This window comes from Bos indicus, chromosome 23, assembly GCF_029378745.1.
Source record: "Bos indicus isolate NIAB-ARS_2022 breed Sahiwal x Tharparkar chromosome 23, NIAB-ARS_B.indTharparkar_mat_pri_1.0, whole genome shotgun sequence".
Classification (NCBI taxonomy): domain Eukaryota; kingdom Metazoa; phylum Chordata; class Mammalia; order Artiodactyla; family Bovidae; genus Bos; species Bos indicus.
Genome location: NC_091782.1, coordinates 12,606,090 through 12,737,086, shown reverse-complemented (window position 1 = coordinate 12,737,086; position 130,997 = coordinate 12,606,090). Strand labels below are relative to the sequence as shown.

Genomic DNA, 130,997 nt, shown 5'->3' with positions numbered 1-130,997 from the left:
CCCTCTTGCCACAACTAGAGAAAGCTTGCACGTACAGCAACAAAGACCCAGCACAGCCAAAAATCAATAAATATTTTAAATGTCCACTTTTGTGAATACTTTTTACTTACATAAAAGAATGTAGGGAATATGTGTAGACTTTACATGAATAAGTAAATATTCATATGTCAGATTGTATGCTCAAACTTTGTTCTGATACTAAGAGTGCATGGTGAAAACACTTTGGAGTTACTGTCTTCTAAGATTTGAGGACTTTATTAACTCCACTTCTCCTGTGAAGTGAAAGTGAAAGTGGCTCAGTTGTGTCTGACTCTTTGTGACCCCAAGGACTACAGTCCATTGAATTCTCCAGGCCAGAATACTGGAGTGGGTAGCTGTTCCCTTCTCTAGGGGATCTTCCCAACCCAGGGATCAAACCCAGGTCTTTCACATTGCAGGTGGATTCTTTACCAGCTGAGCCCCGGAGGAAGCCCCAGAATACTGGAGTGGGTAGCCTATCTCTTCTCCAGAGGATCTTCCCGACCCAGGAATCAAAACACCCTACAAATCACAAGATAGTCCCCAAAATAAGAATTATCTAGTCCAAAATGTCAATAGTGGTAAGGGTAAGAAATTTTGCCTTATACTCATCCCAAGAGGGAGAAATGGAGAGAGCAAGAGAGCAGGATGCAGATAAGGAAGTAGGGTGTTATCTGTATCTGTGGATCTAACACCTGTCTCATTACGTACATCCAATTAATGCTAATTGAACAGAGCAGAAGAATGTTAGAGTTGGCAAAGGAGAGGTTTGGGGAGTGGGAAAGGAAAATGACAAGAAGAGGAAGCACAGGGCAGGAAGAAGAACGGGAAAAGGAGGGGAGAAATATGGAGAAAAAACGCAGCAGATTGTTTTCCAAGATGATTGCAACAAGATCGCCCATGCCCTGCACTTTCACAATGTGATATTGACATTCCTCACATTGCAAGATGGCATCTCTATTTCCTTCCCTTGAATCTGGTGGGTATGTGACTCCAGCAGAAGTAATGCTATGCCATCAAAGGTGATACAGCTTCCACCTGGCTTTCTGGGATGCTCTTAGAATCCAGTCAACTGTGAGGAAGTGGAGAGGTCACCTGATACGGCCACATGTACATGTTCTGGCCAATAGGCTGAGGTCCCAACTAATATGCCAGCCACAGGATTAAAGGTACCCCCTAGAGGATACCAGTCTTTGAGTCATTCTGCTGAGGCCCCAGACGTCATGGTCAGTCAGTCAGTTCAGTTAGTTCAGTCGCTCAGTCATGTTCGACTCTTTGCGACCCCATGGACTGCAGCACAACAGGCTTCCCTGTCCCTCACCAACTCCCAGAGCTTGCTCAAACTCCTTTTCATCAAGTCAGTGATGCCATTCAATCATCTCATCCTCTGTTGACCCCTTCTCCTCCTGCCTTCAATCTTGTCCAGCATCAGGGTATTTGGCCAAAGTATTGGAGTTTCAGCTTCAACATCAGTCCTTCCAATGAACATTCAGGACGGATCTTCTTTAGGATTGACTGGTTGGATCTCCTTGTAGTCCAAGGGACCCTCAAGAGTCTTCTCCAACCGCACAGTTCAAAAGCATCAATTCTTCGGTGCTCAGCTTTCTTTATAGTCCAACTCTCACATCCATGTGACTTCCCTGGTGGCTCAGATGGTAAAACGTAAGCCTGCAATGAGGGAGACCCGGGTTCGATCCTTGGGTCGGGAAGATTCCCTGGAGAAGGAAATAGCAACCCATTCCAGTACTCTTGCCTGGAAAATCCCATGGACGGAGGAACCTGGTAGGCTACAGTCCATGGGGTCGCAAAGAGTCGGACACGACTGAGCGACTTCACTTTCTTTTTTCTCACGTCCATACATGACTACTGGAAAAACTATAGCCTTGACTAGACAGACCTTTGTTGGCAAAGTAATGTCTCTGCTTTTTAATAAGCTGTCTAGGTTGGTCATAGCTTTTCTTCCAAGGAGCAAGTGTCTTTAATTTCATGGCTGCAGTCACATCTGCAGTGATTTTGGAGCCCAAAAAAATAAAGTCTGTCACTGTTTCCACCATTTCTCCATCTATTGGCCATGAAGTGATGGGACCAGATGCCATGATCTTCGTTTTCTGAATGTTGAGCTTTAAGCCAACTTTTTCACTCTCCTCTTTGACTTTCATCAAGAGGCTCTTTAGTTCCTCTTCACTTTCTGCTGTAAGGGTGGTGTCATCTGCATATCTGAGGTTACTGATATTTTTCTCAGCAATCTTGATTCCAGCTTGTGCTTCATCCAGCCTGGCATTTTGCATGATGTACTCTGCATCTAAGTTAAATATGCAGGATGACAATATACAGCCTTGACATACTCCTTTCCCAATTTTGAACCAGTCTGTTGTTCCATGTCCAGTTCTAATTGTTGCTTCTTGACCTGCATACAGATTTCTCAGGAGGCAGGTAAAGGGGTCTGGTATTCCCTTCTCTTTAAGAATTTTCCAGTTTGTTGTGATCCACATAGTCAAAGGCTTTGGCATAGTGAAGCAGAAATAGATGTTTTTCTGGAACTCTCTTGCTTTTTCTATGATCCAATGGATGTTGGCAATTTGATCTCTGGTTTCTCTGCCATTTCTAAATCCAGCTTGAACATCTGGAAGTTCTTGGTTCACGTACGGTTGAAGCCTAGCTTGGTGATTTTTGAGCATTACTTTGCTAGCCTGTGAGATGAGATGATCCTAAAAGATGATGTTGTGAAAATGCTGCACTCAATATGCCAGCAAATTTGGAAAACTCAGCAGTGGCCACAGGACTGGAAAAGGTCAATTTTCATTCCAATCCCTAAGAAAGGCAATGCCAAAGAATGCTCAAACTACTGCACAATTGCACTCATCTCACACGCTAGTAAAGTAATGCTTAAAATTCTCCAAGCCAGGCTTCAGCAATACGTAAACTGTGAACTTCCAGATGTTCAAGCTGGTTTTAGAAAAGGCAGAGGAACCAGAGATCAAATTGCCAACATCCACTGGATCATCAAAAAAGCTAGAAAGTTCCAGAAAAACATCTATTTCTGCTTTATTGACTATGCCAAAGCCTTTGTGTGGATCACAACAAACTGTGGAAAATTCTGAAAGAGATGGGAATACCAGACCACCTGACCTGCCTCTTGAGAAATGTGTATGCAAGTCAGGAAGCAACAGTTAGAATTGGACATGGAACAACAGACTGGTTCCAAATAGGAAAAGGTGTACATCAAGACTGTATATTGTCACCCTGCTTATTTAACTTATATGCAGAGTACATCATGAGAAACGCTGGGTTGGATGAAGCATAAGCTGGAATCAAGATTGCTGAGAAAAATATCAGTAACCTCAGATATGCAGATGACACCACCCTTACAGCAGAAAGTGAAGAAGAACTAAAAAGCCTCTTGATGAAAGTGAAAGAGGAGAGTGAAAAAGTTGGCTTAAAGCTCAACATTCAGAAAACGAAGATCATGGCATCTGGTCCCATCACTTCATGGCCAATTGATGGAGAAATGGTGGAAACAGTGACAGACTTTATTTTCCTGGGCTCCAAAATCACTGCAGATGTGACTGCAGCCATGAAATTAAAGACACTTGCTCCTTGGAAGAAAAGCTATGACCAACCTAGACAGCTTATTAAAAAGCAGAGACATTACTTTGCCAACAAAGGTCTGTCTAGTCAAGGCTATAGGTTTTCCAGTAGTCATGTGTGGATGTGAGAGTTGGACTATAAAGAAAGCTGAGCGCCAGAGAAGTGATGCTTTTTGAACTGTGGTGCTTGAGAAGACACTTGAGGGTCCCTAGGACTGCCAGGAGATCCAACCAGTCCATCCTAAAGGAAATCAATCCTGAATGTTCATTGGAAGGACTTATGCTGAAGCTGAAACTCCAATAATTTGGTTACCTGATGCAAAGAACTGACTCACTGGAAAAGACCCTGATGCTGGGAAAGATTGAGGGCAGGAGGAGAAGGGGACAACAAAGGATGAGATGGTTGGATGGCATCACTGACTCAATGGACATGAGTTTGAGTAAACTCTGAGAGTTGGTGATGGACAGGGAGGCCTGGCATGCTGCCGTCCATGGGGTCGCAAACAGTCGGACATGACTGAGTGACTGAACTGAACTGACATGAGTGCAATTGTGTGGTAGTTCTTTGGTATTGCCTTTCTTTGGGATTGGAATGAAAACTGACCTTTTCCAGTCCTGTGGCCACTGCTGAGTTTTCCAAATTTGTTGCCATATTGAGTGCAGCACTTTAATAGCATCATCTTTTAGGATGTGAAATAGCTCAGATGGAATTCCATCACTTCCACTAGCTTTGTTCATTGTGACGCTTCCTGAGGCCCACTTGACTTTGCATTCCAGGATGTCTGGCTCCACCGTTGTGGTTATCTGGGTCATTAAGACCTTTTCTGTATAGCTCTTCTGTGTATTATTGCCACCTCTTAATATCTTCTGCTTCTGTTAGGTCCATACCACTTCTGTCCTTTATTGTGCCCATATTTGCATGAAATGTTCCCTTGCTATCTCTAATTCTCTTGAAAAGATCTCATCTTCCCCATTCTATTGTTTTCTTCTTTTTGTTTGCATTGATCACTGAGGAAGGCTTTCTTATTTCTCCTTGCTCTTCTTTGGAACTCTGCATTCAGATGGGTATATCTTTCCTTTTCTCCTTTGCCTTTAGTTCCTCTTCTTTTCTCAGCTATTTGTAAGACCTCCTGGGGCAACCATTTTGCCTTTCTTTTTCTTGGGGATAGTCTTGATCACGGCCTCCTGTACAATGTCACAAACCTCTGTCCATAGTTCTTCAGGCACTCTATCAGATCTAATTCCTTGAATCTATTTCTCATTTCCACTGTATAATCATCAGGGATTTGATTTAGGTCATACCTGAATGGTCTAGTGGTTTTCCCTACTTTCTTCAATTTCAGTCTGAATTTGGCAATAAGGAGTTCATGATCTGAGCCACAGCCTGCTCCCAGTCTTGTTTTAGACATCATGGAGTAGATTTAAACCATCCCCGCCATGCCCCATTTGAGTTCCTGACCTACAGAGTTTGTGAGCATAATCCAATGGTTGTGTTAAGCCATTTAATTTTGGCATAGTTTGTTATACAGTTTTAAAAAATTGGAACAGGAAGGGTGTGTGAGGGCTACCTTCGGAGAATTGTCTGCTTTATACAGGCTTCCCAGGTGGCACTAGTGGTAAAGAATCTGCCTGCCAATGCAGGAGATATAATAGATACAAGTTCAATCCCTGGGTCCAGAAGATCCCCTGGAGGAGGGCACGGCAACCGACTCCAGTATTCTTGCCTGGAGAAATCCATGAACAGAGCAGCCTGGCAGGCTATGGTCCATCAGGTCACAGAGAGTCAGACATGACTGAAGAGACTTACCACACACGCACTGCTTCATATACTAGTTAGGGTAATGCTTGCTGCTGTAATGTACAAACTCCAAACTTCAGTGGCTCTACACAGTAAAGGTTATTTTTTACTCAAATAATTATTCAGTGCAGTGTTTCTGATTGGTGGACAGCCTTCCATTAAATCACCCAGGAACTCCAACTACTTCTATTCTGAGGCTTCTCTATTCCCCAGGGCTTGGGTTCGTTTGCATCCAGAAAGCAAAACAGGGGAGGAAAAATGGAGAAGGCACACCTGCTTAATTGTCTTATTTCAAAAGGGACACATATTTTACTGGAGAGAACTAGTCACATGACACCATCTACATCCAAGGAAGGCTGGAAAATGTAGTCCCTGGTTAATCAGCCAGTTTCCAGAAACAGGTCAATTTTTCAATAGACTGCTACATTTAGTCACCTTGGGGATGGGGTGAACAGTGAATGCACAACTGGTTCTCCTAGACTTGGAGGAATTCAGGGTGTGACTGTTGGAGAGTTAAGGCCCCAGATGGGATGATCCAGCCTTTGTCTCTGGGGGTTGGGGGGCAGGGGTGGAGAGGTGGGGCTGACAGCTCTACATTCTCTTTAATTCTACTTTTTTCTTATTCATTTATCCTCCCATCATCTCTTCTCTGCCCATCTCCAAAATGGAAGACTCAATGCTGAAAAAATCAAGGGAAGATGTCTTTTATTTTTGAAAGGGAACTTTTTAGAAAACCCGAAGTAGGCGAGGAGGGGGAAAGGCACCATCTGCTTAGGATGGCTTGTTTATTAAGTGCTATTTTATGTAAACATGGGGTTTCAAGTATAGAGTTACATGTCTGAAACCTTTAATCAAGTTTATTATATTTTGGAAGTACTCAGGAGTCATTGAATTTATTATATTCTGCAGTTATCTGTAATCAGTAATTAGGGTGGATGATTTGGAGGTACTTGAAATTAGTATTGTAGGAAACAAACTTCTTCCTTTTTTGTTTGGGCCCTGGCTGTTTCTTTAAGCATCTACAAACTGGTTCAAATATTTATTACCCATCTGATTCTATTTAAGGGGAGTGAGGAGGTAGGAAAGAGAGAAGGAAAGAAGGCAGTGAGAATCAGGTATCAATAATTACTGCCTTGTTTTCCTCTCATTGCAGAGTTGGCTTCAGAGTGTTTATTTTTAGAAGTAATACATGGTATCAAGCATCTAATATAAAATCAGGCCTGGGGTGACTTGCCGTTGAATCAAATCACTGTAAGTTGGCTACTCTGGGACTACAAAAATCACGAAGACTCGTAACTTAGTGTGCCTTTGTCCAGGGTTGAGGAAAGGGGTGAGAGTGGGGCTGTTCATCATTTGCAGAAGCTTGAGTTCTACAAACCAAGGTAATAATGCAATTTTCATCACATGTTTTTGGACTCATAAATTTATTGCACTATCAGCTCTAGTATTTATTATTCAGGACTTATTGAAATGTGGTTACATTTATTACAGCTAGTAGCAGCCTTCTCTATTTCCATAATATATGGAGTTGTGTTTTTCAAACAGGTTAACACTCAGTAATGAATCTTTTAAAACTAAGTATTAAAAAAAACTAAAGATCATGGCATCCAGCCCCATTACTTCATGGCAAGTATAGGGGGAAAAGATGGACATAGTGACAGATTTCCTCTTTTTGGACTCTAAAATCACTGTGGATGGTGACTGCAGCCATGAAATCAGAAGATGATTGCTTCTTGGCAGGAAAGCTATGACAAACCTAGACAGTGTGTTGAAAAGTAAAGACATTACTCTGCCGACAAAGATCCATATAGTCAAGGCTATGGTCTTCCCAGTGGTCATGTGTGGTTGTGAGAGCTGGACCGCAAAGAAGGCAGAGCGCCAAAGAATTCATGCCTTTGAACTGTGGTGCTGGAGAAGACTCCTGTCCCTTGGACAGCAAGATCAAACCAGTCAATCTTGAGGGAAATCAACTCTGGATACTCATTGGAAGGACTGATGCTGAAGCTCCAGTATTTTGGTCATCTGATGCGAACAGCTGACTCACTGGAAAAGTCCTTGAGGCTGGGAAAGATTGAGGGCAGAAGGAGAAAAGGGCATCAGAGGATGAGATGGCTGGATGGCATCACATGACGGACATGAACTTGGGCAAACTTCGGGAGATGGTGAGAGACAGGGAGGCCTGGTGTGCTGCAGTCCATGGGGTTTCAAGGAGTCAGACCGGACTAGGTGACTGAACAACAAAGACTCTTGACCACTATTTTTGAAAAATGGAATACAATAGAACAGGTCAGAGGCCATCACAAATAGTGAGGGCAGGTGCTGTTTGTGAGATGTTGCTCATATTTGTGTATGTATCTATATGGGTCTTAATGTAAAATGTGTTGTCGGTTTTTTTTTTTTCACTACAGGTTGGAAGGGTTTTTGGTTCTGGACAAGATGGAATAAGCCCACTGTAGTCTCTCTGCCAACAGTTACAACTAAATATTCTGGACAAAGTACAACTACCTGATAACTGTGCAAAGTAAACAAGCAAGCAAATTGGGGAGCTTGGAGAAGCTATCTGTATTGGGTGTCTCAAAATTTTTTTCCTTTTTTCTTTCACAGCTTTGACCAGAGAGTAGGCCCTCTGTAGGGGAGTTCACAGTAGCAGAGTCAGCAAAAACTTCAAGAGAAACATACAAGAAAACAACTCTTGTTTCTTCTACTCTTCTCACAGCTTTACTTCTGACACCAGACATGTGTGGGGTTTTTTTCCACACCAACCATTTCTCTTAACTGTCCAGACACCAACTGGGTGTCCTGCAGTTCGGTTCGGACACTAACTACCTGGAGTTAATGCAGACCTCAAAGATTCAGGGCTTATTCCCACAAGGTTGTCCGTTTCAGATGCCAGTCACACGTCTCAGGATACCATCTTTACTTCTGAATAACTAGCTACCAATCAGGGGTTCCCATAACCCACCTCTTCCTCAGGTTTGATAATTTGCTATATCAGAAATTCAAGAAAACAGAACTCAAGGAAACACTTACTTACCTTTACTGGTTTATTATAAAGTAACAGCCAGATGAAGAGGTACATAAATGGAAGTCTGGAAAGAAGGGAGCTGAATGGAGCAATTTCTGTCCCTGTGAAGTTGGGGAGCACCACTCTACCAGCACATGGATGTGTTCAACTGGAATTTCTCTGATCCTCTTTGGTAAGGATTTTTTATGAAGGCTTTATCACATAGGCATAGTGAAAGTGAAAGTGAAGTCGCTCAGTAGTGCCTGGCTCTTTGCGACCCCATGGACTGCAGCCTACCAGGCTCCTCTGTCCATGGGATTTTCCAGGCAAGAATACTGGAGTCGGTTGCCATTTCCTTCTCCAGGGGATCTTCCCGACCAGGGCTCGAACCCAGGTCCCCCACATTGCAGGCAGACGCTTTAACCTCTGAGCCATCATAATTGATCATTAATTCAATCCCCAATCTTCCTCTCTTCCCCAGAGGATGGGTGGTGAGGCTGAAAGTTTCCAAGCTTCTAATCATGATATAACCTTTCTTGTGACCAGGCCCCCATCCTGAATCTATTCAGAAGCCCACCAAGAGTCACCTCATTAGAACAAAAGATGCTCTTACCACTCAGGAAATCCCAAGGGATTTAGGAGATCTGCATCAGAAACTAGGAGGTCAAGATCAAATGTCAGGAAAAAAGATAATCCTAACACCCCTTGTTGTTTTTGGGTTGCTAAGTCATGCCTGACTCATTGAGACCCAATGGACTATAGCCTTCCAGACTCCTCAGTCCTCTACTATCTCACAGAGTTAGCTCAAATTCACGTCCATTGAGTCAGTGATGCTATCCAATAACCATCTCATCCTCTGTCATCCCCTTCTCCTTTCGCCTTCAATCTTTCCCAGCATCAGGGTATTTTCCAACGAATCAGCTCATCAGGTAGCCAAAGTATTGGAGATTCAGCTTCAGCATCAGTCCTTCCAATGAATATTCAGGGTTGATTCCCTTTAGGATTGACTGGTTTGATCTTCTTGCTGTCTAAGGGACTCCCAAGAGTCTTCTCCAGCAACACAGTTCGAAAGGATCAATTCTTTGGGTTCAGTCTTCTTTACGGTTCAACTTTCACATCCATAAACGACTAGTGGAAAAACCATAGCCTTGACTATACACACCCCTATCTCTCAAAAAATTAAATGACTTTAGGAGCTCTGTGGCAGGAACCGGAGGCAGAGACCAAATACTTATTTCTTTCACAAACCCTGTCTCTCTGACCAGACTTGGGAAAAGGGTCGTTCCAAGTCAGAATTCTCATTAAAACTTCTCTCTCTCTCTCCTGGACCGGCCCCAAGGGTGGCCCTCAATTCTGGAGCAGTGGTGGCAGCAGTGTGGGCAGCTGACATTTACAGAGAAACACTGTCATTCTGGTTAACGGACTGGGAAACGAAGCCTTGGTGAGCCGAAGAGGACAGGGAGAGTCCCAGAGAGGGGCCAGCTAGAGAAGGGGGCTCCCCTAATTCTGTGTGTGAACTGGCACAACTTTTGCATCATCAGAAGAAATCCTAAACAGCCGAGCAAAGCGTCTGAAAAACTGAAATGACACTGGAACGACAGCCCACAGAAACAGAGACAGAACTTGCAGTTTGAACTTAACTGGATTGATTGCCTGCTAAAACAAAACAAAATCAACGTTTTCTAGAGTAGGGGTCAGCACACTGTTTCCATAAAGGGACAGATATTACATAGTTTAGGCTTTGTGAATCATACAGTCTATCACAACTACTCAACTCTGCTGTTGCTATGCCAAAGCAGCAATAGGTAATGTAAATAAACAGGCAGGGTTGTGTTCCAACAAAACTTTACTTATAAAAACAGGAGGATGGAACTCCCTTGTGGTCCAGTGATTAGGACTCTGCATTTTTCACCAGGTTTAATCCCTGGTCTGAGAACTAAGATTTCAAAAGCCTCACAGTGCAGCCAAAAATAATAAAGAACAAAACAGGAAGAGAGCTGGATTTTTAATAAGACCCAGAGTCTCATTCAGTAGCTCAGCGGTAAAGAATCCGCCTGCAATGCAGGAGACGTGGGTTCAGTCTCTGGGTTGGGAAGATCCCCTGGAGAAGGAAATGGCAACCACTTCAGTATTCTTGCCTGGGAAACCCCATGGACAGAATCTGGCAGGCAAGGAATTAGACACGACTTAGTGACTAATGACAATAACAGAGTCTCATACACGGTACTCAAAATGTCCAGGATACAATCCAAAATTGCTCAACATAAAAAAAAATTAAGAAATGAATTATGAAATGAAATGAATTCTGAAATGATTGGGTTCATGAATTTGGGTTTTAGAACCCAAAACCACAATATCTGAAATTAATATTCACTGTATGGGTTTAATAGCAGAATGGAGGTGACATAAGAGGAGTCAATGAACTTGAAGAAGAGAAACTATCCAGTCTGAAGAACAGAAAGGTGGAAAAAAAGATTAAAAGAGGGAGGCTGGCGTGCTGCGATTCATGGGGTCGCAAAGAGTCAGACACAATTGATCAACTGAACTGAAATGAACTGAATGAATAAGAGTATTAGGGACTGTGGGTCCAACATTCTTTAGAATCCCAGGGGATGAGTAAGAGATTGGTGCAGGAAAAAAAAAAAATTAAGATGTAGCTGAAAGATTCTCAATTTTGGTGAAAGATAAGATTACAGATTCTTGGGACTTCCTTGGAGGTCCAGTGGTTAAGACTCTGTGCTTCCACTACAGGGGGCACAGGTTCAATCCCTGATCAGGGAACTAAATGCTACATGGTGTGGCAAAAATCAGAAAAAATTAGAAATTAGTCACCTCATTAGAACTAAAAGAGGTACAGATTCAAGAAATTCAGTGAATCCCAAACAGGATAAATGCCAGCCAAACAAATAAACCCTCCAAAAACCAAAGAAACAAAATGACCCAGTCAGACACATAATTAAACCCAAAGGAAAGAAAAAATATCTTAAAAGCACTCTCAGAAACAAAACAATATGGTGGTTCCTCAGATAATTAAAAACAGAATTACTATATGATCTGTCAATTCTACTTCTGGGTATATACCCCAAATAATTGAAAGCAGGGTATCAAAGAGATATTTATATACTCATATTCATAGCAGAATATTCACAATAGCCACACACACAAAAAAGGAAGCCAACTGGTGATGAATGGAAAAACAAAATATATGCATGTAATGGACTACTCAGCCTTGAAAAGGGAAGTCTAACATATGCTCAGAGAAGGCAATGGCACCTCACTCCAGTACTCTTGCCTGGAAAATCCCATGGAGGGAGGAGCCTGGTGGGCTGCAGTCCATGGGGTCACTAAGATTCGGACATGACTGAGCGACTTCACTTTCACTTTTCACTTCCATGCACTGGAGAAGGAAACGGCAACCCACTCCAGTGTTCTTGCCTGGAGAATCCCAGAGACGGGGGAGCCTGGTGGGCTGCCGTCTATGGGGTCACACAGAGTCGGACACGACTGAAGCAACTTAGTAGCAGCAGCAGCAGCAGCAACATATGCTACAACATGAATGAACCTTGAGGACCTTATGTTAAGTCAAATAAGCCAGTCACAAAGAGACAAGTACCATATGATTCTACTTATATGATGCACCTAAAGTGGTCAAATTCATAGAGACAGAAAGTAGAATGGTGGTTTCTAGGGGCTGGGCAGAGGGGGAAATATGGAGCTATTAATAAGTTTCAGGTCAAGATGAAAAGTGTTCTGGAGATGGATGGTGGTGATGATTGTACAACAGTGTGAATATACTTAACACTACAATACACACACATACATACACACACACCCCTGGAGAAGGAAATGGCAACCCACTCCAGTATTCTTGCCTGGGAAATCCCATGGACAGAGGAGCCTAGTGGGTTACAGTCCACGGGGTTGCAAAGAGTTAGACAGGACTTAGTGACTAAACAACACCACTACTATATATATATAGCCATGCGCGTGGTTTGTAGGATCTTAATTCCCTGAGCAGGGATTGAACCCAGGTCCTGGCAGTTTTAACTGCTAGACTGCCAGCTCATTCCCCAGAAACGATTAAGATGGCAAATTTTATAATATGTGTATGCACCTTTTACTACAATTAAAAAAAAAAAAACCAATCTGATAAAAAATTATTTAGATATAGAACAATGATTTCAATTGCTATGGATCTCTCATCAGAAACTGTGATGTGAGAAGTGAGAAGACAGTGGGACATCATTAAAGTGCTGAAAGAAAATAACTATATCTAGAGAGAACAAATTCAGGAATGAAAGCAAAATGAAGTCAATTTTCAGATGAAGGAAAACTAAGAGGACTACACACTTCCTCTAAGAGAAGTGCTCAAGGGAGTTTTTCAGGCTGAAGGGAAATAATAGCAGAGGGAAACTTGGAACAGAAGCAATCAAGGAAGAACATAAATGTAAATATCTCCTCTTAAGTTCTTTAAAATATGTGTAACTATTAAAAGCAAAAATTGTAACAGTGTCTGGTAAGGTTTTCAATGTATCCTGACATAATTTACATAACAACTCTAACATAAAAGGGGAAGAATATATGGTTGAGAGGCATCTACATTTTACTCGAAGTGATAAAATATTAACTGTAGGGAGTTAGTGTATTATAATCCTGAGAGCAATGTCTTAACAAACAGAGATATAACCAAAAGTGAATAGACATATTACAGTGAAATACTAAAAAATATTCAAATAACCCAAAAGTGGCAGGAAAGGGGAGAGACAGAAACAAAAGACAAAGAGAACAAACAGAAAACAATAAAATGATAGATCTTAAAGCCAACCCCATCGATATCGTTTGTAAATGGCCCAAATGCATCAAATCAAGAGACTGTCAGAGTACACTGGAGATCAAGGCCCAACTACATCCTGTCTTTAAGAATCCCACATTAAATACAGGCTAAAGGGATGGGGAAGGATGGAGACCAGTGGCTTGAAGAGAAGGTCTGGGTTCTCCTGTCTCGGACAGCTAGGTGGGGTAGGACAGGTATGTTAGGGTCATTACAGAGACAGGCTTGGTATCCTCAGAGCAAGTAGCGGGGTCTCAGGGTCTGGCTTCCAGATTCCCCACCTCCAGCTATCAGTTCAAGAGGGGACTTTCACATTCATCACTCAGAAGCCACAGCTCACAGATCACCTGCTGAATCAAAATCAACATGGATTCTCCTTGCTTCTAAGAATTCTAATTCAGCCTTTGCCAAAATAAGGAGATGCTCTGATAGGCTCTAGCTGCAGCTATCCTGGCAAGTTGGCACAGGCTCGGAAGAGTGTGGTCACTTACAACATGCTGGATGTTCTCTGATCCTGTGTGAATCTCACCTTTTTCATCGTGAGTCTAATAAATTGACTTCTTGGCGTCTGCAGCAGCTTTCAAATGGTCTCCAACCAGGAAGGGAGAACTGGAAGTCCTGAGGAGAGGTATGAAGGGCTCAGTTACTGGGCCTTAGGTTCTGACTCCAATCCTTGAAGCTTTACAAAGCAGTATCTGACGTGCGAAGTCCAATCCAAGACAAGCCAAACCCTCAACATGAGATTCACGCCTCTAGGAGCAACAAGGTGACTAGCTGAGGAATCTGTGCCACTCTCCTCCCCTCATGGATGAATAAAAACAGAAATAGGGCCTAGTTAAGTGGAACGGTAGAGGTTCTGATCGCAGAAAGAACAGATAGACTGCAGGTCAGAGAATGCCAAGATTCGAGTGAAAAGTTTTCACCAATTTCCTAACCATGATTAAACATATTTCAGAAAACGCTTAACTTTCTACATCAATGAAAAACAGAATTCTTGAATGAAGCCAAGTCTAGGTCAGTTATTTTCTCTACCAGCCTCAGGAACAATGAATGACCTCAGTCCAAATAATATCATATAGAAATACCGTCCACATTTTATGAAAAAAGTTAAATTCTAAGTCTGAGCATGAACAATCACTTGAGTTTCAGTCAGATCCATCCCCTATACCCATATGCTTATCAGAAAGTCTGGTCTCCATTTTCACAAGTTCTTATTGTAAATAATGCCATCTGTTCTTCCCTTCCTCCGTGGTTTCGAATCCTGATTCTGAGCCAGGCATACAGTCTCCTGGAATAGACTAATCCCCCAACCTCAGGACTAAGTCCTAGCCTGTGAGTTGCAAGAGGAGATATTATGGAGTGGCCTTCAGGAACCTTATATAAAATACTGCTCACACATTTCCCTGCACTTTTTCTTGTCTCCTTTCTTTAATCCATCTTGTTGCTTGGAAAATGGATATAGTAGCTGGAGTGCTAGCTACCACCTTGGCCAAGAAGACCTGGAGGAGTCCAGGTTCCTAAAGACTTTGTGAAACAGACTCATCTTACCAGCCCTGAGTTGCCTACTTTTGGACACTTGTGGTAGCGAGAAGTAAATCCCCATGCTGTGTGAACCCAGCTGTTGTTTTTGGTTTCTGTTACGTGTAGCTGAATTTGATCCTAATGTAGCTCCTAATGACTGAAACCAAGAAACACTCTCCAACGAATCCTAGGGAGATGTTCTTGGTGGAGAAATTACCATTCCAGTCCATTCTTTGTAGAAGAAAAATGCAGTCAGCTGCCTTTCTTAAGACATTTCACAGTAAGGTTACCAAGAGAAAAACTAACTACCACCACCAAAACCTCAAAAAAACCCAACCCAAACAAAATAACCCCAAACCAAAACCTAAGTGAAGGGCCAGGCTGTGGAAGGCCTGTCCTCTAGTTCTTGCTCTTGATGACCCCTCCTTGGCCTTGGCCTGGGTGGGTTTTCCTCTGTGAACAATGAGGGTGTTGAACTAGATGTCTCCAGGCTTTCATCTAGTGCTGAACTTCCCGTCCATTTTCTAACCTCCATTAGACTATATACTCCTTTTTGCATAAATGAAATAAACCTCAAGTGCTTTTCACAGTGCTTTGCACACGGCAAGGTGCCCTATACACATGAGCAATGAAGAATCACGAATCACGTGACTTGTTTGTGTCCACAGTATCTGCACAGAGGAGGTGCTCGCAAGTGTTTACCAACATCCTCTGAGGCTGCCTCCCGTCCTCCTGTCGATCCTGTGCCTGCCCTACAGAAAGCTCGTCCCCCATGCTTACAGGCATCAGCACGAAGAGCCCGAGAAAAGGAGACTTTAGGTTCGGGGTTACGCAAATCCATGGCAGAAAAATCAGCAGTGGAGGAGGAAATACACTATTTATTTACAGTTCTTTCACTTTATCCACAATTTCCCATACAAACATAAAAACTAAAAAAATAAAACCACCACTTGGGAACACAAGTGTCTTTCTTTAATTAGTCCGGTCGAGGGAGGACCACAGCCCTCTCACTCTGTGAAGGAGGCTATTGAGGCACACGGACGGGGAGCAGGAGAGGGCTGGAAAGAATGCCTGAGAAACGGCTCCCGGTGAGAAATGTAAGATGCCGGCGCCGTGGGCGCCACTGGGAGACTCAGGGCCTCCCCGACAGGGGACAGCACCCGGCTTCCCCAGAGGGTGCCGGCTGCCTGCCGCCTCCCCCTCCACCTCTTCACTGCTGAACACCCGGCATCCAACACAGGTCAACCGTCTGGTGAGCTGCGTGGGGTGTGATGGTGACAGTGGAGGGGACAACAAATGCCTCTCTCTGGGAAGAGCCCCAGGGCCCAGGAACACACAGGAAACCCCTCTCCCTTGGCACTGACAGTCAGTCACAGCTTATCTTGAATACCATGCTGCCTTGTAAAAAACGTGAAAACCAAAGCCCTCCCCCAATCCCAGGGGAAAGGCAGGGGGCCAGAAACCTGCAGAGGGGCTTCTGCCTCTGCAGCCCTGTCCCTGGGGGCGGGGGGAGCAGCTGCGGTGAAGGAAGGGGAGCTCTGACTGCTGAAGACGGGGAAGGAACAGGGCAAATGCGCCACGGGGGCCTGGGCCTGGGGGGCGTGAGGCGGGGAGGAAAAACTCGGAGACACTGATGCTCATCAGAGCAGCTCCAGCTGTCGGCTGTGCTCACTCTGGCCGACGCCCGTTCACTTCCCTCACAGGAGGCGCGCCTAGGAACCAACCTGGAGGCGCCACCTGCCTGGCAACTTCATCTGTGCTAGTGACCTAGATTGCTTTCACATGTTGATGCACGTTATAAATATAAAAATCATATCTGCTACAAAGAAGACATATTTATACATCTTTACCCATATACATAATAACACAATTTACACATAATAATATCTTGGAGTGGGTCATCACGAAAAAAGTTGGGGGGTTCGGAGAGGTGATAAGCCCCTTTTCCCTCCCCTGACCTGATCCTTCTCAAGGGATGCGTGTATACTTGGTCACTGGGGCCCTTCCCAGCTGGCTGTTTGACAGGGCTGGTCCAGACACATTTGGACATTCGGACGTGTAACTAAATGCTGATGGGTGTGTACACCTACATACACACACAGACGCAGGCACACGTACAGACATCTGTGTGAGAAAAGGAAAAATAAAATTCCTAGCCCTTGGGTGTAGGTCTCTCCCCAGAGTTATAAGCATCAGTGCCTCCTCTGAGAATAAAGCTCCTAGGAAGTTGCCCCTCACTGGCTCAGACTTGGGCAGAAGGGGAAGGGCTAGGAGTTGGGGGTAGAGGGGAGGGGACAGGAGTCTTTTGAAAACATAAGGCATTTTTGACCTATGATCAAATCAAACTGTCACAAAAAAAGCAACGGTGTCAGTTGGGGCTGGGAGGCAAGAGACAGCCAGTCCATGTAGGGCAATGTGAGTTGAGACCCTGAGCCTTCCCCTTCTTCCCTCCGGTTTCTCTTAAAGGGGCAGACAACCCTGTACCTCCTTTTCTGTCCTCTCCCAGAGCTGAGCCCATCCACGTTTCATGGAATACTGATAGCGGTCCAGGAGACCCGTCCAGAGACATGGAGTGGTGGACAGGCACGCCAGAAAGTTAAGACCTGGGCGGCGGATGTGAGCTTTTTACAGCAGGAGTGGTTCCTGGCCGGAGTCCACGGCTCGCACAGTGGCCACAGTGATCAGATTGCCATCAGAGATGGGGGGCGGTCTGGGTCCCCCTGGAGAGACAGCACCTATCGGCGGTAGTGATTGGGGGCGTCGGCGAACATGTACTTGAGTCTATAGGCCTCGGCGAGGAGCAGCCCAATCTCTTCGTTGCCCCAGTGTATCGTAGGTAGGTTTTGCAGCAGCATGAGGAGACCCTGGAATGCAAGAAAGGACTTTTATCATTTGATCACCTCGGGACTACTGACCAAGGGACCCGAAGGCCGTGGAATGGAGCCCCTCCTGGGTCACACATCCCCAGGGTCTGGCCTCCCTCCTCCCATGCGGCACATGGCCCTTGGCCCTAGTTCTCCTTCAGGAAGCCTTGAAAAGCCTCTGCTGAGTCTCTGATCCACTAACACCTGCCTCTTTAGAAATATTATAAATAGAGAATGACAACAATAAATGAGCATCTTTAAAGGAGAAAAATAATCACTCATCCAAATATACCTCTCTTAATTTCAAAGTATTCCTGTCTTTTTTTCACATGCACATTTCTTAAATAGCTATAATCATAATTATGATTTTACATGCTTTTTAATCATCCTTTTTTACTGTAATTTTTGTGTTTTTCTGCACAGCCTTCAAAAAATGATTATTCTCAATGTTAGTACTCCATCCTGTGGCTATACTCTAATTTACTAAAACAGTTCCCTTTTATTAGATACTTCATTTATTTCCTTTAAGGAAAAAAAAAAAAACCTTCATGGGGAAGACTGCTACGAACCTTTTTGCATTGGACAGTCTTTCTCCTAATCCCAATGTTTGCTTGTTAATCACTGTATTTATCCTCTGCTCTGTTCCCTAAAGACTGTCCTCAACCTACCTGTCCAGCTTATTTCCCACTACTCCCAAGGTCTGAGCCTCATCCAGCCGGGTCCACTTGAGCCACATTTACCTGTGCCTCCAGGGTTTAATTTAGGTTGTTCCTCTTGCTTGGAACACCTCCTCTTTTGCTCCTCTACCTATCTAAATCCTATTGAGTTTTCAAAGCCCAGCTCCCTCAATCAGCTCCACGGAGATGGCCTATTACAGAGGATATTAGAATAAAGAGTGAATGTGAAATCTTAGGTTATCTCTATAATTTAGTTACCCTTGCCTTTGCTGCCACTTTGTGTTCTTTCTCCAACTCTCTTTCTGAACTGGATCTTATTTTTCTGATTATAAAAGAAACAGCGGCAAGACAAAACCCAGAAAGAGACTGACAGATTTGATACAGTTTTGAAACCTCATTATATCAAGGCACAAAAACAAGGTTAAAATACAAGAAAACTGACTACAGGAAAATACTGATAACACTTTTAAAAGACAAAAGGTTAACATCTACAATAAAAAGGAAGTACCTACAAATCAGTAAGAAGAAAAGGAAAACCACTAAATGGAAAAAAAAAAGCGGGTGCAAACAGGTAATGTACAAGATGCCAGAGGCCCATCAACACGCTGTAACCCTGCCACTGGCCGATGCGTGCCCGCTAGCAATGTCTCATAGTTCTTAGTGAAGAGGTCTTGCGTATCTTTTACAACATTTCTTCCTTTAGTAACAGAAGTTGAGCTGGGCACAGAGATACACGGGAACATCACTGCTGTGTATGGCCAGTATGATAAGTTCTGGCCAATCTGGGGGGGCAGTGTGACTCCTGGGTTCTGCCCTAAACTACTCCTCCCCTTCCTAGAAAATGGTGATGAATGGAGGAGTTTGAAGCAGTCATCTTAGACCCTAAGAATAAAGCTGTGTGTTGAAGACGGCAGAACGAGAGAGAAGAAATCTGAGTCCTTGCCACCCTGGGGCCACGTTAGCCCTGGACTCTTACACTCAGCCTCTTCATGGAAGAGAAGCAAACAACTACTTTGTTTTAAGCCACTGTTATTCTCTGGCCTTGGTTTCAGGAGACAAGTTTATATCATCTTAACAAACTCAGGCCACATCTGTCAAAAACCAGAGATGCAGGGACTTCCCTGGCAGCTCAGTGATTAGACTCAGTGCTTACACTTCCAGGGCCTGGGTTCCAGCCCTGGTTGGGGAACTAAGATCCTGTAAGCTGCACAGTGTGGCCAAAAAAAAAAACCCCAACCAAACAATACCCCTCTCCCACAAAACAGAACAAAAAAACAAAGGGGAAAAAAGTACACATGGTCACTGATCCAACTTAACTTCTTAGTACTTCTTGGGAAACATTTGCACTCCTGCACAAGGGTCAGCACCGCACCATTGCTTCAAAAATGGGAAAAGGACATGGAGGAGGTGCCTGTCAATACCGGGAACTTAGAGAAAACGACTGTCCAACTTATGAAATACAACCAGCACCTATAAAAAGAAGCAGGACTACATGTGTCAAGGTAAAAAGATATCAAAGACGTTTTTAGGGGCGAAAACAAGCAAGTTACAGAAAAAGTTATGATCCCACTTAGGTAAAAGAGAAAACACAACTATATATTTGTATATGCATGTATGTATGTAAAATTTTTAAAAGGCTAGGTGGTGAAACTGCTAACACTGGTTACCTTTGAGGATTCGAGAACTTTTGCTTTCTCTCATAATATTTCTCCTCATTTTCAATTATTACAATAAAGTCTTTGTATACTACTTATGTTACAGAACGTTTTCCCCCTAGTAATACACATTTTCCTGGACATTTGTTTACTCTGTTGAAAGTAAGAGAGCACAAAATAAACCACCCTTAACTTCATAATCAAGAGGAAGCTACTTTTAAACATTTTGGCATATTTCCTTCCAGTCCTTTTTCTGTACATTTTTACATAGATGAAACATTTTCTCTAAATACTTTTGAATCTGTTTAGCACTTAATATAAGCATTTCCTCTAATATTAAAAACTCCTTTTAGACATTTTCAACGGTCAAAGAATTTTCTATGATGCAGAAGTATCCTAATTTACTCAGTATCTTCCTGTTTTGAGCATTTAATTATTTCTGGTTTTTCACTATAATGAAATTATAATGAACAGTCTTGTGCATAAAGCCGTATTTTAGATTATTTCCTTGGGCTAAATTCCTAGGAATAAAATTACTGTGTCAAAGGGCATGAACACTTTAAAGGTACCTAAGACTCATCCAGGAAAAAAATCTCCTGTCCCTGGATCTCTACCAGGGCTTAATACTCTCATTCAACAATCTTGGCTAATTGTAAACACTGTCCCTGGATTTCCAAACCCGAGAATCAAACTGAAAGCCACAAGTCAAGGGAATTCCCTGGCAGTCCAGTGGTGAGGACTTTATGCTTTAGCTGTTGAGTGCACAGTTTGATCCCTGATCAGAGAATTGATCAGATAGAGCAAGCTGCACAGTGTGACCAAAAAAAAAAAAGCAAAAAACAAAGATAAATCTGTAAAATGGAATACCCTGCACTCAAGTTATTAATGCTTTCACAGTTTTTATATGAGCATGTACTCATGTAATGTGTGAAAAATACAAAAATGGGAAAAATTATACACATCTATGCATTCTGACATTATGGAACATCTACTATATTTCGTACCAATGATAAAAAGAGGTTACAGAAACAACATACTTCACAACGTCATATAGAAAAACCTGAACAGGACTTCCCTGGTGGCGCAGTGGATGATGGGAATCCGCCTGCCAGTGCCGGGGACATGGGTTTGATCCCCGTTCCAGAAAGAGATTCCACATGCTGTGGAGCCAACTAAACCTGAACGCCGCCAAGTACTGAAGGCTGCACGCTCTAGGACCCGAGAGCCACACATGATGGGCCCTTGAGCTGCAACTGCTGAAGCCCTGCACCTAGAGCCTGTGCTCTGCAGCAAGAGAAGACACCACAATTAGAAGCCTACGCACAGCAACTAGAGAGATGCCCCCGCTCTCGACAACTAGAGCCGCGAGTGTGGCAACGAAGACCCAGCATAGCCAAAAATAAATAAATGAAATACAGTGGTGTGTACGTGTCAAATAAGTAAATAAATAAAAACCTTAAAAAAAAAAGAGGAAAATCCAAACAAACTTTATGGCCAACCCGATATACAGAATATTTCCATTAAGGGTTATGTACAGACAATATGTATTTATTCACATAAATGTGCATGGCAAAATGTCTGGAAGGAGATATATCACCTTTGTATGGTAAGATTTCAAGTACCTTCTTTTTTCTTATTGGTATTTTCTAATTTTTCTATAATGGTTTCTGTTAGTCGCTCAGTTATGTCTGACTCTTTGCGACCCTGTGGATTCCACCAGGAGGACCCCACCAGGCTCCTTTGTCCATGGAATTCTCCAAGCGAGAACAATGGAGTGGGTATCCATGCCCTTCTCCAGGGGATCTTCCTGACCCCAGGATCAAACCTGGGTCTCCTGCACTGCAGGCAGATTCTATAATGGTTACATACACTTGAAAAACTTATAAGCAAAAACAACCAACAGTTGATGTGTCTAGAAGAGAATATTTTTTTCTAGGAGAGAATCTACCTGTAATTTCCAGTTTTTCTAGTCTTGCTAGAAACCTTCCAGAAGTCCTGAAATAATTCTACCCTTGAACATGTCAGCTTCCTACTACCTCTCCCACCAACAGTTGAGGCTTAGGTGGGAGGAATCATTCTGCCACCTGGTGGCCGTACCCAGGAACTGCACCACCCACACACAGCGCTGTAAAAATGGGAAGCCTGTCCATGCATTGGCAAATCAGGGATAAAGTAGAAACTGAATTATCACGGGTGGGAAAAGATGCTGTCAATTACAAATCAGGTACGTTAATCAAGGGGATAGAGAAGATACACTGGTGAGGTGGGGAACAACTGAATATGTGTTACAAAGCCAGCTCATGGGAGTACTAAGCATTAATACACAGTCAGGTGAAACACTGCAGGTGTGAGAAGACAGCTTATGGGGCAAGTAGCTGAGAGTGATTCCAAGTGAACAAGAAGAGGCAATGGCTCTCAGAGAAGACAAGCTCGAAATGGCTGGAAAATGTTGAGAATCCAGATTCCAAAGGAAAAAGAAGAGGAAGAATGAGTCATGTGTGAGGGGGTCAGGGGAAGACAACAATCAGACAAGGGGGCTGAAGGAGAAGGGGTAGCAGGTAATAAGCAAAGTCCTTGGTAAGAAAACGTGCAGGGGAAACTCATTAGAGAATGTTCAACAGATGGAAGAACTGAAGAACAAGAGGGGGACCATCAAGGATAATCACCATTGTGGTGGTAATTACCATTTATTGAGCACTTGCTACTCACCAAATGGGGGTCTCCACTTGTACTCTAGCACATTTAAGCCCCCTATCAACTCTACGAGGCACATCTTATGCCCACTTCACATACGGAAAAAAGTGAGGGTGAGGAGTTAAGAAACTTGCATAGGATCACAGAGTAGTGCTGGGCTAGGATTTGAACCTGGGATATGCAGATCAGGAAGCAATGGTTAGAACTGGACATGGAACAACAGACTGGTTCCAAATAGGAAAAGGAGTACGTCAAGGCTGTATATTGTCACCCTGCTTATTTAACTTATATGCAGAGTACATCATGAGAAATGCTGGGCTGGAAGAAGCACAAGCTGGAATCAAGATTGCCAGGAGAAATATCAATAACCTCAGATATGCAGATGACACCACCCTTATGGCAGAAAGTGAAGAGGAACTAAAAAGCCTCTTGATGAAAGTGAAAGAGGAGAGTGAAAAAGTTGGCTTAAAGCTCAACATTCAGAAAACAAAGATCATGGCATCTGGTCCCATCACTTCATGGCAAATAGATGGGGAAACAGTGGAAACAGTGTCAGACTTTATTTTTGGGGGCTCCAAAATCACTGCAGATGGTGACTGCAGCCATGAAATTAAAAGACGCTTACTCCCTGGAAGAAAAGTTATGACCAACCTAGATAGCATATTCAAAAGCAGAGACATTACTTTGCCAACAAAGGTCCGTCTAGTCAAGGCTATGGTTTTTCCAGTAGTCATGTATGGATGTGAGAGTTGGACTGTGAAGAAAGCTGAGTGCCGAAGAATTGATGCTTTTGAAGTGTGGTGTTGGAGAAGACGAGAGTCCCTTGGACGGCAAGGAGATCCAACCAGTCCATTTTAAAGGAGATCAGTCCTGGGTGTTCTTTGGAAGGAATGATGCTAAAGCTGAAACTTTGGCCATCTCATGGGAAGAGTGGACTCATTGGAAGACTCTGATGCTGGGAGGGATTGGGGGCAGGAGGAGGAGGGGACGACAGAGGATGAGATGGCTGGATGGCATCACCGACTCGATGGACGTGAGTTTGAGTGAACTCCGGGAATTGGTGATGGACAGGGAGGCCTGACGTGTTGCGATTCATGGGGTCGCAAAGAGTCGGACACAACTGAGCGACTGAACTGACCTGAAAAATACTTTCCTAGTCACATAAGTTTTCTGTGTGTGTGTGTGCACGTGCTCAGGGTTCTTTACTTCTCATTGTGAAAAATCACATCTGAGGAACTGAAACCCCAGAAGGTAACCATGACAAAAACATGTTAAGTGCTTTTTTTTTCCTTTTTCTAAAAATGGTGACTCAAAGGCAGACTTGTAGACTTGTAGCTCGTAAGGAGACAGAAGCAACATGCAGCCTCTGAAGGGAATTGTTATAATTATTGCCTAAAAAAGTAAAGTTATACAACTATTGTCAAGGACATAAGACAAAGCACTACTTTAAAACTAGGATGACTGAACAGTTGGGTGAAAAACAGCTGAACAGGAAAGGGAAACGGACTTAAGAATAATCTGAGTTGCGACAAGGATCCATCAGTCCTGGATGCATCTGTTACCTGAGTATCTTGAATCACAGGGTTTCCTGTTTTACCTTCCACAATGCCTTTGCTGAAATCTCAAATCAGCATTCTTACAGAAGTAACAGTCATCATTTTGTTAGGATTCAAAATTTCATTCCAGAAGCCATCAGGATTGTGAATAAATGCCAGGCCTTTCATTTTACCATCATCAGGTTTCTCTACACACTGGACTCCCAGTTTTTCAAACATTTTACAAGCCCCGTGAACGTCAGGAATAGCAATTTCAATGTGACCAAATCCCTGAGGGCCTGAATCACCACTGTGGTAACTCTGGTCCCAGTGTCTTCAGCGCTCCAATTGTGTGTCAGTTCAAGGGCAGCTTTTCTGGAGATGGCCCATGATGCAGCTTTTATTCTTGGCCACACCATGTAGCATGTGGATCTTCCCCAACCAGGGATCAAACCAATGCCCCCAGCAGTGGAAGTGTGGAATCTTTACCACTGGACCACCAGGGAAGTCCTTTCCCTTATCTTCTGGGTGTCATTTTTACCTTCCTAAGCCAAGAACAGTGAAAATTTCCTAGTGGGAAAACCTAATTCTGGAAGTAGTCTCATTCTAAGAATTCTAGCACAAAAATCCAATGACTTCTTATGATCCCTGCTGCTGCTGCTGCCAAGTCGCTTCAGTCGTGTCCGACTCTGTGCGACCCCAAAGACTGCAGCCCACCAGGCTCCTCTGTCCTCGGGATTCTCCAGGAAGAACACTGGAGTGGGTTGCCATTTCCTTCTCCAATGCATGAAAGTGAAAAGTGAAAGTGAAGTCGCTCAGTCGTGTCCGACTCTTAGCGACTCCATGGACTGCAGCCTACCAGGCTCCTCCGTCCATGGGATTCTCCAGGCAAGAGTACTGGAGTGGGGTGCCACTGCCTTCTCCATAGGATCCCTAATTCGCAGGAAATCCTCCCTGCTGGGATCTGGGTCGCAGCAGCAGCTGAGGGTGGCCTTGTCGGTGAGGCCGCCGGATGCGGGCTCTGGTTCTGCCGAGGCCGCACTGCTGTATGGAGGTCTAAAGGAATACTGCAGCCACCCACACTCATGTGGCTCCCTAAGTAAGTGTTCTGAAACAAATCCCTCTTGTTTTGAGTATCAGTGAAACAATTCCCCGGGTCTCAATAAAAACTTTCAAACACATGTTCTTGTTATGTAAACTTTTTCAGCGTCACATTTATTCATAGGTTTCCCGGCGTCAAAAGTACCTAGGACATTTAGTACAGGACTCCCCCTATCGGACGTTCAGCACAGGACTCCCCCTAGAGGACGGTTAGTACAGGACTCCCCCTAGAGGATGTTTAGTACAAGACCCGCTCTAGAGAAAGTCAAGTCCCGCTCCGATGTTTGCTTTGTTTCCATGTCGAGGAATTGCATCCTTTCTCACACCTGCCTGCTCTGGGTGGAACATCTTTAGTTCCCAGGGTACTAAAATCTGGGCACTTTCTGGGGATGATTCAAACTGGCAATTTACTGGATTCTCTGAAAGTGGGGCCTGTGTTTGGGCAATGTTCCACAATCCCACCCTTGAGTTCCCACAGAAGTGGTGGGTGGATGCCATCTGGTTCAAGGGCTTTATTTACTCTTAGTTGGGGTATCCAGGCCTGGAACAGCCCACGGGCTTAGCACTATTTCATTTAACAACTCTGACCTGTCTCCTGCAAAAGTCACTTTCAGGGTGGGAATCTCTCCAAGGTTTTCTTCTATAAGATGAAAGCAAAGGATTGAGACCAGCTGCTCCTCTGGTTTAAGAGTCATCAGCAGGTCCCACCAACTCCTCTGCCAGTTCCCTTTTTATGTATTTAAAGGAACTCTGGTTATTAGTCTTGGAGCTCCCTGCATGGGGCTTCTGAAGATCACTTCTGAGCCATCTGAGGGCTTGTCAGCACCTGCCCTGACATCTCTGTGGGGTCCCGTGCTCTCCTGGACTCCCAGAGATGCTGCTTTTCCCAAAGGGGAATTTTTAGGTTACTCTCTGACTTGCATTAAATAATGTATCCAGGAAATCATTACCTCCATAATAACGGAGGAGGGGGAGGAGGATGTAAACAGCTCCAGTGGCCCACGAGGTCCCTGGCCAGGCCCTGAGGGAGCAGCAGGATGCACAGTCCATGCCCAGAGCCCAGCTTCTGGGTCTCCACCATTTGAGTCAACCCTGTACTTGACTCCTCCAGGTGACCTTGGCTTAGTCACTTCATCTCAGGTGTGACTAGGCACACACTGAAGTCATACTCACCATGACTCAGTTTCCCTATTTGTGAAATAGGGGTAGTTATTACAACTTTTCTTGTGGGATGGTTGCAATGAGCTAACACAGAGAAGCACTCAGGATAGTGCCTGCTACATTAAAAGTGCTGTGAAGTCTCTATTATTAGATTGAACCTTATTAAACCGCCAATACTTGACTGTGTGACCTATAGACAATTTCATAAAATGCAACTGGACATTATCATCATTATTCTATTCAGCCAGCCCAGGCTGAGGGCCAGAATCGCTGAAGGCCCTTCTACCAGGAAAGGGCCTTGGCCCAGCTCTGCCGGAAGCCCCAGTTTCAAGCGGCCCACAGCCCAGAGGACCGGGCCATTCTGCCCCTATGGCCCCTGTGCACAGACACGCCTGAGGTTCCCTTGCTCAGAGGTCTCTGCAAGGAAGCCTCTTGGAGTGATCCTCCTGTGTCCGTTTTCAGTCCTCCACCCCAGGCAGCATGACCCCAGACTACTGCTCGGCCAGGGAGAAGCGGGTGTCCTTCCCTCTGGGGGCTCACCATGGCTGGGTAGGCCAGTGGCGCCCTTTGCCCCTGCACCCTCTGAACACCTCCTCTCCAGCCCCATTTGGTCATCCAGCTTGGTCTTACCCAGGATTAGCCTATCAGGGTTTACTCAGGTAAGTTAAAAGTCACTAAAAGACTTGGGTTCCTGAAGCTATCTTCATTTCACCACTTCCCAGACTCAGAGTACACTGCAGGAACTAATAATATTAGGATTAATAAGCTCACTGCTTTGAAGGCCACAGGCTAAGTATACCATTCTGACAGCTTCAAGTGCAGCAATTTGTATAATCCTCATTAACAGCTCTAGAAGGTAAGTACTCTCATCCCATTTTACAGGTAAGAAAACTTACAGGGCTAAGTTAGTCAGATGAAGGTTGCAGACCTAGAAAAATGGCAGAGCTAGGATTTGACCCCAGGCAGACGTCCCAGAGACTGTGGCTTAACCACTGGACTATTCTGCGTAGTCCCCAACTTTAGAAAGGGGTGGGGGTCGCTGGTTCCCCTGATATATCCTCCACTGGCTCCCTTTACAGCTGGCTCCCCTTCCCTGCTCTTTAAGGGTGATAAATGCCTGGTCTGCTGAAACTGCCGCAAACTCATTTATTTCTGCAGCCACTTCACCTGGTTCTTCTTTGGGCAGTGTGGGCCATCTTTCTCTGCAGAGGTCACAGGCCCGTATCTCCCAACACCACACAATGTTCTCCTGCCCTTGCTGTGTCTCCTAAGGGACGCCACTGGCCTACCCAAGCACAGCCAGGCGCCCTTCTTCTTTCATTATTCATAGAACTGTAGATCTGTGGAGTTGCGGGGAACTCTGCAGATTATTGTTTAATCACCCACTCCGTTTTGTCTCAAGGAAAGAGGGGAGATTGCTCTACTGAGGAGGACCAGCTGAGGTGTTAATGAGTCAACAAAAAGTCCATTGTCATTCTGTGGGTTACTGCAGAAAGGCCTCAGATCCATCAGATAATCGAATGTGCTGCCCAGCACAGAACATCTCCATGTCTAACATAGTTTTAAAGTCGCAGACTATGGTCCTATACTGTCGATGTTGTGAATTGCTACGCACCATTCCAGGAGTCACCTCCACTCTCCCTGAGCTAATCTGGGAAGTGCTTCTATCGCATGTGACAAGGCCCTCTGAGCCTGGCTCATGATAAACCAAACTAGACTGCGGGCTCCCGATAGCTGCGGCACTTCAACCACAGTATCGAAACTGACAGCTCACCCAGCGGGTGCCCAGCCCAGCCCCTGTTCATCCCGGGTGCCACACATGCTTCTAGCTGGCAGAAGGCTCAGCGCGTTGCCCACTGCCCTGGCACCTACCCGCAGAGGCCCACTCCTCCCTTTCTCTCCCAAAGCCCTTCCTTGGGCAAGTCGGGTCCTGTCTATCTACCTATTTGTGGGGCAAGTTTCTTGTGCTTTAACCACCTAACACCAATTACAGAGTGGGCCTGCCTGGGGGTCACATGGAGAGGCTGCTGTTCCTGAGAACGCCCACGTATTAGTTAGAACTTAGAAAAATACCCAACCTTCTCTGGCTTTCCCCTCCCTCGCATTTTTAAAAGGAATATATGCCCATTAAAACAAAAACACCCCCAAACCCCTCAGTTCAGCAATGTACAAAGCAGAAAAACAAAAGCCCACTGCTGCCACCCCGAGAGATTATGACTGTCAAGTGCCCCCTGGCCCTCCTCTCTGCAGACGGCAGAGCCCAGCAGCCTCTCCCCTCAGTCCCCAAGCCCTGTCCCCCGCTCCTGGGCCCCCGCAGCAGCTGGCGGGCTTCCACCACCTCTTCGGTCTTCCTCGCATCCCTACCTCGGGCTCCAGGACACTACACTCCCACTGATCACCCCCTCTCTCTCCTTGCCCGACCACCTCTCCTCCTTGACCTCCCATGGTGGGCGGGGGGGGGGGGCACCAGGGCTCAGGCCTGGCTCTTGTGTCTCCTCTGTTCACTCCCACCTCCTTGGGATTTCATTCAGGGACCCGGCTTCAAGGACCATCTAGCCAGAGGCTCCTAAACATACATGTCCAGTCTGGACTCCTGTCTCTTTCAAGCCCAGACTCACAGGATTTATCTCCCTACCCTATCTCTCCATTTGGATGTCTAACGGTGTTTAAAATTCATCATGCCCCCAAACGAACTCCTGATCTTCCTCCACAAACCGGTTCCTCCTATAGCCTTCTTGCAAACTGTGGAATCACCCTGACTCATCCCTTTTGGTATACTCTATATCTGATTTCTCAGAAATTCCTGTTGGCTCTGCTTACAAAGTGCATCCAAGACCTGGCCACTTGTCACATCTCCACTCCCCCATCCAGGGCCAGGCCACCCTTGTGTAGCCTCCGGGGTGGGCCCCAGCATCCACTGGCCCCACCTCAAGTCCACACTAGTGGGGTCCCCTGAAACTGTAAGTCAGATGATGCCCCTCTTCTGCACAAGACCCTCTCCTGGATCCTCTTCCACTCGGAGTAAAAGCCAAAGTCCTGACTCTGGCTACAAGCTGCCATGACCTGAGTCTCCTGTGACTTCTCGGGCCTCTTTCTAACTCTTTCCTTGGGCCACTCTGCTCCAGGCAACACTGACCACCGTCATGGTTCCACAGACAGCTCAGGCACACTGCAACCTTACTGCCTCTGCATGGCTGCTCCTGCTGCCTGGACGCTCTCCCCGCAGATACCCAGATGTCCACGTGGCTCCCTCACCTTCTCCCAGCCTTTGCTCATGTCACCTTCTCAGTGAGCCTATCCTGACTACTTTATTTGAAACTGCAACCTGTCCCTTCCCTACCACCTAGTAATCCTTTTATCCTTTAAAAAAAAAAAAAAAAAAGTATCCACCTTAAAAAAAAATTTATCATCCTCTAATATTCTTTTTAATTTACACTGCTTTTGTTTACTATGTCTCTCCCCAACTAGAACGTAAGCTCTACAAGAACAGAGCTCTCTATTCTACTTTCTATATGTCTTACTCCCTCAGTGGCGCTGAGCCCACTGCAGGCATTCAATAAATGCTTGTCAGCGAATGACAGGAAGGCCTCTTAGACCTGCCCAGGTGCTCTGCAGCCCTTCCGGTGCTAAGACCCTTTCACACTGAAGAACTCTGGGCCCCCAGAGCTTCCTGCTACCTGGGAGGGGCACCCTCTTCTGAACATCCCCTCACCTTTGCTCTTCCCAGCCAGGTACCTGGTGGGGCACCTTCTCCTTGCACAGCCCCATGAGCGGGATAATGCCCACTCTGATGCTCATCCCCAGCACAGGCTGAGCTCAGGCCTCTCACCTGAAAGTCCTCCTCATCCAGGATCTCTTTCCTCCACTTGATCAAGAAAGCTGCACACACGTAGAGATGAAAGTGGGAGAACCCTTCTGGTTCAGACTGGGAAGGGGGTAAAAAACCAGAAAGAGTTAGGTCTCCAAGCCCTGATGAGAAGCTGGCTCCAGCCCTCTCAGACCCATCCTTCTGCGCGGGGGGCAAGCAGAGCAGCACCCCCTCCATGGCTGGGTGCACAGAGGCCCTGCCCTTGAGGACAAGGCAGACACAGAAGCAGAAAGGAGGTGGGGAGGACTTCCGAGTGGGTGCAGCAGGCAGGGAGCCGAGTGCCTCAGGGACAGCCTGGCATGTGTTTGTTGAGGGGGAGGTCTTCCCATACCTGGTACGTGTCCCACAGGCGGATGGTGCAGCGCAGGGGAAGCTCTCGCATCAGCAGGTTGTTCATCCAACGGAAGGCAAACTGTAGGTATTCCACCTCGTACCTCCTGAAGTGATTATGTACCTGCTCTAAAACAGAAAGGGTCATTGGCCCCCTGAGCGCAACCTAGGGGATCGGACCCTGACTCACATAAACCAAAAAGGCAGCTTCTGTTTCCTTTTTTAATTTGTTTATATAGCTGTGTTGGATCTTCACTGCGTCATGTGGGATCTTTCGTCGTGGCGCTTAGGCTTGGTTGCTCTGTGGCATGAGGGATCTTAGTTCCCTGACCAGGGAGTGAACCCATGTCCCTTGCATTCCAAGGCAGATTCTTAACTGTTGGACCACCAGGGAAGTCCCAGTTTCCATTTCTTTTCAGCTCCTCCCCCTGGGGAAGCCAAACCCGCACCTGACTGTCCGGTGTTGGATCCCACCACCTCACAGCACCGCTGCTTGGTTAGCTCAGCCCTGCACGTAGGAGAACTATTTGGACATCCCACAGCGACGTTCTGGGGGCCTTTCTTCCTTTGCAGGGCTGCTCGAGCCATCAAGTGAGGGAGACATAAGGCTCACTTGGCTGCCTGACCTTGTTACGCATCACAGAAGGAGACGCAATGGAAAAGAACTGTGTGGGTCACCTTGGCCATCCTCCCACCGGTGAGGATTCCTCTTCAGCATCTCTGACAGATGGCAGCCAGCAGGGACTTAAACAGCCGGGGAAAGAGGTTCACCGACTCCACTCAAGGGCAGCCTCTCCCACTGATTAAGTGATTCACCGGAAAGTGCTTCACCACATTCGACAGACACCAGCTCCCCCTGCAACTCCCACCCCATGGTGTGGGCGTGGTGTTCTGGAGCAACCCAAACACACCTGCCCCCTGTTCCATACGGCAGCCCTTCAGATACTGCTTGATAGGATTTGTTTGTTTGTTTTTTTTTAATCACTATCCTCCTCAATTTCCTTATCTATAAATGGGGATACTTATTCAAACCTCAGTCAATCTGGGGGTGAATAAAATGAGAAAATAAAAAGTGTCTACAACAGCACCCTCATGTGGAAAATATTACAGCTTTTGAGACAGTAACTATCAATAATGGTTATATCTAGGGAGCAGAATTTAAAGAAGGGGAAGGATTTTTACTTTTGGGGTTTTTTTGGAATTGTCTAAATTTTTGCAGTGAGTATTACTTCTATAATTCAAAGCACTAAGACATATACATTTAAAAATACACTATATCCTAACATACTATGCCTTTTTTTTAATCAGATATTTTTGATGGCAGAAGAGGGGGAAAAAAGGCCAGACCAGACAGTGGAAACAACTACAGCACAGGCCCTCTGGAAGCCAGCCCCTGTCAGACAGCTCAGCACTCGCCCCATCCCAGGAGCCAAGCGAGGGAGACAGGAGAGCGGGGTGTGGGCCCGGCATGGCGCTGACCGCTGGGCCAGGCAATGAGGCAGAGAGCTAAAAGCATCCCACATGCAATGCATGGGGAAACAGCAGCAAATAATCAAATAAACTCCAGGGACTGAAACCCTAAGTTGTAAAAAGGAGCTGGAGTGAGTGGAACAAATCAGGGAAGGTTTTCAAGGGAAAAGAATCTGGGAAAGGAGAAAGATATGCAATCTCCATATGAGGGACGGGGGGAGGGAGGGACGAGGAATGCGCTGGTGAAGCAGGAAAATGCATGATGGAAAACCAGTTAATGGGACTGATTAGTTGTGTCGCAACTGATAGAATTAACTGGTGCTGGACACTCCACTTAACAGAAGACCTTGCTGTTAGACCTGTGCGCGATCTGCATGAAACTTAATCTCAGCTTCTCTCCCTGGGCCTCAGGTTCCTCATTAGTCAACAGCAGGGCTTCCTGACTTGCCTTCAGTTCTAACACTCCAGGATCCCATGGTGGGGCCAAAGACTTACTGCAGGGCTCCTGTTCCTCAAAGACATTCTGCTTCAGGAGACCACAACTCCTGCTCCCCACCCAGATGGGTCACAGGGAGCTATGGGATGTCCTGCTGGGGTATCAGGCATACCTGAGGACCCTGCATCGAGCCCAGAAATCCTGAGTCACATCACAGCGGGAAGGACACAGTCAGACTACAGACTTGATGCTAAAAGCAACAGAGAACACAGGTGGGTTCGGGGCAGAAGCGGGATGTGACCGGAACAGAGCTCTGGAAAGACGGAGGTGTGTGACAGATGTGTGCAAAAGAGACGAGGATGGAGGAGGCGAGTGCTTCTAGGAGGAAGCTGCAGAAACTCAAGCATGGCTGGACCAGAGCTGTGGCTAGGGCCATGAAGAACAAAAGGGTGAATTTGAGGAGAGATGCTGAAGGAGGATTGGCAGAACCTGGTGACCGCAAACAAAGGCGAGAAAAGAAATGTGACCTAACAGCAGAGTTCTCGCCTCACCTTCCCGGTGAGATGTGGAAGGATGTCAGCATTGCCAACAGAACTGAATGAACTGGAAGGGGTCACGGCCAGGACAGGGGCTGAGGAGACACCCCCCACCCACCCCACACCAGCATAATCACACTCTGTGTGATTCACACTTGTGTCAGAATCACACTGCTAGAGAGTTCTTCCTCTGAACCTACCATCGATCCGACTGACAAGCTCTTCCAGCGCCTTGACCTTCTTCTGGATCCCTGGTTGTGCAAAGGTGTAGTTATCCTGCAAACGACACAGAACTCAGGCCGAGCAGGGAATGTCACACCATCGGGCCACCCCTCCCCCATGGTCACTGAAACATGTTTCAAAGCAGAAGGTGTTTCTCCAGAGCTGCTGCCAGTGTTGTGGGGAACAAAGGAATCTCAGAGAACAGCAGAGTGTGGGGGAAAGGCATGTGCTTTGGAGGCAAACTGCATGGCTGGGAGTACAGCAGAATGGGGGGACAGGGCCTAATGAGAAAGGCAGAGCAACATGGGGACTCCCCTAGACTCCAGGGGACATTAGACCATTGCCTGTTTTTTTTTTTTTTTGCTGCACAGCACAACTTTCGGGATTTAGTTCCCCAACTAGGGATCAAACCCATGTCCTCAGGAGTGAAAACACAGAGTCCTAACCACTGGGCTGCCAGGGAAGTCGTCTAGGATCACTGCCTTTTGAAAGCTGTAAAACTAACGAATGAAGTAAAGATGGATGGACCAAAACGGGGGGAGCCATGCTGGGGCCGGAGTTCGGAGGCTGTCTGATCAAGAAGAGCAACAAGGAACCCAAAGGGAGCCCCAAGCAGGGCATCCCGAAAGGGCAGAGTCGCTCACCTGGATCCCGTCCAGCAGCTTGCTCATGCACCAAAAGCTGTCGGCTTCTATGCTTCGCAGCATGTCCTGAGACAAATTGGTCACATCAAAGTTCTCCACATCCTCTTCTGTAAAACAAAAGGTGAAGAAAGTCCAGAGGTTTTCTCTAAAAAAACGGATAGAGAAAGACAGAGTCTAGTATCTTCAACGGGGTCCTTAAGGCCCAGAGGGAGCCAGGCTCACGTGAGGCCAAGGAACAGGGGCCTGCCCACCACCGTCCCCTTGCCAGGTAGGCAGGAGTGTCCCAGGAAGGCGCTCGAGAATCTCATGACAACACTGCACAGGCCATTTCTCACACCGGGTTGGCTGGGTCCAACACATCTTTCTCTTCCACTGCATTTTTCATTTAGTTTGAGGAAAAAAAAAACAAAAAAACTTCAGGCTTCATGTTCAATGAGCTATATCCAGCCCCCTGGAGGCAGTCTGGAAAAATTCTTTCATTTCAGAAATTCAGTAAACTAACACACTCACTCTTACATGCAGTGAGAACAGTTGGGCTCAGGGAACCCCCACAGGTCCTTTTAAAGACAGAATCCCCCCGTTCTGACCAGGCAGACCCAGGGCCTCATGCCTCAGAAGTGAGGATGAGTTGTGTGAAGGACGATGGCCCAAACCCATGAAAGCTTCCAGGATTTCATCTCAACCAAGCTGGCAGTTATCAAGCTGGGTTCTGCAAAAACCTCCATCCTATAGGATACTCAAGTTAAAAAGGTTCCATGGACAAACACAGCAGAGAAACGCTGCATTATATATCCTCATCTTGGAGACTCATAAAAGGATTCGAGGAGTTATTAGGAATTCTGCATTAAGAAAATCTCCTTCATCTGGCTTACTCAGCACTCCCCCAGTTTCTTTAGCCTTGGCACCTCTTTTAAAGAGGCCTGCCTATGAGCGAGTCTTGGAAACCCCACACTAAGTGACAAGAGTGAGAGGTTGTCCAACTGGTCTGAGATGCAAGAAGGAAGAACACAGGAGTCTTCTAGAAGAAGGAATGTGTGATGTTTCCTTCCTGCGGGAGACAAGGTGGACAAGACAGGCCACCTCAAGCCACAGGCCCCTTGCATGCCCATCAGAGGCCACACACGGAGACGTTCGGGCCCTTGCGCTCTGTGTCAAAGGCAGCCTCTCTCCTTGGAGCCCTGTTTGAAAACAGCATGTTCACTGCAGACCCTGGTGCCGCAGAGACACAGGTATATGACAGAATGTATTTAGAATCCAGACCTTTCCTTTATGAGAATTATCATTCTATCGAGACTTACAACTGGACCTTCTCAGGATGTTGTGGAACAACTCTCCGATTCTCATCCTATATAAACAGTGTTTTTCTAATGGACCTCAAGGGCTGTAAAAACGCTTTTGGGGAGGGCGGGGTGCTTTTTCAGAAAAAGTATGAGCCTGGCAACAGTGTAAAAACTCCACAGTTAATACAAGTAAAGCACCGACAACAGACCCTGGCACACGGTAGGCATGATATAGTTAATTTTAGGTGGGGTTTATTAGGAATTTGTAATGACATGGGGAAGCATGTCACAGCGTTGAGGGAGAGGAGTAAAGTACAAAGTTATTTATGGTTTATTCTCAACTACTGTACATACAATATTTATGTGTCTGTATAAGCACAGAGGAAAAACAAAATATATCACAAGGGTTTACAGTGCTTATTCCCAAGGTAGTACGGATAAAGAATTTTTATTTTCTTTAAACCTTACTATTCAAAATTTCTACAGTAAATATAACTTTTGGTCAAGAAAAAATGCACATGATTCTAGCAAAAAGGAGCTACCATGGACTACACCTGCCTTTTACTACCAAAAAGAGAACAAGATTTTGTAAAACACTAAGCCTGCAGAAATGAAGACTTCAGATAATATACAAAGGTCTATTTGAGAAACCACACAAAAAAATCCTTCCACGAAATACCATCTTTCTTTTTTTTCTAACTTAACCATTTATGTAGTGGGTGTTTTGCCAGAGTGGGGGGTGACCAGATGTATACTATTAATTTAATCAAGTGATACTGGGCTCCAAGACCCAGCTCAGAATCTTCCTTTTTCTTTTTGCTTCATCTCACATTTCTAAGATCCTTCTGTGTTGCTGTTCAGACCTCCAGTTCACTGACCCACACAGGCCATCACCTCTTTACCTATCTGTTTCCCACCAAGGATGGATACCCAGGGGCCCCCAATACCCACTACCACAAATAATGGCTGGAGGAACCACACAAGAACTGCTGTGGGCCAAAGGACCTAACCACGGGTACCAGCAGACCACTCTCCAGGAGCAGACTCCCAGCAGTGCGCTAGGGAACCATATGGACTCTCCCCTTTAGTGAGTGTGGCGGATCACACTAACCAGCCTGGGCAGTAGCTTCCCTTCCTCTGAAAGAAGAAAAAAAATGAAGCCCGTAAGAAAGGCTCAAGATAAAAGCTCTCCCACTATTTGTACGTGTTTCACAAATGAAGATCCTGAGCTCCACGATAATCTGAAGGGTCTTGTCCTACCTGGGCATTTCGGAACACTGCAGCAGAAACGTCACTGGAAATGGGAACCACGCACAGCAGAGTAACTGGGAGAGAGCGCCAGGCTCCCTGAGTACGATGGGGAACAGGCTGCCACATGAGCCCCGGTGACCTGTGGCCTTTTTGTCAGACAGAACAGTCAGCGGTCAGGAGCATAGACTCTGAAGCCAGATTGTGCAGCTAAAATCCTGGCCCTGTCATAAGCTCTGTGACTCTGGGCAAATGACTTTGCTTCCTGAGCCTCAACGCCTCCTCTCTGAAGGAGGTAACATCCTACCACCAGTGGGGCACATTGTAAGGATTAAACAAGTCAATACATGAAAAGTACGAACAGTGCCTGGGATAAAATAAGCATTACACAAATGTTAAGTATTACTGTTATTAAAGCCTCTGTTATTTTAGATCTCTGCTATTTGCAGCCAAACCTAACCTAATTCCAAACGTACCTTAAAAATAAAAGACAAATTTCAAAGCTTTCCATTTCTACCTCTGGCTCTTAAGGAAGAAAATCGAAAAACATGAGGTTCAAGTTGATAAGAACCTGCTCTCAGTAACTGTGCAGTTCCCAACCTTAGCTGTCCTCGGGAGAAGGGGGGTCAACAGAGGACACTGAACCCTCTCTTGGGGCCTCGCGAACTGGGAGCTGTCCTTTGCCCATGTTCTGCCCTCACGCCCCGCCTCCCTGTTAGCTCTTGGCTTTCACAGACAGCAGGGGAGCTCACCAGCACTTCAGAGAGTGGGAGGAGGGTTTAGTTCTAGTGTTCTGCCTGCTGGGACGATAAAATTCACACATTCAGTCAAAAACTGTGAGCTAAGTGCACCAGCAAAAAGCAGCAGAGAAAGGGAGGCCCACATGCTCTCGGGAAGGGCTTCATTCAGCATCAACAGTCTGTTCAGAAGGATCATTAAACATCCCACTTGAGAAAATTCAACATATAATTGAAGCTGGAATGGGAAGCCATGCCAGCAATGCCGTCTCAGATGAGGGCAGCGTCTCTGGTTGTCATTATGGAGCATTCAGCAGCCAGGACTCGGACTGGAGGGAATGAGATTTTTAAGGGATATTTTATGGCTGTTTTAAGCGGCAAAGCATCCAAAAAGAGGAAACCCAACAGCTCTTTATAAAAATCGAATTGCCCACTCTAGGCTTGACAAGAACATGCTGTCAAGCCCAGCGTTATTACCCGATAAATGTACCCGAGTGGTGGCCCCAGTCAAGTGTTCATTTTTCTCAGAACTCCAGATCTCAGGCCTAAAACTAGCCTCACCTGTGCCTCAAACACTCCCCAACAGCTTCGGGAAGAACTGGTTTTACTAAAACTGGAAAGAGTAACTTGTCCACTCAGTGCTCGAGGCATTTCCCAGAAAGCATCTGTGATCGCAGGGCAATTGCTAGATTTTGTGATCTGTTGGGTAGGAATCAACCAGCCCAACCCGCACACAAGAAGATTCAAGGCACCAGACTACAGACAGCCCTTCTATTTTCCAAAGCCTCTGGCTTATCTGATTCCTGTCTGTTTTTTTTAACTGGACTTATGAGAAGAGCTTACATAATATTTTCTGACCACAAAAGTAAACTGCTTGAGAAAAGGAAAAAAATAAATCTTTTCAGCCATACATCTAAAGAACCTCATAAAACAGGAATTAAATCTTTCATCCAGAAAAACACAGTTTTAAGAAGAGTTCCAAGGAATTCATCCGATCACCTGAATGTAATAATTTTAAAGGGGTTCAGTGCTATAGAAACTTGTTGGGTATTACTCATCTGGCATTTTTCAGGCAAGTATCTGTGACAAGGCCACCAGAGCCGAGTATGGACAAGGCGGAGGGACCCCTCGGTTAAACCCAGCAAAGTCAAACCACTTGACAAAGAAAGGACAGTGAGGAGAGGGAAGAGGTTTCTACAGAGCAGAAACCCACAGGAGCAGGTGGGTCTGTTTCAGGAGAACCCTGTTTCAGACTGTGAGAGGAGAAACGCTATTTCTAAGACAGAGAAGCAGCTGACGACAGAGCCCTCCCCAACACAGTGCCGGTCAATTAACGCAGAACCACCTCTGGCCATCCACTGCTCAGCATGGGGCACTTGGCTAAAATGAATTTTAAAAACCAACACACCACCAAACCGACTCTACTTTTCTGAGGTTCTTGTATTACTTCTACTTTTATTTAATGAACACTAATGGCTGCTGCTTATTTAACTTATATGCAGAGTACATTATGAGAAACACTGGGCTGGAAGAAGCACAAGCTGGAATCAAGATTGCCGGGAGAAATATCAATAACCTCAGATATGCAGATGACATCACCCTTATGGCAGAAAGTGAAGAGAAGAGGAGAGCGAAAAAGTTGGCTTAAAGCTCAACATTCAGAAAACAAACATCATGGCATCTGGTCCCATCACTTCATGGCAAATAGATGGGGAAACAGTGGAAAGTGTCAGACTTTATTTTTTTGGGCTCCAAAATCACTGCAGATGGTGACTGCAAGCATGAAATTAAAAGACGCTTATTCCTTGGAAGGAAAGTTATGACCAATCTAGATAGCATATTCAAAAGCAGAGACATTACTTTGCCAACAAAGGTCCGTCTAGTCAAGGCTATGGTTTTTCCAGTAGTCATGTATGGATGTTTGAATTGGACTGTGAAGAAGGCTGAGTGCCGAAGAATTGATGCTTTTGAACTGTGGTGTTGGAGAAGACTCTTGAGAGTCCCTTGGACTGCAAGGAGATCCAACCAGTCCATTCTGAAGGAGATCAGCCCTGGGTGTTCTTTGGAAGGAATGATGCTAAAGCTGAAACTCCAGTACTTTGGCCACCTCATGGGAAGAGTGGACTCATTGGAAAAGACTCTGATGCTGGGAGGGATTGGGGGCAGGAGGAGAAGGGGACAACAGAGGATGAGATGGCTGGATGGCATCACCGACTTGATGGACGTGAGTTTGAGTGAACTCCGGGAGATGGTGATGGACAGGGAGGCCTGGCGTGCTGCGATTCATGGGGTCGCAAAGAGTCGGACACGACTGAGCGACTGAACTGAACTGAACTGAACTGAATGGCTGCTGGTTAAATCAGCCTCTTGATGCCTGGATTACAGGAACCCAAACTGTACGAGTATTCGTGTTAGAGGGGCAAGGGAGGGGGCAGGTCCAGCACACACTTCACCTTCATCTTCTAGGACCTGCCCAAAGACCACCCACAGAGCCAGGCAGCACGTCCCCGAGACTCTTGTATGCCAACAGGCCCTGGGAAGTCCAGGGTTTGGACTGGTGGTCAGCTGCCCACAGGTTCCTCATCTAGGCTCAAACATCTTGACTATGTCGGCTACCTCAATTTCTCCTGTCATGGTGTCTCATTTATGCTTCGGTCAGATAAAAGAGACAGCAAGTGCACACGTCACCTGGCTCACCGCCAGGGAGATGGCAAGCCACAGTTTGCCCTTGGAGAGCTTACCTCTACATGGGAGGAAATCCAGCCCTGGACATCCCACCAAACTCTCACACTGCTCTCAACTGCCCACTGAAAGTAACCCTGCTCAGCACTCTGACTGGGCGTCTCCACATAAGTCTGTTGCTGGAAAGAGCCTCAAATATTCCTCAAATTTCTTAGCACATACAAGGCTGCTTCGTCTATGAAGACGGGGCCAGGAGGCACCTTGAGGAAAGGGGTAAAGTGCCAGACAGGATGAGGGCTAAAAATTCAGCATCAGCCCCACTCTCCAGTTCCCTCCAAACCCAGAGCAGGAGAATGAAAGGTGGAATATTCTTTTTTAATGACTCAATTTATATAAAGTTTAGAGACAGGCAAAACTAACTGAGGTGTCAGAAGTCAGTAAAACATCCATAGTTGCCCTTGTGTGTGTGAGAAGGACTATATGCTTTTATTTTCTGTGAATAAACATCTAGAAGGATAGGCAGGGATTTCTGTCCACTTTGTTTATGGTCATATCCCCTGTGACTAGAGCAGTGCCTGGTACGGTGTAAGAATCAATAAGTAACTGCTGAATAAGTGATGGTGCTCCATCTCTATCCCTTACGAAAAAGAGAGAAGAACTTTTGGCTAAATCAGCACAGTATCAAAATGCTGTGATTCACTGCCCTCCAGTGGCCAAGGCCAGCAAAGCTGTACTATTTCCTGAATATCTTAAACCACTATGAAATTTTCATTCTCTCATTCATTCAGTGCTAAAGAATCTGCCTGCCAATGCAGGAGACACTAGAGACACAGGTTTGATCCCCTGGGTTTGATCCCCAGGTTGGGAAGATCCCCTGGAGTAGGGAATGGCAACTCGCTCCAGTATTCCTCCCTGGAAAGTCCATGGACAGAGAAGCCTGGCGGGCTATAGTCCATGGGGCTGCAGACAGTCAGCACTCACTCTTCATCTAGACACATGTGGAATTTATGGACACCAAAATGAAAGCACTGGGAATGTTAAGATGTTTCAAATAGTCTCTGGCCTCAAAGAATCATAAAGACCAGTGGCAGATGGCAGGACGGAACACACAGTAGCTGGTGTTGTAGAGCCCTTCAAGGGGGAAATGCATAGTTATGGAGAGAGTGCCGCTGGGAGGTGGTGGGAGGAGGGAGGGAGGAGGTCTCAGGGCAGGCTTCCAGGAGGAAGGGGAGCCTTAAGGAATGCAAATGGATTAGCCCAGGGATAAAGAAGTGGTACAGGACAAGGCTTTAGGTTAAAGACGTCAGTTTTGGATTTCTGCCTTTAAGAGGTGAGGCAGAAGCAGAGGACACAGGGCCTTGCACAGCAAGCTACAGAATGTGGACTTTTTCGTCTGTGCTGTGTGGCTTGTGGGGATCTTGGTTCCCTGACCAGGGACTGAACCCAGGCCATGGCAGTGAAAGCCTAGAGTCCTAACCACTAGGCCACCAGGGAACTCCCGGGAATCTGGACATTTTAAACTGTAGGTGATGAGATGCTAGTGAAGGGATTTAAGCAGGGGGGCTGAACAGGCAGGTCTGTGTTTAAATGGTGTGAAAGATGGTTTTGAAGGGGATAAAAACCAGAGATGGGAAAACATACTTGGCCATTTCAGCAATCCAGGCCTGAGCTAGAGAAGTCATAGGAGGAATGGAGAGAGAAAGCGATTCAAGAAATAGTTAGAACATGAAACCATCAGAGCTTTGTAACTGATCGGATATGAAAGAATGAGAAAAAAGAATTATTAATACAAACAAGTCTTAGCATTTCTGGGCTTCCCAGGCAGCGCTAGTGGTGAAGAACCTGCCTGCCAATGCAGGAGACATGAGAAATACGCGTTTGGTCCCTGGGTGGGGAAGATCCCCTGGAGTAGGAAATGGCAACCCACTCTAGTATTCTTGCCTGGAAAATTCCAAGGATTGAGTCTGGCAGGCTATAGTCCATGGGGTTGCAAAGAGTCGGACATGACTGACTATGCACGCACACACGTAGCATTTCTGACTTAAGAGACAGGAAATGTTGGTGACTGAGAGAAAAGGGTGGCTGGGCATAGGGAGAAGAGGAATTAGTCAAACGCTGAGTTTGAGGAGCCAAAGGATAGCAAAGATGTTGTTGTCCATAAATAGCTACTACCACTTCCTCCTCGATGAAAGGACCCTTAAGGGTACTGGTCACCTGGGATAGACTGTTTTCCAGGCTCACCTGCCGATGGGAAACGCCGTTAAGTCTAAATTCAGATGAGAGATTCAAAACCAAGTGTTACGTACTTGGGAAGTGTCTTCCAATGGAAAGAGTATGTCTTTCTTCCTTTCCCTCTCCATACTGGCTGGAATATAGATGTGATGGCTAGAGAACAAGCAGCTATCTTGGATCATGAGTAGGAAAACACACACTGAGAATGGCAGGACAACAGAGAGAGGCTGAATCCCTAATATCATGGAGCCTTGGACTGCTCACCTCCTGACTTTTAATGTGGGAGAAATAAACTTTTCTCTCTTGCTTACAGTACTGGTACTTGGGGCTCCCTGTCAAAGTAGCCAAGCTAATCCAAATCGGTCATTTATGACATGTCATTGTTGTTCAGTCCCTAAGTCATGTCTGACTCTTCGTGACCCCATGAACTATATGGCACATCAGGCTTCCCTATTTCCCAGAGTTTGCTCAAACTCATGTCCATTGAGTGATGCCATCCAACTTTCTCATCTTCTGCCGCCTCCTTCTCTGGCCCTCAACCTTTCCCAGCATCAGGGTCTTTTCCAATGAGATGGTTCTTCGCATCAGGTGGCCAAAGTACTTGAGCTTCAGCTTCAGCATCAGTCCTTCCAATGCATATTCAGGACTGAGTTTCTTTAGGATGGACTGGTTGGATCTCCTTGCAGTCCACGGGACTCTCAAGAGTCTCCTCCAACACCACAGTTCGGCCTTCTTTATGGTCCAATACTTAACATCTGTACATAACTCCTAGATTAACTACAGCTTTGAGTTCTGTGGGCAAAGTGATGTCTCTACTTTTTAATACGCTATCCAGGTTTGTCATGGCTTTTCTTCCAAGGAGCAAGGATCTTTCAATTTTGTGGCTGCAGTCACCATCCACAGTGATTGTGGAGCCCAAGAAAAAGAAAATCTGTTACTTTTTCCACTTTATCTCCATCTATTTGTCATGAAGTGATGGGACTGGATGCCATGATCTTAGTTTTTTGAATGTTGAATTTTAAAGCAGTTTTTTTCACTCTCCTATTCTGCCCTCATCAAGAGGCTCTTTAGTTCCTCTTTGCTTTCTGCCATTAGGGTGGTATCATCTGCACATCTGAGGTTATTGATATTTCTCCCAGTAATCTTGATTCCAGCTGTGAGTCTTCCAGCCCAGCATTTTGCATGATATATTCTGCATAGAAGTTAAATAAGCAGGGTGATAATATATAGCCTAGTTGTACTCCTTTCCCAATTTTGAACCAGTCTGCCGATCCACGTCTGGTTCTAACTGCTGCTTCTTGACCTGAATACAAGTTTCTCAGGAGACAGGTAAGGTGGTCTGGTATTTCCAGCTCTTTAAGAATTTTCCACAGTTTGTTGTGATCCACATAGTCACAGGGTTTAGTATAGTCAATGAAGCAGATGTTTATTTGGAATCCCCTTGCTTTTTCTATGTTCCAATAGACGCTGGCAATTTGATCTCTGGTTCCTCTGTGTTTTCTAAATCCAGCTTGTACATCTGGAAGTCCTCAGTTCACGTACTGTTGAAGACTAGCTTGAAGGGTTTTGAGCGTTACCTGTAACATATCTGAGCATACATGTCATGCAGGGAACATGAGTCAGAGATTTTAAGACTTCCCTTCTGGGACTTTAATTGCTACTGTGCTTCTTAGTAAAACCTGAAATGAAAATCCTGCTATACTACCTCATGCAGAGGAGAAGGGGGAGAGTTATTCGTTACTGTTTCATTTTGCAATGAAAGAAATCACCAGGCATTGCTCTTCTTTTGAAAATAGGACATGTCATGGATCCCTCTCTTCCAGACAACTCCTCATTCAGAACACAGTTGCTGTTATGCAGCTTATTTTGGTGATGACTATATTATCAATTACATTATATTCTGAATTAGATCAATACTGCCATCTAAGTCCGAAAGGATTTGAGAGAGTCCGGAGGTATTTCACTGTCTCAGGGGTCACAGTCCGGAGACTGTGTTTCCCCGAGGGTGAGCCTCCAGCACTATCACCGCTGGGCCCAGACACAGCCGGCTTATCCACAGAGGACCCACTTCAACGTGAGCTGCGGGTTTCGGCAAAAAAAAAAAAAAAAAAGCGGGAACTGAGGGGGAGTGGGCGCTAAGTTAGGTACAGAAAAATTCTGTCAACAGAGGGCAGTCACCGGATCTCCCCATTTTCAGCTATTTTACAACAAACATGATATGAAGCATGAAGCAAGCTCAGGTGCTACTTTATAAAAGTAATGGAGAATAGGGACTTCCCTTGTGGTCCAGTGGTTAAAAATCTGCCTTTCAACGCAGGGGATGAGCATGATCCCCGGTCAGGGAGCTAAGATCCCACGCGTTGCGGGATGAGCATGATCCCCGGTCGGGGAGCTAAGATCCCACGCGTTGCGGGATGAGCATGATCCCCGGTCGGGGAGCTGAGATCCCACGCGTTGCGGGATGAGCATGATCCCCGGTCGGGGAGCTGAGATCCCACGCGTTGCGGGATGAGCATGCTCCCCGGTCGGGGAGCTGAGATCCCACGCGTTGCGGGATGAGCATGCTCCCCGGTCGGGGAGCTGAGATCCCACGCGTTGCGGGATGAGCATGCTCCCCGGTCGGGGAGCTGAGATCCCACGCGTTGCGGGATGAGCATGATCCCCGGTCGGGGAGCTGAGATCCCACGCGTTGCGGGATGAGCATGATCCCCGGTCGGGGAGCTGAGATCCCACGCGTTGCGGGATGAGCATGATCCCCGGTCGGGGAGCTGAGATCCCACGCGTTGCGGGATGAGCATGATCCCCGGTCGGGGAGCTGAGATCCCACGCGTTGCGGGCAACTAAGCCCGTGCGCCTCAGCTATGGAGCCTGTGTGCTCTAGAGCCTGATGCGGCAAAAAATAAATAAATACATATTTTCAAAAATGTTTTTTAAAAGTAATAGAGAACAGATAGCAGAGGAGATAGGAGACAGGCCAAACAAGGTCCTGTGGGTCCCACAGCTCTACTAGGGGACATCCTCCGTGCTACAGCTCAGGGAGATGAGGCGGTGGGCGAGGCTGCCTGGGGACACCTGCCTGGGATGACAAGGCCACCGGCCTGGCCTGTTCCCCGGGTGAAGGATCCCAGAGGCCTCCCGTAGTAGGGACAGTCATAACAAAACTCTTTTCACAGCAGCTGCCTTCCTAGGATACGGCACTATTAGAGAAAGGGAGCAAAGCAGCATTGTTACTCAGACAAGAGAACTGTTCTTGGAGGCCACAAACAATGTTGAGTCTGTGTTCAGGAAAGGCCTTGAGGCTGGAGAGAAGTCTGTATGCCTTGTTTCTTTGAAGCTTAATTTATATCCAGCAACTGATGAACCAATAAATAAAATGTGGTATGTTCATACAATGGAATACTTATTTGACCATAAAAAGGAGCGAAGCACTGACACAGGCTACAACCTGGATGAATCTCAAGAGCAAGCTAAATAAGAGAAACTAGACACAAAAGATACACATATCACAGGATTCCATTTTTATGAAATGTCCAGAAAAGGCAAATAATAGAGACAGAAAGTAAGAGCAGGTAGGAATAGAGGGGGTGGGGGGGCTTGGTACTGATGGATATAGGGTACAGAGTTTCTTTTGGGGTTGATGAAAATGTTCTAAAATTGACTGTGGTGATGGTTATAAACTCTATAAATATACTAAAAATTACTGAATTGTACATGTTAAATGGGTGAATTATATATGAATGACATCTCAGTAAGCTGCTATCAAAGAAACCCCACAAAACTAATTTGTAAAATTACTGCACCTCCAATAAAAATTCTTCTTACTTCCTGAAGTAGGTAGGTTCCCTATTTCCTGAACTTGGCAAGTTTATCCGGAAGAAGAGTCAAGACAATTTTTTAAAAAGGATGATGAAAGAGACCAGCCCTGAAATAATAATAAAACACCCTCTAAAGCTCAAATATCCAAGTTGTGTGGTACATGCATAGTGTGTGTGTGTGTGTGTGTGTGTGTGTGTGTGTGTGTGTGTGCACGCGCGCGCTCATTTGTGTCTGACTCTTTGTGACCCCATGGACTGCAGCCCGTCAGCTGTCCATGGAATTTTTCAGGCAAGAATATCGGAGTGGGTTGCAATTTCCTACTCCAGGGGGTCTTCCTGACTCAGGGATTGAACCTGAATCTTTTGAGTCTCCTGCTTTGGCAGGCAGATTCTTTACCACTGAGCCACCTGGGAAGATGCATAGAAATGGAGATAAATGGAATAGAAATAAGCAAAACCATGTAAATAAAGGAATTTATACTATATTATGAAGAGAGATTTCACACCAGTGAAGAAAGTATGTACTACATATAAACAGTGATAAATAATGAAGTATCCAGTTGGAATAATAACTTTAAATATCAACCCCACTGTAAAAGAAAATAAATTTTACGAATAGAATTTAAAAATCTAAATGTAAAATCAGAGCCACAAGAGTACTAAAAGAAAACATGGAAGAGTATCTTTGTAACATTGAGGTGGGGAAGGTAAAACTTCCTAAGCAATATACGAAATCTAGAAACCACAGAGGAGGAGGTATTTCCTTTGTGTCCTGCTTTGCAATGACCTACTTCTTTGTGAGCCCCTCAAGTCCCCACTAGATGGGATGCTCCACAAGGGGGAGCACACCTGTTACCTTACTCACTCTATCCTCTGGCATAGAGTAGGAGCTCAATAAACACCTGAATGGACACCTAAATCTGAATGGGCAGATTTGACTACATAAAAATTAGGAAGAGCTATATAAGGAGACATAATAAAAGCTGAAAAGATAGATGATGGTCTGGGAGAGAAAAAAATACTAGGTTGAACCATAAACAATTCCCATGGAGTGGGTGTGTCAAAAAAGGTTGAATACTAGCAACACACAGCAGATGAAAAATGAGTATATCTAATCCACATAAAGCTCTTAAAAAACGAGACCAACAGAACAACAGAAGAAAAAAAAAAGTGTAAATATCTGAACAAGCAGATGACAAAAGAAACAAATGCTAATACACAAAAGAAAAGATAAACCACCTCGCTGATGAGTAAGTGGCAATAAAACTGAAACACAAACCGTGGTTTGTCTGCCAGACTGGTGAAACACAATTAGACTTGCTAACAAGGATGTGAAGAAAAAAAAAAAAAAAAAGGATGTGAAGAAAAGCGCACCTAAGCATCAGTGGCTGGAGCACAAGATGCCATAAGCCTCTCTGCAGTGTAAGGCAGTAGTATCTATTTGGCCTGCTTTTAGGACTAGCAGTTTCACTTCTATGGATGCTCTTTCAGAAAATCATGTATTTCAAGACAAAGGATAAGAAAATATGCATAAGGATATTCATTAAAATGTTATCTATAATGGCTAAAAATTATAGATCATTTAAATGCCCTACTATAAAAGAACTGTTCACTACACTATAGTAAAGCTAAATGAAAATAGATGGAATTGCTGAAAATGACGACACAGACCTGTATGTCTGAACCTGGAAAGCTGGCCAGATACTTGTGAGTGAAAGCAAGAAAGACTGAGAAGCGTATGGATAGTCCGATTCTATTTTTCTGGGCAAAACAAAGAAAAATAACACATGGAGGTCTGTTCTCACAAAGGAAAAGGGTTGGAAAAATACACATCAAAGGGTGTTATCTCTTGTGGTGGAGGGTAGGGGTGAGGTAACAACACTTCTTTATTGTTTTGATCTTGTTTTTTAAACAAGCAAGTACTTCTACTGTAATTTGTTGCTTATTTTGGTTTTTTGTTTGAGGCAAGGAGTAACAAGAAATGTGCTTTGCAGCAGAGAATGGAGAAGATCCATCTAGACTGCGACGCCACCAAGTCATATAAAGAGCACAGATGAAAGTCAAAGCCGCTCAGTCATGTCTGACTCTGCGACCCATGGACTATAGAGCCCATGGGGTTCTCCAGGCCAGAATACTGGAGTGGGTCACCTTTCCCTTCTCCAGGAGATCTTCCCAACCCAGGGATGGAACCCACGTCTCCAGGAATGCAGGTGGATTCTTTACCGCTGGGCCTCCAGGGAAGCCCAAAGAGCACAACCATTCAGGTCAAAAGATGGAGGTTTGAGTTCGGGAAGCTCATTAAATCTCTGTCTTCGATTTCTCACTTGTAAAATGGGTTCATATATCTACTTTAAAGAGATACTGGGGGTTACTAAAGGAAATAAGGTCAAAGTACTTTGCAAATGGTCAAGTGTTTTAAAAATTATGGTAATATTACTGGTTGGCATGGCAAAGTCCCAGTTTGAAAACTGGGAAAATAAGAAAGATGGATGGGAATTGATAGATTGAGACTTAAGAGACATATCAACAAACCAGTAGAATGTGTGGACCTGATCTGAACCTTGATTCAAACAAAATGTTAAATATATTTATGGGAATCTAGAAAATTTGAATACTGCTGTATATCAGACTATATTAAGGAACTATTATAACTTCTTAGACATAATAATTACATTGTGGCTGTGAGTTTCTTTAATCATGATCTTCAACTGACACATATGGAAATATTTATGGATGAAATTATACATTGCTTTACATTGAGATCTGCTTACTCACAAAGATAAGCGAGTAAAGAATTGACAGAGGTGTGAAGTTGGGTGGCAAGTGTATGAGGATTTATGGTATTATTTTTTTCTACTTTTACATATGTTTAGAAATGTAACATAATTAAAACTTTCATAAAACATGAATGGGCCTAGCTAGGAAATGCTTTCCTAGCTCTGGGAGGAGGTACCAAAGACCCATCTGAAGGCTGCTGCAGAGGTGAGGCTGACTGCAGCCTTACTCAGAAAGGCCTCCTTGCTGAGGAGGGGCAGAGAAGCCCACACTGTGCTGTGTAAATGCTGTGGGCGAGCAATGGTCAGCAGGTGGGGCTGACAAAGCAAACACCCAGATCAGAATGCAGTCATATCGATCAGAGAAAGGCGCAGTGCACGGTGGGGCTGACGGTGTTAGGGCAGTAACGGGATGGATGCCTACAGAAGGTGGAGGAGAATCGGGGACAAAAAGAACAAATGACAGCTCACAAGATAATTAACAGCCAACTAGAACCGCAGCTGCTGAGGATTTCCTAAACTGGCATAATAACTGGCTGCATGCCAGCACTTAGATCTCAAATGTAGATTAATGAATGGATTAATAATATCTTCCTGGGCTCAACCTTGGGCTCCCCTGCTGGTTCAGTGGTAAGGACTCCATCCGCCAATGCAGGAGACTTGGGTTCAATTGCTGGGTCGGGAAGATCCCCTGGAGAAGGAAATGGCAACCCACTCCAGTAGAAAATCCCATGGACAGAAGAGACTGATGAGCTACAATCCATGGGGTCACAAAGGAGTCCGGACACGACTTAGCAACTAAACGACGACGACAAGGCTCATCCTTTAATACCATTTCAGAAAAGAACTCCTGCAAGAATCAAATCCCAAAGCATCAGCTGCACTGCTCTTTATAATTAAGTTAAACACACAGAATGAAGGCACTTGCAAAAACTGATCAATTGATAAGGGGGGAAAATAAAAGTTCTCCAGCAAAAGCTTTATTTATATGCTTTTGCTTAAGGTCACTTAACAGTGTGGACAAGAGTGTGACTTTCCACCCTTACTCCCAGTTCTGCCCTGGTTGCTGTCACTTAAGGGAAACAAGGAATGACATTATTTGGTTGCCTTCTTTTTCGAGTCATAAAAACAAAACAAAAAAAAAGCTGCCTCATGAAAGACCAAAACACCATCCCTTTGGTCCCACCGGAAAACCTGCAAGGGAAGGATCAAGTGAGACATCTCTCATGCCCCCCACTCCAAGGGGCTCCATGCCAGCCCCTTCTCATGACTGACCTACCCTCTGCGATGGCATCATCTCATTACCTACCACCCCCAGGGCCTGAAGAGAAGGGTTCTAGTCCCAGCCCTGCCACTAATGAGGCAAGAAAAGGGGCAGAGGAGACGGATAGTTTCCTAACATCCTTTCCCACATTCTGATTCCCACATGAACTTCTCTTTGACTGACTAAGAGAACAAAAACATCAGGCCATATGACAGATGGGTTTTCCTGTGACTCTTGAAGCACAAGTGTTAGGGAAATTAAACAGTCCTGTTTGGCTTCAGAGACAAAGCAGAGCAGGCCTCTGACCTTGCGTCTATCCTGCCTGGACACAGCCCTGACTGCTTGCTGTGAGTGCAAGCCTGGCAGCACCAGAGATAAGATAGGGGCTGAATTTTGAGACTGTTGAGCCCATGGAAGGGGTCTGGCCAACCAAGCCCCAGGCTTAATGACATTCCAAGTTTTACATGACAAAACAAACAGCATTAAAATGAAATAAGAGCTGCAATTTGTTCACAGATTGATGATATCAGTTTGCATCCTGGGATTATAAGCGGAACCCCGAACTGCAATTTTTGAAGTCTCACCGTGGAGGGGATATGCTGCCTGGACCTTTGCCAAATTGGGACTCCAGATGTGCTGTGACACAGGATTTCCAGGGCTGTTTGAGTTTATGGATGTTGGTCAAAACTCAATTTGATGATGTATCCTCTGCCGTTTCTATTTCTCTTTTCTTTTAATGTTAGAATATTGAAAGTAAGTGACATAATTCTCTAATAAATATTGAGAGTGAAAGGCACTCAATCATGTCCGACTCTTTGCAACCTCATGGACTATACAGTTCATGGAATTCTCCAGGCCAGAATACTGGAGTGGGTAACCGTTCCCTTCTCCAGGGGATCTTCCCAACCCAGGGATTGAACCCAGGCCTCCCTCATAGCAGGCAGATTCTTTACCAGCTGAAACACCAGGGAAGCCCAAGAATACTGGTGTAGGTAGCCTAACCCTTCTCCAGGGGATCTTCCCGCCCCAGGAATCAAACCAGGGTCTCCTGCATTGCAGGCGGAATCTTTACCAGCTGAGCTACCAGGGAAGCCTAATAAATACTGATATTGTTTATTTGAATATAACGAGTGGCTTCTTTTGTTAACAAATCCTTTGAACCTGAGACAAAATAGAAAACTTTCTTCAAAACAACAAGAGATGAAGGGAATCTTAATCCAACAGGAGAAGCAGAGAATCCTCAATGCCTTTTGAGACTGCCTGATTCAGGCATGGCCAGAGTAGCTCTTACAGAGCTGGCACTGTAAGAAAACCTAACTGCCAGGGACTTCCTTGATGGTCCAGCGGTTAAGAATCTACCTGCCACTGGAGGGGACATGCATTTGATTCCTGGTCCTGGAAGATTCCACGTGCCATGGGGCAACTCAGCCCATGAGCCACAACTGCTGAGCCTGCACTCTAGAGCCCACGAGCCGCATGCTGAGTCCACACGCCACAACTACTGAAGCCCCTCGTGCTCGAGAGCCCGTGCTCTGCAACAACACAAGCTTCTGAAGTGAGAAGCCTGTGCAGCACAACTGGACAGTAGCCCCACTTGCTGCAATGAGAGAAAGCGCACAAGCAGCAATGCAGGCCCAGTGCAGCCATAAATTAATGAACTTTTTAAAAAGAACCATCTTCCTTATAAAAAAAAAAAGTGACAAGAACCCAGTGAGGTAAGGGGTGAAGAAAGAAGTGGGAGAAACCAAGGTCCTGGAGCTCTCCTTGGCCCATTTCATCACCTCCCACGTGAGCTGGAACCTGGCACCACCCTGCCTCCTCTGCAGGCCCGTACCCTGTTCTAAGATACGGCATGAGAACTAAAACATGGAAGCCTGATGTATAATCTGAAATTCCAGCTTTCACAGATGAGGGCCTGTGTTACAGCCAAGTTCAAAATAATCCTAAAAGAACCTCAGATAAAACATCAAACCATCTGTTTATGGTGGAACATAAATATGTCAACTTGGCCGTTCTTGTGGCAAAGCAGGTCTTTTAGGTGAGATCTGTGACCATCTCGAGGGATAAATTCCAGGCTGCTGTTGCTGTTAAAACAGGTTCAGCTGTGTATTCTAAAGCCACTATCTCTTTTTTTAGCAAGATGTGCCCACTGGCTGCACTCTTGGGAAAAACAAATAGACCACAGATAAAAAAAGAGCAATAGCTTGCTCAACTTGGTACTCATGCTTCTTACCCACATATTCTGAGAGGAAGACGACAAAGAACGGAGTGACCAGGTCATTAATTCCCTGGACATACCCACTGGCAGGGTGTCGGATGGCCCAAATAAATAGAATTCTTTCGAAGATCTAGGAAAATGAGAAAGAAAGATGTCAGGACATTAAATCATGAGGATACTCTCCCTCCCTCCGTTTACCGCCCTCACAATTTAACTCAGCACTGCCGCAGAATTTGCAGGAAAAATTTAAAAATTACTGTGGGACAAAGGAAGTCTGTAAATACAGAAAGTTTTGAAGATACAAATTGCTTTTAACAGGGTTTGGTAAAGAATCCATCCACCAATGCAGGAAATGCAGGTTCGATCCCTGGGTTGGGAAGATCCCCTGGAGAAGGGAATGGCAACCCACTCCAGTATTCTTGCCTGGGAAATCCCATGGGCAGAGGAGCCTGTGAGGCTATAGTCTATGGGGTTGCTAAAGAGTCGGATATGACTTAGCACAGCAACTAAAAAACAACAACAACAACAGGTACTTCTTGCCCTTTACTTCTCTTTCTAGTATCTAGTCATCGTGATATGAATTTGGGAAACAGAAAGGAGAGTGACATGGGTGGCTTAGGGAAAGGGTTGCTATGGATGTCATTAATTCAGGCCACCGTGCTCATTTGTAGATGCTGTTTCTCTATTTCCAGGAGCAAGATATCGGAATATCTAAGTTCTGATACATTTTCCAAATCTCTTTTGCTCATTACAGTACATAGAGAGGAAATCTCTTCTCTACCACACTCTTCTTTCTCCCTGCTGAGACGGAAAGAAATCTAGATCTGGATTTACTTCTAACCCAGCCTGACTAGGAACCAGTGACAGACAATAATACATGCAGGAAGTCATCTCACATATCAGGATGCAACCCGGACGTTCGCTGGGGATAGGAAGTCAAATGAACCAAATCCTACAGCTGGGAAAGCCTCTGTGGTTAAGTATATTAGCCACAAGAAGCCAGAGGCTTAGTCTGGAGAGAAAGAAAAGACCCTTAGGATCCCTTTACAGAGTCCCGACCGTTCCTTTCTCTTACCCTCCTGTCCGCTTTCACTAGACGCTCAGGGCTTCCTGTCTCCTCTCAGCCTGCTGGCACCCATCCTGGCTTCAGCCTGCTGACCACAGCTCCTGGGCCCAACACATCCCTCAGACTGGCTCTAACTGGACTGTCTCCTGTCTCTGGAGCACACCAGAGGGATGACAGAGGTGACAATCACCACGTGCAGGGGGGACAGGAAATGCGGGGGCCTCCACCACACCTGTACTCTGCGGAGCCCCATCAGTCAGCTCTACAGGCAGACTAAAGAGGCCTCCCGGAGGTCAGGCGCAAGGGAGCAAAAACATCCCAAGGAGAAAAGTGAAAAAGAGATGGTTGTATGGTTTTGGAGTTGGTTAGCTAGTGTAGGAGAAACGTGGAGAATCTAGCAACACAACAAAGGATGTTTCCCAGCCCAAATCCCGTGCTGAGTCTGCCCTCTAGCTGGCCAAGCCAGCCGACAAAGACTCCCATCGTCAACACTCCTGTCCTAGCAGGCAGTGTGAGCATGGCCCTGTCTGGAAGGAGCTGGCCTCTCTGCCTCCCCTAGAGGGGCCTGCTTGCTCCCTGGGGCTGAGGGGAAGGGCGTGGCATCCTCATCTGAGTCAGGCCCAACATTCCAATGGGGCCCCTCTGACATTCTTTCCTCTGCTGCTAAACGCCCTCCTCCCTCCCTTGAAACTAGGGCTCAAGCTAGACCCACCATGTTCAGGAAGCTCTCAAGAGTTCCCTGCCCACTGTCTCCTCACACCTCCAGTGGCCTGTGTCTGACTGGATGTCTCTATCAGAAGCTCCTCCAGGTCAGCCCTTCTGAAGGACTTATCAGCGCTTCTATTTCAAACTATCAGTTCCTCGTAAATACACACATCCCTGGTGAGTAAGGGCAGGGAAGCTAGCCATTCAGAAGCAGGAGACCTGCAGTAATCCCTCTCTAGTAAGGATGGGACAAGCAGACATACTCACGCCATGCAAGTGGAAATGCTAAAGAGATGGAAATGGAAGAGCACCACGCCTGATGACTTGCGGAGACCATGGAGTCTTCACTACAGAAAAAGTCTGGGACAAGCCTCTCTACCTCTGAGACGCCTCTGCTACTAGTGTGGGTAATTCTCACTCTTCTCAAGTATCTTTCAGGTTTGTAAAGCAAGTCTCTCAATATTCAGTGTTACTTAATTCTCTGCTCCCTGGCTGGCAATTTATTCTGTTTATGATGACTGTAATCTCCTAGATGGAAAGGTGATTCAAGGAAAACTGGAAAGATTGCAGTTTGAGTTTCTTTCTCTGTATGCCGGTTCCACTGCCTGGAGAATTCTTTTAAACGAAGTACTTTGCCCTATCTCCGAATTTAAAGGAAGCAGGCACAGGTGAAAGATCTGAACATCTTCAAGTTAAAATGAGGAATAAGTAGGGCTGAGCCAAGGGAAACTGAAAGGGAGACACAAAGATACCCTGAGTGGGTTTCTACCTTCCTTTGAGCTGATTCTTACAGGCAAAACAATGGCATGACCCTCAAAACCTTCTTTACGCTACTGCTAAGGTATGAGGGATCCCGTCATTAGACACATCTACATTTAAACAGAATTGTGAACATAAAGTCAAAAAGAAATTATTTTGAGCATTTAAAATCACATTCTTTACTATGAGGATGAGTGAAAACGTAATTCGAAAAGCACTTCCACCCAGAGTCCCAGCTACTATTAAGTTGTAAAGGAAATCCCTAATCTCGAGGAGTTTATACTTCTTGCTTGGTCAAAACGTAACAGCCCCACTGAAACCTTTCAAGTGCTTCGCTAACTGCTGAACTGTTAGGTCTCAACGTATCACTACTAATTTGCCTTCTGGGTATGCATCTGAAAAGAACTTAAAATAGGGACTCAGATACTTGCACACCCGCATTCACAGCAGCACTGCTCACAATACCCAAAAGGTAGAAGCAACCCCAGTGGCCGCTGACAAACAGCAGACCAACAGTGTCTCACATACATATAATGGAACAGAAGTTCGTTTTCAAAAGGAAGGAAATTATGACAACATGAACGAACCTCGAAGGTATTATGCTAAGTGAAATAAGCCAGTCACAAAGGGACAATTACTGTGTGATGCCATTTATTTGACATACCTAGAATAGTCAGAAAAACATCTATTTCTGCTTTATTGACTATGCCAAAACCTTTGACTGTGTGGATCACAATAAACCGTGGAAAATTCTGAAAGAGATGGGAATACCAGACCACCTGACCTGCCTCTTGAGAAACCTGTATGCAGGTCAGGAAGCAAGAGTTAGAACTAGCCATGGAACAACAGACTGGTTCCAAGTAGGAAAAGGAATACGTCAAGGCTATATATTGTCACCCTGCTTACTTAACTTCTATGCAGAGTACATCATGAGAAACACTGGGCTGGAAGAAGCACAAGCTGGAATCAAGATTGCTGGGAGAAATATCAATAACCTCAGATACGCAGATGACACCACCCTTATGGCAGAAAGTGAAGAGGAACTAAAAAGCCTCTTGATGAAAGTTAGAGAGGAGAGTGGAAAAAGTTGGTTTAAAGCTCAACATTCAGAAAACGAAGATCATGGCATCTGGTCCCATCACTTCATGGGAAATAGATGGGGAAACAGTGGAAACACTGTCAGACTTTATTTTGGGGGGCTCCAAAATCACTGTAGATGGTGACTGCAGCCATGAAATTAAAAGACGCTTACTCCTTGGAAGAAAAGTTATGACCAACCTAGATAGCATATTCAAAAGCAGAGACATTACTTTGCCAACAAAGGTCCATCTAGTCAAGGCTATGGTTTTTCCAGTGGTCATGTATGGATGTGAGAGTTGGACTGTGAAGAAAGCTGAGTGCTGAAGAATTGATGCTTTTGAACTGTGGTGTTGGAGAAGACTCTTGAGAGTCCCTTGGACTGCAAGGAATCCAACCAGTCCATCCTAAAGGAGATCAGTCCTGGGTGTTCTTTGGAAGGAATGATGCTAAAGCTGAAACTCCAGTACTTTGGCTACCTCATGCGAAGAGCTGACTCATTGGAAAAGACTCTGATGCTGGGAGGGATTAGGGGCAGGAGGAAAAGGGGATGACAGAGGATGAGATGGCTGGATGGCATCACCGACTCGATGGACATGAGTTTGAGTGAACTCTGGGAGATGGTGATGGACAGGGAGGCCTGGCATGCTGCGATTCATGGGGTCACAAAGAGTTGGACACAACTGAGCAACTGAAGTGAACTGAACTGAGAATATTCAAACTCATAGACACAGGAAGTAGAATGGCAGCTGCTGGGGAATGGAAAATTATTGCATCATGGGTACATAGCTTCAGTTTGGGAAAATGAAAAAGTGTTGTAGAGATGAATGATGGTGATGACTTAACAACAATATGAATGTACTTAATGCCACCGAACTATATGCTTATAAATGGTTACAACAGTAAATTTTATGTTATATATTGTTACCACACACACACAAATCACTACTCCCAGCTTTATCAAGTACAGCAAACACAGGACTAGGAATTCTAGCAGCTTCCAGTCTTCATTCAGTCACCAGATGGACTCTGAGTCTGGGCAAGTCCCTTAACCCCTCAAAGCACTACTCAACCCACAGGTTTGTTACGAGGATTGAATGAGAACCCACAAGAAAGTGCTCTGAAAAACCAAAGCTCCATCTGCGAACACAAGGTACCATCATGATTAGCCATAAACCTGCCCGAAGTTGGAGGCGGGGGCAAGCACTCACCCACACGGACAGTGCCGCAGAGGTGTGTGGGGGTTGGGGGAGGGCCAACAGTGTTAAGCAATTCTCTCACCTCCTGTACAAGAGGCTGCTGGAACAATGGAATGAGAGGATTCGTCCTTGGAATGTCAATGTGAATCTGAAAAAGAGAAGCCGTTATCCAAAAACACAAATGCCAGTTCGTTCTTTTGAGAAGTTATTTTCTTAGGATCTGGGAATCAAAGGGAGTGAGAATGAGAGTCAAATTTTATCTTTAGGAAGAACTTTAGAAGGCTTTAGAAACCTACCTGTCCATGTGGAATACATTCCCATGACAGCAACAGCTAACTGAACAGTAATGAAACCTCCCTGAACAAACCACTTAACACCAAACAGCAACAGGCTTCACAACTTAGCAGAACCAGCTGCTTTTCCCTATTGTCTGCCATCTGTTTTACTCTGGGCCTGTACTTAAATTTAACAGGTAGGATCAAAATGTGTATGCCTCTTTCAGATTCTTAATCCTCAACAGTCCGTAAGAACTAAAAGAGCTTGGAAAGCTCCAAAACTGTACCAGGAGAGGGAACCAGAGGGAGCTGGTGCTGAATGCCTGGCACTGAGAGTTCTGGTTTCTGTTACCAAAGACGTCACAATGACTGGTTTTGGCCTTGGGATTTACCGATGTCTAGTAACCCACAAGGCTTCCCTGGTGGCTTAGCAGGTAAAGAACCTGCCTGCCAATGCAGGAGACATGAGTTCAATTCCTGGGTTGGGAAGATCTCCTGGAGAAGGAGATGGCAACTCACTCCAGTATCCTCGCCTGGAAAATCCCATGGACAGAGGAGCCTGTTGGGCTACAGTCCATGGAGTCATGAAGAGTCGGGGACACGACTGAGGGACTAAACGACAGCAACAACCCTAAGGACTGTCTCAGGAGCAGCTGAGGCTACTTCTGCTCTTGGGGCCTGTTGTAGACAGCTGCGCGCACCCAGTATCTTCCCCTCTGCAACCATCAGGCTCCTTTTCACACCTTCCACCTTTCCACAGGCGGTGTGGACTGCTATGGGCGATGGCAGGGCTCTCCTGGCTAAGGCTGCTGATGGCTATGGCTCCAACAGACAGACACACAAGCCAAAGAGACACTGCAGCTGTCAGAAGGACACACTGATGTCACAGGCCAGAGGGGTGGACTCACTCAGCGAACTCATTCTTCATCTTGTGTCCCACCACCCTGACTATTCGCAAGGGCTGTCTGTGGACCAGCGGCGCTGGCATCGCCTGGGAGCTCACTGGAAGCCAAGGGCTCACCCCAGGTGTCCTGAATGAGAATCTGCATTTTACCATAATCCCAAGTTAGAATTTTATCAAAATCCTAGGTGATTTCTATGCATATTAAAGTCCAAGAAGCACTGCTACTGACCAGGGACTCCCCAAAATCTATCTACTGAAAATGTCTAGGGACTTCCATGGTGGTCCAATGGTTAAGACTCCATGCTTCCGCTGCATGGGTTTGATTCCTGGTTGGAGGACTAAGATCTCACATGCCGTATAGCACAGACCAAAAAAAAAAAAAAAAAAGAAGGCTAAAATCAGAGCTACTGAATTAGAAAGAGAGGATGTAGTTCTGGGAATAAATTTAATTCCTAACCACTGTAGCCTGAAGATGTGGCAAACCTGTACCCCGAGAGCACTTCCAGGAGCCGCACCTGAAGATTATGACTAGTGGGCAAAAGGGCAGCAGGTGATGACGTACCTGTCTGTAGGTATCCTGGTGATGTTCCTCATTTCGAGAGTCATAATACTGTTCAATGAAGCCAAAATACTCCTCCCGCTTCCGCTGCAAGGTCAACTTCCTCCTCTCAGTGTTTGCTGGGAGATAACCCTGTAGACAGGACCACTTGTCAGATGGGGACAGGCACTGGCTGGATGAATCCTTAACTTTTATTTTAGCCTGAACAGTGGCTTTGAAACTTTCAAAGGAAGGGAAAGAAAGCTGCCAAGAGGACAAGGGTAAATCCCTTTTTGGTTTTGGCCACCCAGGGTTTGCCCTGTCCTCATTCAATGAGATGCATGTGTGGGTAGATGGGAAGCCCAGCCGGGTTTCTCGGGGTTATGTATTCCTGCAACGCTGGGCGTGGGTCCTGCTGGGAAGCACTGCAGAGCTCTGAGGTTGGCACAGTAGAGCAGCGAATGTAGGTCAGTGGGAGGGAACTGGACCCAAGTCAGGACTCCTGGGGCTGCGTGTGTGCGAGGCAATCCTTCCCAGGGTCACGGAGAGGTGGCTGCCTCCACGGCGCATCTCAGTGGCGTGCCGTGTGAGCCTGTGCTAGTTACGTAATTCTTTCCCGCAGTGATGTTGAGAATTACCAGCTTAGGAGGCTGAATGGAATCTGTGACCCAGCAGCTGCAACGTCCAGACATAGAACTTCTGGCAGCAGCCCCTCGCTCCTGGCTCCAGCTCCGGGCCACCCCTGATCTAGATCCCACTCTCAATTCTGACATCTCTTGTTCCCCTTCCATTCTCACTGCAGCTACTTCTAATAGCATTTGGACTTCTTAGAAGGAGCAGGGGCAGTGACTCCACGGCTACGAGAGTTGGGGGTGGGGGCCGATTAGGAGCAAGAGTTGTTCTCTCGCAGGCAGGGAAGGGACACGTCCACAGAGCGAGCAAGTGCCTGGTGAGCCGGAGCTGTGCCGGGCCCACCTCTGTGCATCCTCACAGCACCTGGCATCGTGCCCGGTAAACAGCTTGCCCTCAATAAATCCTTATGAATGAATGGATTTTACGGGCTCAGGAGATCAAAGTGTTCCTACCACAGTGGCTGGCACAGGGCTCCATGACTTAGTGAATGTGGGACGAGTGCAGGCTTCTGAGGGAGGCCCGTTTATCAACTCTTCACGGTTGGGAAGTGGGTTTAAACCCCCTTAGTCATTACTACTGAGAAAGGAGGGAAGCACAGGGAAAGTGGGACCTGCCACAGGAGAGATGGCTCACCCAGCCTCACTGTACTCCTCCTCAGTGCTGAGAAGGCGCGATCGGGACTATCCACACAAACCTAAGCTCTTCTACACGAGTGGAACAAACTCTCAAGGATGTGATTCTTTATGCAGAGACAGGACTTCAGTCCCATATCAGGTAGGACCAGAGAAGTCTACGGGGCAAGACTGATGTGCCCAGACCAGCCACCGCAGGAAGGGGGGCGCTGTGTGAGGCTTGCACTTCTCTACCCAGAGGGCAGAACTCACCGACAGGAGTCTCCAGGTTACAGGCCGAACCTCCCTGGGAACCCCCGGCCAGCTACACTTCCTCAGTTCATCTGCAAAAAGATGAAGGTGTGGTTGGACTTAGCCCTTCCCGTGGGTGCCCAGAAACGAGCCTCAGCCAGCACTGCCTGGTGCCCCCCAGCGTTTCAGGAGGATGACCGCCATCGCCACTGCCACCACCACCGCCAGCTACCGACAAGCGCGGGTGAAAAGCCCAAAACAACAGCCCTGAGCAGCCAAGGTCATAGCTCTGCAGCAGTGATCCAGTCAGCTCAGAGATTAGAGTTAGAGGGGGGAGGAAGACCAGGAAGTGTGGATTTCAGGAGGAATCGCCTGGAGGTAGAGGAGACCGAAGCCAGAATGGGTGCGCTAGGCTCTACAGGCCACGGAGTCCAGTCCCGCCTAATTTGGCCCCTGATTTCTAGTTAATGTATTCTGACTGCGATACCTGCGTGTCACTTCAATGGGCACCAGATCAGGAGATGCTGGAAAAGTAAAAGAAGGAAGAATAAAGAGCAATAGCTTCCGGGTCTCTGAGAATTCCAGTCACTGAGAGGTCCGAGCTTGCCCGGGGCTCACGAGGGCAGGCGGGGTTGACTCACCCAGGTCGGTGTTGTGGCTGGAGAGAAGCTGACGGAACTTTTCCAGGCGGGTTTTCTCCCGGACGGTCATCGGGGGTGCCCCAGAAGCGTTCTGGTCTGAGATGCGGGCGACGAGCGGGATGACGGGTCGGAGAGGGAGTGACTGCTGTTTGTGGAGCGGGTTCCTCAGGCATGAGTCACCTGAGGGGTCGTTTGAAAGAGAAAGAGGACAGGCTGTGTGACGAGCGCAGATCCAGAGACACCTTAGACCTGACTGCTGGGCACGGGGCTCCTCCAGAGCCGCGGCTGCCAGGTCGCCCAGAGCAGGGCCACCACCCAGCTGCCCTCCGTTCGCTCAGGGGAAGGGCTGTGTGTTTATCATACATACCAAGGCACCTTCTGCGCAGAGACTCCAGCTACTGCAGCAAATCTGACAAATTTTTTGTGACTTCATGGGAAAAATCTATTGTTTTCTTTTTATCCCAACCTGGAACTTTTCTTGGGTGTCTAATAGTGAGTTTGGGGGCAACGTAGTCAAAGGCAGTATTTGCCTTCCCTTTCCTCGTCTCAGAGCACATGGAAAATGACACTGTAAAAGCACATCACGAAAAAAAAGGTGATGGCTGCTCTCCCAAAGCCCCAGGCCCCAGCCGGCTGCCCCGAGGGCTAAGAGGGTCAGTACCCCTTGTACAACTTTCACCTGTTTTTGGCTCACACGTGAGAGGCTCTGACCTAAGGCGGGTCCTCTGTGCTTCGACATTTCTCACCAAAATGAACCGGCTTTTAGTTCTGCCGGGATATGACTGAAATAACAGGCACACGGACTCAAGCTGAACTCTATGTCTGGTTCTAGACACTTCTGAACAAGATGGTGGCTAGGAGAAGTGAGCAGGAGAGTGCTAACATTCACTGACTGCTCACTAAGGCACTGAGCTGGTCACAGTTACCTACATCCTCTCATTTGACCCTTACAACATACTACAGCAGGAATTTACCACGATTTTGAGGGAACTATAGCTCAGAGAGATCAAGTAATTTGCAAGGGAGAGCTGAGTTATCTTGGGTCTGTCAGATGCCAAAACCCTTATTTATTTTACTCCCCCAAACAAAACTCAGTTTTAAATTCTGACCATCCTTTCATGACTGTTTCACATTCTTTACATATTTGGGCCTTAACAAGTAGTCAGCACAACAAGAATTAAACAGGGAATCCTCACCAACCACCACTAGGAGGTTTACAGACTCAACGGCCACAGGGTACTTGGTCTGGATGCCTAGTGCGACATGGGGCTGAGAAAATGCAGACCACACGCCGCTACAGAGCTGAGACTGAAGGCAGCTTCCGGTTATCAAGTGACTGGCTGACCGACGCTCACAGGAGGGAACCCCGTAACGGGAGTGCTCTGGGTGGTCCTGGCTGCACAGGGGCAGCTCGTCAGGGATCGTGGTGGGGCCTTCCCCTCGCAGTGGGACCCTCCGGAGACCCTCAGTCTCACGTGAAGACACTTTCCACAGCCAGGAGCTGTGGTCACCTGGCCAGTGGGCACTGAATGCCTGTCTGGGCGCGTCACTGGGGCCCAAATCAGAGATGTGAAGTGACCGTGAAATGATTTTCCAGGCCTTACAGCCTCATTGCCAAAGCACATCCTTGTCTGAAACTGTAAAAGTTGTTCTCTGAGAACAGGAGCCAGGACACGGACCAGGGCTCTGACATTCCACTTCCTTTTCACCCTTTACCACAGTCAGCTGATTTAACTCTCACCAGCAGGAGGGTGCTTCCCCCTCCAGCTCAGAACGACTGACTCCCATAAAACACTTTAGGACAACATTAGACATAGCAATGGATACTAAAAAGAGTACACTAAGGTGTCTCCAAGCATCTCATAAAACCACCATCATCTCAACCGGTTACTGGTGCCAGTTTCCTGAAAAGAAGGTGGGATCTCCTCCCGCCCCACCCAAACCTGGCAGGCAGGGAGCTGTGACACAGGGACTCTGTTTCTGAGGAACAGCAGAGAGACGACCTGCTGCTAGGGGCTCTTCCCCAGAACGGAGGAACGGTACCAAACATGTTTGAAATTCAGCCACTAACAACTTCAACTACATTTCGTCAACACACTTCAACTTGACCAGGTCCAAAGAAATGTGAAGCAACCACACCATAAGTGTTCTGGACCCCAGCACAGGGAAAGGAAGGAGAGAAGGGCAGGCAACACAGGGGTGTCAGATGTGAAGCCCCGGGTCCCAGGGCCAGGCAGCTATCCAGGCGGGAGAAGCAAGCACAGCTCCTGACCAGTGAGGCCCTCTGAGGACCCTCAGGCTCCAGCTCACTTATTTATCATCCAGTGGACGATCTAAGGGATGCCCCCCCAGAACCTGTTTTTATTTAAAGTGCGCTCTGCTGAAAAGGCTGAGCCTATGGCGGGAAGCTGGACAGACTTACTGGAATTTCTGGACAGCTGGGCGTCACTGCTGGACTTTATGACCTTGTAGCTGGCAGGTACATCCGATGTCGTTGACTGGGACCGTTCTGGTTTCACCCTCAGCTTGCTGTGGTTTTCCAGCACTTGGGCAGCGGTCGCCAGAGCAACTTTTGAGTTCAGAGTTTGGAAAGCAGGGGATGAAAAGTCCTCTTCCTCGTCATCACCAATGTCCCAAGCATCACTGGTGTTCCGGGCAAACTCGTGAAAACTGGAGGCCTTCTTATTTTTCAGAGGAACCGTGCTGACTTTTGACCGTTCTTTAATGAAGCTTTAAGAAAGGAGACACTGTTAACCAAGGAACAGTCTGACATATCCGACCACTTTCTCTTAACAGATTATTAATAGTATTACAAATTATCTCATACACAATCATTACCCTCTTCAAATAAAAAATATCCACATCCATTCCTTATCTAGAAGCGTCTAGACCAGCATTATGCTGCAGTACCAGATAAAACAAAGACAGAATCACTTTCCAAACATTCCACGTGCTCCTCTGTACATCCCAGCCCCTGCACTTAGGTGAGGCTACTGGTTCTGGCCAATGGGCTGAGGAGAGAAGTGAGGCCGTCCCTTCTGAGACAAAGTGTAAGGAACAAGTGTGAGTTCTCCCTTTTTTTTTTTTGCCAAACAATGTGGCATGCAAAACTTCCCCCGCCAAGGATCGAACCTGTGCCTCCTGCAATGGAAGTGCAATGAACCATCATGGAAGTCCTACGTATGAGTTCTCTGTAAGCCTTGTTCTGCCGTGATAACTGGCGAGGCTCCAGGTGGTGGCATCTCCTTCAGCCTGGATGACAGAGTGACTATGTGGAGCAGAGCCTGCCTTCCACACCCGCTTTACCCTCACTTGGTCTGGAAGCACGAGTGAGAAATAAGCATCTGTTGTGTCAATCCACTGAGATTTCAGAGTTAATCTGTTATAGCACCATATCCTAAAATATCTTCTAGAGCAGGACACCAACTACTGGTAGAACAGGAGATGGTTTTAGGTAGCCCACGTGTATTATTATTAAACACTGAGTTTCAAAATGAACAAGTTGTTCTCTTTTTATTCTGTTAAAGTCCTGCTGCCTTTGAGGAGGGATCTGAGTTTGACGCCACTCTGTCTTTAGGATTATTTTTTAACAAAGTGAGGGCAGCCTCAGGTTCAACATTTTGTAAGCAAGAAGATCTGGCTTAGAATGTAATTAATGAGACTGTTTTGTGTTTCACTGTATTTCTAAGGTTATTTTCTATTTTGGGCAAATGATACTGGTTTTCCACTTACAGAACTAGTGAGATTTATTTTAAAAGTAAATCTAATTGAGTACATAAGTTTATTTTTTCAAGTGCATTTAATAATAGTATAAAGTATTACAAAAAAGTCGTGAAGACGGTACATGACTTGAGTTTGGGAAATACTCAATTAACTTGTTGAGAGCCAGGTAGACCATTCTAACTTTCCTGAATGTTTCCTCTTTTTTTGGCTGTGCCATGAAGCATGCAGGATCTTAGTTTCCCAACCAGGAACTGAACCCACGCCCCCTGCAGTGGAAGCATGGAGTCTTAACCACTGAACCGCCAGGGAAGTCCCCCTGAAGTTTTCTTCTTTCTGTGAATCTCTTACGGTCTGGTGGCCCTTATTCTGGTTCCAGGGGACTGTGTGGTTGGGATGTTTCTATAACTGAGTCTTATCTAACATCCTTCATACCCCAAGTAGGGAATCAAAGAATACAGCCTCAAGTAAATTTACACCTGAGGACTGGAATGCGACATCATTAAAATGCCTCACTATTTCCCTTGGCAAGGCAGGGCAACTCTAGTCTAAAAACCAGGCTCTGCCAGAAGAGCTGAAGTCCCCCATTTCCAAGAGATATTCTTCCCTTTATGGGCTGGTCTAATACCTATGACACCTCCCAAGATATGTCCAACAGTCATTCTGAAAGATAACTATTGTTAGCATTGATAAAGAAAGACTGGTAACTCACACAGCTCATCGGAATGACCCTATTATTAACACCAAAAAAGGAGTAAGATATGACAGGCATATTTTCAAACACTAGCCTCACAGAGTAAAGGAAAACGCATCACATGAGATGCAAGAGATAACATGAGATTACACGATGTAACAGCTCAAACGTGATGGAAACGAGAAACCATTTTCCACCCACTAAATTAGCAAAGATTCAAGGACGTATCCTCTCGGTGCTGACCCAGGTATAGTGAGACCAGCTCTCTAATAGCACAGGTGGGGGTGTATGTCGCACCACCTTTCAGAAAACAACCTAGCGATACACATCCCATCAGCCTTAAAATGACTCATAACCTCTGACCATAAGAAAATAATCAGACAAGGACCTATTGTGTAGCATATGGAACTCTGCTCAGAGTTATGCGTCAGCCTGGATGGGAGCTGGGGTTTGCGGGAGAATGGATAGGTGTATGTGATGGCTGAGTCCCTCTGCTGTTCACCTGAAACTCTCACAACACTGTTAATCAGCTGTACTCCAAATCAAAATAAAAAGTTTAAAGTTTGAAAAAAAAAGAATCAGAGTCAAACAAAGGTGATCTGAAACAGTCTATAATGGTATTATGCATTTTGGTTAAAAACTGCAAACATAAACATCTAGAAATTACAAATGATGAAATATACTACAGTTCAGCCACCAGATGCCACCGAAAATCACATCGTGAAGGCTATTTAATAACACTAGAAAGTGATCTCAATAAAGTGAAAATTGAACGAAAATTATGTATTTTTTATGATCTCTGTATTTCTTAAAAAGTATGTGCACAGAAAAGACCAGGAAGAAAACACATCAAAAATGTTAACACTGCTTATCTCTGGGCTCTGGAATGATAGTTGACACTTAATTTTTATACTTCTCTGAATTATTCATGTTTTCTACAATGAGCATATTATTTTTATTAATCACTGGAAAAGGTTGTTTTGTTGGCTCTTGTCAATCCCCAAAGAAAGAGTACTTCTAAACCTACTGAAAAAAAAAAATAAAACTGCGGCAATGCAGCACAAAAATCTGCTCATCAGAAATCCACCGAGAGGCAAATTACTCCTCTATAGACCCTCTGAGGCTGTACGTTCTGGACTCGTCACTATGACAGCTTCTCTGTGAAAGGGAACCCAGATCCACAGCCTGCAGTACTCACCTCAGAGCGTCCGCTGTCAAGACCAAACAGGCAGATGTGTCAGAAAGAGCTGCCATCAAAAAAGAATGGAAAAAAGCACAGAAGGCTGTTGTCTTCCTCCTTGGAGACCACGCGAACCTCAAGACTGAGCATGACAAATTCAACAGTGATATGAAGTGCTTGGGAGGGCGAGGTTATTATTTGTTTTTCTCCTGGTTGGTGTTTTCTAAATACCCTCTTGAAGTCTTAAGGATTCTTTAGGGATGTATGGCTGAGTCCCTGCATTGTTCACCTGAAACTAACACAGCATTGTTAACTAGCTCTACCCCAATACAAGATGCTTTTGGTGTTAATAAATGACTAAAATCTAAAAAAAAAAAAAGAATTCTTTAGGGAATTCCCTGGCGGTCCAGTGGTTAGGACTTGGCACGTTCACTGCTGTGGGCCCACGTCTAATCTCTGTTAGGGAACTAAGATCCCAAAAGCTGCTCTGCATGGGCCAAAAAGAATCCTTTAAATAACCATGAATCAAGAGGCTCAAAATCAAGCTGAATTTTGATTCAAGTCAAAGAACTGACTGGATACGGTTAGTCTAACACTGGGTAAAGCAATAGGGAGACGCTGGAACGGATTAAAACATGGCACCAAGAGATGGGTCACGCTGAGCACTGGGTTCTGACAGACGCTGAGCTTTCTATACAAGTGAAGAAGGTAAATTAGCTGAGTGGTGGGTACATGAGTGTTTGTTATCTTTTTCCATTAACCTTTTTATGCATTTAAAGTATTTCATTATATTTTTGAAGCAGATGAAGGTTCAAAATAAGTAAACTAGAATAAGAATTGGAATTATTCAGATGAACACTTTGCAAATAGACATTGGAAAGAAATACTCCAACACAATGGAGAGGAGAAAAGGGAGGAAAGGCTGCCTTTCCCTGTGGTGAGAAGACACGAGAGAGTCCAAGCTGTCCATTTACAGTCTGCTAGAAATTAGAGATACCTACCTCACAAAAGCCCAAACTCAAAGTCATCAGCCAGTTAAAGAAGTCAGCTCTGTCCTTAGGAAAGAGACCTTCACGGAGGAAGGGGTTGGCATCACCTATAGGGGAAGGAGTCTGAGGACAGAAGAAGGTTGTAAGAACCGCTCTCAAGAATGAAAGAGGAGGGAATTCCTTGGTGGTCCGGGGGTTAGGACGCTGTGCTTCCACCACAGGGGCTCGGGTTCACTCCCAGTTGGGGAAGTAAGATCCTGCCAGTCACGTGGCACAGCCAAAAACAAACAAAAAAAGAGGAGCGTGCCAGTGAAGAGATACCTCTCAGAGGAGCAGAAAGAGTACAACCCTGCAACAACGATGGCAAGGTTTCAAGGCTTCGACGCTTTCCTACGTTTATTAACATTGTTCTCCGCAGGGAATCATGTAAATTCACACATACATGGTTCTGCTGTTGTCGTTTAGCCTCTAAGTTGTATCCAACTCTTTTTTGTGACCCCGTGGACAGTACCTGCCAGGCTCCTCTGTCTGTGGGATTTCCCAGGCAAGCATACTGGAGTCGGCTGCCATTTCCTTCTCCAGGGGATCTTCCTGACCCAGGGATCGAACCCGTGTGGCAGGCAGATTCTTTACCACTGAGCCACCAGGGAAGCCCTTATATACATGGTGGTTAACATTTGTTGGCTGTTCACCAGGTGCCAGGCTCTGTACTACTGTTTATACATACCCATTTTTCTTACTAATGCTCATTCATTACCCTATGGAGGTACTATTATTATTATTCCTATAGACAGATGAGGAAACTGAGGCTTCCTATGGTCATGAGCAGGCAGGGAAGTCTGGGCCCAAATCCAGGTCTACCTGTACTTTCTTACCAACCTGCCTGGAAGAACGGGTTAAAAAGATGAATCAAGATGAGGCCGACTAGGATCTGCAGCCTGGGAAGAGGAGTTACCAAGCAAACTGAGCACATTGCACCACAGCTATAATCTCCACGTGCCCATGGCTAGCAGCCCCAACTCTGTAGGGAGACTCTCCTCTACATCAAACAGGCTGTGTGTGTTGGTAGCCAGAATGGGAAGAAGCCACATCTGGGGATGTGGCTCTTGGAGGAGAAATGTCTCTCTTCCCTTTTGACCCCAGCAGTCACAGTAAAAAGTGAATCCAGGTGATTCTAGCTGGGAATGCCTCTGGCATATAGGCTGCCTCATTTTAACATGGTCCCAACTTAACCTATAACTAACCCAAGGCACAATAATGCCACAGTGTGGCTTCAAGTTTAACCAAAATTATTTAAACAGAACTACACCAAAGTTACAACCAAACTGGCCTCATACAAACACCTCTTTACAGCTGTATGCCACATTATAGCTTAAAAAGCACTTTCACAGATACCTCATTTAATCCTCACAGCAACTTTGTGAGGGGAGCCTTATTATTTCTACTTCATAAATGAGGAATCTAAGGGTCAGAAAAGTTGAGTAATTTGCCCAAGATCATGGAGTTAGTAAGTGATGCATAAAAAGTGATTCAAGAAGTGCAAGTGACACTCAAAACTCACAAATACATAATGACTGACTCACGAAGAGAAACTCCGTTGTTTGATGATTAATAGCTTGTTAAATCGGAGAAGGCAATGGCACCCCACTCCAGTACTTTGCCTAGAAAATCCCATGGATGGAGGAGCCTGGTAGGCTGCAGTCCATGGGGTCGCTAGAGTCGGACACGACTGAGCGACTTCACTTTCACTTTTCACTTTCATGCATTGCAGAAGGAAATGGCAACCCACTCCAGTGTTCTTGCCTAGAGAACCCCAGGGACTGCGGGGCCTGGTGAGCTGCCATCTATGGGGTCGCACAGAGTCGGGCACAACTGAAGTGACTTAGCAGCAGCAGCAGCAGCAGCAGCAGCTTGTTAAATGGTAACACAAACCACAGGATATTTTGGAGAAGAGTGGCTACAGGTTATAGGGGTTAAGAAACAAAAGATCACTCACTCTGTGATTGCATTAACACTATACTGTTTTTACTGATATGGCTGTTTACTTAGTAGAAATATGACAAAAATTTATTTGACACTGCTGAAATCAGATTGATTATATTCTTTGCACCCAAAGATGGAGAAGCTCTATACAGTCAGCAAAAACAACACCAGGAGCTGACTGTGGCTCAGATCATGAACTCCTTATTGCCAAATTCAGACTTAAATTGAAGAAAGTAGGGAAAACCACTAGACCATTCAGGTATGACCTAAATCAAATCCCTTATGATTATACAGTGGAAGTGAGAAATAGATTTAAGGGCCTAGATCTGATAGATAGAGTGCCTGATGAACTATGGAATGAGGTTCGTGACATTGTACAGGAGACAGGGATCAAGACCATCCCGGTGGAAAAGAAATGCAAAAAAGCAAAATGGCTGTCTGGGGAGGCCTTACAAATAGCTGTGAAAAGAAGAGAAGCGAAAAGCAAAGGAGAAAAGGAAAGATCTAAGCATCTGAATGCAGAGTTCCAAAGAACAGCAAGAAGAGATAAGAAAGCCTTCTTCAGAGATCAATGCAAAGAAATAGAGGAAAACAACAGAGTGGGAAAGACTAGAGATCTCTTCAAGAAAATTAGAGATACCAAGGGAACATTTCATGCAAAGATGGGCTTGATAAAGGACAGAAATGGTATGGACCTAACAGAAGCAGAAGATATTAAGAAGAGATGGCAAGAATACACAGAAGAACTGTACAAAAAAGATCTTCATGACCCAGATAATCACGATGGTGTGATCACTGACCTAGAGCCAGACATCCTGGAATGTGAAGTCAAGTGAGCCTTAGAAAGCATCACTAAGAACAAAGCTAGTGGAGGTGATGGAATTCCAGTTGAGCTGTTTCAAATCCTGAAGGATGATGCTGTGAAAGTGCTGCACTCGATATGCCAGCAAATTTGGAAAACTCAGCAGTGGCCACAAGACTGGAAAAGGTCAGTTTTCATTCCAATCCCAAAGAAAGGCAATGCCAAAGAATGCTCAAACTACCACACAACTGCACTCATCTCACACGCTAGTAAAGTAATGCTCAGAATTCTCCAAGCCAGGCTTCAGCAATACGTGAACCGTGAACTTCCTGATGTTCAAGCTGGTTTTAGAAAAGGCAGAGGAACCAGAGATCAAATTGCCAACATCCGCTGGATCATGAAAAAAGCAAGAGAGTTCCAGAAAAGCATCTATTTCTGCTTTATTGACTATGCCAAAGCCTTTGACTGTGTGGATCACAATAAACTGTGGAAAATTCTGAAAGAGATGGGAATACCAGACCACCTGACCTGCCTCTTGAGAAATCTGTATGCAGGTCAGGAAGCAAGAGTTAGAACTGGACATGGAACAACAGACTGGTTCCAAATAGGAAAGGGAGTACGTCAAGGTTGTATATTGTCACCCTGCTTATTTAACTTATATACAGAGTACATTATGAGAAACACTGGACTGGAAGAAACACAAGCCGGAATCAAGATTGCTGGGAGAAATATCAATAACCTCAGATATGCAGATGACACCACCCTTATGGCAGAAAGTGAAGAGGAACTCAAAAGCCTCTTGATGAAAATGAAAGTGGAGAGTGAAAAAGTTGGCTTAAAGCTCAACATTCAGAAAACGAAGATCATGGCATCTGGTCCCATCACTTCATGGCAAATAGATGGGGAAACAGTGGAAACAGTGTCAGACTTTGTTTTTGGGCTCCAAAATCACTGCAGATGGTGACTATAGCCATGAAATTAAAAGATGCTTACTCCTTGAAAGCAAAGTTATGACCAACCTAGATAGCATATTCAAAAGCAGAGACATTACTTTGCCAACAAAGGTCCGTCTAGTTAAGGCTATGGTTTTTCCTGTGGTGATGTATGGATATGAGAATTGGACTGTGAAGGCTGAGCACCGAAGAATTGATGCTTTTGAAGTGTGGTGTTGGAGAAGACTCTTGAGAGTCCCTTGGACTGCAAGGAGGTCCAACCGGTCCATTCTGAAGGAGATCAGCCCTGGGATGTCTTTGGAGGGAATGATGCTAAAGCTGAAACTCCAGTACTTTGGCCACCTGATGCAAAGAGTTGACTCATTGGAAAAGACTCTGATGCTGGGAGGGATTGGGGGCAGGAGGAGAAGGGGACGACAGAGCATGAGATGGCTGGATGGCATCACTGACTCGATGGATGTGAGTCTGGGTGAACTCCGGGAGTTGGTGATGGACAGGGAGGCCTGGCGTGCTGCAATTCATGGGGTCGCAAAGAGTCGGACACGACTGAGCGACTGAACTGAACTGAAGGGATGTAAGCAAGTGGGGAATTCGGTAAACCCAGTCATATCAATAACTAGAGGGGCTTCGCTTGAACTAGGATTCTAACTCAGAACTAGGATATCAATTCAGAAAACAATAAATTTAGAAGCCTGTCATACCACCAGGTGGCCAATGGGGCCACTCTGCGGTAAGACTAGTTTTATCTGAGCAATAAAAATTATTGCAGGCAGTATTATCACTAATGGCAATAATTTGGCAAATGGAAGTCAATATACACAGACGGGGAATAACTGGTTGTGCTTGTGCAGTTTAGATGATTGAAGATCCAACGTAAAGGCTTCTGCTGTGATGAGGATTAACCACTCAGTAATTAATGGCCTAAAGTGGAACGATAATCATGTATCAGAGGAAGTAATAAAAATGTCCCAACAAAGGTACTAAAATAAGGGCAATAAATGTTTTATAGTAACAATCTGGAATTGTAAAATGGTCCAGTGCAGACCTACATGTTGTCCCTTACTGCAGAGTGCTAACACCAAACCACCGTGTGCGCACACAAAAAAGGGGACGCAGTGTATTCGGCGACAATTATATTCCTCCCCAATCACAGAGCTAAATAACTACTTCTACTGGTCGCATGAATGCAATTCTGCTGAATGACCCGTGGAAACACTCATGGTTTTATATTGTTAGCAGGTGCAAAACAAGAGTGTATAAAGTTTGCCTTTGCAGTTTGGGATATGGTGATATTTTAAGACCCATCCTAAATACAGATTCAAGGAAAACTCAGCTGATGACAGGTGCAGGCAAGGTATGGTGACTCTGAACCAAACATAAAACAGGATAGTACATCCCACTGCCCTACAAACACGGACAAATCCTGGCTGTGAACAGAATTGGCTAAAAGGAACAGAATACTCAACTCTGACACTTAAATTGTAAAGACTGTGACGTCAAGGTACTGAGCTGGTGTCTCTGCAATTCTCTTGTCTTTCCCTCAGGTTACAAGTTAACTGTTAACAGTTTTTGGCACCTTATTTTCACATTAACACATGCAAAAGTAGGAAATGTGAGTGGAGGCAGAAAGTGGCTTTCTTCACAAAATCATCTCTTACTGATTGGAAAAGAAAATCCTGCTAAAAACCCTCCTTTAGACTTTTCTTTTACAGCTCACTGGCCAGAACCAATGAGATGAGCCCATCACAGATTAGTCACTGGTATTACCAAGGAATTATTATAAAAGGCTTAAACTAACCCAGATGCGTACTCTAAGTACACTGTTGCCTGTTCAAGAGCTGAATGAATCTATGGTCTTGAGCAAGGAAGAAGCAGGGGCCAGGAAGGCAGCTGTGTAGGTAATTAACAATGCCTGCCCCACTGGCCAACAAACCAGACAGTCCACTGTGAGTAAAACTGGGAAATAGAACCCATCATACTTAATGGAAATATTACACAAATAGCACAGAAAACATGTATCCCCGTGAGAAGATCTAATACAAGATACATACTAAGAAACACTGAAGAAAAATCTACTAAGTAAATGGAGGGATTTCATTCCTTCTTTCCAAAAATATTTACTTAGTAACTTAGGACCTAAAATAAGGGCAATAAACATTTTATAGTAACATTTACTGAATTTTCTTTTCTGCTTGTCTGCGTGTTAAGGCACATTGGTGAACAAAAGCAGGTGTTAAGGCACACTGGTGAACCAAACAAAGTCCCAGCCCTCAGAGAGCTTACACTGGCAATTTCTGATTAAAAAGACAAAGCAAAATTGCATTTTACAGAAATGAACAGCAGTCATGCTTCACAGTATTTCAGAAGACTATACCTTCTACATATTGGCCAAATTGAAAAAAGGATGGGTTGGTGGAATTAGAGAAAAGTTCACCACACATTCAGTTAAGTTATTAAAAGAATATTAAAATATTGATAATGCATATTTGTAAGGTATTTTTCTAGGTATTCAAAATACTTTAATGTATATTCTCTTTACTTCCCCACTGACTATGAAGGAAGACAGGGTGGCTATTATGACACAGGCCCCAGAAGGATGAAATCTAGGTCTCTTGTACCTCTTAAATCATTCAGCTTTCACTATGAACAACAGCTTTCCTAGAGGTAAGCCTCTAAGATTAAACCTGCAAAAAGAGGCCAAAGTTCTTAGAACACGTGAGAAGATGACCCATCGTTTAAACTTATTGTGACTGAACGATGGCCTATGAGAGAAAGGTGGGATAAAGTGATAATTGGGGGTATGAATACACACCCACACATCTGGGATTTAACTAGGGCTCTTCTGTGTTTGAAAATAATTAGAATTTTACTAGAAGAAATAGCCTCTAGGGATCTTTTAACTCCACCGTCTGGCTGGGTTTCCTTGAGTGTGTCAAAGTGTCAAAGAGAAAAAGGACCTGAAGAATGCCAGCTCCATAGTTAAGTTCTATTTGCCCCGGTTCTCAGAAAGTAAGGAAGGAAGAGGGGAGGTCTACCTATCTATCTATTTATATCTTTAGAAGCATGGTCTCCAGAAGCCAGAAGATCATCAGTCAGCCAATTTTAGGACAATATTTACCAAATAAAGACCTTCTCATAGAACAGAGACAAACCCTATATAAACTACCTTCCAATGTAAGAAAAAGATCTCTGATGTAACTTAATTTTACACTTAGTAACAGACTGCTTAGAAGTAAGAAGACTGTTCATCTTCTGATCCAAAACAGAACAGGGGAGAAGCTAGAAAAGGTCAAAGCAGAAACTGTCACTTCTACAAAGTAGGGAAGGGTTCCACGCGTTTAAGAAGAAGTACATGCATGAGAGGAAAAATATCTTGACTTACTTTTTGGTGAGCCGAGGGTCCAGAGGAGGGTGCTGTGCTCCATACACAGGCTGGATGCTAAAAGCGAGAAAAAAAAAGGAAGACACGAGTTGTCAGGAAGGTAGATATATTGGGTGAGTACCACCTGCATCGCAACGTTGGAAGGGACTGAGAGAAACAGGTGACCTCCAAGAACAACTATGCCCAAGCCAAAGGACAGCAACCTACTCTTTAAAAAAAAAAAGTTCATCATCTTCCCTGGTGAGGTTTCAGCACCCTACGCAATTATCCGGAAGTCCTATCCGGACAGGCAGCATGGGAAGGCTTACAGTTGGACAGAATACAGTTCAAATGCAGGTTGTGGCATCCACTATAAACTTTCACTAAATGGCCTGACCACTCTGAACATGCTTTCTTATCTGTAAAACTGGAATATCGCCTACCCCAGAGGACCACTTGGACTACACAACAGTGAAGCAGCCCCACAGATCAAGGGAGGAGTGACCCAAGGGGTTCTCACAACTGCTGGCAAGGGTATAAACTGATACAACCACTTTGAAAAAGTTTGGCTATATTGAGGAAGAACAAAATATGCATACTCTAAGACTAAAGATACATACATATACATATACATATATATATGTCTTTAGAAAAACAAAGATATGTGTATCAGGAAACATATAAAAGTGTTCATAATCTCAGATATATGCAGATGACACCACCCTTACGGCAGAAAGTGAAGAACTAAAGAGCCTCTTGATGGAAGTGAAAGAGGAGAGTGAAAACACTGGCTTAAAACCCAACATTCAGAAAAATAAGATCATGGCATCCAGTTCCATCACTTCATAGGAAATAGATAGGGAAACCATGGAAACAGTTAGAGACTTTATTTTTTGAGGCTCCAAATCACTGCAGATGGTGACTGCAGCCATAAAATTAAAAGACGCTTGCTCCTTGGAAGAAAAGCTATGACAAACCTAGACAGCATATTCAAAAGCAGAGACATTACTTTGCCAACAAAGATCAGTCTAGTCAAGGCTATGGTTTTTCCAGTAGTCATGTATGGATGTGAGAGTTGGACTATAAAGAAAGCTGAGCGCTGAAGAATTGATGCTTTTGAACTGTGGTGTTGGAGAAGACTCTTGAGAGTCCCTTGGACTGCAAGGAGATCCAATCAGTCCATCCTAAAGGAAATCAGTCCTGGGTGTTCATTGGAGGGAATGATGTTGAAGCTGAAACTTTGATGTTGAAGCTGAATCCAATACATTGGCCACCTGATGTGAAGACCTGCCTCATTTGAAAAGACCCTGATGCTGGGAAAGATTGAAGGTGGAAAGAGAAGGGGATGACAGAGGATGAGATGGTTGGATGGCATCACCGACTCAATGGGCATGAGTCTGAGTAAACTCGGAGAGTTGGTGATGGACAGGGAGTCCTGATGCGCTGCAGTTTATGGGGTCGCAGAGTTGGACACGACTGAGTGACTGAACTGAACTGATAGCATTATGGATCCTTTTAGCTCCAAACTAGAAATAACCCTACTGTCTATCAATAGAGAAATAAACTTTCATGTGTTCATATAATAAAACACTTTACAGCAATGTAAATAAATGGAGTAAGGTTGCAAGTAATGTGAATGGATCTTACAAATGTCATGTTGAACAAAAAAAACAAGCAAAGGATAAAACAGTAAATAGTGTATGATTCTATTTACACATACATCACAAACTGGCAAAATGATTTCTATCACTTGGAGATCATCCATATAGTAACACAATAAAGGAAGCACAGAGTGATTAGCATGAAAGGATGTGGTTATCTCTTGGGGAGAAGGAAGGAGGTGTGATCAACGACAGACACGGGGGCTTCCGGGGCGTTCACTTTCTGATTATTTATCAAGTTTATCAAGTTACCATACCACACACTTGTTTTATGTACTTTTCTACAGTAGTTCAGTTTAAAAAAAAAACGAAAAAAAAGAGTGACCTGAAATAATTGTATACTAAGCCAAACTGTGGTTTAAGTACAAAGGCAACAGAAAAGCATGCTTCAGCATGTAAGAACTCAGGGAATCTGGTTTCCTTTACTCCTTCCTGAAGAAACTACTAGAGGAAAAACTTCAACTGATAATAATAAATGGAGACACTATGGCAAAAGGCTGGTAGTGGACAAGAATCCACCTGCCAATGTAGGGGACACGGGTTCGATCCCTGTTCTGAAAAGACTCCGCATGCTTCCCCATGCCCCGGCGCAACTAAGCCCGTGTGCCACAACCACTGAGCCCAAGCTCCAGAGCTGGCGAATCGCAACGACTGAGCCCACACGCTGCAACTACTAGAGCCCGCCCGCCCACCTAGAACCTGGACTTTGCAACAAAGGAAGCCCCTGCACCACAGCTAAAGAGTAGCGCCCCATGTAGAACCAAGACCCGGTGCGGACAAAAGTAAATACGTACGTAAATTTTTAAAACTTTGTAAAGATTGAGCCTTAAATTTGAGGCTTTCTGGTTGCAGAAGAGAATGCAAAAATAATGTAACTGGCAAATGTTAAAGTGGGATGGAGGAGAAGTGGACTCAAATAAGTAGACTGATTTCCTCATCTTTTACTGACAAGGTTCAAAAAGACACTTATAACTGGTAGTTCAAGTACTATATAGGTATGTTGTTGTTGTTGTTGAGTCTCCCAGTCGTGTTTGACTCTGTGACCCCAGGGACTGCAGCATGCCAGGCCTCCCTGTCCCTCATCATCTCCTGAAGTTTGCCCAAGTCCATGTCCACTGCATTGGTGATGCCATTCAGCCGTCTCATTCTTTGATGCCCTGATATACAGGTATGTTTAAAGATATAAAATAAAACTAAGAAAAATAACTATAATCAACTAAAAGCAGATGGAAAGGAGGCAGGAAATAGTACTAATTTCATCATTACTCATGGTAGGGAGTCAACAGATACTATCTGAAGAAACATGGTATAAAGTTATACACAATCACTAGAATAAAAAGATAACTCTTTCAAATCATCAGAACCTACACCAGGATATACCCACCTCCCAAAGCAAGTACAGTCCTGATAGTGAAAGTTTTTTAAAAGAAAATATTAAAAATAGAACTAAAACTAAATATATCAGTCACTCCAATAAATATATATGGGTCGAACTTACCTATTAAAAGAAAAGGGATTATTATCAATGGGACTGGTAAAATCAACTACAGTACATCTGCTAAAAAGAATGAGGTAATTCTATATCCACTGACATGAAACACACATTGAAAAAAAGATGCAGAATTATATGCACAATAATAATTCCATTTTATGTAAAAATCTTTAAAATAAAGTATATCCACGTACTGACATATGATTGCATTTATGTATTTACAGTCCATTTCTGAAAGAACACATAAGACTAAGAAGCAGTGGTATGGAAGTGGGACTGATGATTTGGAGGGCCCTGTGGCAAAGACTAAGTTTTCAGTGCAAACCTTCTTACACCTTTCTCAATTAGTACTGTATACATGATCACCTTTCTAAGAAATAAATTAAGCAATCTTAAGAGCACTGGGAAGTTTAAATGGGATAATGTGTAAAAGGTCCTTCAGCACAATTCCTATAGGTAGTTAAGCAATAACAGCAGGTGGTGAGGTAAATGCTGCCCGGCACACACTCAGTGCTTAAGAAATGTTGGTTTTCTTCCTCCCCCCGATTTTTGTAATTTATTTCTTACTAACATTTAGAAAACAGAACAAGTAGGTTTACCAAGTACCTTTGACATAAAGTACTTTGACATAAAGATGTGATCCTAAAGTTGCTTTTAAATAAAAATGTAGTCAATCTGATCATTTTCACATTGATTTCTACTAAGATTCCAAAGAGAATATTTGTGTATCAACCTTTAGCTATGAGTAGGGCCCTGACCCTTTTAGTAGTAAGATTTCTGAACATCTATGGAAGGTTATTAAGTAATTTGTAAACAAGCCATCACATGTACTACCACAGAAATACAAACAATGCTACTTGAATGTGTTTACAGTTTCCCAGGCAGAGGAAAGGAAGAGAGAAAAGAAGGATTAAAGAATACAGGAAAGTCTGGCTTAGAGAGAGAAAGCTTAGACAAAACAAAAAGCACAAACTAGAAAACCCAAAGGGCCATTTGTATTTCAGCATTTGCAAATACTCTTAAGATGAGTACACTTGAACTCTCTAAGTAAATAAGCTTCTATGTTAGCAAAATATAAAGATCAGAGAATAAACTCTGCAGGAAGATATTAATGGGAAAGTTGGGCTGGGTGACTGAGTAGCAGAATAAGAAAGAATCCTTAGATTCTCTCCATAAAAGAGTATTACCACCTGCCAGTAATACAGCAAGAAAAAAAGCAATCCTAATGGTGCAGGTTTAGGAGCTAAAGGCCATTAATAATCACCTAGGAAAAGGACCTTAACATCACTGTAGACTATTTTTTAAAGACGTCAGCCCCGAGTGCTGGCATAGCCAGAAAGGCCAAGATAAATGATGGACTTTATCAGCAAAGGTATCAGAGCCTAAACTGAACTTATTTCTGAACTAAAACCATAATGTATCTGTTAACATTTTTAATTAACATATTCCTGAACTAAACCATAATTTGTCTGTATCTGAAACACCTGGATAATTTATCAGTTTCACTTCAGTTCAGTTCAGTTGCTCAGTCGTGTCTGACTCCTTGCGACCCCATGAATCACAGCACGCCAGGCCTCCCTATCCATCACCAACTCCCGGAGTTCACTCAGACTCACGTCCATCGAGTCGGTGATGCCATCCAGCCATCTTACCTCTGTCGTCCCCTTCTCCTCCTGCCCCCAATCCCTCCCAGCATCAGAGTCTTTTCCAATGAATCAACTCTTCCCATGAGGTGGCCAAAGTACTGGAGTTTCAGCTTTAGCATCATTCCTTCCAAAGACATCCCAGGGCTGATCTCCCTCAGAATGGACTGTTTGGATCTCCTTGCAGTCCAAGGGACTCTCAAGAGTCTTCTCCAACACCACAGTTCAAAAGCATCAATTCTTCGGTGCTCAGCCTTCTTCACAGTCCAACTTTCACATCCATACATGACCACAGGAAAAACCATAGCCTTGACTAGACGGACCTTTGTTGTCTCTGCTTTTGAATATGCTATCTAGGTTGGTCATAACTTTTCTTCCAAGGAGTAAGCGTCTTTTATTTTCATGGCTGCAGTCACCATCTGCAGTGATTTTGGAGCCCAAAAAATAAAGTCTGACACTGTTTCCACTGTTTCCCCATCTATTTCCCATGAAGTGATGGGACCAGATGCCATGATCTTAGTTTTCTGAATGTTGAGCTTTAAGCCAACTTTTTCACTCTCCACTTTCACTTTCATCAAGAGGCTTTTGAGTTCCTCTTCACTTTCTGCCATAAGGGTGTGTCATCTGCATATCTGAGGTTACTGATATTTCTCCCAGCAATCTTGATTCCAGCTTGTGCTTCTTCCAGTCCAGCGTTTCTCATGATGTTCTCTGCATAGAAGTTAAATAAGCACGGTGACAATATACAGCCTTGATGAACTCCTTTTCCTATTTGGAACCAGTCTGTTGTTCCATGTCCAGTTCTAACTGTTGCTTCCTGACCTGCATACAGATTTCTCAAGAGGCAGGTCAGGTGGTCTGGTATTCCCATCTCTTGAAGAATTTTCTACAGTTTATTGTGATCCACACAGTCAAAGGCTTCGGCATAGTCAATAAAGCAGAAATAGATGGTTTTCTGGAACTCTCTTGCTTTTTCCATGATCCAGCAGATGTTGGCAATTTGATCTCTGGTTCCTCTGCCTTTTCTAAAACCAGCTTGAACATCAGGAAGTTCACGGTTCACGTATTGCTGAAGCCTGGCTTGGAGAATTTTGAGCATTACCTTACTAGCATGTGAGTAGGAGAGGCAAGAAGTTAGAAAAGGAAGAGAAGCCCAGATGACTAAATGAAGACAAACTGAAAGAGCCTGGTGATTGAGGTGCTCAATTTCCGGGCATGTATAATTCACCTATCGACCTGTGCAATACACTTCCACTAGACCCAAACTCAACTCTAGAGCAGGCTGGTCTCCACACACCCTAACCTCAAACGCTAAGCTGGGCTCTTCTCCCCATCTCATTTAAAAAATCTTATCCATCCTGAAACATTCCTTCAAACTCTACACCCTGTGCCCCATGAGACTTTCTCTGAGCCTGTCCCCAGCATCCACTAACCCATGCCTTTGATGATTCCCTAAAACACAGAAATTGAGGTTTACACTGCTTTTAAAGAATAAACTATTTTTAAAACAAACTAGATTTAGAGCATAATATAAAGTATACCCAGGTAGGTGCTCAACACCTATGTGAGAAATAAGACATTATGGAGTCGAAACCCCAGCACAACCCTTCTCAGGAAACCACTAAGTCTGGAATTTTTCATCCTCATTTTTGTTTTTATATTTCCTATGCATGTATCGTGAAACAATATAGAGTATTGTTCTGCATGTTTGAAAAACTTCATATAAATGGCATCACACCATATTCACAACTTACTTTGATGCTAAATCATAAATGCTACTTTAAATCTTATTTAATTTCATGGCTGGCTGGCTGATTTCTCCAACACACATTTAAAAAACATTTGCTTTACCACAAGAGCAAAAGGCATTTAACTCACATTTTCAAAAACAAAGAAAAGTATAGAGAAAGATACAACAAACACCCACAAACCCATCACTCTGACTTAACAAATAATTAACACCTGTCACATTTCTTTTTCTTTTTTTAAGAAAATAAAGTGTTAAAGAGACTTCTGAAGTTCCAGTTGCAGTCCCCAGCCCCATTCCCCCGCCTCCCCAAGAGATAACCACTATCCTGAAGTGGATACAAAATCCTTCCCATCTGTTTTTATACTTTTACATATCTTTTTTTATGTTTTAAAACTTCTACATGAAAGACTGCACACTGTACATATCGGTCTACATCTTGCTTTTCTCACTCAACAGTGTGTTTTCACCCAGCTCTGCTTTTCGGTTTTTCTGATTACAAAAGTAACATATGCTTAAGTGGAAAAACCAGAAAGACAATAACACTGAGCATCCTCTCCATGGGGAAGCTGAGCTGCCGAGTACTTTCAGATTCTCCAGAGCAGTGGTGGAGCCATGTCCTTTTCTGTAGTCCCCTCACCACCTGGCAGAGCATGACACACACCAGCAGGCGCTTAACAATACTCAGTGAGTCAAGCCTGGAACGATGAAGAACCCAGGCCTCTGTTTAAGCTGACTCCTGTCTAGCTACACCTAAAAATGAAGAGGCAGTCACACTGTGTCTCAGAGAAACCAAACCACATATACAGAGAAAAGAAGGCCACGGGCTGTGCCACAACAAAGGAAAACATGAAGCAAAAGTCTCGGTCAACCTCCATTGTTCCCTTCAATAAACCAACACCGCAGAACGTGTTGGCAGAGCTGGGTAGTTGGAACAGAGCAAAAAGCTTGATAGGAAAAAAGATCAACAGGTGTTTGTTCAGCGCTGGCAGAGGAGCTAAAGCAAACAAGGGAACAGAGCTATCCACTTTGAAGCCAAACACGCTGGCAATCAACGCAGGGTCACACGCTCACTCGATGGAAGTCTTCCAGAACTGGGGATCCATGCTGCTGCGGTGATAATTTAGTATCTCCTAGTCACTGACTTAATCAGTAAAGCATTTCCAAGCTAAGAATAGGTTGTAGTGTACCTGCCCAGACAGGCTGGGACCATTACACTGAGTCTATCAGATTCTTTAAAGTTACAAAAAACAACCAAATGACAGAGAAGGTTTCAGTTAAAAATCTACGGGCTCCTAAGTAATTCAAGGAATCAGACACTTCTCAGAGTCACTGAATATTAAAAGAGCTCCGTGACTTTAATAACACACGTGCGTGTGTGCTAAGTCACTTCAGTTGTATCTGACTCTTTACAACCTTATGGACCGTGGCCCATCAGGCTCCTCTGTCCATGGGATTCTCCAGGCAAGAATACTGGAGTCGGTTGCCATGCCCTCCTCCAGGGGATCTTCTGACCCAGGGATTGAGCACCCAACTGTTATGTCTCCTGCATTGGCAGGCAGGTTCTTTACCACCAGTACCACCTGGGAAGCCCACTTTTCCTTAAAAAGAGGGTGAAGCCGTTCCCAGAAAGATTGGGGATGAGATTGTGGGGAATTAGCCAGGCTTTGGCTCACATTTGTCTCTCCTATTCCAAGTCTCATCCATACTTTCACTGGAAGCATCTACATCCTTGAACCAGATGAGGTGCTTGGGCAGAGGGTTATTTCAATCTTAGCAGAGACTGAGGGAAGGGAGAGGCAGCAGCAGAGTGCGGACCAGGGGTCAAGAAATTTGCAGTGTGATTTAGGGCTACTTTCCCTCTCTGGCCTCAGTTTCCTCAATCAGCAGTGTTCTCAGGGTCGAATTATAACATTCTATAATTTCGTGACACTCAGACGTGCGGTGGGGCCAGAAATTCACCACTTTCCAAAGCACAAGACAGAAAAACTTACCTTCAGCGCTCCCCACCCACCCCTGAGCTATTCTTACCTATCAATCATACCTCTGTGCCTGACAGAGCAGAAGAGAAACATCCAGTGACAGGAGTTGGAGTTGCCAAGTTTAACACTCAACTTCAGAACCAGTAAAAGCCTCAGAGCTCCTTCAATCCAAATATCATTTCATAGATAAGGAAATTGAGCATGGAGTAGTTAGTATGTTGTCCTAAACTGTGGCTCTTTCTGAGGATAGGATACCACAATCTTACCTGACCACCTACGCCAGAAACCTGAGGGTGACATCCCTTCAGCCCACCTTTCTCCCTTACTCCCCAAATCCAGTGATTTACCAAGTCCTATAGATATTCCCAAACTTGTCCTTTATTGTCATTACGCTAGTTGAAGACCTCATGGCCTGTCCCTGTACTAACTGCAGCAGACTCTTAACTACAGCTGATTTGAACAACGGGGGTAAGGGGCACCGACTCCACTCACAGCCCAACCCAGGGATGGAACCCAGGTCTCCCGCATTGCAGGTGGATTCTTTACCAGCTGAGCCACAAGGGAAGCCCCCACTCACAGCACAGAGACCAATGAGGAAGGTACAGCAGTGGCCCAGGAAAGAGAGGACTCAGTTTGATCCTGAAAGTAGGGAGTGGAAGTGATGAGAACTGCTCATGTTCAGGATATATTTCTGACAAGCCAACACAGAACCTGCTAATGAACGGGATGTAGCAGGAAGAGAAAGAGAATGAAAGACATTAGGATTTTTGGTCTGAGGGACTTGGTGAATGGCTGGACTATTTACGTGAGACTGGACAGAGTAGATTTGCAGGAGTGGGCAAATGTGGAAATCCAAGAGTTCTGCTTGGATGTGTTACGTGAGAGATGCTATTAGCAAAACAGAGATGCACTAATTGTTCAGTATCCAGGGACTTCCCTGGCAGTCCAGTGGTTAAGACTCTGTGCTTCCACTGCAGAGGGCACAAGTTTGATCCCTGATCCCACAGGCCGCACAGTATGGCCAAAAAAAAATTTTCAGTATCCACTGGGGAAAAGCATCCAGCATCAGAAATCAGATTTCTTTCAATCTAATTTAAGGCTCTCTATTCAGTGGTTCTCAAAGTGCAGCTCCCAGCTTAGCAGGAGTGGTACCCTTTAGGAACTTCTCAGAAACTTCACTTCTGGTGCTCCACCTCAGTTCAGTTCAGTCGCTCAGTCGTGTCCGACTCTTTGTGACCCCATGAATCGCAGCATGCCAGGCCTCCCTGTCCATCACCAACTCCCGGAGTTCACTCAGACTCACGTCCATCAAGTCAGTGATGCCAACCAGCCATCTCATCCTCTGTCGTCCCCTTCTCCTCCTGCCCCCAATCCCTCCCAGCATCAGAGTCTTTTCCAATGAGTCAACTCTTCGCATGAGGTGGCCAAAGTACTGGAATTTCAGCTTTAGCATCAGTCCTTCCAAAGAAATCCCAGGGCTGATCTCCTTCAGAATGGACTGGTTGGATCTCCTTGCAGTCCAAGGGACTCTCAAGAGTCTTCTCCAACACCACAGTTCAAAAGCATCAATTCTTCGGCGCTCAGCCTTCTTCACAGTCCAACTCTCACATCCATACATGACCACAGGAAAAACCATAGCCTTGACTAGACAGACCTTAGTTGGCAAAGTAATGTCTCTGCTTTTGAATATGCTATCTAGGTTGGTCATAACTTTCCTTCCAAGGAGTAAGCGTCTTTTAATTTCATGGCTGCAGTCACCATCTGCAGTGATTTTGGAGCCCAAAAAATAAAGTCTGACACTGTTTCCACTATTTCCCAATCTATTTCCCATGAAGTGATGGGACCAGATGCCAATGATCTTCATTTTCTGAATGTTGAGCTTTAAGCCAGCTTTTTCACTCTCCACTTTCACTTTCATCAAGAGGCTTTTGAGTTCCTCTTCACTTTCTGCCATAAGGGTGTGTCATCTGCATATCTGAGGTTACTGATATTTCTCCCAGCAATCTTGATTCCAGCTTGTGCTTCTTCCAGTCCAGCGTTTCTCATGATGTACTCTGCATAGAAGTTAAATAAGCACGGTGACAATATACAGCCTTGATGAACTCCTTTTCCTATTTGGAACCAGTCTGTTGTTCCATGTCCAGTTCTAACTGTTGCTTCCTGACCTGCATACAGATTTCTCAAGAGGCAGGTCAGGTGGTCTGGTATTCCCATCTCTTTCAGAACTTTCCACAGTTTATTGTGATCTACACAGTCAAAGGCTTTGGCATAGTCAATAAAGTAGAAATAGATGGTTTTCTGGAACTCTCTTGCTTTTTCCATGATCCAGCGGATGTTGGCAATTTGATCTCTGGTTCCTCTGCCTTTTCTAAAACAGCTTGAACATCAGGAAGTTCACGGTTCACATATTACTGAAGCCTGGCTTGGAGAATTTTGAGCATTACTTTACTAGCGTGTGAGATGAGCGCAATTGTAATGGACGGAATTAGAAACTCGGAAGTGGGGCTTGGCAATCTATGTTTTAACAAGCCCTTCCAGGTGATTCATTAAAGTTTGAGAAGCACTGCTCAAAACCATACTCCTCATTGCTAATGAACCCCTGACAGTAGCAGTGATCCTGCATTAGGCTCTTTCGTGCTCCCGTAAACTGTCTGCCTAATCAACAACAGGCAGTATTTTTTCCACCCAGGACTCACTGTGGGGCTCCAGACACACCACTGATCAGAGTTCTTCAATTCGAGTTTCTGAAACTAGAGCAAGGAGAAGAAACAAATAAAAATAGAAGCTACTGTAATCACAACTAGCATTTTCATAATGGCTAATGTTATTGAGTACCTTCTATGTACTTTCCATGCATTGAAGTGAAGTGAAGTGAAGTTGCTCAGTCGTGCCCAACTCTTTGCGACTCCATGGACTGTAGCCTACCAGGCTCCATCCATGAGATTTTTCCAGGCAAGAATACTGGAGTGGGTTGCTGTTTCCTTCTCCAGAGGATCTTCCCAACCCAGGGATAGAACCCGGGTCTTCCGCATTGCAGGCAGACGCTTTACCGTCTGAGCCACCAGGGAAGCCATGCATTACCTCATTTAATTCTCATTAACAGCCTTATAAGGTAGACACTCTGTCCTCATTTTACAGGAGGAAACTAAGGCACCAAGAGGTTAAGTAACTTGCCCAAGGTCACACAGAAAGTGGCAGAGCTGAGATTTGAAACCAGGTTGCAGAGCTTGCACTCTTTTTCATTTTTTCTCCCTTTTCGGAGATATCATTGACACATAATCTTGTGTAAGTTTAAGATGTACATTCTGTTGGTTCAGTACACTTACAGTCTCTCTCTGAAGTTTGGTCCACAGTTGGTTGAATTTGTGGATGGATACAAAATCCATAGATATGGAGGGCCAACTGTACCACCACCTCATATAAAGGACTTGAACATCTGCAGATCTTGGTATCCAAGGGGGTCCTGGAACCAATTCCCCCCAGACACAGAGGGACAACTCTACTGCAACATGATTACTACTGTCGCATTGGCTAACACTTCTATCATGTCACATAATTAACATTTCTTCTTTGTGGTAAGAACAATTAAGATCTAGTATCCTAGCAACTTTGAAGATTATAATACAGTGTTGTTGACTATAATCACTATGCTGTCCATTATCTCTCCAGAACTTATTTATCTACTAGTTTCAAGTTTCCAGAGCCTGTATTTTTAACCACATGGTACGTACTGCCTCCTGTCTTCCTAGGCATCCACACAAGGACCATTTGAAATATTAAGCACATGGGGCTCTTATGAATAACTGAGAGCACTTATAAAGACGTTTAATTCCATAAAATTACTATATGAAGCAATTCCACTTCTGCATATAATCAAAGGAGTGGAAAACATACTTTCACACAAAAAACCTGCACACGGATTTCACAGTTTTATTCATAAGAGCCCAAAAGTGGAAACAACTCTAACGTCCATCACCTAATGAATGGATAAACAAAGTGAGGTACATACATACAAGGAATATTATTCAGCCGTAAAAGGAATGAAATACTGATACATGCCACAAGAATAAGCCTTGAAAACACTACATCTAAAAGAAACCAGTCACAAAAGGCCTCTTACTACATTATTCCATTTATACAAAATGTTCAGAATACGTAAATCCATATAAATAAAAAGATCAGTGGTTGCCAAGGGCCAGAGAGCGGTGGGCGGGGGGGAAGGGGGAGTGACTACTAATGGATATGAGGCTTCTTTTCGGGGTGATGAAAATACTCTGAAATTAGTGTTGATGGTTGCACAAAACCATTTATACTCTAGATGAATGTACTAAATACCACCAAATTATACAGTTCAAAAGGGTGAATTTTTATAATATGTGAATTATCTCAATAAAGCTGTTATTTTACAAAAGGATTTTTAATTCATTTTGAACTTGAGGCTATTTTACTACATAAAATTCCTATTACTTGCTGTAATTAAGGTTGCTGGATCATGATCAAAGAAACTGAAAGTCATCTGCTATCGTTTTGAATTTTTACCTTTCAATTTGCAAAGAGGAAGCTAGTCTCACTTCTAAGTTGCCATGGACCTAGACAGTTATCTGTGTCATTTCTCCACCCAGACAAAGTTTTTCTTCACTATGACCGAAAGAGTACAAATGCAAAAGTTCTATTCTTGAGAAAAATGTACTAATATTTTCCTTACATCAAAGGACTTTCTCTCTAAAAGAATTTTTATTTTCTCCCATAACCAAGGGCTCCTAGGGCTTCCTTGCTAAAAGCGCATAGTTGAACAATATTTCTCTTCAACAAGCAAGGTACTGAACACCATTATGAATCATGGCAACATTTTAATGTCTTAAGATAAACAATGAACATAAATACCTCTTACTGGAATAAGGATCAGAGAAATATTCTTTTAAATGCATACTTTCTCTAATAATAAACAGAAATATTAATAATTAGTATTTATTGAGCAACTATAAATAAACATTGTTTTAGGTTCTTTACAAATAGATGTTTAATTCAATCCACACTGGAATCTTGAAGAAAGTATTTTTATCCTCTTTTCACAGATAAGGAAACTGAGGCTTAAAGAGATTAATTGTCCTTGATCACACAGATAACACTCCAATAATAATCCAAAGCTTTCAGAATTCAAATGTTCTTTCCTCTATCCTTTTGTATTCCTCTTCAAAATGAAAAAGGAAGCCACAAACTTAAAGAAACTAAAAAGATTTCTCTTCCTATCTCACAAAAAAATAGTGCTCTGCAAAAAATATGACTGCTTCTACATTCCAAAAGAGGAAATATAGAAAATAAAAACTGTTAGTAACAACCAGCAGTTGGTAGGCACAAAAAGATTATGCCATATCCCACATATCAAACACTGCTTCCTGATTTAACAGTTTTTCTATAGATTCTGATTATAACTTTTGATGTCAAAATTTAATGATCTCACCATGGAAAACCCCAGAGAACAGCAGTTAGCGAGACTAGAGAGCTCCCTAGACCAGGAAGGAAAAGGAATCAGTAGGCAGGAAGTGGTGCCTATCTAAAAACATATAAGTCTTTAGCATTAACACTGTTATTCCACAACATTTCAATCTGAAGTTATTTATGAATTCCCTTAACCTACTTTTTACTATATTAAGAAAAACTGATCCCCGACTGTCTAACAGGATCCTATCAATAAGTAAGTCCACTATATAGCCACCACTGTCCCTGATTTCTCTCTTGCTACTGATAAAACAAACCAAAAAAGCTACAGGTTTAAAGGATTATTCCCCTTATCAATCAACTAGGAAGGGTAGCACATGGGGTACAATCAATCATGAATTTCATCGTCAAACAGACTGTGGCTGGCCGAAATCTTAAATTTAAGATTGAAACATACACTCCTCCTTTTACTTCTCAGCACTACCCCCAAACAAATTGAAACTATAAACCAACACTAGACTGATGAATGGACAATTGTTAAGAGTCTCAACGTATACCAAAAAGGGGTGGGGCGAGAGTGGAGATTATCTTAGAAATAATCTGTTCTCCACCTAAACAACTCTAGAATGAAAGAATTTAATGCATTTGCACAAGAAGTACATTACCAGGCAGAGGAGAAGAGGCCACTGGGGTATGACAAATCTTTAGAAGATGCTAAAGAAATCATCTCGATTCTGTTACCCTGTAATAATTCCTAATGGGAAAGGACCAACTCAAGATATCTTAAAGTGAGGTCGAGTTGAAGAATTTCCCTCACTTTTCTTGTCCCCACCCCTGCCACGCAGACGGTCTCAAGCTCCCACCAGAACCCTTCTAGGAGTCCAGGAGGAATATTCGTACGAGGTGCGGGGGGGGCAAGTGAAGGGGCCATCCTCGTGCAAACAACCACCTGTGCTTGATGAAGACCCCCGCCCCCTCAAGAAGGAGTTCTTCGTAAAGTGAGAAGCAGCTCTGAGGATAGCCTTCCAAACCCAGAACCGACACTAATTACTCACCTAACTCCACTGTCCCCTATGCACGAACTCCGGCCACCTCCCGGCTGAGGGAAGCCCCTCAAGGGCCCGACGCCCCCGGACCCGGGTCTGCTCCCACACCCAACCATCTCCAAAGCTCGCCGCCCACTCCTTTGCCTGACAGCCGTCCTGCCACCACCAGGCAGTCCCAGCTCCCCGCCCCCCGCCCTACGCCCAGGTTCTCCAAACCAGCATTCTTGGATCGCTGGCGCCCCAGGCCCGCGGGATTTAGGGTTTAGGATTTAGAAGGGTTTGGTCCAATCTCCTCTTCCTCTCAGCGTCCTGGGCTCACCTCCCCGGCAGCTTGGCGCTCCTCTTCCAAAACTGCTTGCTATTCTCGGCCGCCATTGCTCCGGCCCGGGGAAGGCCTTGTAGGCGGGCCAGGGGCTACCCAGAGAAATGCCCCCAGGACCCCGCAATCGCAGGGCCAGCTCAGGCCGCTTCCCTGCTGCCGGTCACCCGCTCCCAGCTCCCGGGGACGCCATCTTGGATGTGGGCACCCCCCAACCCAGCGCCGCTGCCATTGGTGGGCTGCGCAGGCTGTGGGAGACGGACCAATCGGGAGCCAGAATCCTGCAGGCCGCTGAAGCCGAACGGTGACGTCAGGGGCTGGGCACACAGGTGAACCGAGAAGGCGGAGCTTGGACGAGCTGGGAGGCGGGGCTGAAAGTTCCTTCTCCTGGGCCGGGGAAGAAGCAGGTAAAGAAAGGGACCTATGGGAAGAAGGAGAAGGTGCTGTTTTCTTTGGGGGTAAAGAGGTTCTTGAGTCAAATATTTTTTATGTATTTATATATATATTTATGTATATAAATCTTTGACCTAAATATAAGGGCCCATGTATTGGTTGCTGCCCGTTTTTAACATCTCCCAATTCAATGACACTCTGGTTATTATCCTTCCCACCACTCCCCTCGTTCCGTTCGGACTCCCATTTTTTCAATCGGTGGAGGAAAATCAGTAACTGACCCGACGGTCCAGAGTTGCTAACTGTTCAACACAACACGTGACTAACGGTTGGTTCATAAGAGCCTCTCTCTCCTCAGATAATTGATCCCTGTGAAAGGACTTGTGCCGTGCCTGAAATTCAGATGATCAAATCTCTGTTTCAAGCAATAACCGTCACTTTCTGACCAAGAGAACCTAGATGTGGACAAACTGTTCAGGAAATATTCTTCTTTTATCTATCCAATTCAGACCGCCAATGGACATCTTTAATCCCTTACTAATCTACTATAAATCTTCACCCTTGATTATATTTTCGATCGAGTTTTGACTCAGAATGAGATTTAAATTAGCATTTTGAATCCTTTGAAAGTTTTGTCAGTGTTTTTTGCCCTTTTTGAGTTTCTGTGCTTGTATACCACAGTGATGAGGGGCCGGGGAGGGCAGGAAGCACACCCCAGTCCACATAATTTCTGTCCCATCAAAGGACTCTTGAAGTGGGCTGATTGTTCCTTACCCCTCACTCCTGGTTATTGCTAGCACAGTCCTTCCACATATTGGAAGGTCTAAAGGACCTCTTTTTTAAAAAATATAAATTTATTTATTTTAATTGGAGGCTAATTAATTTACAATATTGTAGTGGTTTTGCCATAATTGACATGGATCCCCAACAGTTGTACACGTGTTCCGCATCCTAAACCCCCCTCCCACCTCCCTCTAAAGGACCTTTTTAAATAGGCCCGCCAATGGCCTCTTCCTACATAGACATTACCCCCGTTTTTAAGTTGTTTTTGTCCCCTAATTTCACAATCATGAAATTGCATTAAAAGGACTATTTTAATTTTCTCTGAACGTCTCATGTTTATGTAGACGTTCATCTTATTTTGTCATTATTCATATTTATTCATATTTATAGACGTATCTTCCATCAAACAAAAGTCCCTCTACCCTTTTAATCATTTTAGTGGCTTTTCCTTGGCTGTTATTTTTCACAGGATGCAGTGACTAGCACTGCATACTGAGATCCATTAGGGAGTTCCTGAGGTTTTTGTTTAAGCTGATGTTTTTGTCATTATTCTGAAACCACCAGAACTTTTACTGGCATTTTGAATTTTTCAAGAACTGATGTCTTGAAGGAATAACCTACAACAGCTTCTGATCCCTTTCCTTGGGGGCAGCTGGCAGTTCAGAGTTCATTGTCTTAAAGATGTCACCTGAATTGTCTTCTGTGTGAACTGCCTTAGACTTGTCCACATGGCAAGTCATCTACCACTTTCCAGCCTACTCATATAGCTTTAGAAATGTTCCAAGAGGCACTCCCAATTGACTTGACATTTCACTATGTGGAAAGCAGAGTATAATTTGTGTACCTAGAAAAGTCTCAAAGTATTCCTTTTTCTTAATCATTTATGAAATGTTAAATAACACTGATTCCCAGAGGATGCTATTAACATTGTTCAACCCTGAGAAGCCATTAATATTCCTACTTTTTATTTTCTACTTCTAAGCCAGTTTCCCATCCAAGATTAAAAAAAAAAAAAAGTTGTCTAGTGATAACTTTTAAAATTGTCTTTGTTAAAGAAGCTGAAATCCTTGAGCCTTTTTTCACCACCACCACCACTGTGACCAACCAAATCTAAACCAAGCACATCCTTACAGCAGCCTGCTAGGAGGCCTCTTCCACTCTCGTCCCCTTAGAGTCTATTCCCCACACAGCAGAGGAGGAGAGAGAGCGCCTCTTAGAAGGTCAGTCAGGTTATGTCACTCCTCTGCTCAATACCCTGCAATGGCTCTGTCTCACTTGGCATAACATTCCAGCTCCTTAAAGACTCTCTGTGATTTGGTTCCACTCTCTTCCTCGCTTAATCTGCTCCAACCACACTTACTGGCCTTTTGCTGTTCCTTGAACACTCCAAGCATGTTCCTACCTCAAGACTTTTGCATTAGCCACTGCCTCTGCTTGGGATTCTTTCCTCTCAAGTATCTATTTTTCTTTAAAGTGTTACCCCTACCTGCCATATTTTATACCTGTTTCTTGTCCATCTCCATCCCCTAGAATGTAAATTCCACATTTCCAGAATGTAAATGTAAGGCAAGGATTTTGTCAGTTCTGTCTCTGCTCTTCTTGCCTAGAATAGTGCTTGGCACACAGTAGGTACATAATATTTGCTGAATGAGAGAATGAAGAGTATAAACTATTCTTGTCTTTTGGTTCTATGTTGTTCACGTGCGTTTTTTGTTGGAAAAGATGATAGAAACCATTTTTCCAATCCCTGGCAGGTGTGTCCACCTTACCAAAGAGCCTATAAGCTTATTTATGCTCTTTGTTGAAAAGCAGCCTTCCTTTCCTGGGAAAGAATGTCCTCTTCAAACCCTTTTGCAGCTTCAGAGGGATGAACTTGTACCTAAAATGATGAGGGACGGAGGTCATCTACCTAGCCACCTGTCCATCAAAAGATGATAGCTGTGGCAGCAAGACCACCCTCACACCAAACTTAAGGTGAAAATCATTGGTTTGAGGTTCCCAAGGGGTGCATGGAGCACTTGGTAGAGACCCTTAGTGATACGCACTGACTGGTCCATTATACTGGTGCTTCTTATACTTTTTAAAAATTTATTTATTTTTGGTTGTGCTGAGTCTTCGTTGCTGCACAGCAGGGGCTACTCTTTGTTGCAGTGTGTATGCTTCTCATTGCAGTAGTTTCTCTTGCTGCAGAGCACAGGCTCCGGAGTGCCCGGGCTCAGTAGATGTGGCCCAAGGGTTTAGCTGTCCCATGGCATGTAAGATCCTCCCAGACCTGTGTCCCCTGTATTAGCGGGTGGGTTCTTAACCACTGGACCACCAGGGAAGTCCCTCTCATACTTTAATATACATGTGGGTCACCTGGAGATCATGTTATAAGTCTAGATTCTGATTTAGTAGGTCTGGGGTGGAACTTATGTGATAGAGGATGAGATGGTTGAATGGCATCACTGACTCAATGGACATGAGTTTGAGCAAACTCTGGGAGATGGTGACAGACAGGGAAGCCTGGCGTGCTGCAGTGCATGGGTTTGCAAAGAGTTGAATATGACTGAGTGGCTGAACAACAGCAACAGCCGCCTCCAGGTGACCCTGATGCTTGTAGACCTCACTTTGGAGACCTTTTGTTCGTGGAACAGGGTGACCTATGATCCTTAAATTTATTTCAAAATTTATTCATTATTTTGAAACTGTAAGTAGAAACTCTCAATGTTGTCTGGCTACAAGTTTTTAACTGTTCCCTCTTTAACTTCATCTTCATTCAGAAGAGAGTAAAACAACTTAGATTGGAGCAAAGAAGAGTTTGGAGCAAAGGGAATGAGCTATGTCTGGGTTGCATGTGGACTCAAAAGAGGTGATTCTATCTCAATCCTTAGAGAAAGTTCCATGGAAGAGTTAAACCGAGAATGGAGACATGAAGGGAAAGAAAAAGACCCGAAGGACCTTTCAGAGTAACAGCTACATAGGGAGATAAAAATCAAGAAAAAAAAAAGCCTTTGGACTAAGTTCCAAAGAGATCACTAAAAAGTGAAAGTGAAGGATCTGACTCTTGTGTCCCCCATGGAGTAGCCTGCCAGGCTCCTCCGTCCATGGGATTTTTCCAGGCAAGAATGCTGGAGTAGGTTGCCATTTCCTTCTCCAGGGGATCTTCCCAACCCAGGGATCAAACTCAGGTCTCACACATTGCAGGTAGACTCTTTACCATCTGAGCCACCAGGGAATCCCAGAGATCACTAGCAGACTTTAATCTCGGTGTAGGAGTGGAGTGGACCCTGTGCTGAGAGAATTAAGAAATGAGAGCAAGAAGCAGACTTCACAAAGCACTGCAGAAAGTTGGACCACCAAAGGAATGGTGAGGTCAGACTGGGATCCAACAGCAAAAGGGCTTTTTCAGCACCTAAACAACCACTGAGAGAGTCAACTGAGATCAGTTATGTCAGGGAAGGCAAAAGGCTAAGCAAAAAGACTGAAGAAGCAAGAGGTTGTAGGAGTAAAGAAAGAGAGAGTAGACTTTGAAGGGGTGGAAGAAAGATAAAACATTTCTTTCCTAGGAATTTATTCTAAGAAAGTCAGTTAAAAAGAGGGAGGGGAAAAGCTCTGTACACAAAGGTGTTATTTGCCTTGTAACCAATAACAAACGGGGTAAATCAAAAGATTACAAAGGTTTAAACATGAGAAGATGGTTATACAAATTATGGCATGTGGTTTGTAGACTTGAACCAGGCTATGTCATTAAATCGTGCAAATTTGCATGCTACATAGCGCATCAGAAAAGTTTATGAAGTGATGTCCAGCAGGGAAAAGGCAGAATGCAAAAAATCTTTGCCTGATTTCAATAAAAATACATTTGACTCTTATCAAAGAGTAGAAGAAAACATGGAAAATTTTAGCAACTTTTGTTAGTAGAATTATACATCTTTTTCTTTCTAGAATTCTTCTCTAATGCTACCATATTTTTATCATTATAAAATATACGTCATATAATAAATTAGGGGGTGTTGAGACTTCCTTGGCAGTGGTTAAGTCCAGTGGTTAAGGCTCTGTGCTTCCACTGCAGTGGGTACGGGTTTGATCCCTGGTCAAGGAACTAAGATCCCACATCCCACATAGTGGGCCAAAAAAATATAAGTAAGTAAATAAATACGTTAGAGGGTAGCAGACTTTTTCTATAAAGGGCCAGGCTGCAAACAGTTTTCAGCTTTGCAAAATTATCAAGGCTGTGTTCCAATAAAACTTCATTTGTAATTACAAAAATTGGAATTCTATGTGATTTTCCCAAGTTAAAAAATATTCTTCTTTCAATTTTTTCCAAATATTAAAATCTGTAAAAACCATTCTTAGTTCACAGACCATGCAAAAATACTGTACCAGATTTGGCTATGGATGCAGTTGGCCAACCTTGCAGTAAAGAATAAAGAATAAGTAACATTTGAGAATAAGATTAAGAAACAAAAAAACCTTCCAAGTCCCCATTTTGCCCCTCCTCGATCCCATCCCCCTCCCTCTCTCCAGTGGGAACCACAATCCACTCTCTTCCATGTTAAACACTTTCACTATATATGAGCCTGTCTATAAACAACATGTTTTTCATGTTTTGAAACTTTATAAATAGCAACACACTGTACATATGCTTCAGCAACTGGCTTTTTTCACTGTGCATTCTGTTGATACAAGGAGCTCTAGTTTGCTCATCTTAACTGCCCTATTGTGTTCCATAATGTAAATATTCCTCGATTGCCATCGCCAGTTATTTCTATTTTGAGCTGTGCTCAATTAACATTCTTCTACACATTACCATGTGCACAATTTTCTCTCGTGTGGTGTTTTTCAAAGGACAGTTTGTCAACTGTTACAGTGAATTGAAATACATTTAGAAGTTGGAACTTTTAATGAAATAGAATAAATGGGGACATTTATACCTGATACACAAAATTGACAATGTTGTGTCAATTATATCTCAATGAAAAAAGAAAAAGAATAGACAGGATTAGAAAAGATCAGAGAGTTACATGTAATAGGAAAAGGCATTACTGTGCAAAATTTTTATTTCCACTTTTTACACACTTACACATATGTGTGTATGTGTGTACTCGATTGTAATGTAAAACATATATCTCAGTAAGAGAGTGTTGTCACAAAGTTTGAAAACCCGCTGCTTTAAGGTGCTGAGGGATACCCAGGAAAAACATGCTGGATCATAGAATGTGCACAATTTCTACTTAACTGGATACTGAAAAATGCTCTCCAAAATGGTTTTTCCAATTTACACTGGTCCTCACGGCAATGGGTAAGAGTTACCATTGCTTCACATCCTCACCAGTAGTAGGTTTTTCTCGTGGGATATTAAATATACCACATACACAAAAGATTGTATAACACTAATATGTATAGTTTGATGAATAATGGTAACATTTCCCTGAACGTCCCCCACTCCCCACGCTATGCAACAGGACATAACCAGTACCTTAGATACCTCTTGGGAGTCCCTTCCTCTGGGCATTCCCCTGCCTTCAAGTGTAACCACTGTGCAGAATTTTGTATTAAACATCCTCTGTATATGTATATTTTTCACCTGTTTTTGTAACCTTAAATAATGCATTGTTTGTATTAATGATTTAATGATATTGTATGGTATTCATTCTCCTGTTGCTTGCTTCTTTTAGGCAACAGGATGGTTTTGAGATTTATCCATGTTGATAGATTATAGCTGTAATTCACTCATTTTCACTGCTGTATAATATTCCATTTTATAAATAGCTCCACTTACCTATGTCAGGTCCATGAATCAAGGCAAATTGGAAGTGGTCAAACAAGAGATGGCAAGAGTGAATGTCGACATTCTAGGAATCAGCGAACTGAAATGGACTGGAATGGGTGAATTTAACTCAGATGACCATTATATCTACTACTGCAGGCAGGAATCCCTCAGAAGAAATGGAGTGGCCATCATGGTCAACAAGAGAGTCCGAAGTGCAGTATTTGGATGCAATCTCAAAAACGACAGAATGATCTCTGTTTGTTTCCAAGGCAAAGCATTCAATATCACAGTAATCCAAGTCTATGCCCCAACCAGTAATGCTGAAGAAGCTGAAGTTGAATGATTCTATGAAGACCTACAAGACCTTTTAGAACTAACGCCCAAAAAAGATGTCCTTTTCATTATAGGGGACTGGAATGCAAAAGTAGGAAGTCAAGAAACACCTGGAGTAACAGGCAAATTTGGCCTTGGAATACGGAATGAAGCAGGGCAAAGACTAATAGAGTTTTGCCAAGAAAATGCACTGGTCATAACAAACACCCTCTTCCAACAACACAAGAGAAGACTCTATACATGGACATCACCAGATGGTCAACACCGAAATCAGATTGATTATATTCTTTGCACCCAAAGATGGAGAAGCTCTATACAGTCAGCAAAAACAACACCAGGAGCTGACTGTGGCTCAGACCATGAACTCCTTATTGCCAAATTCAGACTTAAATTGAAGAAAGTAGGGAAAACCACTAGACCATTCAGGTATGACCTAAATCAAATCCCTTATGATTATACAGTGGAAGTGAGAAATAGATTTAAGGGCCTAGATCTGATAGATAGAGTGCCTGATGAACTATGGACTGAGGTTCGTGACAATGTACAGGAGACAGGGATCAAGACCATCCCCATGGGAAAGAAATGCAAAAAAGCAAAATGGCTGTCTGGGGAGGCCTTACAAATAGCTGTGAAAAGAAGAGAAGCGAAAAGCAAAGGAGGAAAGGAAAGATCTAAGCATCTGAATGCAGAGTTCCAAAGAATAGCAAGAAGAGATAAGAAAGCCTTCTTCAGAGATCAATGCAAAGAAATAGAGGAAAACAACAGAATGGGAAAGACTAGAGATCTCTTCAAGAAAATCAGAGATACCAAAGGAACATTTCATGCAAAGATGGGCTCGATAAAGGACAGAAATGGTAGGGACCTAACAGAAGCAGAACATATTAAGAAGAGATGGTAAGAATACACAGAAGAACTGTACAAAAAAGATCTTCACAACGATCACAATGGTGTGATCACTGACCTAGAGCCAGACATCCTGGAATGTGAAGTCAAGTGGGCCTTAGAAAGCATCACTACGAACAAAGCTAATGGAGGTGATGGATTTCCAGTTGAGCTATTCCAAATCCTGAAAGATGATGCTGTGAAAGTGCTGCACTCAATATGCCAGCAAATTTGGAAAACTCAGCAGTGGCCACAGGACTGGAAAAGGTCAGTTTTCATTTGATTCCCAAAGAAAGGCAATGCCAAAGAATGCTCAAACTACCGCACAGTTGCACTCATCTTACACACTAGTAAAGTAATGCTCAAAATTCTCCAAGCCAGGCTTCAGCAATATGTGAACCATGAACTTCATGATGTTCAAGCTGGTTTTAGAAAAGGCAGAGGAACCAGAGATCAAATTGCCAACATCCGCTGGATCATGGAAAAAGCAAGAGAGTTCCAGAAAAGCATCTATTTCTGCTTTATTGACTATGCCAAAGCCTTTGACTGTGTGGATCACAATAAACTGGAAAATTCTGAAAAAGATGGGAATACCAGACCACCTGATCTGCCTCTTGAGAAATTTGTATGCAGGTGAGGAAGCAACAGTTAGAACTGGACATGGAACAACAGACTGGTTCCAAATAGGAAAAGGAGTTCGTCAAGGCTGTATATTGTCACCCTGCTTATTTAACTTATATGCAGAGTACATCATGAGAAACGCTGGACTGGAAGAAACACAAGGTGGAATCAAGATTGCCGGGAGAAATATCAATAACCTCAGATATGCAGATGACACCACCCTTATGGCAGAAAGTGAAGAGGAACTCAAAAGCCTCTTGATGAAAGTGAAAGTGGAGAGTGAAAAAGTTGGCTTAAAGCTCAACATTCAGAAAACGAAGATCATGGCATCTGGTCCCATCACTTCATGGGAAACAGATGGGGAAACAGTGTCAGACTTTATTTTTCTGGGCTCCAAAATCACTACAGATGGTGACTGCAGCCATGAAATTAAAAGACGCTTACTCCCTGGAAGAAAAGTTATGACCAACCTAGATAGCATATTGAAAAGCAGAGACATTACTTTGCCAGCAAAGGTTCGTCTAGTCAAGGCTATGGTTTTTCCTGTGGTCATGTATGGATATGAGAGTTGGACTGTGAAGAAGGCTGAGCGCCGAAGAATTGATGCTTTTGAACTGTGGTGTTGGAGAAGACTCTTGAGAGTCCCTTGGACTGCAAGGAGATCCAACCAGTCCATTCTGAAGGAGATCAGCCCTGGGATTTCTTTGGAGGGAATGATGCTGAAGCTGAAACTCCAGTACTTTGGCCACCACATGCAAAGAGTTGACTCATTGGAAAAGACTCTGATGCTGGGAGGGATTGGGGGCAAGAGGAGAAGGGGATGACAGAGGATGAGATGGCTGGATAGCATCACTGACTCGATGGACGTGAGTCTGAGTGAACTCCAGGAGTTGGTGATGGACAGGGAGGCCTGGCGTGCTGCGATTCATGGGGTCACAAAGAGTCGGACACGACTGAGTGACTGATCTGATCTGACCTATGTTACTACCAGTGAGTATTTAACTGTTCCAGGTCGACCTGCAGCCTGAAGCATAGTGAGAAAAATAGATGCTTGTGGTTGTAAACCACTGGATTTTGCATCATTAGGGTGACCATAACTGATTAGTACAGAGTGAAATGGAAAAAAAGTAGCAGGGGAAAGAGAGCTAGGAGTACCCTTTCAAGAAGCTTAGCTGTGGGGAATTCCTTGGCAGTCCCCTGGTTAGGGCTCAGCACTCTCAGTGCTAGGGACTTTGTTCAGTCCCTAGTTGAGAAACTAAGGTCCCATAAGCAATGCAGTATGGCAAAAACAAACAAATGAAAAACAGCTTAGCTGTGAGGAGATTGAGAAGCTAGTTTCCTCCTCTTCCTCCCTGCCATCATTGCTGTTCTGTTGTAGTTCTTTAGATGCCTATAATATAAACGCCTTTCCCATGTATGGAGAATTTTTCACTCTATGAAACCTTGTGGGAAGCAGAGCCCACCTACCAGTAAAATGGCAGCTACTTACTTTCCCATCCTTTCTTGTGAACTAAGTCAAGTGCACATGTCATAGGCTCTGCTGATGAAATTTTCCCAAAGTGTACTTTGAATCATCAGGAGCTTATGATGCAAAGGAAAACGAGAAGAAGAGAATTCATTCTTGGTGAGCAGTACCAGTTGTGACAGCAACACCCAACTAAAGGGAAAAGCTCTGGCAGCGGCAATACCTAGAGTCTTGTGCCAGAAGGCCTCTCAGTGTAACTTCAGCATCAGATGCTCATCACTGGCAGCAGCAGAGTCTTCAGTGGCCCAGCTCTGTGGCATGATATTGGCTGCCATCCTGTAAGCAAAACCTCCGAATGTGGTGTGATAGATGATGGTGTCAATGCCCCAATTCTTCACCTTTCCCTGCATCTGTGTTATCTTGTGGGACCTTCTTATTCTAACTCTTGACTGAGTCTTGTGACTTGCTGTGATCAAGGGATTTTAGCAAGCATTAAAGAAGCAGAGGGCTTCCCATGTGGCACTAGTGGTAAAGAACCTGCAGGCCAGTGCAGGAGACGTAAGAGACTTGGGTTCAGTTCCGGGGTCGGTAAGATCCCCTGCAGGAGGAAATGGCAATCCACTCCAGTATTTTTGCTTGAAGATTCCCATGGACAGTGGAGCCTGGTGGGCTATAGTCCATAGGGTTGCAAAGAGTCGAACTCGACTGAAGTGACTTAGCATGCATGCAGGCATACAAGCAGAAGCTTGGAAGACATTCATGTGGCTGCACTTGCTCTCTGTCTTAGTCTGTGTGCGATTATATAGCAAAATTCTCCAGACTGAGTGGCTTGTAAACAAGAGATATTTATTTCTCACATTTCTGGAGGCTGGAAGTCTAAGATCAGAGTGCCAGCATGGCCTGGTTTTGGCAAAGGCTGTCTTCTGGGTTGCAAACTGCCAACTTCTTGCCATGTCCTCACACAGAGGAAGGAGCAAGGGATCTCTCTGCTACTTATTCATTCAGGAAGGCTCCACCCTCCTGACCTAATCAACTCCCAAAGGCCCTACCATCTAATACCATCTCAATGGGCATTAGGTTTTCAACATATGAATTTGGGGAGGACAAAAGCATTCGGTCTGTAGCACTCTCACTGCTGGCCTCTGCCATTGCAACATGTCTAGGCTAGCCTGTTGGATGATGAGAATCACATGGACCTAGGCCAAGTCTCTCTGAGTTATCCCAGCTGAGGCCATCCTAAGTCAGCCAACAGCCAGTTGACCCTCAGGCATATGAATGAACTCAGCCAAAATCAACAAAACTGTCTAGTCAACCAACAGTTGACCCCAGATGTCAAGTAAGTCCAGCTGAAATCAGCCCAGCTCAGCCCAGCCCCAGAGAAGCTGAACCCCACAGACTTGTGAACTAAGTATTGTTCATTGTTAACATGCCGCTGAGGTTTTATGGTTATTTATGTAGCATTGTTGTGGCAATAAATAACTGACCCTTTGCACACATCTATGAGCTATGACTTTTCTGCTTAAATAAGCCTCAAGAGCCAGTATTTGTTGCTTGCCCTGACACCAAGACTGAATGTAAATGAGAGAGAAACACAGGGTCAAAGGAGAGATTGTTTGAGCTGGAAGAGACTTTGGCATGCTTACAGGCAAAGGATTGGAGGCAGTTGTGTTTGTTAGGACATGAGTTTGGGTGCAAAATTAACAGTGCTTTAACCATGACAGAGGGCTTCCCTGGTGGCTCAGCTGGTAAAGAACCTACCTGCCAATGAAGGAGACGCAAGAGACAAGGGTTCGTCCCCTGGGTTGGGAAGATCCCCTGGAGGAGGGCATGGTTACCCACTCCAATATTCTTGCCTGCAGAATTCCGTGGACAGAGGAGCCTGACAGGCTACAGTCCATGGGGTTGCAAAGAGTTGGACACAACTGAGTGTGCACGTGTGCACACACACACATCACCATGATAGAAGTTTATAGTTTCCCTTGGTCACGTAGGAGCCTGAGTAAGAGTGGCAGCCCTGCTCTGTGAATCTTCAGAGGCCTAGATCCTTCTGTGTTTATTATGTCCTTGTCCAGTTGGCCCAAGGTCACCCTCTACTCCCCCTACTCCATCCACATTTCAGCTGTTGGGAAGAGGGAAAGGAAAGATTTTCTCCTTAATACGTGGTGTGTGCATGCTTAGTTATGTTTGACTCTTCACCACTCAATGGACCGTAGCCCTCCAGGCTCCTCTGTCTGTGGGATTCTCCAGGCAAGAATCCTGGGTTGCCATGCCCTCCTCCAGCGGATCTTGCTGACCCAGGGATCAAACCCGTGTCTCCTGCATTGCAGGTGGATTCTTCACCCCTGAGCCACCAGGGAAGCTGGTCCCATTCATTTCTCCCCCTTTCAGCCTATTCTCAGGAATTGGTCATATGGCCACACTCAGCTGCCAGGAAGGCCAGGAAAGGCAAACCTTATTCTGGCCAACCGTGTGTAAATTCCTGCTTCTGTGGAAGAAGGGGAAAACAAATAATAATAGTTCTTCCCATGTCAATGAGGAAAAAGGGATAATTAATGTAACAGGATCTCTGTGGTTGACTTTATTAGCCATTTCCTTCCTCCTTCCTTGGGAAGGGGATTCATTGTTTTTGGAAAGGTTGAGCAACTGTGTTCCCAGTTGGCATGAATCATGATATCTCTTAACCAGTTATGGCAATCCTACTGAGCTTGTCAGAAACTGATTTCCACAGCCTCCCCTGCAGTGTTGGGTGAACATGTGACCCAGCTCTGGCCAGTGAGCCAGGAAAAGAAGGCTGCTGGGGGGTTCTGGGAAGTGGTTTCCTTCCTAGGAAAGAGACAAATGCAGAGGAGAGTTTGGCGCTCTCCTGCTTGTGGTACTGATGTGAGACTTCTTACCACAAAAGAAAGGTCAAGAGAATCACAAATGCCAAACTAGAGCCCTGGCACCTTCTTGAGGATTCACATGACCTTGAGAGATGAGTATGAGAGAGCCAGGTGGAGAATGGGAGGAAAGACATTGGAAGAAATGAGAGTATTATATACACAGGAAGGAATGCACAGAGATGTTCCTGGAAAATTGGATTGGAGTCAGATGGTAAGGACTTTGTAAGCAGCAGTGTGATTTATTGTCTGAATCGCCTCATTCATAGCTGGGACTGGTTTCCTGTTTGTTGACTGATTTACCACAAAGCGTGACAGGCATCTTCCTTTTGTAGGTTTAAGAGGACTGCCCATCTCTTCCCCTATTAGAGAGTTAAAATACTTTTGTTTTGGAAAATCTAGGCTCTCAAAGGCAAAGATCTTGATTATGTGGGTGGGTCGGGGTATAGATCTGAAAAGATGAGCGAGCAGGGAATCACTTCCGACTCCTACTGTGAATGGGGTTTCCCTACCCTCGGGGAATGGAGAAGTGCCTAGTTCTGCCCGCCTTGGGACCCGTGTTTGACCCCGTAGCAACAGGATGATTGATGGGTTGGCTGCGTGGACCCCAGGCTGGGGACTGAGTTGTGAGCCACAGCCTTTGGGGCTATGAGCAGTGGGACCACTGAGGCTAGGGCATCCAGCCTCTCACACTCTCACATGACTGACCGCACAGCCTGAAGTCCAGAGCCCTTCCATGAGATTCTAGAATTGGGTGAACCTGGGAATTCAATGTGACTCCATCAAGGGGAGAGAGAAAAACACTTGGAGTTAGAATTTTCCCCTAACTCCTTGAGGAAGACGACTGAGTCCGATTTTATATTATTTTTTAAAAAATAAAAGATAGAAGAGGGGGCTTCCCTGGTGGTTCAGTGGTAAAGAATTTGCCTGCCAATGCAAGAGACATGAGTTCGATCCCTGGTCCAGGAGGATCCCACATGCTGCAGAGCAGCTAAGCCTGTGTGCCACAAATATTGAGCCTGTGCTCTAGGGCCTGGGAACGACAACTGCTGAGCCTGTGAGCCCTAGAGCCCGTCCGCAACAAAAGAAGCCACCACAATCAGAAGCCTGTGCTCTGCAACTGGAGAGTAGCCCCTGCTTGGCGCGACTAGAGAAAAGCCCACACAGCAATGAAGATCCAGCATAGCCAAAAATAAGCAAGTAAATAATTTAAAAATAATAATAATAAAACTGCTTTCTCGCACTAGAGTGTCCGATTATGGTACAAATTCCTTCTGTAGTATATATACAAAGCCAAAGGAGAGGGAGTGAGAAGGGTTCATAAATTATCTCAGCAGTTCTTTTTTTTTCTTTAAGTTGATAGATTTCTTTTCAAGAGAATGTATAAGATGTATCTCAAAGAACTCAAGCTCCTATATATGCGAATTATCTATTTTCATTTTTTAAAAATCCAATTAAATTGGCCTGATACTGCCAGGCTAGGAGGAAATCCAACCTCCATTATGACCAGAGCTCCTCTGGCCCTCAGGGATGCCTCAGAATCCAGAGGTGGAACCTGGTGCCAGAAACGGGGGCCAAGCTCTTACCCACGGCCATCATGGGGCTGTGGGCGGCTGCCTTGTACAGCCCACAGAACAGACTTGAAGCCCACCAGCCCCTGTTTTAAACCCCACATAAGGTGTAGGCATTTTTACTGAGGTGTTAAAAAAAAAAATTCTTGAAGGAATTCCTTGGCTGCCAGTGGTTAGGACTCTGCACTTTCACTGCTAAGGGTAAAGGTTCCCCAATCCCTGATTGGGGAACTAAGATCCCACAAGCCGCATGGCACGGCCAACCAAAAAAAAAAATTATGACACATATGTTCTAAACCAGGGATGTACATTTACTTTTGGTGGGAGAGTGAATTTGTAACAAGCATTTGGTGTTTTGCTTATATCTAGTATTTTTACAATTATCCTATCTATCTATCTATCTATCTGTCTGGGACTTCCCTTCCTATACAGAGTGTGCAGATTTGGGCCCTGGTCAGAGAGCTAAGATCCCAATGACTCATGCCAAAAAAACCAAAACCTAAAACAGAAGCATTATTGTAACAAGTTCAATAAAGACTTTAAAACAAATGGTCCACCGGGACTTCCTGGTGATCCTTGCAGAGCTGGGGACTCAGGTTCAGTCCCTGGTCAGGGAGCTAGGATCCCACGTGCTTCGGAGCAGCTGAGCCTGAACACCACAACTCTTGGGGCCGTGTGTCTCAGTGAAGGACCCTGAAAGACACAACGAAGATTCCAGATGCCGCAGCTAAGATCTGATGCAGCTAAATAAATAAACAAATATATTTTTTAATGGTTCACATCAAAAACAAAACAAAACCTTTTAACTGACGTCGGTGACTTGGGCTCTTCTTTTTCTTTTTTATTTATTTGGCTGCACTGGGTCCTAGTTGCAGCATGTGGGATCTAGTTCCCCGGCCAGGGATGAAACCTGGGCCCCCTGCATTGGGAGCACAGAGTCTTAGCCACTGGACTGCCAGGGAAGTCCACTTTATAATGTGCTCATTGCTATTAGTTATTTCCCTGCCTCAACTCAATAATGCCAGAGATCCAGCTGATGGGAGCTGGTAGCAACATCCTCTGTTGTAACCACAAGTCGAATTGTGAAAAGAACTAAAAATATTAAGGGAATTCTTTGGCTGCCCAGTGGTTAGGACTCTGCGCTTTCACTGCTAAGGGTAAACGTTCAATCCCTAATTGGGAACTAAGAACTAAGATTCCCCAACTAAGAACTAAAGTTCTTACCATGATTGTGTAAGTCTAAGATACTATCAAATGCAAGATGCATTAATATTTCAGATATCACTGAGAGAAAAATACTATTAATTAAATTATGCCTTCATGCTTTCTTGCCACTTTGTATTTTTTATTTTCTACTTATCAAAATGATTCTAGACTTGTTTATCTTTTATTTATTTTGGCTGCACCAAAGACCTGCATGAAAGGTCTTAGTTCCTTGACCAGGGATCAAACCCATGCCCCCTATATTGGGAATGCAGAGTCTTAACTAATGGACTGCCAGGGAAGATAGTTTTAGACTTATTTAGATGTAGATTTTTTGTATTTTTTGTTTATTTATTTAATTTTGGCTGCACTGGGTCTTTGTTGCTTTGCAAGGGCTTTCTCCAGTTTTGGCGAGTGGGGGCTACTCTTCATTGTCGTGCACAGGCTTCTCAATGCAAACGTTTCTCTTGATGCAGAGCCCAGGCTCTAGGTGCATGGGCTTCAGTATCTGTGGCTCACAGGCTCTAGAATTTGGGCTCAGTAATTGTGGAGCACAGCCTTAATTGCTCCGTGGCATGTGGAATCTTCCTGGGCCAGGGATTGAACCCATGTCCCCTGGGTTGGCAGGTAGATTCTTATCCACTGAGCCACCAGGGAAGTCCCTAGACAGAGATTTTTAAATCACATATTGATATTTATAAAAATATTCAACTTTAGAAGTAATCAATAAAATACAAAAAGATGCCCTCTCAATGTTGACATCCTTAGCATATTTGCTTTTGTCCTTATGCCTGTTGCCTCATGGTAACAAAATAGCTGCTGAGGTTCTAGGCATCATATCACATTCAAGCTAAGAAGAAAGAAAATGTAGAGATAGTGTTACCTAAAAACTGGGTTTACTTCTTGGTAGGCGCCAATAGACACAACCAAGCCAAAGATAGGGAGAAGGAAGGATTTATTATTACTGGCAGCAAATAAGAACAATGGGGATCTTTTCCAAAGCAGTGTCTCCCTGAACAGCGGATTGGGGAAGTTTTAAGCTCGGAGGTACATGCATATTCATAAGAGGGCTTGAGCAGAGGAGAATTCAGCATAGAATTGGGGCCAAGGTTGACAGAGTCCAAGCTTTAGTTGACCTAAAGTAGACTTCTGTTAGCAAAGAAGAGGAAATGGGTATTGGGAAGGAAGCTGATGATATCTTCTGCAACACAACTTAATAAACAGTAGTTTTACATAGATAATAAATAGTAGTTTTACATAGATAATAAATAGTAGTTACCCCTTGGCATAAAGCAAAAATGACAATAGCAAAAACTCTTACATAGTACAATGCTTACCACGTTCCAAGCACTGTTCTGAATGTTTTAAATATATTAACTCGTTTAAGCCTCACAGCAACCTTATGAGGTAAACACTGTTATTATCCTTGTTTTATTTTAGTGTTTTTTTTATCATACTTCATATGCTCACGGTTAGACTTATCATAATCTTTGGTGCATGACATAGCCCTAACTGATCCATGCATAACTCCTTTATTTACTTTAAAAATATTAGTTATTTTTAGTAAAGTAACATTTACCCTCAAATCCTCTACCCAAAGTAAAATTAGGATCTTGTCAGTAAATCAGATCTGACTATATGATCTCCCCAACCCATTTCACTTCCTCCCCTGGCCCGAGGTGATGGTCATTTAGAATCCTAAGTTCATCATTCCTTTATTTTCCTTATATAGTTTTGTAGTTTTATCGCATCTGTATATAGAGTCCAAAAATTGTGTATGTGTGTGTATAACATACCTATAGTTGCTTTTAACTGTATATCTTCTTTTGGTACTTTTTTCATTTGCTATTACATTACTAAGATTCATTCCAACTGTTCTGTGTTGCTACAGTAATTCATTTTGATGACTGCTTAACATGCCATCGTGTGAATATGTAGCAATTTATTCATCTTCAAACAGTTCTTTACTGAAGTACCTATTACGTTCTTAGTGATTTTTTTCCTTTTCTGGTTATCCACTGGACTAACTATCATATCCAGGATTGCTAAAGGCTTCATGTAATTTGAGCCGTTTTTTTCATCATTTTTAATCGCTGCATGAGATCTTGCAAGACTCGCAATGATGCTTTGCAAATTATTTGCTTTGTGTCATCAGTTATTTACATTGGGCTCTCAGAGAGAGGCTGAACAATAAAGACTTGATTTGATGGGCTTGGTGCACACATAGAGCCCTTAGTTTCAGCCTAGAGGAATGTTGTGGTGATAAGGGAAAAAGGGGAACATCAGTTCATTGGTGAATATTTCTTTGTTATGATCACTTTTCCTTCCCTGGTCAGCCTGGCAAATGTGGAAGTTTGGATTTTGACCACTGAGATAACAAGAATCCCCTGCACCTCAGAAAATTCCCTAACACTCCTGACGCAAAAGGTAGAATCCATTTCCCCTCCCTCTGAAAATGGCCCAGCCTTGGTGATTCACAAGAATAAAGTACAGCATTATTTACAATAGCCAAGACATGGAAACAACCTAAATGCCCATCAACAGTTGACTAAGGAAAATGTGATATATATATATATATATATATATATATATATATATATGATATATGCATGCATATCATATATATAATGGAATACTATTCAGCCATAAAAAAGAATGAAATTATGCCATTTGCAGCTACATGAATAGACCTAGAGATTATCAGACAGAGAAAGACAATACCATTTGATATCACTTATGTGTAGAATCTAAAATATGACACAAATGACCCTAGCCACAAAACAGAAACAGACTCAGGAACATAGAGAACAGATTTGTGGTTGCCGAGGAGGAGAGTGGGATTGAGAGTTTGGGATGAGCAGTATAAACTATTCTATATAGGATGGATAAACAAGGTCCTACTGTATAGCAGAGGGAACTCTATTCAATATCCTGTAATAAACCAAAATGGAAAAGAATATGAAAGAGAATGTATACACACACACACACATAACTGAATCACTTTGCTGTACACCAGAAACTAACACAACATTGTAAATTAACTATACTTCAAAAAAAGAGAAAAGAACAGAGTCCAGTAGAAGCAACCCTGTGCAACTTCCAAGGCCAAGCTGAAACAAGGTGATACAGCTGCCCCTAGTTCACTCTTCTGGGGACATGCACTCTGGAGAAGCCAGTCAGCAAGAGGTGAAGAAACCCAAATGCATCCACACAGAGAGACCCCCAACTGACAGCTGGCAGCAATCGCAAGACATATACGTGAATGGGTCTTCAAGAAGAGGTCCCCCAAATTCATGAGTGGTGACAAGATCTCCTGGATGTGTCCCGTCCAAATTCCTCATCATGTACAGTGTTAAGCTAACCTCCAGAGTCCTCCACGACAGAATCCGCGTGCATAATAAATAGTTGTCTTATGTGTCTTATGCTACGAAGTTTTGGAGTAATTGTTATGCTGTTGTTGTTTGGTTGCTGAGTCGTGTCCGACGCTTTGGCGACCCCATGGACTGTAGCCCACCAGGCTCCTCTGTCCATGGTATTTCCCAGACAATGATACCAGAGTGGGTTGCCATTTCCTTCTCCAGGGGACCTTTCCAATCTAGGGGTCCAACCCTCATCTCCTGCATTGGCAGGCAGGTTCTCTACCGCTGAGCCACCAGGGCAGCCCATAATTTGTTATAATAACTAGTAAAATTACAGAAAGAGAAAAAAGTAACCAGTATACCCAATTTTAAAGATGTGGGGACTTCCTTTGGTGATCCAGTAGGTGAGACCCTGAGCTCCCACTGCAGGGGGCATGGGTTCAATCCCTGGTTAGGGAACTAGGATCCTACAGGCTGTGTGCCACAGCTGAAGAAAAAGAAAATGTGGAGGGAACTCCCTGGTGGTCCAGTGGTTAGGACCCCATGCTTCTATTGCAGGGGGTACAGGTTCCATCCCTGTAGTTGGGGAACTAAGATCCCACAAGTTGTGCAGCAAGTCAAAAAAAAACAAAAACAAAACAGATGTGGAAGCCAAGGCCTGGCAAGGATACGTATGCAGTAAATGGAGAAGCTAAGCAGAAATAACAATATTCGTGCCTGGGAAATCCCATAGACAGAGAAGCCTGGCAGGCTACAGTCCGTGGAATCAAAAGAGTCAGACAGGATTTGGCCACTAAACAACAGCTTATACTTTAAAATGGGTAAGCTGGTGAGTTTTATGTTATGTGTATTTTACCACAGATAAAATTTAAACATTTAAATAATTAAATAATTCCAGAAAATGTCCTAACCATGCTTGTTTCAGAATGTGGTATTTTTGTAGTTCTGTTGCTCCTGCTGGTTCTCCCAGTGCCTCGTTCCTTATACGCTCAGGTATTTTTCACTATGTACTAGTCATTGTCCCTGGAGAATTACTAAGGTAATTCTTTAAGGACCAGCACAAAGATGTATCCCTCCCGAGAGGATGTGAGCTCGTTTCTCCCAGGCACTTAGCGACACTTCCAGTTTAGGACTGCTTTATTTTTTATTTTATTTTTGGCTGCTCTGGGTCTTCGTTGCTGTGAACGGGCTTTCTCTAGTTGTGGCGAGAGGGGCCTTCTCATTGCAGTGGCTTCTCTTGTTGCAGAGCACGGGCTCTGGGACACGCAGGCTTCAGTGCTTGTGGTTCATAGAGCCCTGGCTCAGTAGTCGTGGTGCAGGGCTCAGTTGCCCTGCCGCATGTGGGATCTTACCAGACCAGGGACTGAAACTGCATGCCCTGCATTGGCAGGCGAATTCTTAACCACTGGACCACCAGTGAAGTCCTAGGACTAGTTTAAACTAGATTTATTACTTAAAAGTTTTTTTTAAGTACTTCATGTAATTTGGGCTACAAATCTGTAAAAAGTTAGTTACGTGACAGTGTCTCAAGGAGCATTTTCTCCTGAAATGTTCAGTTAGTACTAAGTTAACTTTCCTTGGAGTCTCCTGGGAGAAGATGGGGGCAAGTTTACTTCTGATTCCCCTTTATTGTAATCATAACCCTTTGGGGCCATGACTAATATCGGGAAGGCCTTCTAATAGACTCCCCACCTTGGTGGACCCTGAGCTTTAATTTCATCCCACGTTACCATGCAGAGTTCTCATAATGAAATTCAAGTTTGCCCAGATTGGCAAAGGGGCTTCCCAAGTGGCGCTAGTGGTAAAGAACCTGCCTACCAATGCATGAGACTTAAGAGATGTGGGTTTGATGCCTGGGTGGGGAAGATCCCTGGAGGAGGGCATAAAAACCCACTCCAGTATTCTTGTCTGGAGAATTCCGTGGACAGAGAAGCCTGGGATCACAAAGAGTCGGACAGGACTGAAGCGACTAAGCACGCACACACAGATAGACAAATACCCTCAGAGCAAATTTGACTTTCATGCTTGCTTACCTGTCCCAGTTCCTGAAGTCCTATAGTCTTTTGTCTCCTACTTCCTATCTTGTCAGCACTTCTGTACTTTTAAGAATATTTAAAAACTATTTGATCCAGCAATTTTTAGGGTTGTTTTTTTTTAATCAGCAAGTTGGCTCCACTAACCTTAGCAATCAGAAGTCCTTCTACTTTATCTTTTCTTTCTTTTTATTGATTTCTGTTCCTTTATTTGCTTTCTTCCTCCTATCTTTTTTTATTCTTATCATTGGTTGGATTTTTTTCCCCCTAACTCCCTGAGTTGAATGCTTAGCTCATTATTGTCTTTTCTTTTTCCATGATAAGGCTATTCTATTTTAAGGTTTTAAATTTCCCTTAAAGTACACCTTTCATTGTATTCCTCAAGTTTTGATACATAGTGGAGGAGTGATTACTCAAAACCTATTGTTTTCATCCACTCACCCAGCAAGCCTGTTGTGCTGCTACCCTGACTTTTCTCCTGAGATACCTGCACAGAAGGTCTGGACAATGCACCAATTTTCCCCTTCAGGGGCAGCAATGATAACCCAGGGCAAAACCGGAAGAGAGAAAGAGCACAATTTCACTTTCTTTATTCAGTATTTTAGGCTTCCCTGGTGGCTCAGATGGTAAAGAGTCTGCCTGCAGTGCGGGAGACCCGGATTTGATCCCAGGATCGGGAAGATCCCCTGGAGAAGGAAATGGCAACCCACTCCAGTATTCTTGTCTGGAAAATCCCATGGATGGAGGAGCCTGGTCAGGTACAGTCTATGGGGTTGCAAAGAGTTGGACGTGACTGATTCTTTCTTTCTTTCTTTTTTTTTTTTCTTTTAATTTTATTTTATTTTTAAACTTTACATAATTGTATTAGTTTTGCCAAATATCAAAATGAATCCGCCACAGGTATACATGTATATACAGGTATACATCCTGAACCCTCCTGATTCTTTCTTTCTTTCTTTCTTATTCAGTATTTTCCAATTCTGGCTACAGATGAAAATCACTAGGAAGTTTTTAAAAATACTGATATCTGGGTCATACCCAGAGAATGTTCTAGCTGGTGTGGGGTGGGGACTGTCAATGATTATAATGGGAAGCCAGGGTTGAGGACCACTCCTCCATTTACCTGCTCACTGCCACCAGCCTGGGACTGCCTCTTCCTTCCTCCCCACTCAAACTCCCAAACACTTTTAAACAGCCTTCTGTCTTCTCTAAGCTGTTACTGCCTGGTTGCCCACATTTCTCTCTATTGTTTCTCCAGTTGAATTGGGGGAAGGAGGCAGAAGCCCTGGGTAATTTACCACATTGGCAGGAATCAGAATTATCCCCGGCCCCGCTATTGTCTGTCTTCACAGGAAGTCTCAGCATGAAACAGCAGCACTGGTGTGGCATGACCGCCAAAATGGGCTCCCTGTTGTCAGGGGTCTTTACCATCACGGCCGTGGACTTGTACCTCATCTTCGAACAGAAGTACTTAAGGAGAAACAATTGCACTGAGCAAATGTCACAGATCAAGAACACAAGTATCCTGATAAAAGTGTTCATCATCTGCTGGAGCCTGACTATCGTCTTCCTCCTATCTTTCATCACCATCCTCGTCAGCTGCTTGCTCCTATACTCAGTGTACGCCCACATGCACAGGGGCCTGCTGATCTACATCGTCTGGATCTTTTTCTACGAAACTGTAAACATTGTGGTACAGTGCCTCACCAATGACAATTCTTCCGCTGCGGAGGTCAGAGTCATGCGCTGGTTTGGTCTGGTGTCCCGTATATGCATGCACTCTTTCTGGATGTTCTTTGTCATCACTTACGCCTACATGATCTACAAAAATAAAAGCCAGGGCAATATCATCTCCTACAACAGACGTATTTCTACCAGCAATGGAGACTTCCTGCCGCGGAAATCCAAGATAATCAACTTTTCCCGCCGCTACAGTGAGTAACATGGCCCTGTTCCACGGTAGGGTCTCATGGTAGTTCATTTTCCATCTCATTCACTTTTCAGCAAGCAGAGACTCTACTGCCACCCTTTTGGGAGAGATACGGTGAGAAAACGGATTACCATCGCCTCTGGAACACCTTGCTCATAGAGGATGTTTAATTAGAGGACATTGTTATTTATCGAGTTCTCCTTGACTTCCTCTTTCCTTTTCCTGTCAGTACCACCTCATTGGTCAAAATGAAGACAGGCAGGGATGAAATGAAGCTGAATTGCTGTCTGGCAATCCTTTCATCTTAGTGTGTCTTCATCAGCCTTCAACTCACAGCTCTCTGATGTAACCCTAGAATAGGCAAACCTGTATTTATATCTCAGATTGTTGTAGCAAAAAATATATCATTGGGGTCTTGAGGTGGTTTTTTGCTGCTTTTTCTCCCTGTGTCATCTATACTATATTCCAGATAAGTAAAAGAATAAAAATAGAGAGAAATCATACTTTATTTTCTGTCTTGACCCTTCCATCCTCTCCCCCAATAAAAACTGTCAAGGAGCACAAATGCACTTGTGATTAATCAAAGGCTATTTGTTAAACTCTTCTGTCGGTCACTGTGCAGGACACACTGTGTATTTCTCCACTGCAGGAGGATACAAAAAAGTATAGGATATAATTCCTGACCTTGAGGATTTTGCAGTTTAGTGGGAGAGATTAAATCATGTTTATGTTTATGAATTGATTAGCCAACCACATAAGATGGTACAAGATTACACATGATCACATATCAACAAACTTCACTTTGAGTTCAGGGGTCAGGAAATGTCAGAAGCAGTTTAAGCCAGAATGGAAGACGCACTGAGGAAACCTCTACTTCAAACATTATAGACATTATGTTGCTGCTGCTGCTAAGTCGCTTCAGTCGTGTCTGACTCTATGCGACCCCAAAGATGGCAGCCCACCAGGCCCCCCCGTCCCTGGGATTCTCCATGCAAGAACACTGGAGTGGGTTGCCATTGCCTTCTCCAATGCGTGAAAGTTAAAAGTGAAATGGAAGTCATTCAGTCATGTCTGACTCTTAGCGACCCCATGGACTGCAGCCTACCAGGCTCCTCTGTCCATGGGATTTTTCAGGCAAGAGGACTGGAGTGGGGTGCCATTGCCTTCTCTGACATTATGTTAGAGGTTTACTAATAGCTTTCCTGGAAGGAGTGATGTTGAAGCTGAAACTCCAATACTTGGCCACCTGATGCGAAGACCTGACTCACTGGAAAAGACCCTGATGCTGGGAAAGATTGAAAGCAGGAGGAGAGGGGACGACAGAAGATGAGATGGTTGGATGGCATCACCGACTCAATGGACATGGGTTTGGGTAGACTCCGGGAGTTGGTGATGGACAGGGAGGCCTGGCGTGCTGCAGTTCATGGGGTCTCAAAGAGTTGGACACAACTGAGCGACTGAACTGAACTGAACTGAATAGCTTTCTTGAGGTATAATTGATATACAATATATAGCACAGGCTTCCCTGGTGGCTTAGATGGTAAAGAATCTGCCTGCAGGGCAGGAGACCTGGGTTCAGTCCCTGATTTGGGAAGATCCCCTGGAAAAGGAAGTGGTAACCCATTCCAGTATTCTTGCCTGGAGAATCCCCATGGACAGAGGAGCCTGGAGGGCTGCAATCCATGGGGTCACAAAGAGTCGGACGCGACCGAGCAACTAAACCACAACCACAACAAATACATGTTTAAAGAATGCAATTTAATAAGCTTAGGCATAAGTATATCCCAGTGAAACCATCACTGAATTGAATACATGAACATGTGTATCACCCCCAAAAGTTTCCTCTTTATCCTTATCTCCTGCCCCTTCTTGTACTACCACCCCCACCCTGCCACCACAAAGCACTGATTTGCTGATTTTCTGTATATGTTAGTTTGTATTTTCTAGAACTTTACATAAATGGAATCATAGAGTATATAATCTTTTTTGCCTGATTTCTTTTGCTCAGCCTAAGCCCTTGAAGATTCGTTCATGTCATTATGTGTATTGCTAGTTCATTATTTTTTTTAATATTTATTTGGCTGCCCTGAGTCTTGGTTGTGGCATGTGGGATCTTTAATTATGTCATGTGAACTCTTAGATGCTGTATATGGGATCTAATTCCCTGACCAGGGATGGAACCCAGGCCCCCAGCATTGGGAGCTTGGAGTCTTAGCCCCTGACCACTGGAGAAGTCCCTATAGCTCTTTCTTTATTGCTGAGTAGTATGCCATGGCAAGAATGTACCACAGTTAATCCATTTGCTCACTGGAGGACATAGAATGGTTTGTAATTTGGGGCAATTAAGAATAAGAACAGTATAAACACTTGTGTATAAAACTTTGTGTGGACTTAAAAATTCCGTTCATCTTGAGTAAAGGTGGTGCTAGTGGTAAAGAACCCTCTGGCGGTGCAGGAGATATTAGAGACGAGGGTTCAATCCCTGGGTCCAAAAGATCCCCTGGAGGAGGGCATGGCAACTCACTCCAGTATTCTTGCCTGGAGAATCCCATGGACAGAGGAGCCTGGCAGGTTACAGTCCATAGGGTAGCAAGGAGTCAGATGAGACTGAAGCAACTTCAGTTCAGTCGCTCAGTCAAGTCCGACTCTTTTGCAACTCCATGGACTGCAGCACGCCAGGCCTCCCTATCCATCACCAACTCCCGGAGCTTACTCAGACTCATATCCATTGAGTTGGTGATGCCATCCAACCATCTCATCCTCTGTCGTCCCATTCTCCCACCTTTAATTTTCCCAGCATCAGGGTCTTTTCAAATGAGTCAGTTCTTTCCATCAGGTGGCCAAAGTATTGGAGTTTCAGCTTCAGCATCAGTCCTTCCAATGAACACTCATGACTGATCATCTTTAGGATGGACTGGTTGGATTTCCTTGCAGTCCAAGGGACTCTCAAGAGTCTTCTCCAACACCACAGTTCAAAAGCATCAATTCTTTGGTGCTCAGCCTTCTTCACAGTCCAACTCTCACATCCATACATGACTACTGGAAAAACCATAGCCTTGACTAGACGGACCTTTGTTGCCAAAGTAATGTCTCTGCTTTTGAATATGCTATCTAGGTTGGTCATAACTTTTCTTCCAAGAAGCAAGTGTCTTTTAATTTCATGGCTGCAATCACCATCTGCAGTGATTTTGGAGCTCATAAAAATAAAGTCTGTCACTGTTTCCACTGTTTCCCCATTTATTTATCATGAAGTGATCGGACCAGCTGCTATGATCTTCGTTTTCTGAATGTTGAGCTTTAAGCCAACTTTTTCACTCTCCTTTTTCACTTTCATCAAGAGGCTCTTTAGTTCCTCTTCACTTTCTGCCATAAGGGTGGTGTCATCTGCATATCTGAGGTTACTGATATTTCTCCTGGCAATCTTGATTCCAGCTGTGCTTCATCCAGTCCAGCATTTCTCATGATGTACTCTGCATATAAGTTAAATAAGCAGGGTGACAGTATATAGCCTTGACATACTCCTTTCCTGATTTGGAACCAGTCTGTTGTTCTATGTCTAGTTCTAACTGTTGCTTCTTGACCTACATAGATTTCTCAGGAGGCAGGCTAGGTAGTCTGATATTCCCATCTTTTTCAGAATTTTCCACAGGCAAAGTTGTGATCCACACAGTCAAAGGTTTTGGCATAGTCAATAAAGCAGAAGTAGATGTTTTTCTGGAACTCTTTTGCTTTTTCCATGATCCAGCAGATGTTGGCAATATGATCTCTGGTTCCTCTGCCTTTTCTAAGTCCAGCTTGAACATCTGGAAGTTCACAGTTCATGTACTGTTGAAGCCTGGCTTGGAGAATTTTGAGCATTACTCTGCTAGCGTGTGAGATGAGTGGAATTGTGCGGTAGTTCGAGCATTCTTTGGCATTGCCTTTCTTTGGGAATCAAATGAAAACTGACCTTTTCCAGTCCTGTGGCCACTGCTAAATTTTCCAAATTTGCTGGCGTATTGAGTGCAGCACTTTCACAGTATCATCTTTCAGGATGTGAAATAGCTCAACTGGAATTCCATCACCTCCACTAGCTTTGTTCATAGTGATGCTTCCTAAGGCCCACTTGACTTTGCATTCCAGGATGTCTGGCTCTAGGTGAGTGATCACACCATCATGATAATCTGGGTCGTGAAGATCTTTTTTGTATAGTTCTGTGTATTCTTGCCACCTATTCTTAATGTCTTCTGCTTCTGTTAGGTTCATACCATTTCTGTCCTTTATTGTGCCCATTTTTGCATGAAAAGTTTCCTTGGTATTTCTAATTTTCTTGAGGAGATCTCTAGTCCTTGCCATTCTATTGTTTTCCTCTATTTCTTTGCATTGATCGCTGAGGAAGGCTTTCTTATCTCTCCTTGCTATTCTTTGGAACTCTGCATTCAAATGGGTATATCTTTCCTTTTCTCCTTTTCCTTTTGCTTCTCTTCTTTTCATAGCTATTTGTAAGGCCTCCTCAGATAACCATTTTGCCTCTTTGCATTTCTTTTTCTTGGGGATGGTCTTGATCATTGCCTCCTGTACAATATCATGAACCTCCATCCATAGTTCTTCAGGCACTCTGTCTATCAGATCTAATCCCTTGAATCTATTTCTCACTTCCACTGTATAATTGTAAGGGATTTGATTTAGGTCATACCTGAATGGTCTAGTGGTTTCCCTACTTTCTTCAATTTAAGTCTGAATTTGGCAATAAGGAGTTCATGATCTGAGCCACAGTCAGCTCCCGGTCTTGTTTTGGCTGACTGTATAGAACTTCTCCATCTTTGGCTGCAAAGAATATAATCAATCTGATTTCGGTGTCGACCATCCGGTGATGTACATGTGTAGAATCTTTTGTGTTGTTGGAAGAGGGTGTTTGCGATGATCAGTGTGTTCTCTTGGCAAAACTCTATGAGCCTTTGCCCTGCTTCATTCTGTACTCCAAGGCCAAATTTGCCTGTTACTCCAGGTATTTCTTGACTTTCTACTTTTGCATTCCACTCCTCTATATTGAAAATGACATCTTTTTTAGCATGCACACAAATATCATTTTAACTTTTTAAGAAACTAGCACTCTTTTTTCAGAGGGGCTGTACCGTTTTACTAATAAATTTCCATTGGTTGCGTATGAGAATTCCAGTTTCTCCACATCCTTGCCAGTACTTGATACAGACAGTAAGATTTTCATTTTAGCCCTTCTAATAGGAATTTCATTGTGCTTTTAACTTGCATCTCTCTAATAACAAATAATGTTGAGCATCTTTTTGTGTGCTTATTTAACATCCTTATATCTATTTTGGTAAGGGTCTGTTCAAATTTTTGCTCATTTTTTTATTATATTCACTAGTTTATTTTTTATTTTCCACATATAAATGATAACATGGAGTATTTTTCTCTCTCTGATTTCACTAAGCATAATACCCTCCAGGTCTATCCATGTTGTTGCAAATGACAAAATTTCATTATTTTTAAATGGCTGAGCATAATCATATTCCTATATATAGGAATACTATTATATATATTATTATTGTATATATTATTATATATATTCCACATCTTTATCCATGTCTCTGTTGATGGACATTTATATTGCTTCTACTCTTTGACTATTGTGAAAACTGCTTCTCTGACTATGGTTGTCCTCAAATTCCATCCATTGTTGTAGCAGGGTCAGAATTGCCTTCTCATCTCACACACTAGTAAAGTCATGCTCAAAATTCTCCAAGCCAGGCTTCAGCAATACGTGAACCATGAACCTCCTGATGTTCAAGCTGGTTTTAGAAAAGGCAGAGGAACCAGAGATCAAATTGCCAACACCTGCTGGATCATGGAAAAAGCAAGAGAGTTCCAGAAAAACATCTATTTCTGCTTTATTGACTATGCCAAAGCCTTTGACTGTGTGGATCACAACTTTGACTGTGGAAAATTCTGAAAAAGATGGGAATATCAGACTACCTGGCCTGCCTCCTGAGAAATCTATGCAGGTCAAGAAGCAACAGTTAGAACTAGACATGGAACAACAGACTGGTTCAAAATCAGGAAAGGAGTACATCAAGGCTGTATACTGTCACCCTGCTTATTTAACTTATATGCAGAGTACATCATGAGAAACGCTGGGCTGGAAGAAGCAGAAGCTGAAATCAAGATTGCCAGGAGAAATATCAGTAACCTCAGATATGCAGATGACACCACCCTTATGGCAGAAAGTGAAGAAGAACTAAAGAGCCTCTTGATGAAAGTGAAAGTGGAGAGTGAAAAATTGACTTAAAGCTCAACATTCAGAAAACAAAGATCATGGCATCTGGTCCCATCACTTCATGGGAAATAGATGAGGAAACAATGGAAACAGTGTCAGACTTTATTTTGGGGGGCTCCAAAATCACTGCAGATGGTGACTGCAGCCATGAAATTAAAAGACGCTTACTCCTTGGAAGGAAAGTTATGACCAACCTAGATAGCATATTAAAAAGCAGAGACATTACTTTGCCAACAAAGGTCCATCTAGTGAAGGCTATGGTTTTTCCTGTGGTCATGTATGGATGTGAGAGTTGGACTATAAAGAAAGCTGAGCGCTGAAGAATTGATGCTTTTGAACTGTGGTGATGAAGAAGACTCTTGAGAGTCCCTTGGACTGCAAGGAGATCCAACCAGTCCATTCTGAAGGAGATCAGCCCTGGAATTTCTTTGGAAGGAATGATGCTGAAGCTGAAACTCCAGTACTTTGGCCACCTCATGTGAAGAGTTGACTCCTTGGAAGAGATTCTGATGCTGGGAGGGATTGGGAGCAGGAGGAGAAGGGGACGACAGAGGATGAAATGGCTGGATGGCATCACTGACTAGATGGACATGAGTCTGAGTGAACTCCAGGAGTTGGTGATGGACAGGGAGGCCTGGTGTGCTGCGATTCATGGGGTCGCAAAGAGTTGGACACAACTGAGCAACTGAACTGAACCGAATATTCCACTGGGCTTCCCTGGTGGCTCAGCGGTAAAGATTCTGCTTGATCACTGCAGAAGATGCAAGTTTGATCCCCGGGTTGGGAAGATACTCTGGAGAAGGAAATGGAAACCCTCTCCAGTATTCTTGCCTGGGAAATCCCATGGACAGAGGAGCCTGGCTGACTATAGTTTATGGGATTGCAAAGAGTTAGACGTGACTTAGCAACTAAACCGGAGAAGGCAATGGCACCCCACTCCAGTACTCTTGCCTGGAGAATCCTAGGGACGAGGGAGCCTGGTGGGCTGCCATCTATGGGGTCGCACAGAGTCGGACACGACTGAAGCGACTTAGCAGCAGCAGCAGCAGCAACTAAACAACATTATTATTATATGTTTACACCACATTTTATTTATCCATTCATTCATTGATGGGTATTGGGGTTGTTTCCACCTTTTGGCTATTGTGACTAGTGCTTCTATGAATGTTGGTGTACAAATATCTGTTAGAATCTCTGCTTTTGGTGGGAATAGCCTCAGAAGTGCATATGATAATTCTATGTTTCATTTTTAGAGGAACCACCATCCTGTTTTCCACCACAGTGGTGCATCCCCCCGCCAATAGTGCACAAAGGTTCTAATTTCTCCTAATCTTCCCCAGCACTTATTATTTTGAGTTTTTGATAGTAACTACTCTAATGGGTATTAGGTGGTATCTCATTGTATTTTTTAATTTGCATTTCCCTAATGTTTAGGGATGTTGAGCATTTTTTCATGTGTTTATTAGTCCTTGTATATCTTTGTAGAAATGTCTATTCAAGTCCTTTGCCTATTTTTGGTCATTATTTACATCATTGTTGGCTTATAGAAGTTCTTTATATATTCTTATTTATCGTATATTTGATTTGCAAATATTTTCTCCTGTTCTTTGGGTTGCCTTTTCACTCTATTGATGTGTTCTTTCATGCATAGAAGTTTTTCATTTTGGTGTGATCCCATTAATATATATACATTTTTTTTTCCTTTTTTTCCCTATACTTTTGGCATTATATTCAAGAAATTATTGCCAAACCCAATGTTATGAAGCTTCCCTTAATGCTTTTCTTTTTAAGTTTCATAGTTTTAACTCTTACATTTAAGCCTTTGACTGATTTTGAGTTAATTTTTATGTATGGAGTAAAGGCAGGGGTCTATTTCCTTCTTTTTTGTGTGGATATCTGATTTTTTCAAATACCATTTGTGGAAAGGACTATCCTTTCCCCCGTTGAATAGTCCTGCAATGCTGTTGAAAATCATTTGACCATATGTATTAGTCTGCTCAAGCTGCCATAACAGAATACTACAGACTGCACGGGTTAAACAACAGACATTTACTTTTACTCTCACAATTTACTGAGCTTTACTCTCACAATTCTGGAGGCTATAAATTCATGATCAAGATGCCAGCAAATTCAGTTTCTGGTGTGAGTTCTCTTCCCAGCTTGAAGACAGCCTCCTGCTCTCTGTCATCATACGGTTTTCCTTCTGCACACTGGCTGGTGTCTCTCCCTCTTTTCATAAGGACACCAATCCTACTGGGTTAGAACCCTACTCTCATGACGACATTTAAGTTTTACAGCCTCCCTGAAGGCCCTGTCTTCAAATATAATCACACTGGGGGTCAGGGCTTAAACACGTGAATTTAGGGGAGGAGACACAATTTTGTCCATAGCACCATATACACAATAATTTATTTCTGGGCTCTCTATTCTGTCATATTGGTATCTATGTCTGCCTTTATGCCAGAAATTCACACTATTTGATTAGTGTATTTAGCTTTGTAATATACTTTGAAAGCAGGAAGTGTGGCACCCTCAACTTTGTTCATCTTTTTTGAGATGTTTTGGTTATTTGGAGTCCCTTGAGATTGTATATGAATTTTAGAAAGGATTTTTCTATTTCCTAAAAGAAATGCTGTTGGGACTTTAATAGGAATTACATTGAATCTGTAAATATCTTTAGGTAGTATTGTCATCTTAACAGTATTAAGGAGTATGTTTTTCCATTTATTTTTGTATTTTCTTTAATAACTACTAGCAATGTTCTCTAGTTTTCAGTGTAGTCTTTCACGTCCTTGGTTAAATTTATCCCTAAGTGTTTTATTCTTTTTGATGCTATTGTATAGACCTGTCTAGGTCAAGAAGCAACAGTTAGAACTGGATATGGAACAACAGACTGGTTCAAAATTTGGAAAGAAGTATGTCAAGGCTATATATTATCACCCGGCTTATTTAACTTCTATGCAGAGTACATCATATGAAATGCTGGGTTGGATGAAGCACAAGCTGGAATCAAGATTAATGGGAGAAATATCAACAACCTCAGATATGCAGATGATACCACTCTTAATGGCAGAAAACGAAGAGAAACTAAAGAACCTTTTGATAATGGTGAAAGAGGAGAGTGAAAAAGCTGGCTTAAAACTCAACATTCAAAAAACTAAGATCATGGCATCCAGTCCTACCACCTCATGGCAAAGAGCTGGAGGAAAAAATGGAAACAGTGGTAGATTTTATTTTGGGGGGCTCCAAAATCACTGCAGACAGTGACTGCAGCCATGAAATTAAAAGACACTTGCTTCTTGGAAGAAAAGCTATGACAAATCTAGACAGCATATTCAAAAGCAGAGATATCACTTTGTTGACAAAAGTCCCTGGAGTCAAAGCTATGGTTTTTCCAGTAGTCATGTATGGATGTGAGAGCTGGACCATAAAAAAGGCTGAGCACTGAAGAATTGATGGTTTTGAACTGTGGTGTTGGAGAAGACTCTTGAGAGTCCCTTGGACAGCAAGGAGATCAAACCAGTCAATCCTAAAGAAAATCAACCCTGTATATTCATTGGAAAGACTGATGCTGAAGCTGAAACTCCAATACTTTGGCCACCTGATGTGAAGAGGCAACTCACTGGAAAAAGACCCTGATGCTGGGAAAGATTGTAGGCGGGAGGAGAAGGGGGCAACAGAGGATGAGATGGTTGGATGTATCACCGACTCAATGGACATGAGTTTGAGCAAACTTTGGGAGATGGTGAAGGACAGGGAAGCCTGGAGTGCTGTAGTGGATGGGGTGGCAGAGAGTCAGACACGACTTAGTGATTAAGCAAGGGGATTGAAACCCACCATTTTCCAAGCTGTTCTCCTCATCTTCTCCACCCCCTCGCTCAGCGTGCCTCGCCTCCACCTCGGCACTCTCCACCTTAGTGCAGGGGCCACCCTCCAGCTGGTGCTCATTCCAGACTCCTCCCACAGCCCCAGGTCCCAAACACACAGCCCCACACCCCTCTGTTGCCTTGCTTCACCCCATTTCTTTCAACAGCCTCTCAACTGCTCTGCTTCCATCCACTCTTGCCCCCTTTCTGATTCATGGTCCCCATAGTAGCAAGAAAGATTTGTCTTAAATGCTCTGGAAGGTGCTCTGTAGTAGGGACGAGGTGAGGCTTGGTTGATGGGGATAGGGAAATATCCGAGCATCTATCCACCGCCCAGCATACTGCCTCCCCCGCCCTACTTGAAGCCCTTCAGGGCCTGGGGTACAGTGAGAAATTTGTGTTTCAAGACCTAAACTATGGAGTCACAAGCAGTTGGGAGGTTAAGGGGGAATAAGGTGTAAAAATATTTGGACTAAACCTTGAAAATACTATGCTGGGTCAGGGAAGGGATAAATTGAGAAGTTAGGATTGACTTATATAGACTACTATATATAAAATAAATAACTAATAAGAATCTACTGTATAGCACAGGGAACTCTACTCAATACCCGAAATGACCTATATGGAAAAGAAGTTAAAAAGCAGTGGATGTATGTGTATGTATATATATATATATACTGATTCGCTTTGCTGTATAGCAGAAACTAGCACAACATCATAAATCAACTATGTGCTAAGTCGCTTCACTCGTGTCCGACTCTTTGTGACCCTATGAACCATAGCCCGCCAGGCTCCTCTGTCCATGGGATTCTTCAGGCAGGAATACTGGAGTAGGTTGCCATGCCCTCCTCCAGGGGATCTTTCCAACCCAGGGATCAAACCTGCATCTCTTATTAAGTCTCCCGCATTGGAAGGTAGGTTCTTATCCACTATACTCCAATAAATTAAAAAGATAATAATAAAGAAGAAAATACTATGCTGTGAAGTAAGCCAGACCCCAAAGGACAAATACTGTATGATTCCATTTATACAGGGACCTTGGAGGTAGTCAAATTTATAGAGACAGAAAGTAGAATTAACGGGCTGGGGAGCGAGGAGGGAGGAAAAACTAGTGTTCGATGAGTACAGGGTTTTTTCCTGGAGGATATGAAAAGGTCGAGGTGGGTGGTGATGACTGCTGCCTAGCAGTTTGAATGTGCTTAATGCCATTGGGTTTATGTTATGTATATTTTGGTGTTGTTGATTAGCAGCTAAGTCAGGCCTAACTCTTCTGCGACCCCATGGACTGTAGCCCACTAGGCTGTTCTGTCCATGGGATTCTCCAGGCAAGAATCCTGGAGTGGGTTGCCATTTCCTTCTCCAGGGGATCTTCCCGACCCAGGGATCAAACCCACATCTCCTGCTTGGCAGGTGAAGTCTTTACCACTGCACCGCCTGGGAAACCCTATATATATTTTACCATAGCAATAAAGCAATTGCACTGACCCAAAAAAAGAATATTTGGGATTGATGGGGTGAGTGAGGAGCAGACGGCTGGAGGGAGGTGACTGGCAGCACATCTCTGCTCTGACAGGACTGAGGAGGAGCCCTGTCCAATCATCTTATAAAGAAGCCCTGCCGCCTTCCACCTGGCTGTCCCTCACTGGCAACACACCAGTCAGAGGCCTGCCCACGTTCCCCTCGCGTGTGACTCGTCCCCGTGACTTCTACCCTCACAGTGGTAGCTGGCCAGTGTGGTGAGTGAGGAGAGGCAACTTTGCTCTCGAGTTCTCCAAACTGGAAGCTGCTAAGAAGGCAATTCCAGCAGGGAGGGGTGTTTGCTCCAGGGTCCTCTGCCATAAACACCCTCAGCAGGTCTGTGTGAGTGCTGGTCACCTCCACCCTGGCTGGGGGCAGCCCCTAGAGTTCAGGTCTCACAGGCGGGGGGGTCTGCCTGCTTACATTGCCTGGCTTACTGCTGTGGCACCTTCCACCTGGGCAGACAAGATAGTCAGCCTTGCATCCGTCAACCATCTCCCCATTCTACTTACTGCTAGAGGAATCCTGTGACTTGGGATGATTCTGGGTCAGACCCAAGGAGTAAAGCTGGGAAATGCCATTTCTAAGGGCTTGGACAAAAAGAAGTGGATGCCCAGGAGAAGGTCAGGGGGTGATTCCAGGCTCTTGAAGAGCCAGGCTGGTTTCCTGAGAAAAAAATGTTTTTAATCTATTTATTTTTGGCTGTGGTGGGTCTTCATTAACTCCACGTGGGCTTTTCTCTAGCTGCGGTGAGCAGAGGCTCCTCTTCTCTGTGCTGCCCGTGGCTTCTCCTGTGGCAGAGGGCGGGGCTCTGGATGCATGGGTTTAGTTACCCTGCACCATATGGAATCCTCCTGGACCAAGGATCGAACCTGTATCCGCTGCATTGGCAGGCAGATTCTTAACCACTGGACCACCAGGGAAGTTCCATCCTGAGAAAATTTTATTTATTTTCAGAGAAACAAATATCCCAGAGAGAAGCCCAGAACTGACTCTTCCAATATTCCATTTAAAAAATTTATGTATTTATTTACTTTTGACTGCCCTCGTCTTTGCTGCTGCACACAGGTTTTCTCTAGCTGTGCAACCAGGGGCTACCCTGTAGGTGCGATATACAGGCTTCTCATTGCAGGGGCTTCTCTTGTTGGGGAGCATGGGCTGTAGAGTGCATGGGCTTCAATAGTTGCTGCATGTGGGCTCAGTAGTTGTGGCTCGAGGACTTAGTGGCCCTGCAGCATGTAGAACCTTCCTGGACCAGGGATCGAACCTGTGTCCCCTGCATTGGCAGGCAGATTCTTAACCATTGTACCAGCAGGGAAATCCATCTATCTTTATTCTAGATACTCCAGTTCAGTCTCTCAGTCGTGTCCAACTCTTTGCAACCCCATGGACTGCAGCATGGCAGGCCTCCCTCTCCATCACCAACACCTGGAGTTTACTCAAACTCATGTCCATCGAGTGGGTGATGCCATCCAGCCATCTCATCCTCTGTCGTCCCATTCTGCTCCTGCCTTCAATCTTTCCCAGCATCAGGGTCTTTTCAAATGAGTCAGTTCTTCACATCAGGTGGCCAAAGTATTGGAGTTTCAGCTTCAGCATCACTCCTTCCAATGAATATTCAGGACTGATTTCCTTTAGGATGGACTGGTTGGATCTCCTTGCAGTCCAAGGGACTCTCAAGAGTCTTCTCCAACACCACAGTTCAAAAGCATCAATCCTTCGGTGCTCAGCTCTTTTTACAGTCCAACTCTCACATCCATACATGACCACTGGAAAAACCATAGCCTTGACTAGACGGACTTTTGTTGGCAAAGTAATGTCTCTGCTTTTTAATATGCTGTCTAGGTTGGTCATAACTTTTCTTCCAAAGAGTAAGCGTCTTTTAATTTCATGGCTGCAGTCACCATCTGCAGTGATTTTGGAGCTCATAAAAATAAAGTCTGTCACTGTTTCCACTGTTTCCCAATTTATTTGTCATGAAGTGATGGGACCAGCTGCTATGATCATAGTGTTCTGAATGTTGAGTTTTAAGCCAACTTTTCCACTCTCACTTTCATCAAGAGACTCTTTAGTTCTTCTTCACTTTCTGCCATAAGGGTGGTGTTATCTGCATATCTGAGGTTATTGATACTTCTCCCGGCAATCTTGATTCCAGCTTGTGCTTCATCCAGTCCAGCATTTCTCATGATGTACTCTGCATATAAGTTAAATAAGCAGGGTGACAGTATACAGCCTTGACGTACTCCTTTCCCGATTTGGAACCAGTCTGTTGTTCCATGTCCAGTTCTAACTGTTGCTTCTTGACTTGCATACAGATTTCTCAGGAGGCAGGTCAGATGGTCTGATATTCCCATCTCTTTCAGAATTTTCCACAGTTCAAGTTGTGATCCACACAGTCAAAGGCTTTGGCATAGTCAATAAAGCAGAAGTAGATGTTTTTCTCAGAGAAGGCAATGGCAACCCACTCCAGTGCTCTTGCCTGGAAAATCCCATGGACGGAGGGGCCTGGTAGGCTGCAGTCCATGGGGTCGCTAGGAGTCGGACACAACTGAGCGACTTAACTTTCACTTTTCACTTTCATGCACTAGAGAAGGAAATGGCAACCCACTCCAGTGTTCTTGCCTGGAGAATCCCAGGGATGGGGGAGCCTGGTGGGCTGCCGTCTATGGGGTCGCACAGAGTTGGACACAACTGAAGTGACTTAGCAGCAGCAGCAGCAGATGTTTTTCTGGAACTCTCTTGCTTTTTCCATGATCCAGCGGATGTTGGCAATTTGATCTCTGGTTCCTCTGCCTTTTCTAAAACTAGCTTGAACATCTGGAAGTTCACGGTTCACGTATTGCTGAAGCCTGGCTTGGAGAATTTTGAGCCTTACTTTGCTAGCATGTGAGATGAGTGCAATTGTGCGGTAGTTTGAGCATTCTTTGGCATTGCCTTTCTTTGGGATTGGGATGAAAACTGACCTTTTCCAGTCCTGTGGCCACTGCTGAATTTTCCAAATTTGCTGGCATATTGAGTGCAGCACTTTCACAGTATCTTCTTTTAGGATATGAAATAGCTCAACTGGAATTCCATCACCTTCACTAGCTTTGTTCATAGTGATGCTTCCTAAGGCCCACTTGACTTTGCATTCCAGAATGTCTGGCTCTAGGTGAGTGATCACACCATCATGATAATCTGGGTCGTGAAGCTCTTTTTTGTACAGTTCTGTGTATTCTTGCCACCTCTTCTTAATAGCTTCTGCTTCTGTTAGGTCCATACCATTTCTGTCCTTTATCAAGCCCATCTTTGCATGAAAAGTTTCCTTGGTATTTCTAATTTTCTTGATGAGATCTCTAGTCTTTCCCATTCTATTGTTTTCCTCTATTTCTTTGCATTAATCACTGAGGAAGGCTTTCTTATCTCTCTTTGCTATTCTTTGGAACTCTGCATTCAAATGGGTATTTCTTTCCTTTTCTCCTTTGCCTTTCACTTCTCTTCTTTTCATAGCTATTTGTAAGGCCTCCTCAGATAACCATTTTGCCTCTTTGCATTTCTTTTTCTTGGGGATGGTCTTGATCATTGCCTCCTGTACAATGTCATGAACCTCCAGCCATAGTTCTTCAGGCACTCTATCAGATCTAATCCCTTGAATCTATTTTTCACTTCCACTGTATAATCATAAGGAATTTGATTTAGGTCATACCTGAATGGTCTAGTGGTTTTCCCTACTTCCCTACTTAATTTAAGTCTGGATTTGGCCATAAGGAGTTCACGATCTGAGCCACAGAGGAGCTTCCTAATTCCCACAAGCCTGACACCAAAAGGAGTACCCTTTATGCCACCTTAAAGCACAACTGCCACTGGAACAGCAGAGCTTCCCAAGGAGTATCCCAGGTCAATGACGCCCCCACTTCCCAAGGATGTGCTCCCCTTTAGCTAACGAGGCCAGAGCCCATGTGCCTCGACTTCCAGCCTGTTGCTTGTTCATCCATCACTATTGCTGTTAGCTCTTCCATTTACATCTAGTGGCTTGAGGCTTTGCCCCAGGCCAGCTCTGCCTTCTCATCGGGTATCTTCACATTTTTTTTTTCCCTGCAGCCAATGTCTCTGGTAAAACGAGTATAAAATGAATGACAGGAAGTACTCCATTGTGATAGGCACCTTCTGTTTCCTCAACACCATCCAGTTCCTCATCTTTGAAATGAATGAGTTTGCCTTCTTTGGCTATGAAGAGAGGTTCAGCGTCTACCAGAAGACCAAGTCTGAGCTGGTCTCTTGGGTTGTGACCTACAAGAAGAACATCGGCATTAGCCTGTCCACCGTCACCCTTCTGGTCTGCTCCTTGTTCCTCTACTGCATCCACACCAGCAACTACATGGGCATGCTCTGCTACAGCGTGTGGATTATCATCTATGAGCTGCTCAGCCTCTCCATCATCCTGCTCACCAACATGGCCATCAAAGAGCAGTTCAAGGAGCTGGGGTACCTGCACTTGATCTTCCAGATCTCGCGGATGCTCCTGTACTTGTTCTGCCTGCCCTTCGTCACCAAGTACGGATACTCCGTCTTCAAGGACCCCAGGGCTGTAAGCAAGATTGGCCAACGCAGACGCTCTAGCATCAGCACAGTCGAGTCGTGGCCACCCGTCGGGATGGGAAGCTTGTACTGCAAGCTGAACTGAACCGTGCCAGGAAGAAGGAAGAGAGGGCAACAGCACTCCCCAGCGATGGCTCCCACTTCCCTGCCTGCCTGGGGTTGATTCTGCTTGCCTTTTCAGAGTTCTTGAGTTTTAAGTGCTTAAGAATGGCTCTTGGGGGGCCGGGTGGAGGAAGGGAGGATTGCGTGGATCAATTACTGTACATGTGTGTGTTTGTGACTTGTTTTGGCCTTTAACTGAAGACCGCCTCTGTGCTTGTTTAATCATCTCTTTGGTGTATGCTGTGGTCTCTCTTGGTACCCTGCTCTCTGCATAGACTTAGTTTCTAACTTTTCTCTTATGGATTGCCCCACCGATGCCTAGTTCTGCTGAGTCCTCTATGAGCAGTGCTGCTCGATAGAAAAATCTGTGCTGATGTGACTGTTGGATGTCAGTGCTGTCCACTGGTCACATGTGGCTGTTGAGCAGTTGGGATGTGGCTATTAAGATCCAGGAATCAAATTTAAAATTTTATTCCACTTCAGTTAGGTTCCATTGCAAGAGCCATAGGTGGCGGGCTTGTGGCCACCATATCAAAGATTTGCAGTAATTTGCAGCCTCATTTTACTCCTGAGTATAACTGTAAACCCCTTTCCAGCTTCATGCATCACTCTGCTTTCCTCATGGTGTTCAAAAAGCAGTTCCTCATGTTGGTTCGTAACATGGCAAGAAGAATCCCCATTTAAGAAAGTTCCATGATTTCTCAAATTAAGCACTATTGACATCTTGGACTGGATAATTCTGTCTCATAGAGGGCTGTCCTGTGCATCGTAGGATGTCTAGCAGCCTCCCTAGCCTCCATCCACTAGATGCCAGAAGCATCCCCCAGCCTTGTGACAAACAGAAATATCACCAGGCAATCCCAAACATTCTCTGGTGGGGGGCAAAACTGCCCCCAGTTGACAACAACTGTTTTCAAAAAATGTACCCCAAGCCTACTGAGAGCTTATGCCACTACTCTAATGGAGAGCATCTTTTACTGAGAGCTCTTTACGTTCACCACTGTATATAATTTTAACCCTAATGTTCCCATTTTATGACTTGATGAGATTTGAGACTCAGCACTTAACTGATATGATCAAGATCATACAGTATCAAAAATCAACATTTGAATCTAGATCTTGTAACTTCTCACGTGAATGTCCTACTTGGTTCCCTGAAGTACTCTTCAGTGTCAGTTCAGTCGCTCAGTCATGTCTGACTCTTTGTGACCCCATGGACTGCAGCACGCCAGGCCTCCCTGTCCATCACCAACACCTGGAGTTTACTAAAACTCATGTCCATTCAGTTGGTGATGCCATTCAACCATCTCATCCTCTGTCATCCTCTTCTCCTCCTGCCTTCAATCTTTCCCAGCATCAGGGTCTTTTCAAATGAGTCAGTTCTTCACATCAGGTGGCCAAAGTATTGGAGTTTCAGCTTCAGCATCACTCCTTCCAATGAATATTCAGGACTGATTTCCTTTAGGATGGACTGGTTTGATCTCCTTGCAGTCCAAGGGACTCTCAAGAGTCTTCTCCAACACCACAGTTCAAAAGCATCAATTCTTCGGTGCTCAGCTTTTTTTACAGTCCAACTCTC

General features: G+C 44.3%; 3 protein-coding genes across 5 annotated transcripts; 2 read left to right on the top strand and 1 right to left on the bottom strand.

Moving 5' to 3' along the window:
• Nucleotides 1-15,617: 15,617 nt before the first annotated feature.
• Nucleotides 15,618-90,093, bottom strand: TBC1D22B (TBC1 domain family member 22B). 2 transcript variants are annotated; one of them, XM_070777898.1, is made up of 14 exons: nucleotides 89,874-90,082; nucleotides 74,566-74,622; nucleotides 66,475-66,523; nucleotides 63,285-63,592; nucleotides 60,863-61,042; nucleotides 60,243-60,313; nucleotides 58,750-58,878; nucleotides 57,091-57,156; nucleotides 52,218-52,332; nucleotides 33,953-34,059; nucleotides 33,287-33,362; nucleotides 30,646-30,773; nucleotides 30,276-30,371; nucleotides 15,618-17,623 (listed from the first exon to the last, which is right to left on the bottom strand). In XM_070777898.1, exons 2-14 carry the CDS (start codon nucleotides 74,606-74,608, stop codon nucleotides 17,495-17,497), a joined length of 1,497 nt encoding a protein of 498 aa, XP_070633999.1. In that variant the 5' UTR covers nucleotides 74,609-74,622; nucleotides 89,874-90,082; the 3' UTR covers nucleotides 15,618-17,494. The 2 variants fall into 2 exon arrangements, with proteins under 2 accessions (XP_070633999.1, XP_019841717.1); XM_019986158.2 differs by lacking the exon at nucleotides 66,475-66,523 and having other exon boundaries at nucleotides 89,874-90,093.
• Nucleotides 90,094-90,177: 84 nt separating this feature from the next.
• On the top strand, nucleotides 90,178-129,720 carry TMEM217B (transmembrane protein 217B). Its single transcript, XM_070777900.1, has 2 exons — nucleotides 90,178-90,280; nucleotides 128,819-129,720. The coding sequence occupies exon 2, from the start codon at nucleotides 128,847-128,849 to the stop codon at nucleotides 129,399-129,401; it is 555 nt and encodes a 184-aa protein (XP_070634001.1). The 5' UTR covers nucleotides 90,178-90,280; nucleotides 128,819-128,846; the 3' UTR covers nucleotides 129,402-129,720.
• Nucleotides 90,190-113,583, top strand: TMEM217 (transmembrane protein 217). Of its 2 annotated transcripts, none has more exons than XM_019985418.2 (2): nucleotides 90,190-90,280; nucleotides 112,503-113,583. In XM_019985418.2, the coding sequence occupies exon 2, from the start codon at nucleotides 112,514-112,516 to the stop codon at nucleotides 113,090-113,092; it is 579 nt and encodes a 192-aa protein (XP_019840977.1). In that variant the 5' UTR covers nucleotides 90,190-90,280; nucleotides 112,503-112,513; the 3' UTR covers nucleotides 113,093-113,583. The 2 variants fall into 2 exon arrangements, with proteins under 2 accessions (XP_019840977.1, XP_070634000.1); XM_070777899.1 differs by lacking the exon at nucleotides 90,190-90,280 and adding an exon at nucleotides 111,526-111,908.
• Nucleotides 129,721-130,997: the final 1,277 nt, after the last annotated feature.

Coding starts and splice junctions, on each gene's coding strand:
- TMEM217 (XM_070777899.1), top strand. CDS start 111,887: ATGGATGGAGGAGCCTGGTCAG. Junction 111,909..112,502: donor GGATGGAGGAGCCTGGTCAG/GTACAGTCTATG, acceptor CTGTCTTCACAG/GAAGTCTCAGCATGAAACAG.
- TBC1D22B (XM_019986158.2), bottom strand. CDS start 89,929: ATGGCGGCCGAGAATAGCAAGCAGTTTTGGAAGAGGAGCGCCAAGCTG. Junction 60,314..60,862: donor CAGCCACAACACCGACCTGG/GTGAGTCAACCC, acceptor ATCTTTTTGCAG/ATGAACTGAGGAAGTGTAGC. Junction 30,774..33,286: donor GCTTGTCAGTCGGATCGATG/GTAGGTTCAGAG, acceptor TTTCTGTTTTAG/AGCAGGTACATAATCACTTC.
- TMEM217B (XM_070777900.1), top strand. CDS start 128,847: ATGAATGACAGGAAGTACTCCATTGTGATAGGCACCTTCTGTTTCCTC.